The sequence below is a fragment of the Dermacentor silvarum genome, chromosome 8 (genome assembly GCF_013339745.2).
Source record: "Dermacentor silvarum isolate Dsil-2018 chromosome 8, BIME_Dsil_1.4, whole genome shotgun sequence".
In the NCBI taxonomy this organism is placed as follows: domain Eukaryota; kingdom Metazoa; phylum Arthropoda; class Arachnida; order Ixodida; family Ixodidae; genus Dermacentor; species Dermacentor silvarum.
In genome coordinates this window covers 58,573,885-58,718,063 of record NC_051161.1, presented here as the reverse complement: position 1 = coordinate 58,718,063, position 144,179 = coordinate 58,573,885, and the positions used below count along the sequence as shown (strand labels likewise).

General features: G+C 45.1%; 3 protein-coding genes across 3 annotated transcripts; 2 read left to right on the top strand and 1 right to left on the bottom strand.

Annotated features, from left to right (window-relative positions):
• The first annotated feature begins 30,035 nt into the window (after positions 1-30,035).
• Positions 30,036-51,278, top strand: LOC119461289 (uncharacterized). Its single transcript, XM_049671843.1, has 4 exons — positions 30,036-30,827; positions 45,573-45,659; positions 47,554-47,865; positions 48,398-51,278. The coding sequence occupies exons 1-4, from the start codon at positions 30,807-30,809 to the stop codon at positions 48,680-48,682; spliced, it is 705 nt and encodes a 234-aa protein (XP_049527800.1). The 5' UTR covers positions 30,036-30,806; the 3' UTR covers positions 48,683-51,278.
• Positions 51,279-68,451: 17,173 nt separating this feature from the next.
• On the bottom strand, positions 68,452-70,604 carry LOC119461288 (guanine nucleotide-binding protein subunit beta-like protein 1). The gene is given in 4 exon segments (XM_037722537.2): positions 68,452-69,090; positions 69,092-69,162; positions 70,014-70,158; positions 70,310-70,604. Coding segments are annotated over 4 exon segments (945 nt in total). The 5' UTR covers positions 70,445-70,604; the 3' UTR covers positions 68,452-68,496.
• Positions 70,605-70,807: 203 nt separating this feature from the next.
• LOC119462143 (ankycorbin) lies at positions 70,808-131,470 on the top strand. The gene is made up of 27 exons (XM_037723486.2): positions 70,808-71,422; positions 75,388-75,502; positions 77,040-77,213; positions 78,463-78,569; positions 82,202-82,383; positions 84,194-84,264; positions 86,689-86,752; positions 86,965-87,542; positions 93,734-93,938; positions 96,197-96,488; positions 97,059-97,074; positions 97,733-97,794; positions 98,872-98,970; positions 100,334-100,418; positions 103,041-103,142; positions 104,718-104,825; positions 106,589-107,554; positions 111,543-111,848; positions 113,541-113,629; positions 116,333-116,393; positions 116,488-116,568; positions 116,687-116,762; positions 119,726-119,790; positions 121,097-121,198; positions 121,395-121,525; positions 123,101-123,285; positions 125,190-131,470. Exons 1-27 carry the CDS (start codon positions 71,187-71,189, stop codon positions 125,297-125,299), a joined length of 4,668 nt encoding a protein of 1,555 aa, XP_037579414.1. The 5' UTR covers positions 70,808-71,186; the 3' UTR covers positions 125,300-131,470.
• Positions 131,471-144,179: the final 12,709 nt, after the last annotated feature.

Genomic DNA, 144,179 nt, shown 5'->3' with positions numbered 1-144,179 from the left:
TGACGTCAGTAGTAATACAGAAGATAGTAAATGGTATGCCAGCGTTAATTAGTAGTAATTACGGGTAAATAATGCGAATTAAAGGGAATTAAAGTGAATTCATGTGAATTAAAGTGAAGTAAAGTGAACTAAAGTTAGAACAAGTTAAAGTAAGGTGACTTAAGGTGTAGTTAAGTGAATTAAGCTTTAGTAAAGTGAATGAAGGTCGATTAAAGTGGATTAAGGCGGATTAAGGTTGGCACAAATTAGGACAAGTTGGATTTAAGGTGGATTAAGGTGGAGTTAGGTTGGTACAAATTAGAGCAAGGTAGATTAAGTTGGATTAAGTTATACAGCTGTGAAGGACACTTAACAATGTATAACGTCACCTAACTTAAGCATCACGTAAGCATACTTAAGTGACTGCCAATATTTATTTATTTATTTATTTATTTATTTATTTATTTATTTATTTATTTATTTATTTATTTATTTATTTATTTATTTATTTATTTATTTATTTAAATTTTGGTTTACCATATACACCGCAGGCTAAGGAAGGTCAGGCAAAATGGACCTAATAGCTCCTTGTGTTATTATCTCTAGTTATTCAAACTTATTTTTCATAATTCCGCTCCCTTCTTCATCATTATCTCTTCTGTCCGTGTACTCGTCTTAGTTTTCGCTATTATGCATTCCTTAACTAATACCAATTTACGCGAATTAATAGCCAAATAAAAAGAACAAATCAGTGCATTTTAGAACCCAATCAACATGTACTACCTACGTATCACAATGAGCACCTAAAATATGCATGTCGAAAATTGAAAGACCACGACGAAGTACAAGGAATTACGAAACAAAGAAAGAAAGAAAATAAAGAAAGGAAGAAAGAAAAGAAAGAAAGAAAGAAAAAAGAAAGGAAGAAAGAAGGAAAGAAAGAAAGAAAATAAAGAAAGGAAGAAAGAAAGGAAGGAAGAAAGAAAGAAGGAAAATAAAGTAAGGAAGAAAGAAAGAAAGAAAATAAAGAAAGAAAGAAAGACAGACAGAAAGAAAGAAGGAAAGAAAGAAAGAAGGAAACAAAGAAATAAAGAAAGGAAAAAAGAAAGAAAGAAAATAAAGGAAGAAAGAAAGAAAGAAAGAAAATAAAGAAAGGAAGAAAGAAGGAAGGAAAGAAAGAAAGAAAGTACCGCGTCAATATCACCTACAATGGAAGTAACATAGACTACATAGATTAGCATAACATAGACCTTTATAAACACGCACGCATTCCGGTTGCCGTCCGCGCAGCGCAGGCGCAAAGACAGACGCAGCATGGAGAAGTGTGCCACTTCAGGACCCCGTGCGCGAGCCTTACACGCCAATTTGGGATCGGGGTGAAGGCTGCATGGCGGATATGCGGCGAGTGAAGGAGGAGGAGGAAGCCGAAGGGAAAGGGCTACTGCTAAGACAGCAGAGAAAGAGGGCGAGAGGGAAAACGGCTTGTAGAGTCGTAATCGGCTGAACGAACCCTTCCTCCGCGGTCCCCGCACGAGTCGTTGTATATATTGTTGATTGTGTTTTATTTTGCCTTGATCGACCGTTTCCTTTCGTTTTCTCCTGGGCTCTATTGCTCGCCCGACTCCCCGGTCGCAGCTTTTATTACATATACTTTCGGATTCTCGACGCTCGCTGCCGTTGTGTTGCTCACCTTTCTCTAAGCGCCGTGCGTGTGTCCTCGAACGCAATTCGCACTTCGGCGTCGGCTGCCGGGAACGATGGAAAAGTGAACGGGGCGGAGAAGTCACGATAGGCAGAAACAGCTAGACTGTTTAGACCGGACGCCGTCTCCAGGCGCAACCCTATCATCAAGCCGCCCAGCGGTCTGCGAAATTAACCGTGTGTTTCTCGGTAAACCCCTCGTATTCTTTCTCTCTTTTTTTTCTTTTGTTTGCTTTCGTCGGGGCTTTTGTTTACACGCGAGAGTTGTAGTGCCAACCAAGTAGCGACAGCGGGTGTGGACAAAGGCCTGCTGCTACTGGTGTTTGTGGACTGGCCCACTAAGAGAGAAACCATATAGTTACCAGCCGGTGACTAACCGGGCGGACGCTTTTGTGCTCCGGGCTTCCTCCACTAGTGCGTTAGCTTCGCCTCTTCTTAACCTTATTACCACCGGTCTTCACACGGTGTTCGCATTGCGTTGATCTTACGTGTGTGCTCTCCGCACTAAAGCAAATAATTAAATGTGGAATTCGCGACACGCGCCAGAACTCACGAAGCTGGCGTTTAATATAAGCACCCAGTGCTTTTTTTAATCTTTCATTTCTTGAACAAATAGCTACGTTCATTTTGCAGAAAATTATGAGCTGAAGTTTGTACTACCACACGTATGAGTGCTGGCAGCACACTGCTCAGCTAATTCGCGCTGAACTTTGCTGATTGAGCACGTAAGCAAGGCAGCCCCTCTAGCAACGTGGATAACCATAACTCTGGGAAATTTTGCTGAAGCACGATTGTGACCTTCGTGAACAATTTAGTAACGCGTCATTCCGCTGTCAATAAACGTAAAGACAACACTCTAAACGTTTGTTTCTTTTTTCGTTTTTTTTTTTTTTTTTCTACGTTAGAGGGACTGGACATTCATGGCAGACCTCATTTCAAATGTAGCAAAGTGGCTTTTGAAAACCTAGCTTTGCAAAAAGAACAAGCCGACTCGCATGGATGTTTTACGCAACCACAAAGGCCGACCTGGCAATTTTGCTCTTTCAGACACACAGCCAGACACATACGATAGAAGAAATGCCTTATATGGCGGAAACGAATAGAATTATGTCGCACTGTATGACTAGTGAGAATTCGTCGACGGGCGACAATAGCTCGCCACGTTCATTTGCCTTTCCGGCGCAGTCATGGGTGACCGCACCTACATAACAATGGGTGTGACATTCGCAAGCGTACACATTCCTGAATTCCATCTGTTGTTGATCACCTTTGCTACCTCGGCAATTCTCTCTCAAAATTACGGCAGTTCAGTGTGAACGACGGTAGTACTTTCCTGTCCCGAAGGGGCTCTTGAAGCTTACGCTGTATCTCGTGACGTGAACAAAGCCGCAGATCATTCGAACTTGCAAATCAAGATACAATGTCGGGAGCGTGGTACCATTGAGCAAAAAAGAAATAATAATAATAATAATAATAATAATAATAATAATAATAATAATAATAATAATAATAATAATAATAATAATAATAATAATAATAATAAAACATACCTATTGACAGGGGAGTTGCGCAAACGTTATACTGAAGTCTGGTTCGGTGCTTCTAGTTGCGTGACTGCAATCGGCGCGATATTTCCTATATGTACGAGAACACGATGCGAGTCACGTGGAAGAAAAAATTAAAAAAGGAACGAAGTTTCCTTACGTCCACTGGAAAAAATAAAATTAAAAACGTGCCCACACGGAGAGCATTCTTCTCTTTTTCATTGTTTTATGATTATTATTTGAAACGTAGGCAACACTCTTCCGCTTTGCCAGAAGAATGACCTGTAAGATGGATGAATGGTAGTTATTACCACAGGCGGTTTTGTATCCTTGCAGGTTATCAGACAATCTACTCGCTCGACCGACCTGCTAGCGCGTCTAATGCGAAATCAATATGCTGCAAGGTCATCAACCTCCAGGTCACAAGGAGAGAACCGGACGCGAAAGCTCTCACCACTGCAGGCATAGCCATTGTAGCAGGCAGTTCAGACGTTGAATCAAGTTGCCCACAAATATGGCCGCTTCGCGGAGGCGCTTCGAAGGCGATGAAAGCTGAAACTCGTGTTGACGGACGGAGAGGTAAATGTACAAGAGAGAGTACTAGCTTGTCCATAAACTTAACGTTGGCGGATTATCGGATTATAATGGCCCTGAGCGGTAGTAGCAACGAAATTGACAACGGTTGACGTTCGGTCTTGTTGGTATAGCACAGTAACAAATGTAAAGCGCCTGAAGAGGACGAAGAAGAAGGGCACAACATGAGCGCTTGCTTTCAAGAAGAGGTTTATTTCAAACCGAGGCACACATTTATACATTGACGACGCCCAAATGTCACATCGAACTGCCGTGATCAGAGATATGGCCTTCTTTTTGCTTTTGACACCACCGTATACATTCACACAGAACCAATCACACTATCAAATCTCACACTGAGACACACTTAAAAATTACAATTCCTTCTCTGCCACAGAGAAGGAAGGAGTGCTTACACACTCAGTGCCCAAACTTGCAATTTTCGTTGCTCCTATTATTTATCTTGTTAGTTCGTCTCTGTGTGTCGAATAAAACCATGATCTTTGGAAAAAAACCTCCCCTCTATTCCACCCTGTGAAAGTGGATGTATGTACAACGAACCTGATGCGCACGTTAGACAACACCGCCCCAGCTGACGTGACGTGACGTGACAAGTGACGCACATCACGCACGCACGCACGTGTTCAGAAGTGCAGCATAGTACATCCCCATTCTTCTACGCCGTCCGCCAAGCGCAAGATCCTCATAGAACTAAATTGACGTTTAAAAGTAAATTGCATCAACAAATGCGTAAAGTACGACTTCCACACTATCTGCACATGATACCTTCGGATTGGTATTCGAACATACGAGAAACCATAAATATGTTACGCGGAAACTGAAAGGCAAAGCCCTTTTCCAGCTGCCGTTCGTGGTTTCTCTGAGTGGCCGAGGCCGCTAGACGTCAGTACCGTTAGCACAGCATACAACCTCAGTCTTGTATAGCCCTCTGCCTAGCTCAAGTGCGTTATTGAACTAATTGAATTTCTGAAAGTAAAATGTGTTAGGAAATTAACAAAGTACGACTTAAACACAACCTAGAGACATGATCGCATCGGAGTGTAATTCCAATATACGAGAAAACATAATTCTCTCACGCGGAAACTCGAACGCGAGCCCCTTTTCCAGCTGCCGCTTATTGGGTGAGCACGCCACTAAAGCTGCCGACCAACTAGAGACTAACAGCTCCGCTGGAAAACGTGGTTCGCACCCACGCATGGTATACAAATGCAATGTCAGCCACTTTAATGCGTAAGCATTCTTTGGCGAATACCCCCGCAAAATCTGTCCGTTCCGTGACGCCTTATATCAGCAAAATAAATGCATAGTTGGTCAAGTTAACACATGTAATCGTTATAATAGTGTAGTAGAAGATGATTGGTAGCAATGGGTTGACAGGCATAAGCTAGCTAAATAAGTAAGCAAAGCGAAGTAGCAGCAGAGCCAAAAAATACTTACGCATTTGTAGACAATTCTCAGAATTTCTGTAGCATCTTGCCTAGACATTATTACAGTGCTCTCTTCTTCTATCATACAGGTGGGGGCTCGTCTGCCCGGCATACTGCTTGCCACAGAAAAGAGGTATCTGCTACACAACTATAACGGTTGTGCAATTAACAAACCATGTCCTTTGCAGTTTTTTTGCAGGCGCCCGTCTTATACTGTAGTGGATTGCTGATCTTACTAATTGATTTCAACATGCATCGGGCTGAGAAAACTGCTTTAGTTTTGGCGTGTTCCGCCAGTATTTTCAACTTATGCGAGATTCTGTGCAAGTATGACACAGCAGCTTTTCTTTTCCGATCGTAAGCCAAAAACGCCTTTCGCTCACCTGAGTCCCTGAACCTTCCAGCTGGCGTCATGCAGATGCTGTCCTACACTTAAGGCCCTTATTCGTGACATTCCTTCTGCGTTAAAGCAGTCTTTTAATCCTGACCAAAATTCTCCTATAACGCAGCAAAAGCATTACGACTGGGTGCCCTTAATACGCACGTTAACCTTCTGGACGTTGCTAACTGAAAGTTGTTGAAATTCGGGCAGCCTTCTGAAATATATATATATTAATGCTGCCGATTTAGTTACACTGGTGCACTGCGGGGAAGGTCGGCATATAGCCGAGGGGGCAATGTCCAAAATTCCTGAACACGGGTGTGAATAAATTGCCACAAGATTTCGCAACCAGAGCAACTGCTGTCGTCCATTTTTTGGTGTTCTAGCTGTTATTGCGTAAATTGCGGGACCTAGGACTCGCTTATAGCCGCAAGTCAGGAATACATTTCGGTGTCAAATAGACAATAATTGCTCGCTAAATATGATTGTGAGAGAGAGAAAATGGTAAATAAAAGGCAGGAAGGTTAACCAGGACTGAGCCCGGTTCACTACCCTACACTGGGGGAAGGAAAAAAAAGGGGAGGAAAAGATTAGGAAAAGAAGAGAAAGTCCACTGTGAATATCGCCGACGTGGTAACAGTTTTCTGCTCTTTAAAACTGACAATCACTCAGTCCGGATTACAGACGGTCGCTCAAACCGGTAGTTCTCAAGAATCGCAGCAGCGCTTTTGTGGACTTTTGTAGCTGCAATATGCGAGGTCATGGACGCAGGATATCGTTCAGGGTAAATGGTTTTCTGTCCCAACTGATTTAGAGCTGTACAGAGGTCATGTCTTACATTTTTAATGATGAGCAGTAGCACAGTAAGTGTACTATAGTCACCTCGACACCGCAGGCATTGCACTCGGCGCTATCAGCCATTCCAATCAAACACGTATATGCATTGGTGAATGTAACGCCCAAGCGTAAGCGGCACAGCATTATTTCCTCACTTCGTGGAAACCAAGCTAACAGCCGCAGTTGCATAGATAGGTCGATAGACTGCAATCGATGATGGGTGAGTTCAGGAGTGTGCCACTTGTCCAATGTCATAGGGTGCGCTAGCGTGTTTAAGTATTGGGTTGCGTCAGTCCTCGATAGAGGTACAGAAACAAGGTTAGCTCCATCGTGAGCTTTCCTAGCAGCTTCGTCGGCGAGGTCATTGCTAAAGGTTCTGTATTAGGTGCATTACTGTTCACTTTTGATTGTAAAACCAATGAATAAAACAGTAACGAAGCCTCCGTGTACTTTCTTTCTCGGCTTTAGACGCAGAGAGAAAAATGTATGAATGCATGCAGGGAAATATCATTTCTGACTATGCGTGAAAAATCATGTAAGTATCTGACAGTGGCTGGCACCGCATGACAGCGTCATTCTGAAGTGGCACGCGTACGTTCCTCTATTATTTATAACGCACGTCCTCCTAACCCAATGTACCATTTCTGGATGTTAAAGCGCACAACTTAGTATTTAATTTAACGTGAAACTTCTCATGACGGATTCCAAGCGCCAAAGTCAATGGCAATAGCACAAAAAAAAAAAGAATCGGAGAATCAAAATCAAGACTACCGCGCCCCCGTATGAATTTCCCATGGCTGCTTGAAATGGCTCACGGCACGCGCATAATGAGACACAACAACTAGTTGCAACCGTACATTTAGGAACTGAAACATGAAGAGTGCGCCACAACTGTAGCAGCTGTACCTGTTTTTCCACGAGAGGTATCTTACGTGCTCGCTTGAACCTTCGGTTCAACCCCCTATGGCGTGAACTTCATCCGAATGAGTTAGCTGTGATTGGAAAACCCGCCGTATTGGTGTAGTGGATCTGGCGTTGCGCTGCTAAGCCCCAGGACGCGGGATTGAATCCCGGACGCGGCGGCAGCATTTTGATGGGGACGAAATGAAACAACGCCTCGGTACCGGGCATTGGGTGGAAGTTAAAGAGCCTTAAGTGGTCGAAATTATACCGGAGTCCCCCACTATGGTATGCCTCATAATTATATCGTGATTTGGATACGTAAATCCACTGGACAGTTGTAAAGAAATGTTCTGTTTGGAAAGGCGCGCCACCAGAACATTTGAAACAGCCATCTTGCTTGACTATCAGGATAGCATGCTCAGATAAAGATAGGACTGCTGAACTGCTGAACAAAATAGGGCTGCTCAAGTATTAAGTGTATTTTCTCCCACGCTTCTTTGGGCCAAGCAGCAATCATGTCTGACAGGTCTCCCTCTCCGCGAAAACTATAGATATATATTTATAATGTACGCTTATTTGAGAGCTTAACATTCAATTCTATTTCTTCTCTTTTAGAGGTGAACACAACGTCAGTTTGCTCGCCTTCGGTAGCAATCCCAGCTTTATATTAATACAGTTCATCGAATCACGCATGCCCCACATACTTGCTCTCATTGCCATCACAGGCTTAGCGCGAAGCAAACAGCGAACAAGCCACGCACGTAGTAAGCTTTCAACCAACTCCATACCCTACGTCGCCAGCTAGAACAACTTTTGATGCGTCCCGTTCGGACGATCTTCCGGCATGCAGACTCGGCCCGGGCAAGCACCGACATAACTTCCGCGCTCATCCTTTCCGCTTGCCTATTCCTCGGTCGCCAGCTTGGAACTCACTTCGTATTCGAGGACAGTGACACGTATTTCCCGGCCCCTCTCTACGGCAGTAATCTCGAAATCCTGCGTGCATCCAAAACCACCACGCAACGCACGCACGCACTCGGCACGGACACAAGACGAAGAGGTCACAGCGGCTCATTGTGTCCTGCATATGTATTACGTGTGTGCGCCGACAGCGTCCCGCCCCAGCTGAATAGAACGTCCATTTCTTCCTTCAGGAACAAAGACACTGGCGCATATTCTCCCGGTCAATGGTTTCCACTTTCTTTCTCTGCGTGAGGGTCGCGCCCCCTTCCGTTCCCAAGTGAGGGAGAAAGGAACGAGTGACCGAGGTTTAGCTAAACAGAGGGTTCAAGCTCAGCCGCAACACCCATTTCTCTATACAATGACAGCTTACGCGAGTTGTGTAAGTGAGACGAGCCCTTCTATAAGTCATCTTCCGAGATGTAAGAAGCAGCGCCATTTCACTGCACTCAAGGCACTTTTTCTTTTTTTGTCTGCAGTTTCCAAATGAAGCTTCATTGGTAACATGAAAGCCCTTACAGTAATCATTATCAGGAACCTGCATGGTGTTTGTGTGAACAGATATTCTTTCCAGATACTTTCTTCTAATCTTTTCATCCATTTCCCCTGCCTACAAGGAAAATTAGCTAACACGACAGCTACTCTAGTTAACATTTCTGCCTTTCATATTTTCATTTCTCTCTCTCTCTCTGCACTGCCGAATGACAATTCCTCGTATTCGCACTAAGCTTTCTACACCTGTCGTGGAAGCTTAGTCTTTGTTGCTTGAACATTTGGAGATAATATGAGATCAACATATTGCATTTTTACCGACGGTTCGGTCGATATGAGATCACACACATGGAGTCAGTGGAGCAGCGTTTCTAATTCCGACAATAAAGGTGTCCTAGCCTGCCCGACATTGCTTCGTCGTCTCGACGACTGCATACCAGAGTACGCTCACTAAGTCAGCCTTAAGAAGGTATTGCCGCGCACAGCTTGTTGGCGCTGTCGCACAGCAAGCCCACACTGATTTTGCTATAGTGTATACACAGAAAGCGTTCCCCTGGATAAAATGTACGCAACGCCCGTTGCGCATGGTTAAAAAAAAAAACGTGCAGTCTTGGGTTTCAATAAAATTCCTTTGACTTTCCTCGTATGTAGGCGTAGCAAGTGATGAGGTGTCTGATAATCACTCACGATGCCTTACAGCTCAGGCTAGCAAAGAAACGCACAAAGAAAACGTCAAAGAAACCGTCGCCAGTGATGAATAATTCATATAGTTGTTACCTCACTAGCATGCATTGTGTTACGAAAGAGGCAGAGAAATAAAGATAACTGAAAGGCAGGGAGCTTAACCCGGACTCAGCCCGCTTGACTACCCTGCAATGGGGGAAGGGTAAAGAGGATGATAAGATTAAGAGAAGGAAAGAAAGTCCAATGTTCATATCACTGACGTAGTGAAAATTATCTGCTCCGTATCACAGACGAAATAAATACGCAATGCCGGAGGCCTTCCTGCTGCGTCGCCTCAGTGCGTACTCTGGCATGGCTGTACAGCACCGAACTCATTATGGACATGTCTGCCCAGCGCAAAAGACGAGGACACAATAAAGGACACAACACAGCGCCTGTGTTGTGTCCTTTGTTCTGCCCTGGTCTTTCGCGTTGTGTAGTCATGTCGATATTGAATCACCAACTCGCCCAAGCTTCCACTTATCGAACTCATCAAGTCGTCAATATGCATTACGTGTCGGACTCACGGTGGTCTTGAACATTATTCGATGAAGTGTTCGGGACTCGTTATAGAGCACCGCACTCTAGTTGAAGCACTTCTGAGCATCGATGCACCCCACAAGCTAATGTGGACGACATGGTGTTGCCGCGAGGACACCGAGTGTTCGGGAGGGAGGTGTCTCGACTTTTCCTGCAGTTGTCAAGGGAGGCGCACTTCGCTCCCAAGTGGTAACGCTCGTAAGAGTCATTACGGGGCGTTTTGTCGAGAGGGTATGGGCGTGCCGTCACGGCACCTCACTCTGGATGGCTCACAAGCTGCCGGCTTGCGTCCAGGCATTCGGCTTCTCGGCATGTGCTGGTATTCTCGTCCGCCTGCCTCGCGCTGCACTTCCGAATGATGACGCCACAGAATTACCGTGCTTATAGCTGCCACTTTCCTAAACTCTCATCAAAGGCGGGGCTCGGGTGGAGCTTTTGCCGGCCAGCAAAGCAAAACTAGATCCATCTACAGCAAACATCATCGTTGGTGTTGTTGCCTCAAAACATGGCTCGTACCCACGAGGGGGATTGGCCACACTGGATCAAATAAAACATACACCTAACAACGAACAAGGGGTAAAGGTGAATAATCAAAATTAAGATTTTGGCAACTTCTTAACACAGATTTTTTACATCATCGTCCTCCTCCTCCACTTCAAACTACTCTTTCTTCGTTTTCCTCTACTTCTTCTTCTGCTTCTTCTTCTTCTTCTCTATGCAAATGCATGGGTGATGTATAAATGCCCACATCAAGCTACCACTCACCTACTCAGTTAAATTTAAATAAAATGTGTTTAGCTTAAGAAATGGAACAAATCCTTGTTCATCTTTCTTGGTGCAAAATCTTTGAGGGCTGTCCCGATACGCTTACCTCCAGCTTGCTTCAAACGACGCTGTGGAAAACGTGACTAGAACAGCAGTATCTCTTTCGTAACGTCACGTGAATGTTCCCTATAAGATGCACGCTAGCTTCGACATTTTACATAAGGACACCTATATGGAAATCTGGCGCTATATATAATGTTCACCTGCACTTCAGAGTACGACGTCTAAACCACCAAGAGAATGACAGATCGTACGCGGATTCGCCAAACTTCAGTTGCTAAGAGAGGGAATTTTTATTGTCGCTTACGACCTATAAATTCTATAATTAGGTTCTTTCCGGAACATTGTGTACGAAAAGAATAGTTCAAAAATATTTGACTGCTTGATATCTTTCATATCTGACGAGCAGCGACAGGCACATGATCGAGAGTTTCGATTCACATACGCTCTGGAAATTACGTGGCATAATTAATTAGTTCTGAACGTTAAATAAACTGCTGTGAAAAAGACGTTCACACGGCTATCCTGCAAAAAAAATCTAAAAATAACAAAACAGATGCCAATTGTATTAACCAGAGCATTTCTGTTTGCTGCCTCACACTTTTTCTATCATTCCACCAAAATTTCGTGTACATGGCTTTATACATCATTGTAGAAAAGATAAAAAAATTTCACATAGTTGATTCACTCATATATATATATATATATATATATATATATATATATACCGTAATGACTCATATATATATATATATATATATATATATATATGTGTGTGTGTGTGTGTGTGTGTGTGTGTGTGTGTGTGTGTGTGTGTGTGTGTGTTTATATACACAGTTTATCTTCTTCTTTCTGGGGTTTTACGTGCCAAAACCAGTTCTGATTTATATATATATATATATATATATATATGTGTGTGTGTGTGTGTGTGTGTGTGTGTGTGTGTGTGTGTGTGTGTGTGTGTGTGTGTGTGTGTGTGTGTGTGTGTGTGTGTGTGTGTGTGTGTGTGTGTGTGTGTGTGTGTGTGTGTGTGTGTGTGACGAGACAGCGGGCACTACGAGATACATCCCAAGTAACCGACTCCGCGAGTATTTACAGCCATGCTCCGAGTGACATATGGCTTCGCCGGAGAGAGGCTGCATTTCTTGCTCCCAGAAATTAAAACTTAATTGGCTCGCGCATATGTTATCTATTTGCCTATACTTGCGTGGCTGGTGAAGCTGCACACAAACGTTAACTGAGGATAGTAAAGAGGCGACCAAAACTCATTTCGCTCACAGTATTGATAACAAAATTCTTCACTTTGCCGTATGAGGACGGGTTATGTTAAAATAACGAAAACCTGCGCTTCACCCACCGACGAAACGAACATTTTTAAAGTGAAAGAATATGTTTTCTCCGTCTAAATAAACTTTCTGTAGTAAGAATATAACTTCCTTCTTTCGTTTTTTTTTTTCACAGTTATTTTTTTCCGGGGTTTATCTGACATCAACATTTATCTGAAATGGTCAACAACAAGGAATAAGGGCAGAAGCAATGCTCTCTGTTTTCCAGAAACCGGGTCAAGCCCACATAAAAGTCCGCGAACTTAGTTTTTGATTCCCACCCGTGTTTAAACACTGCGGCGGCATAGCCTCGTTATTTCATCATAGTACGAAAGTCTGCGATTGGTACAAAAATATTGCAACTAAAACTCGTGGTTAGCCGCAGGCGCGCCGAGTCTTTTTCTCCGTGAGTGGAGAGGGCGTTGGCGCGCGGCGTATATGCCTGGCACCATTCAGCGGTCGTCGGCGCGAGAGACAACAAAACACGCCCGCGGCGGTAGACGGTGCCGCGCACAGCCGCTGTCAGCCAAAGAAGACAGAGCTGACAGGTTAGAACCGCCACGCGGCATTCCTCTCACATAAACACACTCAGAGCGCGCGCCAACTTCGTATACGGATGACAATGCCGTACGTAATGGGCGGTGTGCGACTCGGCCAAGACGGCGATATTCCGAAAGCCTCCATTCCGCGAATATAGCTTGGTTCCTTTCCCTTTCCTTCGTTATTTACTTATTTATTTCGTATGCTTTTTTTTCTTTCCCTTTCTTCTTTCTTTCTCTCTTTCTTTCTTTCTTTCTTTATTTCCTCGATCTTGGTCTATCGCGGTTTCCTGTGCACACTTTCACTACACCGAGATTGCGGCTCTAGGCCGGTGAATGCCAGCGCTGCCTTCACGCCCTTTCCCGAGCATTCGCCATCCCGTCTGTTTCTCCATCTTTGGCTCGCTCGGAAGCCTAGTGTTCACACTGCAGCGTTTTAGCTTCCTTCTGGCGTCAACGCGATCCGCGTACGCTGGGCTTGAGTATGCCGGTGGCCTATACGTGGGGGCGTAAGTAGTGCTGCGGTATAGAGACGACGTTGAGAAAGCGTATGAATCCAGTATGCCTCTTCATCTTCGACAGTATTTCATTTTCTTCTCTGTCGTCTCCGGCCCCCCAGAACCGCAGAGTGCAAACGGCGACCGATATATGAGCAAACTACGGAAGCGGAAACGTCGTTCGTGGAAAGCGTGTACACGCCAATCACACCTTTATATATAAAAAGAGAAGTAAAAAACACGTCCAGCGTTTTTCTGCCGAACACGCCACACCTCGCAGTCAGAGAAGCGGTAAATCGGGATTAGTCGAGAGCTCTTCCTTGAGTTAACACCGTGGGGTATCGGAGTGAAGCAGGAACCCTCAATGCGATAGAGCTGTCGGTACGCGATATAGCGGAAAGTTTCTTCCGCCTTAATTTTCTCATCTCGCTTCTTTTGCCGATTCTTGCAGCGTTTCTGGTTTGATCTTGAAGGAAAATCGAGGCCCCTGTGTCTGCCGACGATGTCGCGTATTGGGTGCTAACCCTGTTTCGGATATACCTGATGCAGTTCGATGCGCAGCTTATATGTGTTAGTATAGCTCTTCGGCGCTATGTAACGCGAATTAATACTCATAGTTATGTTACCTACAGTAAAATTGTGATTTTTTGTGTTTTAATATAAGTGTTATTATCTAAATTTTATTCTACACCTCCAAACTCGTGGTAAGCCCATGGTCCCTGTCATTATGACACTATGGCTGTAGTTTTGCATGCAAAAGGGATGCCTCAGGTAGATTGCTTGAACGGTGCACTAAAACAAAAAGGGGGGAGGGGGAACAAAAGGTCACGTAGTTCATGCAAATAACGTAGTTCCGTCGAGGTTGGCTCCGAAACTCGTGTCCATTAGTGAACTAAGAGATAAAAGAGAAACTCGACTAGCTTGGTCACAGCTATAGGCTAACCTCCTCGTGTGTACGTGCTAGTTCAGTCAGGCAGTAGTAAAGACAATAACAACAATGGGCATGCTGCGTAACCACTTAAGAGCAGCGTCCAACGACCACGCGTATCGCCAGTGGGACACGCCCCATAGTGATTGATTGGCGTCGCCGCGTGAACCTCATCTGCATATGCAGGGCGCACGGAGGAGCAAACTATAAGTACAGAGAACACGCAGGAGAGAACAACGCGCCGACGCCCAGAGAAATCTCGCGCGGGCGTGCGCGCCGTGAAGCGCAAGTGAGCGCCCGTAAAACGCACGAAGCTCTGCTATGTAGTTCCGCGCAGCGTTCCGAAAGCCGCAGCTATGAACCGTGTATAGACTACATTCTACCATGCCAGCGTTCCTACCATGCCATATCATGTCATACCGTACCATACCACACCATCCCATGTACCATATATACCATGTACCATATATACCATGTACCATACCATAACATGCGTTCAACCATACCTGTCGACTTCTTCCCTTGTGTACGCGTCTCTTTCGCTCAATTTCTGCTAGTTTTCTTGCTTGCCATGCGTATTTTCTTCTTTGGATACGATCGTCCCTTGGTATAGACCATATGGATGAAAAGGCTAGAGAGAGGGAGGGAGGGAGGGAGGGAGGGAGGGAGGGAGGGAGGGAGGGAGGGTTTGGGCTTTTTAGAGATCGTTAACTAAGTCGCTGCTGCGTACAAACAGAAGCCAACTCTCGAATATTTCTTGACCATGTGGATGGCGTAGCCACGAGCGCAGCTCCGTGGGCCTGAGTGCCGCTGGCAGCATACACAGGGCTTTGTGTCGGTTCTCTTGTAGTCCAGAACAAGCCCAGAATAGGTGATTAAGATCATCGTAGGTGTATTGTACGCAGTGAGAGCACGTGCTGTCGAGAACTGGCCCACCCTGTAACGCCAGGCCACTGCATGTGATGACAGCCCCCATCAGCAGACGCCCGAGACTGATGGTTACTGCCTGGGGAAAACTTTGTTGGAATTGGTGTAGGATTCGATGGTATCGCTGGCTCCCTGTTAATTCGCTAGAGTACCGTCACCCCCGATCATCGGCTCAGAAGGCAGTGAAGGCACTTTTTGTGGTTGCTGAGAACGTCTGGTTTGTACGAGCGCCATTGACTCTGTAGCACTGTCTGTGCACGTCTCTATACCGTCTTTCTTTCTCTCCCTCTCCCTTCTAACTCTTCCCCTTCTACATTCCCCCAGCATAGGGTAGACAACCGGGCTCTTTACTGGTTAACATCCCTGTCTTTCTTATATCCCTCTCTCTCTCTATGTACCCTAACTCACCCTTCAAAATACTTTAGCACGTTCTGCAGACAGGATTCATGTTTCGATCATTGCATCAGGCAACCGTTACAAATTAGGATTCTATTAGCAAACGATTTCACAATTTCTTTGATCTATGGAACAGTAGAATAGCTAGAAATACCTGCTTGTGAGCGCAGAGAAGATTCCCGTTTTATTCTCCTAGCTTCTCCACTAAGGAATGCACCTTATTACGGTTACAAAGGCCATTTCGTTGGAAGCATGCAGGCTCCGTGGCGCTGCACGTAACTAGCGGGACGGTGTATGGGCGCGCAGTGCGCGTGCCACAGATACCCTGCATACTAAATTGGAGCTGACGGCCGCCGGGTAACGGGAGCCTTTAAGAGCAAAATAGCGACGCGTCACGCATGCGAAATGTAAGAAAACGAGCCACGTGGAACTTGATGCCTTCGCTGTTATCATCTTTAGGCTTGTCTTGAAACCCACGCCCGGCGGAGGGCTGAAAAAGATACAAATCTGCCACTTTTCGGGCCAGAGCAAAGTCAATTTAACGCAGGGCGGATCCATTAGAGAGAAATAAAGGCAATTAAGTTGTGGCAGCCGTTCTTTGTTCCGGTTAACGATTCATCTGAGGTCTCAATTCATTTACCACTCGGTGGTGCACGCTACGAGAAGGTCGATGCTCGATAGCGCTGTGGCTCGCAGTAAAAAAGTTATTACAGAGACAGTTTGAAACGGGGTGCATGGAGCCGGGTCGTTTACTGGTCTGCGCTTCGAATTGGAGATTTTAACAAACACGTTAAAACTATGGAATTCAAATTGTTAGGTTTCAAGTCATGGTTTCAAATCAGGTCAGGCTGGCTTCAGGAAGGGATATTCTACGATGGATCATATCCATGTCATAAATCAGGTAATTGAGAAATCTGCGGAGTACAATCAACCATTACATACATACATAGCTTTCATAGATTATGAAAAGGCATTTGATTCAGTAGAGATACCAGCAGTCATAGAGGCATTGCGTAATCAAGGAGTACAGGAGGCATACGTGAATATCTTAGCAAACATCTACAAGGATTCCACAGCTACCTTGGTTCTCCACAAGAAAAGTAGAAAGATACCTATCAAGAAAGGGGTCAGGCAAGGAGACATAATCTCTCCAATGCTATTCACTGCATGCTTAGAAGAAGTATTCAAGCTGTTAGACTGGGAAGGCTTAGGAGTGAGGATCAACGGCGAACATCTCAGCAACCTTCGGTTTGCAGATGACATTGTCCTATTCAGCAACAATGGAGACGAATTACAACAAATGATTGAGGACCTTAATCGAGAAAGTGTAAGAATTGGGTTGAAGATGAATATGCAGAAGACAAAGATAATGTTCATTAGCCTGGCAAGGGAACAAGAATTCAGGATCGCCAGTCAGCCTCTAGAGTCTGTAAAGGAGTACGTTTATCTAGGTCAATTACTCACAGGGGACCCTGATCACGAGAAAGACATTTACAGAAGAATAAAATTGGGTTGGAGTGCATACGGCAGGCATTACCAAATCCTGACTGGGAGCTTACCACTGTCGTTGAAACGAAAAGTGTGCAATCATTGCATTCTACCGGTGCTAACATATGGGGCAGAAACTTGGAGGTTAACAAAGAAGCTCGAGAACAAGTTAAGGACCGCAGAAAGAGCGATGGAACGAAAAATCTTAGGACTAACGTTAAGAGACAGGAAGAGAGCGGTGTGGATCAGAGAACAAACGGGGATAGCCGATATTCTAGTTGACATTAAGCGGAAGAAATGGAGCTCGGCAGGCCATGTAATGCGTAGGATGGATAACCGGTGGACCATTAGGGTTACAGAATGGATACCAAGAGAAGGGAAGCGCAGTCGAGGTCGGCAGAAAACCAGATGGGATGATGAAGTTAGGAAATTTGCAGGCGCAAGTTGGAATACGCTAGCGCAAGACAGGGGTAATTGGAGATCGCAGGGAGAGGCTTTCGTCCTGCAGTGGACATAAAATATAGGATGATGATGATGATGATGATGATGATGATGATGATGATGATGATGAAGTCATGGTCATTTATTTGAAAAGATAGGAGACCGCCGATGTCACGTATATATCAGTCCCCCTAATGTACTGTCCGGAAAATGCATTACTGCCAAAAACTGCCTGCAGTCCGTGACGAAAGCTTTCGTTGCGAAAATCTGGTAGGCTGTATCCGGGACGCAGCTGCAGTGGTGTACGTGAAAGGTCTTGTGTTTCCTACAAACGGCGTATGGGCACGATAGTCTACAGAAATCCATGCGCCCTTCAAGCCCGCCGCACTCGAAGATGTTTGTGGATCCAGCCCTTGCCTCGATCTCCTGCGCTTACGATCGATATGGAGACAGGCACATTGCGCCATGGTTAAAGGGTTTGTATATTCCTTTGACTTGCTTCCCGAGTCTCTTCCTGCTTTTCCGGGCCGTACGTGTCGAAACATGGAAGGCCACAGGCGAGCAAGCGTGAAATTTCTGCAAAAATTGGGCGCTTGTAGGCCTTATAACTCCTGGTGAGCACTGGTTTGAGCTTGATAAGTTATACCCACAACGCCACAGTGAGCTTTCTCAAAGATTACCAATCCCGTTCGGATCGACAACCGTACAGCCGTGCTATGCCTCGCTGAACACCGAGCGAGAGGCTAAATTTAGCTCCGTTGGCGTCATGCTGCTGCTGATGATGATGCTTAGTGGCGTTCCACTTGAAACGGAGCGGGGACAAAAAGTAACCTAGCCTGCTTGATTTAACCAGGTTTTACTACATTTATCGGTATCTAGACTTTCGCCTATCTGATCTCGATCTCAAGTTTCGTATTTAAAACCTTTAACCATATTGTACCATTACCTGATTGCAATGACTCCGGTTCTATCAGTATCTTCCCTGATTTTTTTTTCTCGCGAATACTCTAATCGTCTTTTACTTATCTCGACTGCTGACCAGTTAATCCTTCCATCTTCTTTGAATCACAACGCTTCTGGAAAGTGGACACTGCCTACGGCGTGGCTAAGGTACCTAGATAAAAAAAGCTTGTTTTATCTAGGGACCTTAAGCGTGGCGCGACAACCGTGCCATCTGTGCACGCTACCTATCCATGCTCGAGTAATGGCCTCTTTTCTAAACACGACGACACCGAAGTAAGGTGCGTGTGCGTGGATATAGTACGGTTGCAAAGATATAAGCGATAATGCTATAACATGTTTCCGTTACATGCGGTTTTATCAAGCGATCCCCTCTGAGCGATTTTACAGACGTTTCACGTCTAAAGATACGTGGGACAACAGTATATATTCTGAGCCTGAGGTCGCAAGTTCGATTAACGGCTGGCGCAAACACACTTTGATGGGGGAAAGAATGCAAAGACAACTGGCGCACTAAGTTTTGGACGCCGATTAAACAACGTCATATGGTTAAAATGAGCCCTGAGAGCCTCCTAACCTGCTACGCAAATCATAGCCTGTGAGTAGCCTCGAGATGTTAATGCCCCATAATTAACGTCAAATTTATTCAACAACAATAATTGCTCTGGAGCACGTCTTTAAAGCAGTGCTAGCTTCAGGATTACTGCGTAAATCAGCATGTCTAGAACAGCTGGTTCGGATTCATCATTACATGTGAGATGATGTTACCGATGTTTAAAAATGGATTATCGAGGTATACATATTTAGTGAACCTATCAGTGATAATCACTGCCTCGAACAGTGTGCTGCCAAAACAAAAACGTTTCTTTTGTTGCACGGCACACACTTTAGGAATTACTCAAACATAATTTGATACATAACCTGTGCTCTGACGCTACTGGGTTAAAACTAACTGTTACAGGCTATGCATTGAGGTTACTATTTTAAAACGTAAATCTGCAAGCTATGCGCAAGCTCACTGGCGACTCTCGCTGCCACGAATTATGCCTTGTCAAAACCAAAAACCGAAGAAAATTTCTGTTTACATTGCACTCTTTTTTTTTTAGGAGTCACTCGACAGACTTCGCTGTAATGCCGGCTACATTTCCGGAGAAATTGATGGTACAGCACAGAAAAAAGAAGCGGTCTACCACTTGAGCGCTTCCAGCGTGTCTACAATTATCTGCCCACACATGTGCATACAGCGCTGTTGTCGTGCCGTCAAGCTTGTCTTTCTTTAAGCGGCGTCCAATAATCGAAGCAAGCACGGTGCGCTATTGCGGAGCCATCAATGTCGATGCTGCGCGCAGCGCCAACCTGTAAGGCTGGCGCTCTTTGCTGAAGCCCCTCCGAGCACATCCGCTTCCGCAGCGTCCACTTCCGCGTCAGTGGCACGTACGTGGGTGACGCACGCAGCACGAGTCACGGTTTGCACGCGTGGCGTGCCGTGCACGTGTCGTCCAATGAGGGTCGGTTCACTTCCGGGAATGTCTCATGCTGATATTAGTATATAGAGAGAAATATTACGCTGTAGTGTTTGCGTGCCTCGCCTGTCATTAACTCTGCACAAGTCCATTCGATTCGTCCTGCGCAGGACGCCGACTATGGGTTCCTGCTCTGGACGCTGTCAAATTCCCGCGCACTGTCGTATTCGCGATCTTGTCAGCCCCAATTGGCTCGAGCAAGCTGTCACGGCCTCTCTGATTGGCTCCAAGTGCCGCCATTACAGAATTTGACAGTATGGCGGAATTCGCTGCAGGTGTCCAGAATAGCACCCCTGCAGTTGGCTCCCGTTGGGTGCCAGTTCTTGCTAGAGCATAAACGGCCCCCGAACAACTTGCACGACCCATGTGCGGTCTTTGTGCCGAGTGTAGCGAATTATATGAAATCATCATGCAGTAAACGTTCACTGTGTTGAACAAATGAGGATGTGTATATATTCCTCTTAGTTCCAAACTGAACCTTAGGCGAACTGAGGAGGAGGAGGAGGAAAAACATTTATTAAGAGAAAAAAAAAACAAGCAGGCGTCTTCCTGCTTGTGTTGGGAGGTGCCCTCAGTCCAGGGCTCCTGCGGCTCTTGCTGTCTCCCGGGCCCGCCGCACCAGTTGTTGCTGGTCACGAGGGTCCGAGCTAGTAAGCACGGCCTCCCACTGCTCGGGTGTGGGGTTGGGTATATGCGGGGCTACCTGTATATTGGGGCATGCCCATGTGGTGTGATATAGGGAAGCGTAGTCGTTACAAAGGGGGCATTTGTACGAGTACAGTGCAGGGTATATTGCGTGTAATCTGCTTAAATGGGGGTATGTATTGGTTTGTAATTGTCGCCATGCTACTGCGTCTTCGCGTGAGAGGGTCTTGTGCGGCGGTGGGTATTGTCGTCTGTTCAATCTGTGGTGTTCTAATATGGCGTGGTATTGTAAAGTTACAGGCTCCATAGATGCGGCCGTATCCCTCTCTTGTGACGCCCGGGTGGCATGAGCTCGGGCTACAGCGTGCGCACGCTGATTTCCACGGAGGGACTCGTGTCCTGGAGTCCATACTATTTCAATGTCGGGTAATTGAGAGGCTTGTTTGAGAATTCGGGCGGCGATGGAACATATTCTGCCTCTCGCATAGCTAGGACAAGGTACTTGAGAGTCGTTAATAATTGCAGCGTGTTCTTTGGTTTGACTAGAGGCGATGGCTAAGGCGATGGCTGTCTCCTCCGCTTCGAGGGTGTTGGCAGTGCGGACCGTCATTGAGACCACCTCTTGAAGGTTATGGTCGACAACACTGACTGCCATGGCTGCTTTTCGGGGGTACTGCGCGGCATCTGTGTATAGTATGTTGGGGAGGTTACCGTATCTTGTTTGAAGAGTCTTTGCGCGACCTTTGCGACGACCGGCATGATGTTCCGGGTGCATGCTTCTGGGGATGACGGCTACCTTGATATGCTCCCGGATGTTGGGGGCCAGATAGATTGATTTTTCGTGGCCTCGGCCCTGTGTTGGGTAGCCTAGGCGTGCTAGGAGCTTCTTGCCTGTTGGTGTGAGGGCTTAGGCGAACTGAACCTGTTATGTTGCCAATACAGAGGCTGAGCACGGACGATAATTCTGAGAAGTAGATGTAGGGGTTTGTGTAAACTTGATTCTTGTGGTTCTCAACATCATTGTGGCTAGTTATACGCAGCTTGTTTGGGATAATTTTTCGTCGCAAGTTCCTTTTCTGGCAACGTATAGCCTTTAATTGCTGTCATTCGACTACTTGCAGAGTAGCTAGCGAAAAAAGAAAATTTGTCGTGTCGAACATCAAAATCAGTTGGCGACTGCAGATGTCGCAATATACTCCAGATTTGGCGGCTCTCGTATTCTAAAGTATTGACTTATTTGTTTATCGTAAGTTACCCGATAAAGATAATTGATTCAAAGAGTAGGACACCTATTAAAAACGTGTCAGTTTCGCCCGAAGGGCGAAGCGCCCACAGCGATAGCAATGCTTATCGTTGCTCTCGTCCTCGTCGGATGGTGTTCTGAGAACACGCGGGGGCGACATGTTAGCGAGACACAGAACACGAAACAACTGCCTGCTGCGTAGCAGGAACAACATTCTATGAGCCACCACGTCACAGCGTTCCACATCACGTGACAGCGCTGGCGTAATGAGGTGCGCCGCCGAAGAGGAGTGCCGCCGATGAGGAGGCATTGCAGGCGTTGCACCTCGATATGGTGCATGAGATGAGACCGAAGGAGAACCGTCGGCGTTTGTCAGCGCACAATGAAATGGTTAGATTGTTTTAGAAAGGTTTAAAAGAAACTTGGTTTCAGCTTGACGTTTGTTGTCCGTACCGCTCAGACCATGGCATGCACCATGGTGTGTGGTAGGCATACACCGATTCAAGTTGCTTCTTAGTGAATGCATCGAACAGCAGTCACCTCAAACCACGACGCTGCCATGCCACGACAGTGTACACAAGTAGAAACCTTTTCTTGCATTTTTAGGGCCTCCGCAACCTCCCAGCCTATTCACGCTGTAAGGCTCCATTTGAATTGAATCATGCTAAGGCGTATACAAGGTGTCCCAGCTAAATGTAAGCAACGTTTTAAAAACGATGGAATATGCTAGTGGGCTGATACGAACTCAGTGGTGTTGAGGATCGCGCGGTATTTTGTTTTCGTTTTGCAAAGTCAATTAATTAGTATAAACTAATTGCCTAACTTCAGCTAGAAACTGCCAATATGAACGTTGTGGATCACATGTAAAAATAGTCGACTGAAGTGTTTGCAACTAAGTGTCATTGATGGAGCTTCTTGAACTTGCCCTTAAAGAGAGCTCGCGAAATACAAAAAAAAAAAAAAACGACAACCGCGTGACAATGCCATTATTTCACCGCCCCCAGCGCCCAGTGTATCTAAGGTGCACTAAATACTCTGTGCTGTATGTTTAGTATGGAGTAATGTATAATCTTTTTTATACTCTCTCAAAGTTGGGCCAACGTGCAATTTCCTCCCTGGGAAAAGTTACTTCCCTAGGGCATGCTGGGAAGCGCTCTTCGCCGCGATGACGCATATCAGAAGTGGCGCGGTGCAACAACAGGTGACGAAAGCGTAGAGCTGATAACCGATGCTCTCATCCACTGGCTCTGCCTCCGTAGTACTCTTTTCCTCCTCCCTAGAGCGTTACTGTCTCCTCATTCTATTACCGGAGAAAATCCGGCCGACCCGAAAAACGGGAGAACTTTAAGGGGCAAGAAAAGCTATTCGCCTAAAGGTACAAACGGTCACGCGTATTTTATTGCACTCCAAAAAAATCCTTAATGACGGCGAGGACCACCCGGTAAGCGTCACTCAAACCGAAACTATAGACCTCGCTTTCTCCTCTCTGCATCTATATACGTCGGATCACAGAGCGGCGGTCGGTCGGACCAATCGCGACGTCGACACAGCTGCCCACACTCCGAGTTCGCCGTGAATAATTGGTCTCTCCGTGCGGTACTTCGAAACGCCCAAAGCTTGCCTGCACGGGACATCTTAGCTCTATGCGCAAAAAAAAAAAAAAAAGACGAAACACGTAGCCGTCGATATCACAATCGGCTATCTTTAACTGTTCATTTAAGAAACAACGCACAGCCTTTAAATTCAGAAGCACGTGCAAAGGAAATCCAGGCAAGTCACATCAAGAAATTACAGAACGTATTCAACTAACCATCGTATTCAGAAGTGCATCGTAACTTGAAGCCCATGCTTGACTTTATCTAAATGACACCTGTCGTGAACGCGTCGTAGGAAACCCATTGAGCGTGTTGGTCACGTTCACACCAGACATCATTTAGATCAAGTCAAGCATTGGCTCCAAGTTAAGGTGCTTTTTAAATGCGAAGCATTTTTTGGCGAACATTTGCTACTTTGACAGTATCTATCTATTTATTTATCTATGTATCCATCTATCTATCTATCTACCTATCTATCTATCTATCTATCTAGCCGCCTACGACTTTGTGCTCTCATGGTCGTTTCGTTAACTTGGTATGTACCAAAATTGGCATAGTATGACAAGAGTATATGACGAACATAAGTGATAGGTCATGACATAAATGTCATGCAAGTCATGACATAAATGTCATGATTTGCGTGTCATGTAGGTCATGACAATGACCCAGAAAACTAGTATAACACTCAAACTCCACTGGAATGGGTTCGGATGGGGTACTAGGTGAAGGAAAAGGCTAAGGTTGTTGGTCGAAGTCATAGTCATGACCGTGATTGAGCAAAAATGGCAATGACTCAGCAAAAAAAGATTTACACTCAAAAACCACTGAAATGGGTTCTGACGTCGGTACTAAGTGAAGGAACACTAAACCACTGAAATGGGTTCGGACGTTGGTACTAAGTGAAGGAAACACTAAATGATAGTGGTAGAAGTCATAGTCATGAGCATGACTCAGCAAAATGACAATGACTCAGCGAAAAAAGATTAACACTCAAAAATTACTGGAATGGGTTCGGACGTGGACACTAAGTGAAGAAAACACTCAATTATGATGGTATAAATCATAGTCATGAGCATGACTCAGCAAAAATGACAATGACTCAGCGAAAAAGATTAACACTCAAAAGCCACTGAAATGGATTCTGACGTGGGTACTAAGTGAAGGAAATCCTAAAGCATGATGGTAGAAGTCACAGTCATTAGCATGACTCGGTAAAATGACAATGACTCAGCGAAAAAAAAAACTGCAGACACGCCCTGTGGGAATCTATGTTATGCGAAGCAGCGTGCGGGGAGCCTACCATGTTAACGAAACGACCATGAGAGCACCAAGACGTAGGCGGCTGTTTCATAACCTACATGACACGCATCTCATGACATTCGTGTCATGAGTCCTCGGGAGTCCCTTTAGCTACACCTAAGAGATGTTAAGGCGAAATCCTTAGTCATGCTCATGACTATGTCTTCGACCATCAAACTTTAGCCTTTTCCTTCACTTAGTACCCCATACGAACCCATTCCATTGGTAGAATATCCATAGATAGATAGATAGATAGATAGATAGATAGATAGATAGATAGATAGATAGATAGATAGATAGATAGATAGATAGATAGATAGATAGATAGATAGATAGATAGATAGATAGATAGATAGATAGATAGATAGATAGATAGATAGATAGATAGATAGATAGATAGATAGATAGATAGATAGATAGATAGATAGATAGATAGATAGATAGATAGATAGATAGATAGATAGATAGATAGATAGATAGATAGATAGATAGATAGATACTGTCAAAGTAGCAAATGTTCGCCAAGAAATGCTTCACATTTAATATTAACACTCAAAAACCACTGGAATGGGTTCAGATGGGTTACTACGTAAATGAAAAGGCTAAGGTCGAACTCATGGTCATGACCGTGACTGAGCAAAAATGACAATGACTCAGCAAAAAAAGACTGACACTCAAAAACCACTGAAATAGGTTCGGATGTCGGTACTAAGTGAAGGAAACACTAAAGGATGGTGGTAGAAGTCATAGTCATGAGCTTGACTGAGCAAAAATGACAAGAAACGTACACCTCTGCAACCGTTATCGCTTCGTCTAGTGCCGGGTTTGGTGGCCCTTCGTAGTTGGTTTGCCCGTACGGTTGGTTAGCTGCTGCAACAATGTAGTTTTCTTAAAGTTTTTCTGTAAGCTGTGTGTTTGTTCCCACGTATTCGCTCTCGAGCACTTTGAGCGTTCTGTGTGTGGCTGTTTTCGTAGTTGTGGGGTTTATCATGCTACGAAGAATTGCCCACGTCTTCTTCGTGTGTAATGTTCCCTGCATCGAGTCGCACAATTTCCTACAGTTGTTATGGTATAAGGTTTTAATAGAGAGTTTTTAGAATAGGAAAGCTTCGCGGGTGTTAGCGTTGGGGCATGCATGAGTGAAGAGTTTTAGAATAGGGCTTTGCGTTTGCGAATAGCGTCTTGCGCTTGCAGCGTCACTACGGTGTCAAAGAAAAACGAATATAAATATTAAAATGAACTATAGCACTTTATGATAGGAAGATTTATTTTGACTTTCGCGTTCTTGCTTTTAATTACAAGTTAGGGGTTATTTTATTAGCTGCAAGCTGATTTGTTGTGCTTAATTTTGAGTAACCAACTTTAAGTCCATTTACCAGCCAAGCTAATCCATGTTAGGCCAACGAGCCATGAAATCGACAATAGCATTCGGAATCAGCGGCGTCTAATGAATCAATCTTCATTACACACGTTAGGTGAGAGAAAGCGATAACCGCAGTCACTTCTCCTAGCTTACGAACTTCACGCGCTACCACGAATCGAGCCCAGTTTGGTGCTCGGTTAGAGCCGTCGCTTTGATGGGCGCCGCCATGTTTGTTGACGCAAAACTTTTGGGGCAGCTTTTGGGGCTCCCCCTATAGCAGTGAAATAGCTATGCCCGACGCAAAACCCAAGCGCAGTTTGCGTCTCGCGCATGCGCAGTGCCTTCGACCATGTGCTCCAAATATCTCGTTTGAATCGCTGAGCACTGCACATGCTCGTTCTTGCATTTCGCCCTTATCAAAACGCGGTCGCCCTGACCGGAAATCGCACCTACGACCTGCAGATGCAGTATGTCGTAGCCACTAAAGCGCCGAGGCGGGTTTACGCGGTGCCTTTATTTCATCATCATTTCATGCTTATTGCATCTCTTCGACGTCTACACGAAGTTGATAGTGACAATATAACGGGCACAGGGTATGAACTGCTGAAAGAATTCATAAAAGCATCGGCTGGCTTTTACTGACCCTACCTTAACCGCCATGTTGGAGGACCAGCACGACCAGCCCGGTTAGAAGCTGTGTCCGTGGCCTCTCACTCGGAAGATCTGTCATGCTTCTGGCACGGACGCCAGCGGCGTTACGACCGCGCCTATGTGATATTGAAGCAGGTTTACCGCGGTAGTGAATATGCTACAATGACGTCACACTAGCAGCCATGTTGGAGGAACACCACAATGAGAAGCTGCGACCGTCACGTCACGTGAAAGCTATCTATAAAATATGAAATCACCTACGAACCCACTCCAGCGTTCGAGCAACAAAACGAAAGCGTTCACTGCAGTGTGGTGTCGTCACTGCAGACAGCGGCCAGCAGGAGTCGTCACCTAGTATCGTGCACAAAAGCATTGATAAGGCAAAACTATATGCACTAAGCGGAACGCTAACGGAGTCAGAACTGCTAGGTCAGTCGCTGACGATGTCCACGCATCATTCGCGGCACGATCACAGCGCAGACGATAGCCGAATCCCGGCAGGCGCTGCTGTCACCTTCGAGACGACCGGAGCTCCCTCAGCGCTTTCCTCTCGACGTCTGCGTCCTTCGGGGCTTGGAGGCGCTACGCGACACAGTTCCATCCCGCTGACATCGACGGGCCGGCCATGCAACGATACCTGTCCGTCCTTCGCCCTGCGTGTCTAAGACAGCACGTCAAGTGTATTCTTCCGTCTTCGCGCAGGACATTCACGCAGCGATGGAAACTCTTGCGAAAGAGACGCGAAATTCGCGAACCACGTGAAGGCGCCCTTTCGGGGCAATCACGGTGTGACGGGGTGTTAATGCTTGGCATAAACTTCCCCGAGAAACTTGGCTCTGTGGTAACGTGGGGTAACGGAGCCATTGTTTTTCGTTAAATAAAAGTCCGTAGAACGGTCTAAATTAATTGGGAGAACGCAAGAAAACAGTTATCATATGCAAGTCATCGATACGGTATATACAGAGCGAAGGTATTCTGGGCGTGGTTCAAAATTCTCGATTCGTGAAATAGAAACGAAGCACTCGCTTAAGCCTCTTCACGCCATCATCTCCGCCCCCCCCCCCCCCCCTCCGAAAAGAAGATATAAAAGAAAGGAAACGGCTGTTAAGCTGTCATTCTTCAATTCACTTAACACGGCATAATCCTCTGGGCATGAAGAACAAATTCTTAATTCTTACTTGCAGAAAGCCCTTGGTAGTTTACACAGCCACTAAAACTGCTTATTATAGAGCCACGAATGTTTTCAGGCCCCTTCGTAAAGATGTATTCGCGTTTTGAATTCTACTCAATGTACATATGACCTGGCCATAGCGAGCTGCCTCAAGTTGCGCGATTTTTCTTTTAAGTAACTGAGCTCTAATCTGTCTACAACGTAATTCCCTTTCCAGAAAGAAAAAATAACTGAGTCCCTTTTTAACAACGCCGTAGGTCCGCGCTACTGAGAGAAGAATGTTCGCCACGTCAACATCATCCTTGGAGAATGCCGTTGACGTGTTGGCTTCCGAAGCTAAGATAACGAGTTGCTATTTTCTCTCTTATTTCTGACGTTCGGCAATGTATCCACACTTGCCACACGACGTGGCCGCTTGCTGTTTTCTAGCTTAGACCGGCCGATCTAACGTGGCTTTCGAATCCCTACTTTGCTTTTCCACTTTCTTGCTGCGTGCCTTCACGTCACGCCGCATAACGACGTGAAATCGCGAGAGCCCAGCGCTTCAGGCCCCCGCGGTGAGCGCTAAAGCCATTGCGGGCGCACGCCTTCGTGGTCCGTTTCGCTCGCTCCGTCAGGTGCCGGCAAGGGCAAAACACAGCAGGCCCGCGGTGCTCGCGATCACACCCTTCTTCTATACGCTACCGAATCGAGGTGACAGCCGAGTCGCGCGAGACGTCAACCGATCGCTCGGCCACGCAACATGCAGGGACCGGCGGCGCACTCGAGCCCGCGTGTCCAATGCGTTCGCTACGGCGTCCTCTATTCACGTGAAGCACGACGAAGACCACATGCTCCCGCTCGTAGCTTTCGGTCGTGAATCCGCGCGGTGGGTCGTGCTGTTTCGACGCCGAGCTATAACTGTCTTATAAACTCGACCACACAAGTTCTCGATAGGAGATCAGACATAGTTTGCTTGTTTGTTCGTTCACTTACCAGCTTATATATGCAGAACAAGTCTTACAGAAGAAGCAAGAGTATAGGCGACTTCCGGCAGCACTCTCACAAATGGACGTCGAAAGCTTGGAACAAAGCAACGTTTGATACCAACCCACACGAGGAGAACACGTCCTATACGCAAGACGACTCAGCGATCAAAATGCATCACGCTTTTTTGTTATGAAGCCTCCACTTTTCAGCCACTGTTTTGCTTAGACAGGCGTACGAAAGTGCTTTTTGAACACTTTTCGGGGGGTTCCATCAGTGTTTCATTAATTAAGTACCACGGAAAAAAAAAAGTCTTGCGGCGTTCGTCTCCTGCCACTGAATTTCACGCGTATCGTTGATTATGACGGCCAATAAGCGAACGTTTCACAAAGTATCAGGCTGAGAAAAATTAAAGGAACGTAATTTGACAGGAAGCAGGAGAAGGGTGGTTTATAGACAAGGGAGGCAGGGACGGATCCAGAGTAGTTCCAATCAAAGGGGGAAGGGGTGACAGCTTTCCTCCTCCTCGGAGTCCGTCAGTAGGGGGAGGGTTTTTAACACTTGCTGTCACTGTCATCTTTATTATCTGCCAGAGGACGTGTTACGAAACACCGATCATGCGTCTGCATTATGTTGCTCATTTTTCTTCCTTTCGTTATACCAAACTATTGCACGCTTTTTTTTTTCTCTCCTTCTGTATCGCTCTACTCAGCGAAACAAACACGACGTGCCGACCTTACAGCGTTGCTCTGTTCGTTTCTGCCATCACTGCGAGAACACAATTTCGGCGACGGCGACTCGCTTTGTCGACCACGGACGACGCAACCACGCAATTCGGTAAAGGAAAGAAAAAAAGAAGAGAAAACCAACTTTGTCAGTAACAAAGGCAAAGTAAATAAACGTCCATTACCAAGCAAAGAAAGAAATAAACAAATAACTCGAGAACAAGTACTTCAATAGGCGCGGCGAAAGTAAAAGGAGGCCCACCTTGGTCCGCGGACAAAAAGTGACCGGTTCACAGTGGAAGCTGATCTCCTTTCGCCGCTCCTTTCCTCCTCCCATCCGCTCTCTGGTTTCTTTATGCCTGTCAGAGCACCGTTTTGAGTTTCGCGTGTCTCTCCTCTGTTTTTACCCTTTCTCCTTCTTCCTTTCGCTCTTTCACTTCCTGTCTTCCTCGGCGTGTTCCGGAGAGCAAAGGAGTGTTTTGGTCTGCCGCTTCGAAGAGGACCAGCGCGTCGTCGCGGTCGTCGTGCCATACCGGTCTCAGAGAGCTACTGGACCGAGGTCGCGTGAGAGAGTGCGAGTACGGATCGGTTGTATACTTCTTCCACTGCCCGACGCGAGCGTACGCCTCGTGTGAGCGGTGTGCGTAGTTAATACCGACCCATCTCCCGAGAGGAAGTGTTCGTGTGTGTGCTTGTGTGATCGTGTAGTATATTGTTTCATTTCGCGGAGCCGAGGGAATCGAGCGCGACTCCTCAGCGACGACCGTCTTCTCTGCCAGCTCGTGCAATATCTAAGCTGCGCGCACGAGTGTACCGCGAAAGAAAAGAAACGAAAAAAAAAAAAGAAGATACAGCGATCCGAAGACCTTCATCTTTTCTGTCAGGCGTTCGCGTCCGCCCCGTTCACCTTCGCGGGGGCGTGATCCGTGCCTTTTGTTCGGCGGGCGTTGGACGAAGAGAGAGCCGACCCGGCGTTGATTACCCCGACGCCGTGCCGCAAACCGTCCGTCTGCGCAAGAAGAGAATTTTGATTGTTCTCCACACGAGAGCGAGGCTCCTCGCTTCGAGGATTCTCTTTCCTTGCAACTCGGGACGGTGATCTTCGGCTCATTTCCTCACCTGATTGCCTGAGCTCCCAGTCCGCGCATAAGGACGCTCCTGGAATCGGTGTGTGAGTGCGCGCGCGTGCCTGCGTGTGTACACTGCTGGGCATCGTTATGGATAGGTCGAACCTTCAGGTGAGTCTGTCAGAATCTGTATGCTTTTTTTTTTTTATGTGTATGGGTGTCAGTTTCTGGTTGGACCTTGGAGGCTCTTGGAGCTTTAATGCAGGTCTTGGAGCTTTAGCGAGTCGTTCGTATACGAGTTAAAGTGACTGCAGCTATTTGCGTATCGCTTGATTTTAAATCCCTATATCAACGTCGGACTGTGAGGAACGGAATAGCGGAAAGCCTCCGGATTAATTTCGACCGCTTCGGGTTGTGTCGAAATCTCCGCTTGTAGGACGTTTCTCGAAATCAGTCACCGTATGAATTCATGCAGAGCGATTAGGAGCCGAACCGGCGACCTCGCGCTCTGTGGGAGGATGCAATGTACACTTATTAGTGCGGGACGTTTTTATTAAACTGCATCCTAGACTTTATAGTCTAAGAGGGGGCAGAAGGGGTATATGACAGAAGAGGTAGTTCAATGCTTTTGGTATGTGCCAGAAACCTCCCTGTTTCAAGTGCAATGATCACAGTTCGAAAAAGGAGAGAAACTAGCGAGCAATCCTGCTATGCCAGAAAATACTCTCACTTCCAGCGTACAAATGGCTTGATCCATAGAACGGCACAAGCGGTGCTGGTGCTATCTATATGCAGACGTCACAATTTAACATAAAACCAAATGTAACGCGGTACTGTGGTACAATACCTGCATCGTACTAAAGCTACAAGGATAAATGGTCTGCCTGTCTCACTTTTTCGAGCATGCACCACCCAAAGACATTTTCTTTATAGTTAAGCTTCTTTGTATTATTAGTTATGATTAATACACATAAAAAACAAGCTTGGCTGTGATCTGAGCACTAGGATCTGTAAAGACCTCAATTACTGCTGCAGCTAACATCAGCAAGGCGCCAGTAATGTATCCAAAACCACCTCTAGTCGCCTACAAATTGCCGCATTACGGGCTCGCCAATAAAACCGAACGCGGCGATCAGGGGATCGCCGCGTTCTCATAAGCCGATATAATTTACTGCTGATGAGTGTCCCACCTATACAAGCGAATGTATTGCTGAAGTTGTCGAGGCAGAACATATGTAATTTCTAGAGCGTCTGAGTGATTGCATGACGAGAAGCGAAGAAGCAAGAACTTTGCTCGAAAGCTCCTCAGTATTCACTCGGACTTACATAGCGGATCGATTTTCCGCTGACCATGCTGTAACATGAAAGCCATCTTCATCAACTGTAACAAAAAATCGTTCTTACGAGCAACGCTACTGCGTAATTACTAATTGTTTGAGAAATCGCGAAGATGGTATTCAGCTGAATGGCACAAATGAATTATTTTCTTTCAACCTGAAGAAATTTATTTTGATGCCAGTTGTACGAAACGTGGGAGCAGGAACAAGTTAGACGGATGCTCAACGCGAAATAGTGCTTTGGAATGGTCTTCTCTGAAAGTATAATTTAGAGGCCACAACTAGAATGTTTGGTCTCGATACTAACAGGTCTATCGTGATGTGTCTAAAAGCGGCAGGCCAAATCAGCGTTAAAATCACTTATATTTGGCTATATTTCGCATGACTGCATTCAGTTCTAGCATCTGAAATTAAGAAGAAGCGGCCGTTTGTTTTCATTGTCGTATAAACGTTATACTGGAATGAGACAAACAATGCCAATTACCAGTCGGCACAGCCTGGCGCACTTAACAGCAGAGTTCATGGTTAGCGTCCCTGGCTATCGTACTTTATTGCATACGCATTCGTTATGCCGCACTCCACAATGAAACATCGCAGTGGCAGTTGCTGTCGCACGAGTGACTGCAGCGCTTAGAGCTATCGAAACAAGCGGCAGAATGCAAAGCATCATCGCTCTTTCACAACGCGAGAGAATGCAAAACATAATCGCAAGTCTCAGATAGTTGCAGAAACTGACAGCGGTCTAGGCACTGAAACAGTGAGGAGAAAAAAAATATTTATTATGTATAAAAGCTTAGACGGTCAACCTTAATCGAAGTTCTGACCTGTTACTCAGTATTCTAGAATCGAAATGGGAGTAAAAAGAAAAAGAGAGAAAAGTGCTTATGATGGACGAAAAATTGTGGTGAATGAACATGAACGGTGCGGACGGGGCTTCAAAGTGAAGAAGCTGTCAAAGCTATTGAGTGATTGGGTAAGCAGGTCTTCGGTGCATCGTTAACGTGCGCACCGTAGCAAAGGTTGTAATCACAGAGGCCTGACGTTCAAGATCTCCGTCGAATAAGCTCCGTAACTTCGAAAGCCCCTGAAGTAATTCCATCGAGCATTCCCAAACGTCATAATCTACGCCGACACGGTGCCCATTCATTTCTTGCAACCCTGATTGCAGTATGTACCGTAATTATTATTATTATTATTATTATTATTATTATTATTATTATTATTATTATTATTATTATTATTATTATTATTATTATTATTATTATTATTATTATTATTATTCTACAATAGCCGTGAAAATCGGTGTGAGGGGTATAGAGAAAAGGAGCCGTAACTATGCTGTCTCCTAAAAATCTTGTTCTATTTTTTTTCCACGACTTCAACTACGCTATAGCTTTGTTTCGCCTAGTCTTCTGTGGTTACACCATCGTGGTAAGACGGCGACAGATGTCCCTCTTTCCCATTCAAAAAGGCAAACATCCGCACGCACGCACACACACGCACTGCACGATCATGTGTCTCACGTCAAATGTTCAACGTAAATCTAAAGATTTCTGCTGGTTGTCATACGACGGTCACCATGTCGCCATACAACTTGCCCGGACAAAGCACATTCAACCGCGCTTCTAGGCATTTACACGTCTTCAGGTTGTGCGTGCGTTTTGTGTTACGTGGTGAAGTTCTAAATAAAGCTTGCACGCCAGAGAAGGCAACAGGTTGCGAATTATGGCGCTTACAAATTGGTCTCTTTTCACTGTATATGTTGCGAGAAAGCTTTCTGACTTCAGTAGTATATAACCGGCTATTTCATCGGACAGGTAAAAAAATTGTCTGAGTGTTACTAAAACTGGGATACCGTTCTGCAATAACGCAATGTTCATCAGCATCGTGATCACCTCTGAGGCCACCATTAAGTACCGCTGCCGCGCCACCTATAGGTGGTGGACCTATTTAATGTAACCGCCTCGGTAAGAGTGGGTTCGTAGCTAAAGTATAGTGCCTAAAATACAGGGTGATTTTTTTAGACCATACCGAAATTTAAGAAAGAACATATTCCTGTGCCAGACACCTATAATTGTAATCCTTGAGTTGGATTACTCCAAGCGGCGGACACTACTCGTACGACAAATTAAAATGTGAAATCAATTAAGTAACAAAAAAATGATTATTTCACTTTCTGATTAGTTGCTTTATGGCACATATTGAAATTTATTCATTGTAGCCGGTGAAGTTAAAAGGCATGTCCATTTACAACGAATTCTAAGGATCGCACGGGTCTCGAGATATGCGCCGTCAAACTTGAGGTAAAATGCGCATTTTTTTCACTGACTTTCTAAACAAACCGTCGTTTTATGCATTCAAGCACAAAATTAACAGGAAACGCCCACGTATTTCGTCGCACACTTTGAGAATTAATATCTGGAAACTGGAGGCACCCTGAAAATTCTTTCCAAGTGCATACTCGCCTTGCGAACTCACCGGCCACAATTCGTAAATTGCAATATGTGCTGCAATGTAATTGACTAAAAACTTAATTAGTGAATGTTCGTTAATTATTCTATAATGCATTTCAATTTCTCGAGCAAGAAATGTCCGCCTCTTTGAGTAATCCTGCTGAACGACTAGAATTATGATATCTGCCACAAGTGATTTTTACAAGTTCCGCATGGTTAAAAAAAAAACGAACGCCTGGTATACGAGCTAAAGCAAGCGGTGGTGCTCGCTGTGTTTTGCTATTGTCGCACTGCACTGGTCTTATTCGTGTGACCGAGCCTCTCTCATCTATTTTGACAGCAAAATTTCAGTACACCAGCTAATTGTCCGAGACAGCATGGCCTTTATCAGCCTATAGTTTAAATAAACTGCAGGACAAGGGGCTTTCTCAGGGATTTTCATATACCCTTGCCCGACGGCAGCCGAACTTAACATATGCGCGCCAATTTAGCGATCTGATCACACGTAATCTTCTGCAGTTTCCAACTGTTTTTTTTTTTTTTTCATTCCTTTGGCACCAATTTAGTTAATCTCACCATGGCCTCTGAGACTGCAAAGGTGCACTGGTGCGATCTCGGAGGCTAGACTCTCATAATACAAGCTGATCGTAGCAGTTGCGCTATAAGGGACAGCCGCGAAAAAATGAAAGCGGGCCTTCAAGCAGTCACTGAGACATCCCAAATTTTCGGTCTTACTGTGCACAACGACCATCCCCGAGACTTCGTCATGTGCGATTGGAATGATGAGATCTCAAGGCGTATTTGTATATACGGGGCCAATATAACCTCTTCAGCAACGGTCCAGCCAGCCTCCGCTTTATTTTCTTTTTTTTTCTCTCTCTCTCTCTCCCTCTCTCATTAGAAGCTGTGTTTAGCACAGATATTTCCGATTTAGTGACCAGCCAAATAAGCGATTAGTTAGTTGAGTTTACCATGCGGAAGCACGGTGTTTTCCGTCTCGCCTTTGTTTCATCCACGCGTCACATCAGCCTCCTTTAACAATATACATAGACGTGCAATGCGGGTCACAGTATTTCAACAGAACCTGAATATTTGCGCAGCTTTATCGCGCAGCCTCGCACTCGGATATATAATCTATAGCGCGAGATTAGGTGAACAACACAAAGAGGTCGGAGTGGAGGGTGACGCAGTGGGTGCGTACGAAATAGGCGAGAGGAAAACGCTTGCACCCATAACGTTTCCGCGCGCATACGCTAAGTTGTCACTGATTTCGATCTTCGCTAAATCGGTTTCGTGCTGGTTGGCTCACTGGCGATTCGTAGACATGCAAATTTCTCACTGATAAGGGCGCCGTCTTTTTGGACCATGACGCCTTTCCGTATCTTTCTAGCGCCAACTATCTGCTCATACATCTGCGTCATTATAGCCTGCACTGACAGTCTTGCGCACGAGACACGTTTTCGTCGTTAATTTTGCGATGGCATAGGTGAGATATAGTATATATGAAACGTGATACAAAATAAGGAAACTTTCCTATCAAAGCTGAGTGACAATACGTATAGGCCATATACAACATAACGGCGGCTGTGCATTTATTGCGTCACATGGTGGTCTGCTCGAACTAACCCTTCATTCCCTTTAATGTCACTCTCCGCGTATAGTAGACGTCGGTGCCGCTAATTTATGTGAACGATTTGAACAACGTATTTCTTTTGTCATTCGTGAAAACAAAAAGTAATTAAAAGCGATATGCTGCTCACGTAGGCAAAGTGGTGCCGGCACCTCCTTTTGTTTCCAAGAGTAGCACGTAAGGCGCTCCATTTCTACTTATCATTTATCCTCCCGGAGAAAATTATTGCTTGCATATGAAACCATAGCTACAGAACCGGAACGCTCCTGCGGAAAGCGCTTCTGGGTATAGCTCAAACTTTAATGTGGCCGTTTAAATGCAATGCGTTCGAATGTCTTTTTTTTATCATTTGTTCTATGTTGTTTTTTAAGTTATGTAAATGTCACGGCGGCAAAGCGTTTTTGCTGCCAGAAAAGCTAACACGTCCGAGCAGTCCGCAGTCATTCGCAGCAGCTGTAGCCTTGACGCCCCGAACGTTTGTCCTCTCGCTTTTACTTAATGGTGGGGTCCTTTCTTCGATACGGCGAGAATTTGGTCTCTGGAAAAACCGGAAGTGCATGACCGGTTCACGGCAGAAGCGAGAATACCGTTCATTTGAGAAGAGCATTCCCCGGAGATGTCGTGTACTATATGTATGGGTGTGTCACTTCATGCAACATCCTTGTCATCTAGGGTAGCATGATATGCGTATATGAATGCGATCACATAAACATCTCCAGCACCCGTTAAACAATGTATCCCTCTGTATCTCTCAGCGGAGATGGTACGAAACAGCAAGGCAAGTCCGCCGTCTAGGTCAATTTTTAATGCGAAGCATTTCTTTTTTTTTTTTTTTACCTTTTCCAGACACTTTGTGGCTCTTATCCTGCATGATTGCGGCGTTCTGTCTCGCGCGGTGCGATGTCTTAATTTCTTTTGATTTCATGTGCACCGATTCCGAAACTCGCCGCCGCCATGCTGCCGTCGTCGTATAGAGTATAGTGTCGTCATCTCGCCGTCGTGTACGTGCCATCATCGTGATCACTGCATCATTGCCATGCCACCATAAACCTCGTCATGCCATTGTCTTCGTTGCCGCCCAAACCGTCATTATCATGCCGTCATCGCTGTCGCCATGTCGCCGTTGTAAACTTCGTCATACCGCTGTCGAGTCATGTCATCGCCGTCGTCGTCATCATGCCATCCTCTTGTCGTTGTGTCACGCACGTACTCGTGCCACGCGCGCAATTTCTCGCCTGACTTGAACACGTTGCTCCATGTGGTGACACTTTGTGCAACCCTAAACGAAGCTAGATAGCCAGCTAGCCGTCAAATGCAATTATATGCTACAGTGAGTTCGATCTGCATGTCCTTTCTTTTCCTTTCGGTTTACTTGTTTCATGTTCAGCGCACAAGAAAAGGCATGCACGATGCTGGCAAAGTGGAAACTAATTTGATATGACATGTCCGACATACTCTCCTAATTTCATTGCGCTCGGTCCAATGGTTCTCCCATCAAATTTCTGTCGATATTTGTGGTAAACGTTTTGCCGTAGGCTTTCTCTACCGCATTTAGTGGCAATAGTAGCTTCGCTGTTAAAATCCTCGCGCCTTTAGATTATTTTATAAGTAAAACCGAAGCGATATACACAATACAATGTTGTATCTTTACATATACCAAACCACGCCATTCCTATTCGTTCAAGTCTGCGACGTTCGTGTGGGTGGGCGAGAGGATGGAAAGGATTTGAAATCATTGCTGCAGGAAGACAAACGGGCGTATCAAGAAGGAGCTTAACACTCACCGAATAGATCTTGTGCACATACTTGTGGACAACTGTAACTGTCATTAGTATAAATCTAAAATTGTTAACTGGTAATGAAAATTGTGCCGAATTTCACAGCGCTACGCGTAGTATATCCCAGAAGTGTGTTCCCGATTATAAAGCGATTGCTATAAACAGACTAATAATTACATCGAAATTAATCGTTGCACGGAGCACCGAGTCCTTGCGGGTACTGGTGGCTTTGCTCAAAGGTACCTGCTGCACTTATAAGCGCCATAATCAATTAATGAAAGCATGTAACTGATGAGCGGAACGCGATCTGATGGAGAGCGCGGTGCGCCTATTTGTGCCCGCGGAAGCTCCTGTCACTCAGAGAAGCCGGCGACCAGGAGCAAGCTGCCAAGGTTGTTCACAATGCAGCCAGAACAAAACGCACGCGGGTGGAGCGAAAGAGGAGAACGGATCGAGACATTACAGGAAGAGTAGAGCGTACAGGCTGATGCCACATTGGGTACACGCTTGCTAAGAGTTGCATGTATACCTCAGCATTGCATGCATGCATTCCTTTTTTAAGCGAAGCTTTATATAGGCTCACAAATTTCGGCGGCAGTGGTGGTGGTGTCGCGCTGAAAAGTGGGCCGATCCTGGTGATAGTGCAAAAACGGTCCAAGCTGAATGGCACATACCCCTGTGGGCTCGGGGACCTGTAACGCGCCCTTGAACTCCCCTTGTCACACGTGGGACCCAAAGAGACAAAATCACCAGCCTTTCCCCCGTCGAGAAAATGGGGGTAAGCGAAGCTTGTCGTCCGATTCTATAGTGAGTGCTTCCGAAGCCCCGGCGAAACGTCAGCGAAGAGCCGCGGACCCCGAGTTGCGGGAGCGCGATGTTGGGGCCAAACGTCAGCGAAAAGCCGCCGACCCTGAGTTTAGGGAAAACGAAGCGTAACGCCTGTGACACTGTTGTCTTGCCACAAGCTTCGCTTACCCCCATTTTCTCGACAGGGGAAGGGCTCTGAATTTTTGAAACTAAGTTTGTTAGCTTCTTTCGCGAGGTTTGGCATTCTTCGTCGTTTCCTTGCCAGATTATATTTTTGGATCATTATCGTCGTCGTCATCGTCGTCGTCGTCGTTGTCGTCGTTGTCGTCGTCGTCGTGCTCGTCCTATTTTTATGTCCACTGCAGGACGAAGGCCTCTCCCAGCGATCTCCAATTACCTCTGTCTTGCGCTAGCTGATTCCAACTTCCACCTGCAAATTTCCTCATTTCATCACCCCACCTAATTTTCTTTATATTTGGGGATATATACGGACAACTTCGGTCACTGGATAGGTGCCCGACTAGGCCACTTGCTGCTGCTGATGTCTGGCATGTAGTAGACGACTTGGGTCACTAAGTATGGTGCCACTGCATGGGTGGCCATTCTTGATAATCCTGCAGAATGGATGCTGAAAAACAACTATGCTACAACTTCACAAAATATGAAGTTCTCTCCAGGGGACTGAATTCAGCTTCCATGGCAGTGGACGTAGTCATTACCAACAGTTTGTAGCGAATTGTGTCGGGCTGCTAGCTGCGTGAATACTGCAGCGCATGGTCTTCAAATGTCAAAAGCCGCTGTATGCGCAGCTAATTCTGACTTGTTCCCTCGCACGAGCCCATCGATCTCTCTCTCCCTGTGAACTCCGTCGTTTCTCAACGTTTATTGGTTCTAAACAAAAGTTCACGCTACATTTAACAAGCGCCCGCAAACTTCGTTTCCAGAGCGGCCCGCCTATAAGCGCTGCCAGTCAAGGTCTCGTAATCTCGTTAACGCCGAAATACTGACTTCCAACAACCAAACGGACGTTCCGAACAGTCGCGAAGCCAAGCGTTTCGCAGTCTCGTTAAAAGCTGGAGGACTGACTTCGGAGAACCGAAACGACGTTCGCGCAACCGTCGTTCCCCTCAACGCCCAGTTCCTTCGCTCCAGAACTCACCGAAGCATCGAGCGCACGTAGCCCATTAGGTAACACAGACGCTCGCTAACGGCCCATACACAGCGGCTCTCTTTCATCCGTTAAGTTATTGCGGCCTACAGAACGTAGCTAAGAGTTCGGCGCTGCTGCGCTTTCTACGCGCGGGGAGGCATTTCTTATTGCGCATGCGACCACCTGCGTAGCTGTCCGCTTCGAAAACGGGTTGTCCACATCACTGAGAGCAGTTGGCGGCGCGGTGCGTTTCATCGGTGCGCGTTTCAAAACGCCGCGGTTCAAATTTCTTGGCTGCTCGTGATATCGAAGGTGGCGGCGGGGTGCGGAAAAATGGGCTGACGTGGTGCAGCTTGCGCGCGTGCTTGCACGCTAGTATTAGCGCCTGCTAACAAAACTTTTTACCGCTACGAGAACTATAGTAGTGAATAACGAGGCCTTTGTCGCAGTTAATAAATTAATAAACTGAAGAAATGGAAAATTATAGACCATCTCTGTAAAAGCACGCAGCGTTAACGAAGCTGTGGCCAGTTTGTTAGCTGAACAATGCAACGAACACAGTCATGAAAAAAAAATGAAAGAAAAAGACTAAGAAAGAGGATGACAACGAAAAAGAGAACATGTAGGAAAAAATAGGCAGGGAAGTTTAACTTTACATTTTGTCTAGGTGGCGTCCTTGCACGTAGGGAGAATGATGGGGGAAGGCAAGAGAGAGGATAACAAAATTTCAAATCAATCACGTGCAAATCTTAATGTGTGGCTGTGTTTTCGTCCACATCTTTCTTGTCACCTGCTGGGTCGTTCGCAATTAGCGACAAACTAATGCTCAAGCTAAGATTATCCTTTAACTAAGCAAGCACTTATCGCCCACATTCACATGCATTTGCAATTAGCGACAAACTATAGCTCAAGCTAAGATTATCCTTTAACTAAGCAAGCACTTATCGCCCACATTCACATGTATTTTTTATCGCAAGACTATTTGCCATTGGCCATCCGTCCCCATTGGTATTAGGTTCGTTATCTAAATCGGCCGGGGCGTGTTCTTTAGAAGCGCTCTTGACTATATAAAACAATTTGTGAATCTGACACCGTGTTCGCAGAGCTGTTGCACGTGCGTACGGTCATGATAAGAATCATCTTACCGAATGGCTGCCCACCCGTTTGGTAAGCCCTTTCTCTGATCAGCTCCTACTGCAGCTCTACAGGTTTGGTATGCAGGGACGTCATCGAGACTGCCATGTTGCTGTATACAGCTATCACGGTAAAAAGCTACGCGTTATGTTGATTCGCTAATCTCTGGGCAACAGTGGAAGTTGTGAATAGGACCACAATATGACGCATATGACGTCACGCGAATATGCACTGACGTCATCGAATCCGCCATATTGTTGTACAGTGACAAGCTACACGTTACATCGATTAGCTTGTCTACAGCAGAATAGTAGAAGCTGGTAATATGATAGCAATGCATGATAGCAATGCGGCATATATAACGTCACTTGAGTACTATCTATACCTTCCAGAATGTCGTTCGGTTTCGGCGACATAAGGTGTAAAAGCTTGCGGCAAATGCGGGCGGCGCACCACCCTATTCTCAAGGACAGCTAGCACTCTCGTGTCGCGCGCGCATTACTAAAAAAAGAGGGCGGCGAACATATACGGAAACGAGTTGAGCCATCGAGCAAGGACGACGACACGTGCTGCGAATAATGACCGCGCCGGCTGGCTGCGGGTCGTTCGAACCATTTCCGAACCTTCTCCTCCGCCCTGGCGCATTCATGCACTCGGTCCGTCAAGATGTCGAGCGGCCCGCCGCGCTGTAAGTATCTCAAGAGTGCCACCGCGGGTCTGTGCGTCTCGCTCGACGCTGGCTTTGGCGGAAAGGTGCAATTTGCACAATAACCTTGCGTCGTGCGACTGCCCAGCCGCACTATAAACACGCGCGGAGCGATTGTCGCGATTGCGAAGCGGCGATCGTTTGTTTGGCGCGCTTTCCGCTAAACCGTTCCCCGCTGGTCGCCGTTCGATATGTGTACAGCATAGAGACGGCGAAAGGAAAACGGGAGACCAAGCATTCAGCACATATCTGGTGAAGGCACATTGCGTTATGGTGCGGAATGTGGGACAGTGTAGTCCATGCCTTTAACGGTGTTCATGGCCCTTGGTAATAATATATTTGTAGCAAAAACTAGCTCTTTCCCAGAAGGCCCATACTCCGCCCCTTCAAAAAAAAAAAAAAAAAAAGGCGCAAGGGAAACAGGCGCGTGCATGTGCTCTCGCCCCATAAAGTTTCCTACGACAGTTATTGTAGGGAATTCTACGTTATCGCGCGCCGATGCTATATTTTGTTAGAACTAGCTCTTATATTGCCTGGTATTTCTTCGTGTCTTTTTAGTGATTTTAAATGTACCGCCCGCTCATTGGCCAATCTCCCGTTCTGAGTATGTGCCACTGTATGAAAATCATCATCACCAACAGCCTGCGATCATCTCAAAGACGGTCGTTGGCGTTGGCACAATAGAAGTATACGTGCGATTGTGTCCTATAATGGTTAGGAAAGTTTGGCCTAAAGGTTAGAAACGTTTGCTTTATAAAGGAAATTTTACTTTGATCACGTATATATATTTGTTGCAATGAGACTGAGGATATTCAAGCATCATTTGCTTTGTCACCGAGTAATTGCGTAGAAAACAAGGCCACAAGCCTAAACACACATAAGGATAGTAAAGATAATAGGGCTGTCCTGTGTGCGAACAAGACAGCAGAAGCAGCCGCAGCAGCCACGGCCAGGAAAGTCCGGGCAGGTTCGCAATGAACGGTTCGCTTTAATATTATTGAGTAGACAGTCATTCATGCACTTGGCAGTAGCATTATACTTAACCTAACATAGCAGTCCAGCTCTATATGAGCGTTCGAACGTCCCCTTACGGTGCTCTCAATTTAGCTTGTAAAATTAAACCTGATGCGAAGTTTGTCCCCGTCACTAATATTTTTCTTAAAGCTTTTGTTGTGTTTCTTAGTAACGTGACCACGCGGTAGTCTCAAGGTAGTTTGATTAGAGATCCCGTGTGAGTTTGTACGTACGTGTGCCCTTGTTAATAAAAAGCCTTGTTTGAAAATCAGTTCTTGTGCCTCTCTTGTGGCAGTTTTCCGTCCGATGGTGCTCTGTTTTTACAAGGAATCTGGACGTTGGCTCTCTTTCATACTTTAATAATTAGACTCCGGGGTATAAGATATATCCTGTATACGAAAGAAATAACAGCAAATCATCCTGGCAACCCCCTTAAAACGAAGCTATTAGAAGAAATTATATTTGCAATAAATGAGAAGAAATGAAGAAATGCAGGCAATATATAGTAGTTGTCACAGTTTCCTTTACTCCAAGAAAGCAGGAATGAAATGACCAAACTTGTAGAATTTCATTAACCACTTCACGAAAGGTTCGCTTCACATAGATACCAAAGTTTGCGTTGGACCTGCTTAATTTTTATTAATATTATAGTCGCGCTCAGCCAGAACAACTTTTTATCCATGGAAGCAAGGGCACGCGTTCTGTATCCCGCATGCGAGACTGGGCATCAAGGTTTCTTTCTTTACAATCCCAATCATTTCCGCGAACTGTAGCGTATAGGCGTTCAACCATGCACGCCTATAAGCCGTCTATGTAACGGCTCCCTGCTGAGTTTCTAAGTTTGTCCTTCGACCGACAACCTTTCGACAGGCTATAAATACGATGGAGACACGCGAGCGAGCATCGCGATGACACTTTTTTTTTTTTGTCTTTCTTGCTTTGCTCATTTAAGCAGCTTCGGGAGTAATAGGAAAAACCTGTTCGAGTGGTGGTCGTTTTCGTTAGAACAAAACCTGCGCTCGCCGTCACTGACCCACAAATCAAAACGGCGCTGCGCCAGTTGCGGAAGCAGAGGCGACGCTTGCAACATAGCGCACATGCTTTCATTTTTTTTATCTTTTTTTTTTTGCTTTATTATTGCTTGGACGTTGACAGTGTGTGTGTGCGCGCGCGATCCGGTGGCGAACCGGTTTCTCATTAAAATTGACGGCTCCCGCTGACACTGATTGCGACTAGAATAGAATGCTGTAGTACTTCTATTTTTCTTCTGTATATATGTTATACGTATCACACTGTGCGTTGCGACAGCTAAACCGAGTGCGTTGCTTGTGTGTACGGAAGGCTCAGCTGTCATTGTCCGGTAAATCTACTTGTGGTGAGTTTGTGGGTGTCTATAGAACTTCCGTCCGCCAGGTGCGTGCGCTGCTGCGCCTTTGATTTGAGCGAACAAAAGTGCCGCGGCGGCAAATGTAGCGCACGCTCGTGTTGCCGGAAGTATAGAAGAGAAAGCAAGCCGGCAATTCCGATGTATACAACAAAAAGTTACACCTATAAAGATTACGGTCACTATCGTTCGATCCCGCCAGAAGCCATGGTGTACAAGGAATGGCCGAAAGAAAGATAGAGATAAAGCTAATAATGCGTTAGACCTGTCCCTAAACGTATTGCAGCTTACGAAATAAAAAAAAAAAAATACCGGATAGACGTGAGCCGTGGCGTTAATTGGTGGCGCCATCTTGTGACCTTGACGTCGACTTGACAACACAAAACTATAACTGCTGCAATTGGCACGTTCTGCCTATATGCTGCTGCAGAAGCATCGGCAGCAACAATCGCTAGCGTCTACTAGATTTACTTTTATTTGTCCTCTTCTCCGGCAAGAGCGAAACATGAAAGCATTTACAACGGGTAGTGGTTAAAGAAAGCGTCACAAAATGTGCTGCCAGTGGTGCCGCTGCCACCGATATCTCCAGTGTTCCGTAAACGCATTGCAGTTTACGGATAGGAATGCACTTTCTAATAAGACGGCCGAAAGAAAAGAAACAATGTCCACACAAAATAGCGTGCAGATGTCGAAAAGTTGCATACATGGATGTTTTTACTGTAAGCTTAATATGTAGCTGGAAAACTCACATATTTTAGAGTACAGTTTAAACTGAAGACGTTTAAGTGCACAATTTAAAGGAGAGATCGATGGCAGACAACTCTGGCAGGGGAAACTTGTGACGCAAAGTTTTACCAGAGAGTATACGCAAAGATAGCTAATATGCAGTGACTTACCCTATGCTACTTAACTGCTGATGTAAGCCGTCGGTAGCGACAGAATCGTTAACATGCAGTCGTCTTGGGATACAACGCGCTATAGCTGGACAAAGCGTCGCAAAATGTCACTACAAGCGTTGCCACTGCCATCCACGGCTCTGGAAACAAAGTATTCCGCAAACGGTAATAAGTCTACTGACAAACCGAAAACTCTCAAATACCTTGCGCGCGCAATCACGCGAATGTAGTACATCACTCCACGGAACGACGTTGCCTTCGAGTTTATGCTATCCGAAGATAGCTAATATGTTGAAATAATATGTTATTCATATTATTCATAATATGTTATTTATTGATAGCTAATATGTTATTCATGTTGAAAGCGACATGTACCATGTGCTTCTTGCAACACTACACAGTGTGGTGTTGTGACACATCGAAGTTTTCTTGAATTTCAGCAACAGTGCATATAATTGGTTTCTCTCGGTGACGTATCAAAACGACAGTAACGCAAGTGAAAGGAATAGAAGCGTGTGTTTCGCCTACGATATTTGTCGCACGACTGCTCTTGCAACAAAACCCTGCTCCCGACGACACCACTGTGCCCTTACCTGCACTGTACCACCTGCCACTTTTTCATTTCAGGCGGTATGCGTCATGGCGCTGACGACTGCCTTTCTGGCCCTCCAGGATCCCACGGCATTAGTCCAGGCGCATGCGCACCGAGCACGGGTACGTATTACAGGCCGCACTGTGGCTTATACTTCGCAGTACGCATCTTACTGACATGTCTCTGTCTTATTTCTTACTTTCGAACCACTCTCACTTTGTAACAAATTAATGAGTTCGCAGGAAACGACAGGCGTGCTTGCGCCGACTGCCAATTGCTTCATTTATTTTCCAGATCAACGTAATATGTAGTCACAAAAAAGAACAATAAAACGCTATATTCAATTTTTTTTTCACGAGGTACAATAATCACAGGTAATCATACGCAGCAGACCAAACGAAATACAAAACAAGAAACATCAACATGGGTTGAACAAAGCATCACTTAGGCAATAATGTCATGTTCCTTTTTTTTTGAGCAAGACAGACGTTCCCAATCGAGACGGCTTCGACGAGTAGCATTTAAATATTTTAGTTCCTTTGTTGAGAAACAGGGGGTATACGCACCGCGTTCGACTCTCCCGGTGGTGCCGAAGGTGGGAGATACACCCCACCCTACTAGGCGATAATACAGCTGTGTGAATACGCAAACACGCATAGGCACACGCAAGCACGCACCGTCGCATTCAACGCTCATGTGTTCTTCGCAGAGCGAGCGAGCAATTAGGGCGATTTCGCTGGCACGCGTTACCGCGAAGGTCATTTCCGAGTTCGCGTTCTTGTCTCGCGGCCAAACGTCTCGTTACTCTTGCGCTATAGCTGTAAGAAAATGGACAGCCGGTGCCCGCATGGTCGCCGCGGCTAACGTTAACAGTGCACCCACCTGTCGACGCGCGGTCGCGAGCCTTGAACGTTATCGTCACAGTCAGTCGAGCTTCCGCTCCGCGGTCAATGCGCGTGGTCCTTCGCACGAAACGGCGCTCCACTTCCTGTAGTTTCGAAAGACGCCGCCATTTGTTTTGGTGACTGGCCCGGTTGGCCACTGGCGAAAGACAACTTAGGAGAAAGCAACAAGGTTTCACGTGGTTACAGACTGGTTTAGCGAGTTACCGGAAGCCGCCGATTGGAAACGGGGTGATGATACCGTGACCGCTGTAGCCATATTTAGCTGCATAATCCTAACGTGAGAACCTGCAACTAGGCACAAAACTGGTTGAAAAAAATAAATAACGCGTGTGTACACTTTAAGAAAGTGGACGCTCAAGCTAGAAGAAAACTGTTCCCAAGGTACCGGGTACAAGTAAACCTGATTTGCAAAATACAAGTAATCTACAATCGCGTTCTCAGCGATTTTCACCACTTGTTAATATTGAAGGTAATTAATCTGTACTCATTGAAAAAGTCACTGTCAGCTCCCCTACCTGTCTCGACAACAGAATGTTTTAGATGATTCAGGTAAAAACAATATATGCGATGCGATTGCCGCATACAGTTATACTCACCTCATATTTGTAATTTACCCTAAACAGTTACACTTCATGAAATCTGTTTTTTTTTTCGATAAGACGCACTATAATTAGTTCAGTCGCATATTACAGTAGGTTAAGTGGTGCTCCACTTCGCAGTCGCAAACTAATAACTTAGAAAGTTGCAAATTTAAGAACTAAGCCTGCACGTCGGTGGAACGTGAGTATACAGTCCTTGCCAAACTAAACCGAGTAAAACCGCGCTGCCCGCAGTTAAATACGGTAAAAGCACCGTAGCATTAGTGCGCCAGAGCTTTCGGACATCATATTTTTAGATGTTCCTTTTTTACTCTTTATACACTTGTCATCGTAGCTTGTGAAACGAAAAAGGCTCGCAGGATCTTTAAAATGAGCCAGGCAACTCAATGACTCCTACAGCTCCTATTGGCAGGCCCCAATTAAAAGTCACGCGAGCGTACAAGAGCTGTGACGTCCACATTACTCGGCACATTAAATAAAGCGCAGTCTTTTCTTATTTCTGTCTCTTGCAGGAGGTGCAGACGTACGTGGTCATCCACCACCCGCCGGTCAAGGTGGCGCAAGGCGCCACCGCCGCGCCTGGAGCTACCGCTGCCACTCCGAGAGGCCATCACGCAGCCGCATCCTCGATTAGCACTTCGTACGGTTATCAGCTCCACAGGGAGACGAACCACCACGTGCCGGTGCTCATCACGACGGGACACATTCCGGTATTGGGCCGGGCACCGGCGCACAAGACGTACGTCACAGTGCAGCACCTGCACCACGCCGTGCACCACCACCACCGACCGCTGGTGCTTCTACCGCCACAGCCTCACCTGCCGGTAAGCTGAACTTTTTCCAGGAACTTACCATCACTGTTATCATAATACGGATTTAGCCAGCTGCTCCAAGCGACTAATGGACGTTCGCGGATTTGTAGAAAGACCTGGATGGATAACCGAAAAGAAGCCTGTTGTGGGTGTGTCCGTGATACATGCTTGTCTTGTCCAGGACGCACAGAGTCTACGCAGTAGCTAATGTATCAGGCATCAGTAATAGTCGTATGCGTGTACCCTGTAGCTAGCTCGACGTACAGTAAGATTTGCTATTGCTCATTTTGTCCTGTTTTCTTGGACCATATGCAAAACAGTGAATCGAGTGAGAGGCTTACGAGAGAGACTGCGGGAACAGATTTGAGTTATAGATGCATTCCTCCGACATTAACACTCTTCTGCCTGCCAAATCCTTCTGCTTCCCACTTATAACAACATAAATAATCATAACATATTCTACAAAGTTTATGAGGTTCGCCAGTAGAGAGTCGCACGTTATTTCAACACGAAGAGTTCGAACAAATGTCCATTTATCCCGCAGGTGCACCACAGGAGGCGCGAGCGACTCACGGCTCAGAGCTCGAGCTTCCGCCAAAAGCACAACTCGTACGTGCGCCTGCCGGACTACCCTTCCTACCTCGGCCGTAACGCCGCGCTGAGTCTGGAGGAGGACACGCTGGCCGAAGCCGAAGCCGAGCCGACTCTCAAGGTGTACAAAGCGGACGCCGAATACCCGCCACTGAACTTGCGCAACCGGAGGAAGCTCTACTCTCTCGGATACATCTACATGCTCGACTTCCTCGAGAACCCCTACCTGAAGCGCTGAACATACTTGTTATACACGAGTGCATCGACTGCCAAGAAGTTCTACGAGCTCAGCATGCGTTGAACGCACAGGGTGCCTACTGCCTATAGCAAATTTGTACGAGTACTCTCGCGAAAAGGCTGGTTGTGAGTCACCAGTCTATCGCGTGCTACACGTTTCCTTCGTGGTGACGGGCACCCGTCATATACCCTATACTGCTTAAATGAAAGTGCCAGTTGTGCATGATTCCTTCCAACTATAAATCACGGTACTGTTCGCAGTTCTAGTAATTTCGCTCTGAGATAGTATTTTGTGGCTCATGCAGTTTAACATCACGTTTGGGTGCATTACACTTGCCTGTCTTGTCCTGAATAAACCGAAAGCACGCGTCGTCAATGCCGACGTCAGGCACAAAATGTAGACTTTGCAAGGCCCGGAACGATGGTGCTCGCCGTATAGAAGATGCATGCTCATTTATTCTGAATTAACCACGCAAGTATAATGGACCGAAACATGAAATTAAACTGCATGCACCACGAAGTACTACCTCTTTGGTAATGAACGAGAAGAAAGGGAACTGAGGGGCCCGATTTTTGTTATCATATCATAGGAAGCCAACAAACAATGACACCAAGGACAACATAGGGGAAATTACTTGTACTTACTAATTGAATTAAAGAAATGATAAATTAATGGAAATGAAAACGGGTTAATTTATCATGTCTTTAATTCAATTAGTAGGTACAAGTAATTTCCCCTATGTTGTCCTTGGTGTCATTGTTTGTTGGCTTCTTATGATACCTCTTTGGTAATACTTCGAAAATTTTAATGCGAACGAGCCTGTAGCTTAGCTGGGAGAATCACGCATACTTGTCACTCCTATTTACGCACAATTCAGTACAGTTCTTGAACTACACTGCATGACACAGCAGTATTCGCTGCGAAGTCAGTTTCCAAATATTTCACGTGAAATGCTGTTTTACTGTTGCTCGTGTACACTATTTCTACTTATTCTGCTTCTATTGATATCATCAGTGGGGTTTGCAAGTGAAGAATCTCATGTCTCGTACACCGGCTTGTAAACTCTAATATGACGGCGTCGGTCATTCCTTCATCATGAAAGCAGTAATGTATCGGTATTATATGTAAGCGTTTGTAGTTACTCCAAGATATCTTGAATAAGCTTCAAAATTGCACTACATATGCCCCTTTGTAATGTTTAACAATCTCACAGTAGATATGTCTTGACGTCAACTTCTGCTCAAACGCTACAGGTCAGCGATACTGGCCCATTGTAACCATTGGTCATGACATACGACCATGTGTTCACCTGCCATATCGCTTCATCAGTTTCATTCTACAGGTCAGTCCTGTAAGGCTGAATTTGCTCAACACATATCACATGAGTATGTCAGGAGCCGACATGTCAATACTCAACGATGTGTTTCTTGCACAGCGATGTTTGAATGTTTGAATATAACGAAGCATGGTTAGGGGGGGAGGGGGGGGGGGGGGTCGGATAAAACACTGGTTTTACACACGTCCCTCACACGACCCTCATAGTTTGGCCACGCACGACAAATATCACTACCAGTGAATCAAATTATTCTTCACCGTCGTGACATAAAACCTGTGCATTACATCGTTTACACCAGAGTTATTTCCATGAAAACATAGTTAATCATTTCGTACGGGTAACAGGAACACATTACGGCACCTACGACATCTAGGACAAGCGAACACGTAGACTTGCTATATTGAGGTCTTTGTCATTATAATGTCTCGTAAGTGCCACAAATGTGTCTTTCACAAAAGTGGAAACCTGTGACTCTTTGTTCTATGAGAAATCCCTTGACGCCGGAATTTTGAGGCGTCTGAAGCGTTACAGACGTCACGCTAACATTACGAACCTCGTCGCATCCTTTAGACCGCAACGGGCGCGTGACCAGACCTGACCGCCGGCCGTTGAGCATGGCTAGCTCCCACGGCTTCACAATGATTTCAGATGCTGTGGAAAATGACGGTAACTGTCTTCGTTATTCTCCACCGCTTAAGGAACGCCAGAAATACCACAAGAACACTACCACAAGCACGGTCAGCAGCTTTGGTCAGACACACACCGTTATGAAACTTTAGGATAAGGCTGCGTCTTTCTGCTCATCGACATAAGCACGTTGCCCGCCTGGTGCCTAGCTCTCGCAAACACCAGCAGCAAGACAGGCGCACTACTATTAAATAAGATTAAATTAGGGTGTTTTATGGGCCAAAACCACGATCTGATTATGAGGCACGTACGCCGTAGTGGGGGACTCCAGAATAATTTGTACTAGCTGGGGTTCTTTAAAGTTCACTTAAATCCAAGTACACGGATGTTTTGCATTTCGCCGCCATCGAAAATGCGGCCGCCGTGGCCGGGATTTGATTGCGCGACCTCGTGCTTAGCACTACTGTTGTGTACTGCTTCCTCGCACGTTATCTGTACTCGAGTGGAGGATACTGTACCTGGTTGTGTATCTTACAGTTTCGTCGCCTGGACTTATTGGTGGTTTTGAGATACCCGGTTCTTCGGTGGCCAACCTTCCAAGATATTACATCATTTGTTGAATAAAAACATGCCCGCGTGACCTACGCTCACGTGATAACTCGTTACTTCATGTTTTCGTCACGTGGCCTACAACCGGTCAGACTTCCAGACTTCTCAGGGACGGAAAGCGGATGCTCACCATGCAACACGGTCCATGCCCAGCCATTGAGATCTCAGCTATTCCCGTTCACTCATACTATGTTCGTATAAGCACGAATAACAATGTTTCACTGAAGGCGATTATAGTATTGCAATTTTCGTCCCTTATTGTGAGCGTTCATGCAGTTTAAATGCTTGCAGCTTGCCTATGGCGCTGGTTAAAAAGCTGAGTTTCGCATTTCAAATGCGCATACACCCAGGATATCACTGGACACCGCACGTGTTAACACAAGGACCTCTCAATGACAACTCTCGTGTGCACGACCCAGGAGCAGTCCCACATTATAAGATCGACTGCCGTGCGCATGCGTTACAGTGTACCAAAAGTGCGGTTCATAGCCTGAGAAACAGGCGAGGCCTATACCGCGCTCCAACCCGGTTTGTAGCGATACGGAGCGCTCTCCAGATTGGAGACAGGAAAAGTCTGCCAAAGCCAAACCTCCAACTGCTCCCAGAGCTATCGGAACAGCCACACAATCGGAATTATGTCGGATCTCGGTCGTGCTCCCAGCTCGAAGGTGAGAGTGCCTGAGAGCGCTCCGAGATGGAGCGCCACGCTCTTGAATGAACCAAGCGACTGTTCTGAGCGCTCGATTTCCACCTGCCGAATGTAAACCGCGCCGCGAGAGCGCTCGAAAGCGGCCGTTCAAATGAGCCAAAAGCGAACCTTCTCTGAACTTGATGAAAGTGCGAGCGCGCCAGTGTACGTTTGCGTGAAAGTACACGTGCGTACAACAGTTGACATTTGGTCATAGACGCTGGAACGAAATGGGCGAATGATAGTTAACCTTACCACTTCCTATTGCGTCGTACTTTACTCTGCGTACACTTCTTCTCACCATTCTTTCCTTGAAAAACATCGAACATCGCCTTAGCCCATGGAGAATTAAGTGCCTTATTCTCCACGTGACATCACTACGTCAACGTCTCACCGTGCGCATTTGCATCGAACTACTATCTGCGTTTCGGCAGACCTTGTGAACAGTGCAGCATAAACATTGCGTGACATTGAAGTTGTCGCCTGTGCAGCGCATAAACATAAACGTTTCATGCGAATGCACGTTGCGTAGGAAGACAATAAAGGCAATTGCGAACATCGCATTTAATTTCATAGGTTTAATTAACCATCACGAAAGTTTCGATTCACATAGATGTCAACATATGCGTTGCATCTGCATAATTTTTTGTTAGTATACGTTACATTCAGCGGGCACGTCTCCGGAGTTTTAACTGTGGCATATACCTTGTTAATGGTAATGATAATGATGGTTATTATGTTTACCAATTAAGGAGGAGAATGTCGATCGAATCTGCAAAGACAATAATGATGACGGTAGCCGCGTACGCTGCATGGTTTGCGCACTGCAAGTACTCAACGCACGTCGAAGCAGATAAAATTTGGCCTCGATTATTTCGCTCAGAGGTTCAACCCTTCGTCTGCTTTTTAAGGCGGCAGCCTTATATGCCCCATAAAGCGAAAAATCCGGCGTCCGGCGTTATCCGGTGGTATCAAAACCCACGTGACCAAGTGATGACGTCACGTTCCCGGAGCTGGACCTGCTGCGGCTCACACTGCGAAATCCCAAGATGAAGTAAAGTGAATGAAGGTGAATTGAAGTGCATTAAGGCGGGATAAAGTGAATAATGTGGATTAAGGTTGATACAAATGAGAGCAAGGTGGATTAAGGTGGAGTTTTAATTTATGGTGATAACTTAGAGAAGCCATAGTGCTTTCGCATTCAAATCACGTAAGGGTACTTAAGTGACTGTCATTTTTTTTTATCGATTGAAAGACGTCATCTATAACAAGGCTCAAATTGGGTGCACTTATTTATGAAGTGATTAGCAGTATTTCTTGCTTACGAATACACTGTTGACAGCCGGTCATCTCTTTTAATGCGAAACAACCTTTGATTCGTCCCCGATACTTCGCGGTAGGTACGTAAGTAGGCAGGTTCCTGTCTCGCCTCGCTTCGTAAAGGAAAATACTAGCGTCCGAATGTGTGATCGAACCTCTGAGGCCGACCACAGCAGCACGCTGCTCTAACCATTAGCCAACGTTGGCATGCATGTTTCTTTCGTGCCAGCGCCAACCGGCTCTTTGAGAGGACGGTCACACAACAAGAGCTAGAGCACGTATGCTCGCTCTAGTTTCCATTCGACCAAAGGCTTACCACACTCTTTCTCTCGCGTCACGAGCGGGAGCGTGTCAATTTCTCCCATTCTTGCCTCGTGGCAGCTTACGCTTCGAGACGCTGTGTTAGACTGGACCGCCTTCAGGGTCGGCCCAGGTCGTAACAAAACAGGTTGTAACATTTCCTAAATAAAGAGAGAAGAGAGAGAGCTGTCGTAACGCCAGCGCTGTCATACCATCGTCGTCTTCCTTCTGCCATCACACACAGAAGCTCGTGTCACACGCACACAATTGCTTGCTTTACACAAACACGTTGGTCCATCTGGTATAACTCTTCAAAAAGCCCCGACCACACGGTGATGGATAGCCAGCTACCTGCAACGGGATTCGCATAACATCGCTTCCCACAGTGCGTGGCATCTGTACAATATTTTTCTTTTCTAACAGGAACACTTTGAAGAGATTATTTCACTTTGCGAAATATTAACTTTTATGTTAGTTCTACACGAAACACGCCGCCGTGGCTTAAAGGGTATACGTTGTGCTATTCTCATGGGCATAAGATTGCGGGTCAGACTTTCCGGCCGCGGGGGTCACATTCCAGTGACAGACGGAATGCAAAAATACACTTGCCATCCGAGATTTATGTGCAGTGGTAATAAGCATCAGAAAGTCAAACATAATCCTTATACCCTATTGTAGCACCGGGATATAGTTTATCTTTATGATAATATTATTTGACGCACTATTGATCAAACTGCATGACAGTTGGGATAGTTGTAGATTGGTCGACTTAAACGGCGCTTGATTTCTCGGCATTGTCAGTCAGGAATAATGATTATGATGATGACCAAGTTACGCGTTGCGTGCCCATTTGGAGGCTCATTTCACCGCGCTTCTGCGTCTGACCATCTCGAACTTGAGCCGTCCTCGTCTTGCTCGCGAGAATTCAAGTGACGTGTTCTGCCTGCATTCTTGCGCGACACATTCCTGTCTGGTGTCACTTTAGCCCGACCGTCTGCGGCTGTGGCACTGACGCAACAACAACCTCCTCACGCACATGGTATGACGTCACGCATGCCGCTGTCGACGAGAGACGAGCTGCAAAGAAACATACACACACGCCCACCGAAAGCTCCAACAAGCGCGGAAACGTTCGCTGTACTATATCCGACCAGTTCTGCGGTTATTTCAGGAAGACAAACGTCAAGGCAAGCGCGCAGGCCACTGTGCCCGTGTTCTCGCAGAGGGACTCGGTTCTTGCCAGCACGAAATGTTTCTTCCGGTGTGCCAAAAAACGATGAGCAGGAGTTCAGTTGTATATATATGCAACGCTGCCAGCAGTCGCTCTCGTGTACCTCGTAAATATAACTCCGGCGTTCCACCATTCCACTCTCTTTGTCATCGTATGACAGCTTTGCACTCTTATCTATCCGGCGCATAGTGGTTCGCCGGGTGAAAAAATTGCGTAGTCGGCGCTCTCCACCGCTGACTTCATTTCAAAACAATTCGAAGGATCTCGAGAGCGTGCGGTAGCTACATCTTTGGCAAAATAACAAGGACAAGTAAAGAACAAGAAAACTAAAAGTCGGGGCATGTCGTCTTGGCCTATCCCCCTCAGTGGGTACGAGCCATGATGGAGGTTCATCATCATCGTGTCGCAGCACACGCAGACGTGCACACATAAGAAAAGAGCGCCGCGCGCAAGCATGTTTATTTCCTTTCCGCAACTTACTACCAATGACAGTGTATATACATGGAAGCAAACTATATACAGTCCCGCCCATGTGCACGTCCTCAGTCACGTGCGCGCTGATATTCTCGGAGGTCGATCTCTGCATTACACTGTCAATCACGGCACGTTTCCTCAAAGCCAACGTCGTGCACATAGAACGCGAGAGCCGTCGCGCAAGCTTTTCGCGGAAGTACGCGCCGCTCTGCATTCGGCGTCGCTACCTGCGGGCACCTGTCCGGATTCTTCGCCGGGCTGCGCGCCGCGTACCGAGGAAGTCCCTGGAGTGCGCATGTGTACGTGTATATCTCTATGTGTTTATGTATGCGTGACAACGACCTGTTGGAATGCTCTCATGGTCGCCCACGAAACGTGAACGCATGGTGGCTGCAAGTGGTTTATACATGTCTAGACCTTGAGCGGCCGCCAATTTACCTGCAAACAAATTTGCGCCATTCATTCATTCATTCATTCATTTCACAATACTTCATCCAGCTTTTAAATATCCCACTGTGAGTACTACGGTGCTAGAGAGAAAGCTCTTTATTGAAACGAAGGCACAGCGTTTAGCCAGCATTTATTCGACTACATACGCTACACTGCAAGGGAACGGACGAAGAAATAGAAAGTTTGTATAGGCGAAGGGGAGCAAAAGAGTAAAGATAAATATGCACTGAAAAGGATAGCAAGATAGAGCAGCAAGACGTGAGTTTGGCTCCAACCTGCGATAGGTTGTTTGTCGGCGACCTTTATTTCTCTTTTGCATATTATTTCCACATTCAAACTAGACATAACAGTTACCTTCCCCTATATGCTTTATCTGGATTTAAGGTCTGTTTGCTATACGATTGTAAATAGCAAGAAATGAAGTTCAGTTCCCCTTATTCTTCTCGCTGACTTTCTCATTAATTAGTACGTTCATCAATCCAACCTTGAGGCACAGAGGAGGACTGCATAAGTATGCAGCAGTACAGCAAGAATGATGTCAGAGAGTATCATCATCATCACCAGCTTATATTTATGTCCACTGTAGGACGAAGGCCTCTCCCTGCGATCTCATTACCCGTGTCTTGCTCTAGGTGATTCCAACTTGCACCGGCGAATTTCCTAACTTCATCACCCCGGTTTTCTGCCGTCCTCGACTGTGCGTCCCTTCTGTTAGTATCCGTTCCGTAACTCTAATAGTGCAACGGTTATCCATGGCCTGCCCATGCTCCATTTTTTCCTCTTAATGAATCATCGCAACTAAATAATTCGCACCATGTCCCGACTTCTCACACATTTGAGAGTATTCGACCAGAATCGTTCTTACCATATAGGCAAAGGGGCTACGTAGATCGTTGGTTCGTTAATTGATTCATTCATATTCATTGACTTATTGATTGATTGATTGATTGATTGATTGATTGATTGATTCATTCATTCATTCATTCATTCATTCGTTAGCTGCTGCTAGCAGCCGAGCGTCATGGTCGAGGAGCTATACGAACGGCAGTGGGTGAAAACATATTCTGTCTTTCTGAGCGACCTGGGGTCATATGAACAATATCCCTGACGTTGTGCGTGCTACTAAAAACTATAAACAAACTTATAAAATGCGCTCTTCGAATTGTATAGCCCCAGAAAATAATCCTCACACCGGTGTACTGCAAACAATCGCTTGCAAATCCATTCTTTTGTAATACTACCGCTTTTTTTTTTAATCTGGGTATTGAATATGGCCAAATGCATAATAGCACTGTATTGTGGTTACGTGCTGGCGTCCATACGTACGCCAGAATGCTGAACGACACATCCGACAACAGCGGCGGTGATTGCGGCAGCGCGCTAGAAACATTCCTCTGTTGCACGACTGTTCTCTCAGAAACATAGAATTCACGAAATTTACGTCCTCGTGGTGACGACGGCGTCACTGCCGACACTGCCACACCAGCCAGTACGCGAAATACAGTCCGTCATCGTCATTATAGTTTCTCGCAATTTGATTAAATTTACGGTTAAGCAGCGTGACAAGTAACGCCATCAACATATCTCTGTCCCTCGTTACTGAATACATCGCCAGGTTTTCTATGTCAGTGTGCCTACGCTATATGGCCTAACTTTCTAGTCCCTTCCGTTTAACATTACTGACATTTCTCACGAATAGAGACAAGCAGAGGGAGGGGAATAACACGTTGAACGTAAATAAGTATCGTTGCTTTGAATTCATCGCTTGACAGCGCTGCCCTATATTGTGGACAGACGTTCCCGGCCAACAGGGCGCCGTTGGTAGCACCGTTCTGTAAAATCCAACAGCTGCATTCGGATATTTCTTCTTCCGCACCTTCAGCAGAAGTCACTGACCCGTGCAGCTGTTACTGTTTGAACAGCTAGCCTGTGCTTGCGGAGCAACTATGGCTGCGAACAAAGCGTCAGTTTCATGCAAGCTTGCGTGCGCGCGCATGTGGGCTTGACGTATAGTTACAGAATTTCGATACGTATAGTTTTTCTTGTGGAATCAGACAGTTGCAAAGCTTCTGTTTTATTTGTTTTATTAGTTCTCATTTCAGCAGGTGTTTAATGAATCACTGATACATTTGGCAATTTTCTCTCTCTCTATGCGTCCATTCGGGCGTATACGTGTGTGAGTGGCCAAGTCACTAAATTTTCGAAACAAGCATGCGTAATATTTTCCTGCTTTTACAAAGCATTAAAACGAACGTGTAGAGGAAAGATGGTAAAGGAAAAAAACCGACTTATTTCCTCTGATACATGCTCATTTTTCAAGTCCGGAATAGAGTAGCTCGAATCGAAACAGAACTATTTGATTCGTATTCAAATTCTTGAGTATATGATCACCCCTAGAGAGGCTATTAAAGACAGGAAGAAAGAACGTAACAAAGACCGTTCAAAATGAAAAAGATAAAGCGTCGAGGACGCAGAAAGGAGTAAAGCATAGAACAAAGACTTCCTTTTTTTTTTCTTTGCTTTATTTAAGATGTTGGTGACTGCTGGTGGCATCAACCCACTCCTCTGATGTGACAATCATAGCACTGCAAGGGACAAATTTTACAGCCCGAACACATGGCTGCTAATCCCAGGCCTGAGTTCCTCCGGTGCTTAGTGGAGATGTGCTCTGAGGTCCTCCGGTGGGGCCGGGCCCGGCCCGGGCCCGCCGGAGGACCTCAGTGCACATCCTTTAAAGGTGTAATTGCTTAGGTGATGTATCCGAAGATATTAATAAAAACTGCAGTGGCAATAAAAAATCGAGGAAAAAAGTTCTTCCGACAAAGCACGTGTGCAGCTAACATGAAAATGCCGACTGAAGCAAAGGATGCGTTAAAGAAATCCTGACAAGGCATTTTGTTAAAGTTCTTGTGTACATTGTATGTATGAACACCAAGAATTATACATAAGTGGGAAAGAAATGCAGCAGTTCCAACGAGTTGGCATCTATATACAGCGAAGGTTTGTGTGAGTGCATAAGGAGTCAACACACGAGTTTGTGCTTATTGAGTGTCTGCACAAAGTGATACGGGAGGCTTTATTTAGGCATTGTAGCGAGGCTAATTCAATGGCGCCGCCGCTGCCGCAAGTGCGCGAAGGCGAGCTTTCTGGTTCTTTTTGTTTTCTTTCCCCCGCATGGCCGGCGCCGCCGCGGACGCGTGGAGGCGAGCGCCATCTAGTGGTGCTGCAAGAAACCCAGCTGCGCGCGTACTCCGCTGTGATTGGTTGGCCTATTCTGCAAGAGAACAGCCGGGTGCGCAGCTCTCACTGTCACGAAACGCGGCCAAGTTCGCAAAGAAAAGATTCGCTTTTAAAAAGTGGTAGTTTCGCTCGAAGGCGAAGCGTTGAGAGCGATCGCAAAGTTAGCATTGCGCTCGAGCTGCTCACGTGTTGTTCTGACAATACGCGGATGCGACATGGCGCGACGCAGCACGCGAGACAACTGCTGCTGCGAGGTATACACATATAGAACTGCGCGCTAGAAGATACAAGGCGCGTCACAACGCTGGCGTTTTGAGGAACGTCGGCAACGGCGTTACCGGCGTCGAGCCTCGTTGGTGCACGACATGAGACCCACGGAAAAATCGACAAAGCTGTCGGCATTCGAAAGCGCTAAATTTAGCTTAACGTTTACGGGTCCTTTCCGCTCACACCAGTGCATGCAAACAGCTGGTAATAAGCACACAGATGCTGCCGCGGGAAAGCTAACGTGCGTGCGCACAGCGCTCATATCCAAGCAGCGGAAGCCAGAACGCTGCCCTCGCTCCATCAGAGTCAATTGAGCCTAGCGTGAAGGCGAGCCAACTTGTTTCACAGCGCGGAAGAAATAACACAACAGCTATATAGCCTGGTGTCGAACCCTGCGTATGTTTTAACTTGGCGTAGCTTGGCGTTGACGCTTTTTTTTTTTTCGACTAAACGCACTTTATCCGCCCCTTTTATCGACACACACCACTGACCGCGCATGTCGTGTCGATGCCATGAGATCACGGCGGCGGCGGCGTGATCGCGCTTCAAGTGACCTAATTGCTATTGTACGAAAATGGCTCTTGTAAATAGTTCTTACAGCAAAATAAAGAGAAAAAAAAAGAAAAAGAGAAAACATAAAATTGTGTTAGGTGCAAAATCAGCCAAGCGTTCAAACGCACATGTTCGAACCTGGGCACGAAAATCATGAAGGTGGGAATTTCACTGTCACACCAACCCTGCCGAGCCCACGACGAAGCCCTTCTCGTGCATAAATTTAAGGCCCACGAAGAACACTGCGAATGCGGCTAAGGTGGAAGTCATGCATGTGTACTGCAGGGACCGTAAAGCAATCGTCAGTGTGATGCAATAAATGACGATTAACTAAACGACGAGTAACACGAGGCAATTGCAATAAAATATTCGTATCGAGAGGGGTAAAATAGTGCAATCGTAAAATTGGCAACAGTCAGACCGTATCAAGAGTGCTCTTTAATACACATACTTTTTTTTTTCTTTTGCGAGGGCGCAGTTTGTCTTTCTAGAAACTTTCTTCTTAAATAATAGGTAATTCTTCTTAAATAAAACCCAAACAAAAAAGAACTCGGACCGTTTTTATTTTGTTTGCTAAGGTGATTAGGCGCCATATTTTCCAGCTTGTCACTTGAACTTCGCATAGAACTGCCTTGAATCAGTGCAGAGCGCCCGCCTGTCCTCGAAAACCCAACCTAAGCCCATTAGTGAACGGGCCCATGCCTGGCCCACACCTGCGGCTTCAAGCACGAGCCCGGCCCAGGTGCGAAGGCAGCAGGCACGGGCCAGCCAAAAAATCGCATTACTCGGCCCGGCCCGGCCCGTGCAATACTCTAGTGAGTAAATTAGCGATACTAGTGACAGTTATGCTCAAGACGATTAAATAGATAGAAACAATAAGAAAAAAAAAACAAAGTGACATATTTCAAACGTTCGCGTACAAAATCAATGTCCTTGGAATTTGAAAAATCCGAATGTTCTTGGGCGATTGCAAATGAGGTCACCTCGTGAGTGCCACGTTTCAAACACAACACTCGCAAGCACGGGCACAAGAGTCCACGCAAACACGAAGACACTATATGAAACGCTGAAACAAGAATGCTATACGCAATTCCAGAAGATCAAAAGTTACGTCGTCGAATGCAACGAAACGAAAGATACCATAATCAGATTCTGCGTCCTCCCTCGTTTCGCACAGTTCACTTTTTTTTTGCATATATAATGAACCATCCTGCTGACCCGGAACAAAGTAATACTACCGCCCAAAATGTTCGCAGCTAATCTTAATAAACGGGTTTAAAAAATAACTCGGCTGTTCTGCAACCAGCGCTCAGCAGGACAGTATACTTCAAGACGAAACGTTGTTGCGCAGTCACCATGTTAATGAGTAACTAAACCGCGACATCAAGTCGTTAGTGAAAATGTTAATCATTTGTTTTCTTAATTAATAATCGTATTGACGATTATTGCGCAAATGTTGATGTCCGCCACTGCATTGAACTATACAGTCATCAAAAACTATTTGATCTCGAATCCAATATGTTTAATAATTTGAGACAGCCATCGTAGGCAGCCAACGCGATTTATGCAGCCACGCTTGAAACACTTTAGAGCCTTGCAGAAGTACCTACAAGTGGAGTTGCTCTTGCGTTTTGTGTTGTTTTCCACTCGCTTCGTTGAAGCTAGGCGATGCGGTGTCGCGCGTGAATACATGCACATTTATTCGTTTACGTTTTGACGCAGCACCATGTTTATGACTGCGGCTATTCCAGCTGGCCGCCAGCTGCGGCTGGCAGCGCAAATATTTTCATTTCAGAGCGGCTCGTACCACGTTGCCGGAAGCAGTGAACATAACTCGATACCCCGTTCGCGTGTACGTATGTAGTTCTCTGCGCCGTGATGCTGCGTTTGCGATCCCTAATCATAATCAATTATTAATGGGACAATAATAAGGAATAATACTTTGAGCTGCATTAGTAAAGTGAGGGTCTGCAATATTGAAACCGCCATGAAAAGAGGTTTGGTAAGCCAATAAAAAAAAATACGAGAGACGGGTGGCGACACCACGTTGAAGTTCCCGCACTATAGCTCTCACTCCGTGACGTCATAGATATCGATGGTGTCTGCTCGGGACTAGTTAATGTTTGATAGGTAAATAAGGACTACATATTGTACTCTAAAGAAGCAAGAGACTTGACTTCGAGAGTTTCGAGAACACTTACTGCGCGACAAGCGCCGAAATGTGAGAAAATGTCTTGCAATTCATAACGTCATACTGACGTATACTGGCGCTTGGGTTCTAACGCGAAATTAGCAAAGGAAAAAAGAACTGAGAGAGAGAGAGAGAGAAGCTAGCCTGTCATTTTTTTCTTCTAGTAATCAAGCTCTATACGGTGAAATTAATAAAACAGAGCTTTGAAAGAACGCTTTTATCAGTCTAAACTGATGAACTTGGTTACTTAAACTATAAGTTATAACTTAATTAAACTTAATTATTAGTTTAAACTGATAAACTTGACTTCGTGTTTCACTTTTGTGTCCCCTTAAGCTAGAAAAGGCGCACCGATGAGAAACTGGTATACAGCGACGTCACTCTGAAGTTTCCGCGCTAACTCGCCATGACGTCATAAATTTCAAGACAAATATATTAAATTCTGGGGTTATACGTGAGAAAACCACAACCAGATTACGAGGCACGTTGTATTGTGGGGATTAGTGTTGATCACCTGGGGTTCTTTTACGTGTAGATATATCTAAAACGTACACGAGCGTGTTTTGCATTTCGCAGCTCATCGACTCGTGCGACTGCCGCAGCCTATATAGATCGAATCCGCGCGACCTCGAACTCAGCAGCACAACGCCATATCCGCTATAACCTACCACGGCGATTGAATTTCACGAGCGTCTACTCGCGTGTGGTTAACTGTTTATCGGTAACAAAGGGCTACATTGTTTTCTAGAGGAACCAGAGACATAACCTGGAAATTTTCGAGAGCGTTTCATGCTCTCAAAAAGACCCCACGCTCAAGATATACGACTTTGATATCCGTTAGGTCACACTGACGTATAACGGCGTTGTGGTTTCGACGCGAAATTCAATTTATAAAAAAATTTGGCATTAATTTTATCCAGCAATAGTTAAAAATAAGTGCAGGGCTTAACGTCCCGAAAAAAGCACAGTGGGTTCAGGATTATTGGTGACCACCTGAGATTCTTTATCGTGAACTTATACCTAAAAAGTGCACGAAGAGTTCCAGCATTTCGCCTCCACTGAAATGCGGCCCTGCACAGAGGCGGGTGATTCGAACCCACGACCTCGTGCTAATCAACCCCTTAACTCCATATGAAGTAAAATGGCGTTTTCAATGAATACATTGCCAATCTTAGCATTCTTCCTTATTTTTTTCCTCTTTAGTGTCCGTTTAGAACTCGCTGCACAAGTGATGCTATATTATAAGGCGAAGCGCAAAACACACGTATGGTCCTTTTGGTCCTGTGTATTGCTGATTAATTTACATTTTTAAAAATATACTTCACCAATTCTGGCTCAAAAGCACACGCTTCTAAAGAAGTGATTTTGTTACGCATTGTATAAAATTGGCTGTCGTTTTCAATGCGAGCGCAACCGATGAATCACAACAAGATGTTCAAATGGGCGTCAGAGTAACGAAGCCGAAGGAGACAGAAGCAGTCGAAGCGTAAACGGTCGTTAAATCTCCAACGTGACAGTAGAATACAGAGCAATAATTAATGCAGCGGTGAAGACATAACTCGGAAGAAAAAGAACACATAGACACACGTACGTCGCAGAACCTGTGACGCGTGTATATATATATATATATATATATATATATATATTTCTACGCGCTGGAATTATGTCCTTAAAAGCAAGCACAAAGTAGCCCAACAACATGCCTTCTTGATCGTGCATGTTTACGACTATGTATACCGTACCCTGCTTTTTTACAGTAAAAGGTCGTCGCACACGCAAAAATACTCGTGTTGTACAGCTTTAAATGTATTTATGTATTTATTTGTTTATTTATTTATTTGTCTGACAGCTCGTCTAAAGCACTCGGATGTGCAGATGATGTCACTAGCTGCACTGCATTGCAAGGAAATTAAATCAATACTGCACTCAAAAACCGCATAAATAAATAAATGAATGAATAAATAAATAAATAAATACATAAATAAATAAATAAATAAATAAATAAATAAATAAATAAATAAATAAATAAATAAATAAATAAATAAATACCGTGTTCCAATAGTCCAGTGAGTGCCGGCATGGCGTTTTTAAATGTTTATTTTTTTATAATTAAAACTCCAAACCTTCTATAAAGAAAAACAAAACATTGGCAGATGCTAGAGCCCTAAATAATTTACTATAACACTTCTTTCTACGAAGCAGTTTCGGTACGGCATGACCAAGGATGTTTAAAAAAAAAATAAGTTTTTTTTTATATACCTCCTTGGTCGTGACGTACCAATACACCGGCTCGCTGTGGCTACCACACGTGAGCTGAATCAGAAACTCAGGCAACACTCTATTGCTGCGTAAGAGCAATGACATCACATAATTATTGTTACGCGACGTCAGTAAATTTTGCTCCCTGTAATGACGCCGCGATAACGTCGATGACGCCAGGTCCGGCATTTCGAGACAACTTTAGTATCGAAATTAAAACATATTTCCCAACCTTCATATCATGCTAAGTGAGAGAAGTGGTATAGAGTTGCTACAACTTCAAAAGCGTGTGTCACTATATACTCCTTAATTTATACAGACCATAAACTTCTACAAACTATATATTACCCTTCGCAGTCTTATAGCGCTATATTCACCTTCTGTCTAGAGCAAAAAGAGCACAAAGTACTGCCATGTTTTCTAGCTAGGCGGCAGTTCTTGAAATGTCCACCTCCTTTCTTTATTTTTCTGCTTCTGATTGCATCAGCTGCTATGAAGGCAAGTACAAGAGAGAGAGAGCAACAAACCAATCTTTGATGGGTGCTTAAGACGTCGGCCTGGCCATACGCCTAGAGATATTGTCGCAGTACAATACTGCTGGGCGTATTGTGCATGCCAGAAAAGGCGCACTGTGTGATGACGTCATCTGGCAACTCCAGATGAAGCGGGTGACATGAAATGACGCGTATATACATCGCACACATGTGCACAACGTACAAGAAACACATATAATATGCACTGTACTTTATTACAGACCCACACGCTCAGCATAAACAAGAGCAAGAGGTACATATTTCTATTGTTCAATATCCAGATAGCCAGATCACACTTCCGGGACAGCAGACAGGCAAGCCTAATACGGTGAGCGATGACTTCGCAAGACGGAGAATACGAAAAGCCTAAGGACTGGTGGCAACGCAAGCGTGAAATTTTCGCACCAACTCCGCTAAAATTTCCTGCCAACTATAGCCTCGAGCGTTCAGCTAGTTGTCGATAAAAAAAATGGTTACAGTTAAAAGGTCAGCAGAGAAAGCCTCTGCACTATTGGCTGCTTTGCCCGTGCAGAACAATGCGCGACAATACTGCGAAATTCGTGACGTCACACTGACGTCATCACCGAAATTTACGAAGGCCTGGTAATGTTTGAACTGCACTTTCTGCGCTAATCACGGACGTTATTGTATTAAACGAATAAATCTATAGTTCTGAAAGGAAGTTCTACGAGTCTAAACATTTCTGGTGTTCCTTTTTAATGTTATTTTAACACTAGTTTTTCACTTGCATTCTGACAGAAAGCCCAAACATGTTTGACATTTCAGATGAAGCGCAGTGCGCGAAAAGAAAGGAAGAAAAATAATAACTCAAAATTCAACCGGTGAAAACGGCCCGGAGAGATTTCACGCGTAACTTGACTCCAACACGAACGAAAAAAAGAAACAGACATTTCGCCACCGAAAGTAGGTCCCACGGTGCTAACTGAACTTGTCCGCACACACATACGGTGACTCAACGTTCCTGACCACGATGATGATGATACACTTTATTAAATAAAAAGTAAGAGTAGCAGTTGTGGAGAGGGTCCCTCAGTGCAGGGTCCCGCCGGGCACGCCTTTCATCGCTTCAGCTACAGTGTACTAGAATATTGGGTTGCCAGGTGCCGCTGAGCCAGCTAGCAGTGATGCTGCGAGTCAACCAAGCCGCCGTAGTGGTAGGGGATAGGTTGGTGGATGTTGGGGAGGGGGGAAGGGGTGGGGAGGAGGGCAGGACCACAGTATGGGAGAGCCATTGGGATGACCGCCGCACCTGTGACATCGCGGAGGTGGCTCTTCCGCAAATGCGCGAAGGAGATGTAGACGTGTTGGAGAAAGAAGAGAGCCCGTCTGGGCTTGTCGGATGAGGACGCCGTGTGCGCGAGATAGACCGAGTTGTAAAGGCAGAAACGCGTGGCGGGCAAGTCGATAGGGCTGGAGAGAAATGGGAGGAGGTCGGGAGTCATGTGAGCTTGGCCCGGGAAAGCCGGGAGCCGGTTAGCCCGTTCGTTCCCCGACAGTCCCGCGTAGCCAGGTACCCACATGATTTCAACTGATATACTAAGACTACTTTGGAGAATGTGTGCCAGAGGGGTAGGAAATTCCCCGCGTAATAAGGCGCGACAGGCGGCCATGGAGTCTGTGAAAATGATAGGCAGGTGCGGGGTGTCGGGGGAAGATAGCGGCAAGCAGCTACTATTGCATGTAGTTCAGCAAGTGCGGGATCTGTAACCGAGAGGACTTCTCTATGGAGAATAGCATATAGCTGCCCGAAAGAACCACTATGGCAGAGCCGAGTGAGGAGACGCTAGCGTCCGTGTAATAGAAATGACGGTTTGGATGAGTGTGGATGAAATGTTGAAAATAGCGGATTCTAGCCGCGCGGCGTTGTGCGTGTACACAGGGATTCATGTTGCGAGGTAATGGCGCGATTCGTAGAAGTGCCGCGCAGGATGACGTAGAGGTGGTGGAGGAGGACGTGGAGACAGAGAAGCCGACATAGGCCAGGATGTGGCGTCCCTGAGTGGTGGTGCTCAGGCGGAGTTCCTGGTTGCGACGGTGAGTCAGGATAATCTCTTCTGTGTTGTGGACGCCCAGCTGAGCTAGGCGGTCGTTGCTGGCACTCATTGGGAGGCCCAAGCAATTTTTTGTTGCTTTGCGTACGAGTGCGTCAAGGCGATTAAGGTCCGGTTGGCGAAGAGTTAAATAAGGGAGCTGGTAGCGATAGCGAAATAGGAGTTCGTCACGAAGACGAATAAGTTCAGATTCGCGTAGGCCCCTAACCCGGTTAGTGACGCGACGCATTAGGTGTAGAATTTGTTCCCCTTGCTGGAGAATGTGCCGGATCGCCGAAGAAGCTCCGCCATCGGCTTGGATGTAGAGGCCGAGAATTTTTATGGATTTTACTAGAGGAATGGGATGGCGATCCAGTAGTAGTGCTAGGGGAGGGGGTTGCCATCGAGGATGGTGGACAAGGAGGAGAGCAGATTTAGCGGGTGAGCAAGAAAGCCCGATTGTTTTGGCGGCAGCCGAAGCGGTAGCAAGGGCGTCCTGTAGGCAGTCTTGTATGTATCCCGGTGAACCTAGATAAGACCAGGTGGTTATGTCATATGCATAGATAGTACAGTGGATGGAGGTTAACGGTTCGAGGGCGCGGTGAACGACGCACATGGCGAGGTTGAAGAGCAGAAGAGAAAGAACTGAGCCTTGCGGTATACCGCGCTGAGGGTTCCTGACCACGAGGCAACCGGCTCGCGCGGCAGTTCCGGAACAATTAACGTTCTCGTGCCGAAAAATTTCGCGTCTGCTACCGAGACCCAGATGTTCAATATTATTGTGGAGCTCTCCACTATACCACGCCTGTCACAGTTTTTCGTCAAAATTTGCAATGTATAGTCGCTCACATTTGCTGCAAATCTTTCACAAAACGTGACGTTTAGAAAATATGTGGTCGTGATTGTCCTCGGTCAACTATTGTTCTCGCATCGTGGGTAGCTTACGTATTCACGAACCACGCACGCGAAGAGAGAGAACAGAGAGAGAGAGAGAGTGACTGGAGAGAGAAAGCGTGCGCGTCCAACAATTTGCCTTCGCAGACACTGCCGGTGACATCAGCGCTGGTTCGGTGATGGCATAGATCGAGACGCCCGACTAGTGCTTGCAACAGACTCCGTGGTAGCTGACGATGAAGCAGGACAAAGCGCAAAACGTCATCGCACTCAGTAAGAACTCGACCTCACAAAATGGCGAGAAAAAAAAAAAAAAACGAAACAAAAGCGGTCGTGACAGAGCTCCCCAGCGGACTTTCATTCTATCACCCCCCCAACCCTTACCGTATAGCTTGCCGTAGGCCTGGGCACACCTAGGTGATGCAAGTGACGAGAAGGCGTCATTGCCAGCGCGTGATCAAGGTTTATTGCAAGAACTGCCTGCAAATCGGCTATCACCGCTTTTCGAAACTTGTAATGGCAGAAAACTGCTCGGACTGCGCCATCTATAAACAAGAGTTAACTATTATAGTAACCATGCGTTATAATAAAACCGGTTACCATTATAGTAACCATCCGAATCCGTTCATAAAGTTTACACCGGCACATTTATTAAAATAAACTTAAAATCAAACTGCATCACGCAGTGCGCACGTAACAAAGCTTAAGTCATTTATACAAACTGTGTCTTAGGAAACATGCACTCAATTCGTTCGTGCTGTTTATTTTGTGACAGCAAAATGGTCATCAAATTCAGTTGTACAGAGACCATAATGACACTGTCCTATCTTTGCTGCCCGCAGCAAGAAGCACGCCCGCTTTGCACAAATCTCTTTCCGAGAATCTCACAGCTTGCACAGACTCCTTGTGCACGTCCAGCACCGCAAGCGGTTTCAGGTTCTTCCAGCTGAATACGCGTATTCTCCCATCCCAACCACCCGATGCAACAATCTTGCCATCGGGACGTATTTGCAGAGAACAGAAGCCATCATTTGTGACTGTCAGCCTCCGCTTCTCAAGAAGTTGTCCTTTATCTCGTTCAAACAGGCACAGGTCGTTAGACACCGAACCGCATATTCCCCTGTTTGCCCTGTGGATTTCATCGAAGTCCATGCACATTATTGGTTCTGAGTACAATGTCACTGTCGAGACCGGTGCACCACCACTTCGGATGTCATATTCGATGATGCTGCCATTCTCATAAGCGGCAAGAACGTTGTTGCAGTCATTGCTGAGCTTAATGCACATTGCCATGCCGAGGCGTTTCTTTGGCTCGAGAGTGGATGCGACGGGCTTCTTGCTTTCCAAGTCCCATACTGTAATCTTCCAGTCTGGCTCGGAGGGTGCAGGCAATCAGGTTCGACGCAGCACCAGGAAGGCTGCACTGGCAGAATCCTTTCGAATCTGTCACTATGGTACCTGACCATCAAGCAGGGAGAAATGAGAGAGCGATATTTTGGGTAAGCAGCACTCTTTCACTCACATTAGATGCTGAACGAAATGGTTAAAGAAAACGTCTTCTTAGCTAGCAGCAGCTTAGCTACATTGTTATTTTGGGAGTGTTTTCCTGGGCATTCCGGCTGCATATGCATGCAGGTGGAATGCCCAGAGAATTTCAGAATTGTTTCAGTCACAAAACTGCCCTCTGCCTACTCCACTGTTGCCTGGCTAAATGCGTATATGCATGTAAATTTTTAGAGAAAAAAAATATAATATAGAGCGGGCAGCGGGAAGTTGAAGAAATTAGGTGACAGTACTAAAAACAAAAAGGTGCCAGTTACGAAGTAGGCCAGTACGTCTACTGCAGGCAGGGTCTTTGTTTTACTTGAGAAACAAGGTCTTTTTTTTTTCTTCTATAGACACACAAGGAGGTGCTGGTGTAGCCCCGATTCTTACCTCTTGCCCTATGTAAAAAGATTAACAGACCTTCCTCCGAGTGCTTATTTCGCAGACGGCATGAGAAAGCTATCAGCAAGGACGAAAATAATGTGCGTCATAATTTAAACACTCTGAAAGTTGTCCCTTCTTTTCTATCTTTCTTTCTTGTACATCTGTGGTGCTGTTGTTTCGTATAAGCGAGTGGGCGAAAAAAAAAAAAAAAAAAAAAGACTTTCTGCAGCTCTGAGCGCGATTGCTCCCTATCAAAACTGTATGTTGTTGTAGCTCCGAAAATCATACGATAAATATCTAGAGCGTATCGCGTAAATATCACTGGTTATGCGACAAAATGAATGCAGGGAGAATATCACAAACGCGAGTAGACAACTAACCTGATTGCTTCCACTGGTTGTCACTCAACGACCAAATCGCCACAGTGCCGTCCCGACCCTGGGTTATCACAGCTTTTTGGGAATGGCCGATCCATAAAATCCCTTTATTGTTGTGTCCCACTAAGATGTGTTTTCTTCTAAAAGTCTAGAAAAAAAATGAAAGAAAAATGAGGCATTATGGACAGTAAACACCAAGTTGAATGAGTTTTGACGTGAAGTGCGCCGACAAACAGCTGTCCACAAGAACGTTCATTTACAATGACTTTACGAAGTCTTGAACACCTCTCACCACTAACCTCAAGGTCCCAAGCAAATATTTCACCGTCAGATGATCCTGAGAAAAGAATATCGTCGAAAAACTCGACCGTTGTTATGGGGCCACTGTGACCTCGCAAGGTATAGATGGGGTCAGGAGATCTGTTTGACATCATAAAAGCTCACACAGGCTTACATAGTCAGTACACGTGTAACGTAACTGATGTTACATCGTAACAACGCTATGAAGCCGCTAAATCTGCGAAAATCTTGTCATCTCCGAATCCGGCGCGCATTTCCTAAGGAAGCAGACATTTAAAATGTTGATATGGCCGCGCACGTAGTTGCGCACCCCAAAGCAATGTTGCCGTTGCGACTGAAAAAAACTAAATAATCTAAACAAAAATATGCATAAAGCTATGACGCTATTAAGAGTGTTTTGTTAAATATTGTCTTAGTATTAGGTTTATTTTAAAAGTGTCATTTTAAACAACTTTTATTTTTACGTGTACGAAACAGTCGCAACTACATTTATGAATGCGCGGCTTAAACGGAAAGGCGAAAGTGAAACAACAAAAATTAAACGCGCACCGCGCCCGATGTTTCGCGTGCCTCGCTTGTGCGGTTGCCAGCGGCAACAGACAATAACATTTCTCAAGCAAAAATGTGACCGCGGCGGCTGTTACTTCTTCGCTGTCACTTCGCCAGTCCTTCGGTGCACTGCGTAAGCATACGGCGTGCCTGGTTTCCCGCACGATGTCCACTCGTCGCCGTCGTCGCCTCGTCCTCGCGTGCCCAAACGACTTCAAGTGGCCGTAATCGAGCGCGGCGAGGACCGTGTGCTGCCGCTCTTACTTTTCTTTTCTCAGGCTCCCCCTTGATGCATACTTCGTGGGAGGTCGCTCGTTGGCGCGAGCCATGAAGAAGTTCTTCCAGAAGAAAATACTCAAATCGTCCTCCGCCAAGAAGCAGAGTACGGCTAGTTTGAGTTCGCAGGATGGACACACGGACGAAATTCACGGCTACTCGATCGACCTCGCGAGGACGGACTCGAGTTTCACGAAGCTCCATAAGGCATGCTGGCTGGGCGACGAAGACCGGGCCCGCTCCGCTGCCAAGAAAGTTGACGTCAGTTTTCAGGACAATGAGAGCAGGTAAGCGAAGGCGCTTCGCTCGTTATTGTGTAGTCGCGGGTGGTAGTAATGTGCTTCCGTACCCTTTTTTTAATGGATGGCGGCGCGCGCGCGCGCGCGTTCTCCAAATTTGGTGCGTCCACGGTCAAGCAACTCCTTCGTGACCGCGAACTATGAGGGTTGTTTGGCACGCGTGAACCGCGTGTAAGACTCGAGAAAACGTTCGTGGGTGGACGGAAGTCGCGTGAAGGGGTCACCGCTCCTACCATGGAGCGTACAGTCGCGTGGGCGCGATGCATTGTAGCTCGGCGCAGCCTCGATTCTTCAGCCGCCTCAGTCCTTCGCGCGAACGCGGGGGACGGCGGCTGAATGTTTTCCGACGATACGCCTATCTCGGATGCGGGATGGAAGCTCTTATCACCAGCATCGGCTTCGCATCTGCCTTCAGGGGCCTTGCGTTGTGCGTACTTTTCTTCAGTTTCTGCGTCCACTGTCTGTTGTAAGTAAACCGACCCGGCCGCACTATAGCAGCAGCCAGACCCGTCAACAACTGTCAAATGCCACCTGCGATGTTTAGAGGCGTTTCCATTGTGTTATCCTTAGCTCACCGGTCTTCGTGAAGTACCGCTTTGTGCATGGACGTTGTCTGTTTCCGCTGGCGACTGAGCAGTCAGTTTGTTGTGAGTGGACCAGTCGTCACCGCTCTGCTTAAACGCCCACATTAATTTTATTCTTGCTCAATGTGTGGTGTTTAGGCGCAGGCAGAGTTGTGCACTGTTTCAACAAGTTCAATTTTATGGCCGCACGCTTATTCTGGGGCTGTGACTCAGAATGGATAAACATGCTACGAACGCGCAGTCCCAAGTTGTTTTGGCAGCTTTATCCACAGCTGTGGTAGGGGAGGTGGAATCTACACGACTTCCCCACATGAGCAATTGTAGGCTAGAAGTCACTTCACACTTTTTTCTTGGGGTTGACGTTTAGCATTTTCCATCACAATGCTATCTTCAGGCTGGCGGTTGCTCATGTATTGCAATCATTAGTTTAATATATTTTTTTATATGCTGCATACATTCTGCAGAATAATGTATATTAAGTGAATTTGCTATGACCTTTTAATGCTCTACTAAAAGCAGCCCTATGTATATTTTGCTGACAAACCTCCTATCATTTATTGCTGCTAACAGGAAAAACTTGTGACTTTAACACAGATACATAAAATTGTGCATGTATAAACGATTCTGTTTTAAGTTCATAAAGAAGAGACTACGTAGCTGTGTTGCATGTTGTATTCACATGTGCTGTATGTAGCTTGAATTAATGTATTCATGGCCATGTTGCCTTCTGTCTATATAAGCCCTTTCCTCTTATGAAGCAGAAGGGGCTATACCCCTTCCCAATAAACTAATTTATTTTATGAGAAAGTTCATTTTCTCTGCGCCTCTGGTCCATTTTCATAGCTGTTTAAGTAATCTGATGTCACGACGAATATGTCTCAGACAGAGGAACATTATTGCGACAGCTGTTGCATATATTGGAGACTCTTTAGATTGGTGAGATTAACTTTCAAGGCTTTACTTTCAATTATTTGGTGGAAAGGAGTTGGTTAGTAATGAGGAAAATGATTACCAAAATTTCCCTTTCTGAACTATGCACTTAAATTGCAGAACACATATGTCGGTGTGACATTGGATTTCACTGTATATTTTCACCTATTTTATGTCATCATAATTGTTCAGTGTTCTGGAAAGGGTCTCAAACTTCTTGTAAGACCAGTCTATGGCCCTCTTGAATTCATTGAAGTTCTTGTTTATCAACAAACAAGTAATTGTACTACCAAGCAGATGCTGTCAAAATTCATGGCGTTACGGAATAGTGGTGTGGGAATTTCAAGGTGGGGTCGCCACCCATCATTTTTTTATGTCTCTTCTATAGTTTACCAATCCTCCGCTCATAGTGAAAGTGAAATTTTATGTTATTTACAAGTGTAATCTACCAGTCCATCTCTTTACTACGTTTGAACATGATCAGAATAATGCTGCCCGATTTATTTCTAAATACTGTAACTGCACAGCTAGTGGCCTATCCATGAAAAGTGCTCTTGGAAGTGCCCTCGCATGCATATCTAACCAGCATGTCATTATATGCTGGGTGCTTGGTCATAGAGGCATTGAAGGCAATGTGCTAGCAGACCAAATGGCCACATCAAATACATCGCAAGCTATTAATCCTACTGCTGCTATTCCCGCCACAGATCTCAAGCCTTTTTTGCAAAAGAAACTTCGAAACTACTGGCAACAGTTGTGGGACGTCGAAACAAATAATAAGCTCCACTTGATTAAGCCACAGTTAAGTTTCTGGCCCTCAGCTACGAGAACACAACTGAATTGATGTTCTATTCTGTCGTCTCAGTATAGGACACACATATGGTACCCACAGTTTTTTGCTTGCTGGTGATGAACCACCAACCTGTCGTGGATGTGGTGAGAGGCTGACCGTCCTTCCTGGAGTTTCGGGAAGCCGAAACAGAGAGAAAGAAATATTTTCCTCTAGCATGCCACCATCATGTCCCTCTACATCCCATTACGTTTCTTGGTGAAGAACCGCTTTTTAATGCCAAAGCAGTTGTCGATTTCTTGAATGATGTGGTCCTGCATGTTAGTAGCTCAATAAATTCATAGCGCATCCTCTCTCCGGAGGATGCCGCTGTGATAGTAGTTCTGTGTAGCACATGCCTTCAGGCCCGTGAGTTTCAAGGGCTCTGTTTAGGCAGTAGTGCTTCTTGCTAATTTTTATATCTGACAATACCTTGCATACCGTATCATTCTTTCGCAATGCATTTTTCATGTCCATAGTACACCTCATTAGTCATTGCCATAATCTTATTACCTGTAGATTTTATTAACTTTACAGCGACTATTTTTAGTCCCATTTACAGCCATGCCACATCTAATGTTTTGTCCACACCTCGTAATTCACTATTCATGCTACCATTGAGAAGCCATTATCATCGCCTTGGCGCTCTTTGGCCACATCTGGCCGTTGTGCCAATAAACCACACTAGTCATCAATCATCATCACATGTATCCTGCACAAAATGCTCTTTCAGAAAATTTATTATGTCCCACACCTCCGCCTTGATACTCTCTTATATTTCTTCATGCATTGATCACAGTCGTTGCACATTGCATATTGTGCAGAGGCTTGCCTGTACTCATTTATTGTGCCTTTGAGAACTGGAATCGCCTTCCTGTATCAGCTGCCTCCATGCGAGACATTATTCATTTTCATGCGTTGTTAGATAACATCATCGGAAGCCAACAAACAAAGACACCAAGGACAGCATAGGTGAAATTACATGTGCTTATTAATTTAATTAAAGAAATGCTAAATTAATGGAAATGAAAGTGGATGAAAAAACAACTGGCTGCAGGTGGGGCATGAATCCACGTATTCGCATTATGCGTACGATGCTCTTACCAAATGAGCTACCGCGGCGCCGTTTTCCCATCCACTTTGTGGGGTATTTATGTTTGTCTACTAGAACTAAACCTGGGAGTGTTAGCCAGATAAAAATTGGGCCCTCGGTTTCCTTTCTTCTTGTTCATTATGTAAACCTATGAATATTCTCTTACCGTTGTACTTCTTGACTGTAATCGCTCCCCCCTCTGTAATGCATTCAGGCATTGAAAGTACCAGTAAATAGGTGCATTAACTCCTCTGCTATGTATGTACTGCTATATTAGCAGATTTGATAGCATTGAAGCCATCATCATTGTCATCATTAGTGTTTTAATGAGTTTGATCATCTTATCCGTAGCCATATAATGTGTTTGGGTTGCGAGACATATTTAAACAACATATAATAAGCATGTAACAAAAACAGTGTACCGAGGTTGAAGTAACTCCAAAAGTATGAATTGAAAAGCAGAAAGGCATAAAGCATTTTGATTTGATTTGGCAAATCTTCTGTGTGTGTCCTTCAGGAGCCCACTCCACCTGGCAGCAGCAAGGGGTCACGTGACTATCGTGCAGCTTCTGCTGCGCGCTCAGGCCCGGATCGATGCCTTGGACTCTGAAGGGAAGACTCCACTGATGAAGGTGCAGTATTGTGCTGTTGACAAGTGGCAAGACATTGTGCTTACCCTACAACCAAATTTAGGTCAGGCTGCCTTTCCTCCTCCAGTACAGTCTAACCTCAATAGGCAACCACAGCTGAAACCTCACGTGCCAACAGCAGCGCCATATACACACATCCTAGAGGGCGGAGGAAAATGTTCTTAGCAGGGCATTCTGCGATTTCACCTCAGAAAATTCACCACTCACCCCGAGGCACATGTGCTCAGCCTCTGACCTTACTGGACACCCGCAAACTAGAACATAGGAGCGCATGTGCTGCTCTAAACACGCATGCCGCATGGACACTTTGGGTGTTAGCAAGCATTGGTTATTATTTATAATATCGGGCCATTTTCATGGAATCCATATATTTTACACGTACATTCTTCAGAGTGTGCTTTGACTGTTTTGTACTTGATGTGCTTTTTTTTGTTTGCTCGCACATGTTGTTCCTTGTGTAAATCCTTTTTCTTTTTTCTTTTGTTGCAAAGTGTATGTTGCATTACTGCAGAATTTTGTATTCAATACCCATTCCTGCTTAAGGCCTGAAATACAGGCTGGAAGTTCTTGATGATACATAAATAAATAAATAAAGTAGCCCAAGGAAGACAATAAAAGGTGTACTATTAACTTGCATGAAAGGAAATACTAGGCTTTCAACCCAGACCTTTAGATGTCCTTGCTCTTTTGAAGTGAAATGCAAAAAAAAAAAAAAAGTACCACGTGAGAACTTCTTTCTTGAATTGAGAACTACTGAAATGGTGGCACCAAGTGATTGATAAGGATTAGGGAATTAGAGGGGCTTGATTATTTGTTGGTTACAATCACATGAAAAGAACAGACCATGAACCCAGACAAATAAGGGAACTTAACTGTTATGTTTAATTGAAATGTTGAAATAAGGAAAAGGGAAATGGGGGAAAGCTAACGAAAAGACAGCTTGCTGCTGTCCAAAGTCACATCTTCTGCATTACACATGTGGTGCTTTACCAAATAAGCTACCATGGGGACCATCCTCCCATCCATTTTCTTGTGAATTTATGTATCTGTATGCAAGATTAGCCCTGGGGGTGCTAGCCAGTGCCGCTCACAGCCATGGCTGCCGTGAGGGCCGTGATTTTTCACATCATGCTTCTTCAGAACTCCTATGTAAGGACATTCTTCCATGATTTCCAGGTCTACGATTTTGTGTTTGCCCACATAGATGCGCACTGTTTATCTTGTGCTGGTAAGATGTTCCTGCAGTAGCTTGCCGAGCGTTCAATCCAGCTATATCCTACTACATTGTACTGCATTTGGGAGGCAGTTTTGAGGTTGAAAGAACCAAACTTCACTTAGTGACTGGTCTGAAAAGTAATGCACTGTGCATTACTGTCTAAGCCAGTCACTAAATGAAGTTTTCTCGTTGCAAGTGCATTTTTGTTGTCAACATGTTGACTATATTTTATTGTAATTCTGACTGCCAAGTCTATAACCTTCTTTCTCCTCTGTTATTTTGCCTTTTTGTTTTCCTTGCCAGGCCGTGGAGGGCCATCATCTGGAAGCAGCTCGATGTCTGCTGGAGCAGAGGGCCAATCCCGATGTTCCAGACCAAAACCTAGACACAGCACTTCACTTGGCCCTTTCAACGGGACAGGCTGATATGGCTGCATTACTTGTGCAGTTTGATGCCGATGTCTCAGCGAGGAACAAGGTGGAGACTTCTGTTTAAAATATAAGACATGTCGTGAGTTTTCGTCCACTGCCATGGCTACCATGGCTACGCACCACAAATTACGGCTGGCTTAAACAGCTTCGCTGCTAAAAAGTGGGGTTTGCCAATTTTAAAGTTTTGGAATATGAATCAGATAGCAAGCGCTATTCAATTTATATTTGATTTGTGAAGTAACTACTCCAGATTGTCGAATATCCACTTCCCTTCAAATACTATGGATAACAGCACTTATCAGAGGCTCGAGGCAGAGAGAGTGGGTTAAGTGAGAACTGTTCCGTATGATTCTGGTGCAGTAGAGTCGTGGTTGTTGTGCAGAGGCACCAGTTTCAGAGCAAATAGTACCACTAAAATATTTTCAACCACTCAGTAAAAATGCTTCGCATCTTGCAGCCTATATGCAAGTTTGTTGTCTCAATTTAGGTGAAATGATTATTTAACCAGTCTCACCATATTAATTTGCATGCCTTTGATTAAACAATTTCCAGTGCTGTAGTATCGCACTTCACTCCTTCAACAAACACAGTAATCTGCATGCATCTGGTCACATGCTGCTTTCTTTTCTAATTACTGTAATCGTCATGGTGTGTCGGGTAACTGAAAGGAGTTGTTTCTCATTTACAAACTCTGTTGACAGGAATCCCTTTATGAACAGCATTATGTGCATGTATCAAATAATGTAAATAAGCCTATTTTATTGCTAAGCAGACTCCATACAAACTTTATAGAGTTCACCCTTTAGAAGTTAGTAAATATTCAGTATTAGATTCTATATTCAAAGATAATTTTCTTAAATATTTGTACTCAATTTGATTAGGGAAGTTCACAAGTTAAGCATGAAAAGTTATCAAGAGTCAGTAGTAACCTTTATACTCACTCTGTAAACAGCCTGCTAACATCTCGTGCTTCAATGCATGGCCATGGATTCAATTTTGGGCTTTCGTGTTTGCATTACAGTGAAAGTGGAATATAGAGACACTTATGCACTTAAGCTTTAATGCGTGTTAAAGGACCCTAGGTGATCAAAATTGATCTGAAGCCCTTCAATACAGTGTACCTCTTAGGCTGCAGAAGTTGGGGACAAAAACACCACAAACTACTTGTCATTTTACCGGATGGCATTGCTTCTCAGCTTTGACATGTGGTGCACATGGCTCTTCAGGGCAAGTCGACAATAATGATCATCTGTGTGATGAGATTTCAAGAGCACACCCTTGTTGCCCGTTTGCAGGAAGGTATGTCACCGTTGTACTTGGCAGCCGTCCAGCAGCACCTAGATGTGGCCCGTCTCCTCTTAGACCGTGGTGCCCAGGCAAATGCTGGGGACAACAAGAAAAAGTAAGCACGTGACTGCAGCTTTGAGCAAGTGAAGTTTGCTTATATAATACAGTAGACTTCCGTTAGTTTGACTCTGGCTTAATTCAATCCCGACCTAAGGTCCCAGCCGGCACTCAAGCATTTTTATGTGACCAAACTTCCATTAATTTTTGATCGTGAAATTAGCCTTCGCTAGATAATTCAAACTTGACTGGTCATCACGCACGTGCCCGACCCCAGTATGTAGTAGCTGCAGTTGGTGGCACCACTAGCGGAAGCATCTGTCTTGGTGGCGCTTAGGATGCAGTGAATGCGTCGAAAACACGTCATCCCCCGTTGAAAACGCCTATTTTCGTCCTTCCCCAGGAAGATATTAAAACGACAATGGAAATCATTACACTGTTTACCCGATTAATATGTGTACCTTTTTTTTTTCCAACAAAATTTATCCTAAAATTGCCTGTGTGATGCAATACGATACAAATCCAAAACTGCATTCGCAGCGTTTAGTCATCAGAGCTGGCCTAGCAAGCGTAATTGTAATTGCCATCACAAGGTGGCGAACATGAACCGTGACAGAACGAGTTTTCTCACATAGCACGACGACGTCAACATGCAATTCTTGCGGAGTCGTTTGATAAATGCAGACTATCATATGCACTATGGACCGTACGATTGGTGACATGTTGTGGTTCTTAATAGACAGCGATAAAGTGCTGTCCGTAGTAATAACGATGGACATTAGGGGCGCGATCTTGTACGCGTTCCAAAATGGAATGGAGGCGTTCCGTTCCATCGAGCCGCACACGATTGGTCAATTTCAACCGCGACGTTCAAATTGACCAATCGTGTGCGGCTCGATGGAACGGAACGCCTCCGTTCCATTTTGGAACGCGTACAAGATCGCGCCCCAAGTCAATAAATTTCATTCTGTGAAGGTAAAGCTCACTGGTTTTGTCTTTTCCTTATTGTGAGAATTGGAGACATGGCACATTTTTCTTGCTAAAATATCAGGTGCACGTTTGATTTCTACTTTGTTTGGGAGCTCTGATGTCATTTCTACATTAGTTTTCTACTTTGAACCCATAAAATGTAGGAGCACATTCTATTCAGGGGCGTTTTAGTATCGGGACAAATGCTTCCAATGAACCAGCAGTGTGTTTCGGCGTTCTTTTTTCTTCGGTCTATTGTTTAGTTCCATGTGCCGAATAATTTGACCAATCTGTTCGGTTCCAACAGGGCCAAATTCACAAAAGTCAACTGTAGTGTTGAGAAAGTCGGGACATGGAACTGTTTGTAAACATGTATGGTATTGCTGTCTCTGGGTTGATTTTACAAAACATCAAGCGACACTAAACGTAAACATCAGATCAATGTAAATTGTTAGGTTGCCCTTCTCTAGAAATCTTGTAGCATTTGTTTTGTGCCAAGAGACTGTTCAGTCGCAGCTGAAGAGGCTGCACATTTTTAGTGCAGCTTAAATCACCTGGCATGAACACCATACGTACCATTATGTCGCTTGCCTAGTCTTGCCTGTGCTAGTCAAGCCTGTGCTAGTCTTGCCTGTGCTTGTACAGTAATGCTGCTTTACATGCCCTTTTATTGTGTGTTGATCTGCTAACTTATTTTCCTGCTTGATAGACTTCATCTGTGCTTTCGTTACATTCCTATCTCTTATTGTACTAGCTCTTAGTGTGCGCCTGCATTCGTTTAGTATTGCTGAGTTATATGTTGAGTCGCTGTTTGAAGAAGGGCTTTGTCTGGGCTTTCTCATAAGGTATGCAACACTTTTGAGCCTGAACTGATGAACCATGATGACCACAGCATAAACACAGTGTTCACGTGATAGTGAAACACTGCTTTAATGCTACATGATATCCTTTAGGTGCGTTTGGCCACAATAGGCATTTTTCACAAATGCCTTTCTAAATGTGACCTTTGTGTTTTGATGGAACCCCTTTCAGACTTACGTCACAGCTTATGTTGTTTCACTTACACGCAATTTTGTTCTAGTCTCGTCATATACTAGTACTGTAATATGAATCACAATTGTATGCCGAACAGCAAGGGCCACATGTTTCACCCCTCATGTTAGTGTCTCTGATCATATCAGTTTTATCTTTTTTTTCACTGCTGCAAGGCAGCTTATCACTTGCTGAACCACCCATCACATTTTTCTGTGTGCCACTGATTGACTGCAGATATCGTTTGCAAGGCCATTTGCATATGGGCGCTTTATTCTTCTTCATCCACATCTAATAGCAAGGATGTGGGAATGCTTTGGAACTTTGCAGGGGTGCAACAGCTGCGCCAATTGTGCCATTTTGATACAATTTCGTATTTTTGCACTGGAGCTGCGCCAAAACCGTGATATATGTTAAAATTGCACCACGCTGCGCCAGAACGCCTGACCAGCTGCGAAATTTCTTGGTTACGCTAGTTTTAGTGGGAAACAAAGGCCGCGTTGGCAACCTGCAGCTTGGACATCGCCATCCAATCCAGTACGATCCAGTAGCGCAGATGAGATTTAAACACATGCCCAGCCGAGACGTTGGCGTGTTTGGTGGTGGGCGCCGAAGAATGTTTTTGCTGCTGCTTGCAGTGCGGGGTGTTGTATATGCAGTAAAATCTCGAGGAGACATGGAGTGCGCATTGCTTGCAGTAACGAAAGCAGTTCGCCATTATCGCGTTGACTCAACAAGATTCTTGCCGTATCCGTGCATGCAGTCACGAGTGGAGTGGGTACGAATACTCCACGGGAAAATCGCTTGTACGGTACAGCAAGTGGCCTGGCACTGACGGCGTGAGCTTTGTAGGCGACGCAATGCACAAAACTAGCAAGGGTTCGGTTCTACGCGGCAACAGGCACCGCGTTGCAATGAAACGGTGCGATTTTCACTGTACACCGCTGAAACGCCAAAAGATTGTCAAACAGTCGCTGCATGTTTCGTCTTCCGCCGGAACGTCGCGATACATCGTCAGAAAAAAAAAAAAACTAAAGGGAACCAATCGCGAAGAAATGCATGTGTACTTTCCACATGTTTGGCGGAAAAAGTTGCGTGCAGTGCGCTGCTGGGGCGCAATCGAGGTTGTTGTTCGGAGCCCGCGTTCAATTTCGCCGGGCGCGACTTAGGTCAACCGTGCACGGCGAAACTGAATGCGCGCTCCGAACAACGATCTCCGATCGCGCCCCTGCCCTCACCTACGCTGCTAATGTGAATTACCGTATATACTCTTGTAATGAATGCACTTTTTTTCCTCCAGAAATCCAATGCAAAGTTGGGGGGTGCGTTTATTATGCTGGGTAAATTTTATGGCGTTTTATGAGTGTTTTTTTGTGAAACTGCTTCAGATTTGGGATTTAGTGCTCCAAAACAGTTTTTTTTTTTTCGTAACCTGCTCCAAACTTGGATTTTCCTGCTCCAAAAAATGCTCCAAATCCTATTTTGGCTGTTGCACCACTGACTTTGTGAAAGGCATTGGGATTCCTCTGGCTGAGATATTTGTTTGGGAACATCATCAGAAATCGTCTTGTTTTTTGGCAATTCTGTCAAGTCATAGGATCTCATACTTAATACATGAATGATGTATTTTAGTACACTGGTGTCATTTTTTTGCTCTGATCTTGTGCCTTGTGCTGGCTTCACGTACAGGACTCCATTGATGGTGGCCTCGGAAGCTGGATCAGTGGGCCTGGCTCAACTGCTTCTGAGTCGAGGGGCCAACGCAAACGCAGTTAATGACGAAGGTTGCACTGCACTCGACCTTGCTCGGAGATCTGGTCATGACGAATGTGTCAAGCTGCTCGCTACCAAGACCAGCAGCGCCCACGGTGGTGAGCGTTTATGTGGTTTTTCAAGTTCACCCTACCCCCTGGACTCCCTAGGTGTGGTGCTTGTTAAAGCTTTTGCCCTTGTGTGGAAACCATAGGTCGGCACACTCTCTCACGCGTACAGCAACTCATGCTTGCTCCATGTTCATTTCACAGGCATGAGACAGAGAATAGTTACGAAAGGCGTGAGCAGACGTGAGTATGAACGAGAGATAGTGCCTGTGAGTTTGATCATCAGGGGTGAGAGCGCCTGTTAATGCGAGCACGAACGAAAGCCAGCGACAGGGATTTTGAGCAGACTTGAGTATGAACGTGAGTGACTGCTAGCAAAAGTGAGTGGACATGAGTACAGGCATGTGAATGAGTGCCGGTGAGTGGGAGGGAAGACAAGTGTGAGTCAGTGCTGGTTAAGGGTGAATGAAAGTCACTGTAAATGTGAGTGAAGTGTTGGTGAGTGTGAGTGGGTGCGAGCAGGGATGAGAGGGAGTGCTAACGAAGGCGAGTGCTCACGAGTATGTGTGTGAGCGAGTATATAGCCTGCAAAAATATTAGTGGGTAAATACGAGTGAGTATTCACTTTTTCTGCTGACCTGTGTTGGAAACAGTGCTTGAGATAGTTGCAGGATTGTGTCACTGCAGCATTTTTTGTTATTAGCAGCCGTCGCAGCATGAATGATTTAATGTAGACTAGAATGGAGATTTGCTTTCTTTCATTTGCTAGTGCATGATGGTGGCATGAAACAGCCTTGGACACGGAAATTTTTCTGCTGCAGTGCATTTAGCAACCATCTGTGCTGGAAACCAATGGCGCACTGGCTGAAGTACTAAGGCAGTCCTGTTTGTAGTTTGTTTTATATCCATTTCACCTCTGCATGCACCTAATGAGCACCTGTACTTCTTTTACCTGTCTCAGTTGCAGAGTGGTTGCTCCAGTCGTTGCACGTTTAGTTGCGAGCTGAGGGCTTGATTTTAGTTCTGGAAAAGTGTGAAGATTTTCATGTTCACATTTACCATGTCTGAATGATGACAATCTTCATGAATTCTGAAATAAGTGGAAACCCTTTGTTAAGGACACTTCAGAGGTAACACAAACTCCACTCCTGATTGAACATGTTCCTTGATACTTTCCTGTGATATAATTGGCGTGACACTTGTGTGTGATGACATCATTACATTTACAGCATAATGTTCTTCTACTTATCCTGTCAACACACAATCAGCAGCCATGAAATGTGAAGATAACTCTGATGTGCATTTATAAGACTTGTGCCAGGTCTAGCTGGTGCATTGCTCTTAAATATTAAAATGTGCATTTGTGTGTCTGTTGTCCTTGTTTCACATCATGCCATTTTATCATTTTGTCTGATGTCGTATACACAGCAATGAGTTCATTTTGTGCGTTTTCACTGGCTTTGTCAAATGACATACACAGAATATCAGGGAGAACACGGGGAATGCGGGAGATGGAAATTCAATACGATGAGAAACATGAGAACAAGGTTAAAGCAAAAGCTGACGTTTCGACAGGTGGACTTGTCTTTTTCAAGTCCAGTCCACCTGTCGAAACATCGACTTCTGCTTTAACCTTGTTCTCGTGTTTATCATACACAGAACATGACATTCATAAAAATGATTTGTTGAAAGCATGGCCCAAGGTTTTGAAACTTTCTTTTGCTTTTTGCAACCAACATTTAATTGTGTTGTTTCACTTTACAAGTTTTTGTTTGCAATTTTGGCCATTTGCAGATTCTGTGTGTGTTTTGGTTTCATATTTAGGTAAAGATATATTTCTAATGCTTGTTGTTCTCGCCAGGTGAAGTTGAGACTGCTGACATTGAGTCATGGAAGTCATCAAGTGACTCCGAAGCCAGCAGGAAAGGCAAAGTAAGCGCACTACCCCCCAAAGTAGTCTTGTGTGCTTAATACTGACATCATATCTTCAACTATTCATTCTTTTTGCATTAAATGAAGGTCCTAGAGCTCTAAATCCTATAAAAGTATTAGCATGCCTCAGTGCAGCCTAAGGGGTTTAATACAACAGCTTTTCTACGGCCAGTTTTGGTTTTGCTTCCCTGGAGGTTACTGTGTCATGACATCATGACGCAGAATGTTTTCACATGGGAACAGGACATGGCAAGGTTTACACACTCGCTTTGACTCACTCAGTTCGCCTCCTATGCTGCTGCTCATTGTGAGGGTCGATGTAGCAGCACAGCAAATGGCCGAGCGAGCTTAAGTGAGTGGCAAAACTTTGCACTGTCCTGTTACCTTCTGGGTCATGACGTCACGACACTGTAGAAATGAAATTTAAGCTTGCTGTAGAAAAGCTACTGCACTACATTATTTAGGGTGGTCTGAGGCTTGCCGGCATTTATTCTGTGGTTTAGACTGTCATGTCAGTACTTCTGTAAAATACAGTTGGGGCATCTGCAAATATGTAGCTGTCATAGGGATCGTGGCTCAAGCTTAATGTCTGCGTCATATTTACTTGATTACTCGGCACCGTAGCTCGGTGGTTATGACGTTCCGTGAATGAACACGAGATCCCGGGTTCAATTCCTGGCCAAAGCAGCTGCATATCAAAGGGGGTGGAATGCGTAAACTCTGATGTACTTTGCTTTAGGTGTGCACTAAAGAACCCCAGATGGTCAAAATAATTCGGAGCCCTCCACTGCAGCCTTCATCATAATCATAATATTCACGGACTCTTTAAGTGTCGTAAAAGCACTAATGTCTTTAAGAAAACACAGAAATCCCGTTTTATTGAGCTTTACTCATACTTATGCAATATTTATTTATCTCGTAGACATGTGACAATATGCTGGGTTCCTGGCCATAGATGCATTGAGGGTAATGTGCTAGCAGACCAAATGGCCACATCAGCTACATCGCACGCTACTAATCATACAGTTGCTGTTCCTGCAACAGACTTGAAACCTTTCTTGCGAAAGAGACTGCGAAGCCACTGGCAACGCTTGTGGGATGCTGAAAGAAATAATAAGCTTCATTTGATTAAGCCAGAGTTAGGTTTCTGGCCCCCTGCAACAAAAACACGATGAACAGATGTCCTATTCTGTCGTCTCAGAATAGTACACACATATGGCACCCACAGTTTTCTGCTGGCTGGTGATGAACCACCAACCCGTGGTAGATGTGGTGAGACACTCACCGTCCTCCATGTCCTCCTGGAGTGTTGGGAGGCCGAAAGAGAGAGAAACATTTTCCCCTAGCATACCGCTATCATGTCCCTCTCCATACCATTATGTTTCTTGGCAAAGAATCTGTTTTTAATACCAAAGCAGTCCTAGGTTTCTTGAATGATGTAGTACTACATGTAATTAACCCTAGATATCCGTAGCACATCCTCTCGCCAGAGGATGCTGCTGCGATAGTGTTTAGTTATAGCACATGCCTCCAGGCCCTTGCGGTTCAAGGGCTCTGTTTAGGCAGTACTGCATCTTAAATATTTTAAATATCGTATCATTCTTTCTCAATGCATTCTTCATTTTCATGGTACACCTCATTAGTCATTGCCATGATTTTAATACATGTATATTTTACGCACTTTACAGCGACTATTTTTAGGCCCCTTTACAGCCACGCCTCATCTACTTCTCAGAATTCATTGCTCCACTGCAAACTCACAAACACTGGCATGGTGCTCTTTGGCCATAACTGGCCCTTGTGCCACTAAACAACACACATTTATTCATTCATTCATCATAATCGATGGGGCTGTTTCAGGATGTTAAACCAGATAAAAGTATTTTGTTTGTTTATTTACTCAATTGCACGAACACAATATACAGTAGAACCTCGTTCTTATGTTTGGGAGAAAACGCGAGAAAAAAACCTAATAACCGGGAAAACATACGATCCAAAGTCAAAAAAAAAAAAAAATTTGACAGACTCAGCTGTAGTTGACATCTATGTAATGCAGAGCGTTGTGCGACTCGTTGCAGCACGAGCGGCCCAATATGCGGTTTGTCGTTTGTGCGCTTTCAGCATGCTTACGTTTGCGCAACATAGAAGGGTTGGTGGGGATAACCGGGAGGAGATTTGCTGATATTGGAATAGGAAACTCAGTGCCAAATGGAAATCAACAGCTTTCATTTTAAAGCCTGTACTTCTGAGCGTTTTCATGTTTGAAAGATCGGATTACCTGTGTTCCCTCTGGCAAGTTTTTATGGAGCTGTGTGATCTTTTCCCTTATCAATTTTACTGTTTGCCAGTTTGTTGTAATGCTGCTATGCAGGTGATTGAGAACAGTTTAAATGTATCATTATGTTGTTGTTTTTTTTTTTTCAGAGATTACCATACAACATTGTCATTCCTTCACCCTCTCACCTGTCCCCTCAACATTCTGTCGCCGGTGAGCCTAGTCTTTTGTGTGCATGCCTTTTGCTTTCTTGATGTTCTGAGATGTCCTGCTAAAAGCTGCTTCGGTTGCCTTGCTGGCATGCAGAAAATTTAGTGGTTGAACAACTGCTCCAGTAGCATCAGATTGTGTCAAGAATGATCCTTCGCACCATTCTGTGCCAAAATGGGTGCCTCTTCTAAACAGATTTGTGTTGCACTTTACAGGCCATTCACCGAGCCCAAACCATCTTGGCATCAAAGAGCACCACAAGCCCTATATCTCATCAGTCGTGGTCAATTCTAGCACACAGCAGAAGCCAGCAACCAATGGTGAACTGGCACGTATCGAAGTCAGTGCCCCAAAAGATCACAGCCTAGAAACAGTAGGAGAAAAAATGGAAAATGTTGTTAGGATACCTGAAAAGGAAGCAACGCCAAAGAAGACTCCAACCAAACCCCACTTTGAAGAGAACGACATTCCCAGTTGGATGGAAGGAGACGTTTCGTTCGATGACTCGGAGGGAGACGCAAAGGCCACGTCGCTATACGTGCCCCCATCGGTTTCACAAAAGCGTAACTCCAAGCCAGAGCCTGAATTGCACAAGTCCGTGGAGGTCTTACTTGCGTACGATGGTCAGCAGCTGAGAAAAAATGCGGGGAAGGAGTCGAGCGAGACACTTGTCAAGGAACTGATGGAAGAGGCTCCCAAGCCTTTGAAGGCACTGTCCGCTGACAGGTTGTCCGTGCTGTCTGACAGCGACTGGGACTCGACAGAGGAAGTTGAGGAACTTCCTCCAAACAAGGTTAGTGATTTTCAACCATATTCATAAAGTTGCTTCAACTAAATGTCGTTCCTTGACATTACCGCATAGAGAGTAACACCCGGCATCTATTATTGAAAAATCAGTCTGCAGGCCTTCATTCCTCTTTTACGTGTTATGAGCACCTATATACTAAAGGGGGGACGCGGCTTTCGCATCGCGAAAAATGGCTAAAAAATCGATTTTTTGAAAATCACATTTTCAGTTTCTGTAACTCTTGATCTATCTGATTCCGAAATATCATCACTGAAAACCAAGTAGAAGTGCTCTAAAAAAATTGTTGTATCAGCCAAGGTGCCGAAAAATTGCGCGGAAATCGCGAAAGAACGGCGTTTTTCAAGCCACGATATCTCCGGAACGGCGCAGCCGAGCGCCGCCATCTTGGTCTCGTTGGAAAGCGCATTTCTCCGTCTTCAAATCTGCCGCTTCAGCTATCTCCTCCATACAGAAACAAGCACACAAAAAGCAAATGATTGAAGGTCGTGCCGGAGCCACCGATTGGCCGCGCCCGCCACGTGACTCCAGCGCGGTTCGCCATTGGTCCGGTGCTCGCTCCGTGATGGCGTCGTCTGCTCCGCTTGTTGCGGTCTCCTCGCGAGCTCCGGACAGTTTCCGTAATCTCGACGAGTGTTAAAGCGGGCGCTACGCGGACATCGCAGTAGCGTGGCCGATCCCGCTTTTTGTGGACGTCTCAGACCCGCGGCTAAGCATTCCGAGCATCGGTGACGCGGACTTCGCGATCGAGCTTCGAGCACGGAATACTCGGACACGCGGCTAAGCCTCTCGCGCGTAGGCGTCTCAGACTCGGCGATGAAGCACATCGCGCGCGGACTTCTCGGATCCTTGCCTAAGCATTTCGTGCGTTGGCGCCTCCGACTGCGTGACTAAGCAAATCGAGCGTCGACTCCTCGAGCCCGCGGCGACGCATTTCGCGCGTCGGCACATCGCTCAACAAGTGTCGACTCCGCGGACCCGCGGCTACGCACTTCGCGCGTCGGCACCTGAGCGTCGACTCCTCGAGCCCGCGGCTAGGCATTTCACGTGTCGGCACATCGCTCATGGAGTGTCGACACCTCGAGCGTGTATTCCTCGGACCCGCGGCTAGGCATTTCGCGCGTCGGCACCTCGGACTGCGCGATTGAGCTTACCGAGCGTTTGGACCCGCGACCAGGCATTTCGCGCATCGGCACCTCGGACTGCGCGACTAAGGTCGTCGAGCGTCTATTCCGCGGACCCGCGACCAGGCATTTCGCACATCGGCACCTCGGACCCGCGACTTAGCACATCGCGCGCCGACTCTGTTATCGTAATGCGTACGATATCTAGTAATAATACCTATATCATACCACCCCTTCATAAAGAGAACCTCATCATGAGCTCTGTTCACTAGGCCACTTGGGCTGGCACAGACACCTGGCTGCAGAAGTGAGGCATGATACAAAAGTACTGGCTGGAAAGCACCTATAGCAGCTGCATTGCTGCCTATCTATCAGTGGCTCTCCTAACCTCCATAGCCATTGTCAATGGAAGATGATTCAGAAGGCTGCTGAGAGCCTTCATTCAGTAACATGGTCGATTCTACCAAAAGAAAACAATGCCTCACTGACTGCACTAGAGGCTGCCATCAATGAGGCAGTCTGCAGATACAACGCTAGAACTACTGTACATTATTTATGCCCACATAGTTCTGCACCTCACACTTGGTTTGAAACCCAGGCACCATGCTCTTTGTCGAGCAGCAGTAAAGAATGCCATACAAACATGAAAAAGGCAGAACGAAGGCTCAGCAGACCAGAGGCCACATGTCCAAGAAGCCCCACGTCACAAAACACATCAAAGATTACAACTTTGGTGCGTTTTAGAGAACTGAAGAGAAGGTGCAACTTTGAGAGCCGTTTTCTCAAAACTGTTTTTTCGCCTTTCTGCTCAGTTTCTGGAGCTGATTTCTTCGTTACCGTTTAGCCTATTTTGATTCTGTTTTTTTTGTCACGTTCTTTGGACTACAGTGCAGGTCGAGACAGTCTTGCATTTTTATCTTGACTTTTTATAAATTTATGGCAGGGCTATTCGTTCACCCCGAAAGTGTGCTCGGTGCGAAGGTAACTTGAAAAATGACTATCTAAAAAATTTGTGTTGCGAAAAAAAAAAAGTAAGACTGTCACGACCTTCAGCACGCATTGAGCTATGCAGTCAATACTCAACGAGCCTTCCATCATGTTTTTTAAGCTCCCCAGGCCCTCCAGAAAGTTCAAGAGAGAAAAATTCTGCTCAATAAAATGTTCTCAAGGTATCACTCTGAAACTTTTATGGAAGTATCAGGGAGACATTCTAAACATTTGTGCCAATTTTCATCAAAATCCATGAAGAAATCAGGAAGTTGATTTTCAAAGCCACGTCCCCCCTAAAGTGCTTATTCTAAAAGCGGGTGAGCCTGCACATATAGGAACATGAAAAACGAGTTAACGCTTGCACTTTGTGCTGTTCGGCTTGCTCACTAATTCAAATAAAGTGAGTATGTTCATTTATTTGCATCTGTGTGGCATTTGCAGATGAACAGTAAGAATTGAAAAGAAAGGAAGAAATAGTGACTCAGAACGATGCAGTTCTCATGTTTCGCTGATTCTGAGTAAAGGGTGCACAATCGTTTAGCAAATTCTATATTTGCTGAACTATGTGGTTCATTTATTTAGATAGTAATTATATGGACACTGCAGGCGAATTTTTACCGTCGGCGATGTCGTTACAATCAGTATTGCCGTGTGGTTCCATATAAAGTCCGAGTGCGATAAGATCGTGACCGTGCACCATATTCTGCAGGTGCAAAAAAGCTTGGGAGGGTGAGCCAAGAAGCATGATGGCTTGATGCGCACTGTCTTCTGCACACTCAGTGTTAGAGTTCGCATAATCAAGTACCCCCTAGGGGGTCACATGAGCACACACATGAGCACGCATCACCTCCTCTAGCCCAGCCGTGGCTGTGCATGGCTGTCTGCGCACACGTGTGGATGGCTGGTCGCTTCAAGTGCGCTGTCCCCGCCTAGTGTTTGAGGTCACGTGATCTCAAGTTTTGGAAATGTCTTGAAGCGAGAGTTAGCACGAAGCATTCACTCCCCAAGGCCTGCGCTCTTTATCACGCCAGCATTGAGACAGCGAGTGTACGCGGTCATCGAGTGATATCTGCTCATATTTGCCTGTGCACACATCACACCATGTTTGTTAATTTAATTAGTAAGCAAACGTTTACTGCAATTTAAATGGGTGATAAAACTACAAACCTTAAGTCATGTGGTCTAATATTTTGCGGCCGCTATCGATGCTTTGCCTTTCGGGCAAAAGATAAACTTTTTTTTTCTTTTTGTATATACGGTTGCCAACCTACTATGCAGGCACAGATAATTTGGTCGTGCTAGATTATCCAGACAGCTTTGCAGCACTGCCATTTGCGCTGTAGACGTAATGCATTAGGAGGACAAAAATTTCAAACAAGTGGCAGTGTTAAGTTTAATAATTCAGACTCTGCCAGCACAATATGTGCTAATTCAGCCACCAAGTCCAGCAGAAAGTGCAATGTTTTTGTTTTGATATGTTGCTGATCGCAGCCAAACCACAGGACAATTCGTGCCACTAGTTGGAAAGGCTACATTTGTGATTTTTAGCGTATTCAGCTGACTTAGGGCGTGTTTCTTTACTTGCAAGATACTGACATTGTCAGAGGCAACTTATTTGACTGCTTTTACAAATTTTTGTGATTCAACATCGTAAAGCAGGGTCTATTTAAGTTGCCAGTGAATGGAGATTTGGTGCACACATTAACTGCACTTTTGTCTATATGTAGCGACAGCATGATAGTGGTTGAACAATAGACGGACCAGGTCACGTGCAATCATATAGTATGTGCACAGGAATGCGTTGTCAAGCATTTTTGACTAAGCTTGTGGAATAAGGTCACTTAATTTCTGGTGAATCCAGTATTTTGGACTCCCAATTATTCTGATTTTATTGCGATAGCAATTATATGGACACTCAAAAGCAGATTTCTGCCGTCGGCGTCGGCGTCGCCGTCGCCGTGAGGTTCCGTATGACGTCATTTGGAGATGAAATCGTCGCCGCGCGCCGAACGCTGTATGTGCGAGTGAAAGGGCGCGAGGGGCGCGTCTTTCACGGGGAGTGAACGCACGGCGGAGAACAAACGCGCGTTCGGCGCCGTGCTCGCTTAAGGGCTGCAGAAGTAGGCGTCTCTTTTCTCCTTTACAATCACCATATATGTAGAGCAAACGCGCCTTCTTCGGACGCGCGAGAGGCCGTGGGGGAGGGGGAGGGAAGGGAGGCGACGTTTAGCTGCGGCACCAAGTGCCTATTTATATCAGAGGCTCCAGCAACAGTCACCAACGCCGCACGCATTTTGAGCTAACGCGGGCAAAACGCCGATGGCGTCGACAACAGTTCTGCGTGTTGTTGCTACCAAAGCCGCTCACCTTACTTCGTATGACATTGCTGTGTTGCTATCGCATTCATTGCTTCGCCCTTAGGGCGAAACTGTGACATTTTTTGGGTAGTCCACCATGTCTGAATTATGAGTTGGTGAATGTATATACGTATAGCCTTTTTTTTTTTTTAATGCTTTACCATTAGATGTGTCAAAGTGGAAGAAAGTTTACGAAGTGTGGGAAGCCGGTCACGTGGTATTGGTAGTGAGGGGATAGGAGAGCTTAGAAGAGTGTTTCTGTGTATGGGGTGTATAGTAGAACCTTGTTCATATGTTTTGGAAAAAAACGTACTTACCGGGAAAACATACGATCCGAAGTAACTAAAAAAATTTGACAGACTATTGTTGACATCTACGTAATGTGAAGCGTCGCGCGGATCGTTGCAGCCCGAGATGCAAGCGCGCGCTGAGCTGGTGGTGCTCCGGTGGCCCGAGACGCATTTTGTTGTTTGCTATAGGGCGATGCGAAACCAAAACGAAATCGAGCTGGCGGGCGACGCCGGATGCCACTGAAGTGAAGTGTGATGCTCACATTCCGTGGCCTGCAGCAGGGAACGGCGGCGCATTTGGATTATCGCCTACTAAAACCGTGCAGTACGCTACCAATGGCACTACGCACCATGCACTGTAAAACAGATAGGTGAAGATGCTTGTCACAATAGGTTTGGCGGCAATAGCTGTGAATGCGGCATGCGACAACTCGGGCGGATATTTGCCGGTACCGGAATAAGAAACTGTGCACGCAGGCGTTCTTACGTGAGACGGGTAGCTATATACTGTTCTCGATTGCGCGTGCCTCGCGCCTTTTCTTGTTCGCATGGGATCTAGCGGCCAAAAAATGCATACTATCGCAGTCTGCAGCAGGAACGGTGGCGCGCTTTGGTTATCGCCAATTACATGCGTGCACTACGCTTCCGACGGCACTATGCGCTGTGAAACAGATAGGCGAAGACATGCTTATCGCAATAGGATTGACAGTGATAGCTGTGAAGGCGGCGTGCGACGACTCATGAGAAGATTTACTGTCCTCATCTCTCAATTCCCCAACTCCATTACCCTCAATAGGCCGATAAGCCATCCCTCTCTAAATAAAGCTTTACCATACCATACTAGTACTGAAATGAGAAACTGAGTGTGCGCCGGCGTTTTCACGTGAGACGGATAGGCGAGTACTGCGGTGAAGCTGCCACGGCGGTTCTACTGTTCTAGATCGCGTGCGCCTCATGCATTTTCGTGTTTACATAGTATCTAGCGGCCGGAAAACGTATTATACGATCGCAGTTTGGCGACCTACTGAACGTTGGTGCCGAAAAAATCGTGTTTTCCGAGAACCTATGAACCGGTAAACAATGAGCGTAACGGTATTGGATCATTTCTTGTGTTCTCGATTGCGAACGATGGTGCCGGGAAAACGTATTTAATGATGAACGTACAACGAGGTTCCATTTATATATATATATATATATATATATATATATATATATATATATAGTGCAACTAATGGGTGTCTGCTCTGGACCACCGTCATTCGCACTTCGCTTCTCGAAGAGGCAGGACTTGTGAGCTCCTGAACAACACTTTGCAATGTGGTGAACATGGTTTAAATCATGGATTTGCCCAACGAATTTCTCTGAATTTCGCTGAATCGCGACTGAAATTTTTTTTTTTCCACTGTTTTCCTCATCAGGTGATGGAAGGCACATTAGGACGTATGGACACACTTCATGGAACTGAGGAAATTTGGGAAAGAAATCCAAGTGTTCCCGTAAACGCGGACGAGGCTGCAAAGGCAAGCTTTCCAAGTAACTCCCCTCCAACAGCAGCACCACGCAAGTCATCTACTAGCCCTCAGCGCAAGCCATCAGTAGAGCAACATCAACCACGCACGGATGGTAAGGAGTGCGGCACTTTTTGTGCTGTGCATTTTCTGTGGTTTTGCAGTAGCAGGCTTCACCAGAACAGTGAAACTGTATCTGTCTGAACAAAGCTATGTGAAATTCGTACTGCAGGGCAGCAACCAGAGTTTTCTGCTGAAGTTACGAGAGGGAAATCTGGTGCTATAGTCATTTTGCTGCCCTCCAGGTGTTGGGTTTCACGTGAACTTTTCTACTATTTATGGCTTCATTTGTGGTTCAACTGGGCTGTGGGCTAGTCACGCAACGTTGCTTCACATGGTTGTGATAAGCAAAAAACAAAAAACGTTTGCAGATTCCACACAATAAGGGAGTAGCATATGTTCATGCGAAGCATTTGTCCATACAGCACATGTGAATTATGTTTATTAAATTTTTATTGCGTAGATACCAAGGAATGCGTGAGTTGCATAAGATATGGGAGGAAACAAGGGTTGAGTAGTCGGCATGCGTTTAAGTGCCAACACTGAAGTATTGCATATTGAAATGTCCTTTTTTAACATGTTGACGTGCCTATGCTATTAGTCTGGCACGTTTATGTTGAGATATGGTGGTCGATGGTGCCGTGCTGGGTCGCGCATTGAGAAGTGTGAGTAGCAGCCCAGGAAGACTGAAGTAGTAGACATAGCCGTGGCTCTTTAAATTTGATACTGCTCAAACAATTAGTTCCCTTGCAAACACGTAATAAATGACACCGCCTGTGCCTGCTGTTGGTATTGTGAACTTATGAGGGCAAGTCCCAGTGTGCCCTTCATGAACGCAGGAAAGCAATTGTTGGATTGTTTCAAAATGTTGATGTTCTCAAAGCAGGGAGAGCATGCATTCTTACTCGTCTTACTCGTAAGTCTCATTGATGCTCCGCTTCGCTTTTCACAGCAATGCAACGACTTTTGGTATCAGCATGACAATCTTTACGCACTATCTCTTCCGCAGTCACAGCTCACTTAGGTGCCACTAGAGCAGTTTTACATGCCACTGTTTTGACTTCAACCTCCCTGAAAAAAGACCAATTTTTATATGCCACAATTTTGATGTCTGTAGTAGAACAAGTGTCTATAGAAACTTACAAATCTTAATGGACATTATTAATCAACACTTGTTTAGGGGTTGCACAGCTCCTTCGTCTTCTTATTTTGTGTATTGTACTACTGCATTTATATTTTTCAGCCAGTGTATATGTAAAACACTATGAATGGTAATCAATCAGGTTAAAACGCAATCAGGTTAAAAAATTAAGTGTATGATGGGTTAACTGGAGGTTGCTGTAAGGGTCCTTTGACCTGCCTAAATGCCATATTTACTCGCATAATGAATGCACTCGCATCGTGAATGCACCCCCCACTTTTCTTATCAAAAAGTGTGTGTTTTTTTTTTTTTATTTCCTTGCTTAATGAACGCACCCTGAAATTGCTGCCATAAAGTAGGATAGACACGGTACGATGCGGCGTTTGATATGGCCTTCAGCAGGTACAATTGTTTCGAACGCCGTATCAGACGCCAAATTGTACCATGTCTCTCGTACTTTTATCGCAATAGCAATTATATAGACACTCCAAGCGCATTTCTGCCGTTGGCGTCGATGATCTCCACCTCAGTCTCCCGCGTTCGAGGGAGGAAACGCGCCGTACTCCATTGCGCACATGGCACCAGGGGAGGGAGGGAGGAGGGGGGCAGCACCTACAACTGCGCATTGCGCGGCCACCTTATCTTGAAAGCGATCTGCGTGGGGGGCCGAGTCTAGGTGCAACGGTGGCTTATACCTTTGTGCGTGCTCCGTTCTCGTCGCTCAGTTTGCATTGAAGCAATACACAGCACAAAGGTTACTTCGCTCGCTGTTGCTGCTGTGCTTCCTCACACTTGTGTTTTGACAGTGAGTGTCCGCAGTCATCGAGTGTGATATGTTCATGTTTGCCTGTGCGCGCTGACACCACGCTTGTTAATTTACATAGTTAGCGAATGTTTGCCAGTTTATACAGCCGATAAAACTATTATCCTTACTTCGTGTAGCTTTCTAAGCATTTGCTATCGTAATCGATGGTTTGCCTTCCGGGCGAAACTGCGACTTCTTTAGAGGTGGCCGTGTAAAAAAAATGCTAAAAATTTTTCCCCGCATAATGAACGCACCCCCCCAACTTTGCACATATATTTTGGGAAAAAAAGTGTGTTCATTATTCGAGTAAATACGGTAGGCTAATGGTGATGGTGACATCGTTTATGATGGGCTCTTGGTTTTGCAGATGTTGGTACGCCGCAGAGGCCTCCCCGGTTGAGCAAAAATCGACTCCGCAGTTCTTGGAGTTCCTCATCATCGTCGGCACCGCCATCAAGGGCAAGTCCGCTGGTCATTGGTGGTTCCAGGCGACCCAGCCTCCTAAGGGACAGCAACGGTCGGCCAGACAGTGTGTCACCGAGGCCTCCCGATGACCCATGCAGCACCAATGGAGGCTCACAAATTGTTCGCAAAAGATCGAACGCCTCAAGTCGGTCGACAAAAAGCTCTGTTGCAGACAGACAGGAAGTGACGACAAGGTGTGCAGGCTTCTGTGGTAGCTCATTGGCTATAGCATTCAGCTGCTAAGCATGTTGTTGAAGCTCTGTCATGCTGGATGTGCGCATACATGATGACGGGGCATGCACATCCCCGTACTTGTCAATTCCCCAGAATTTTTCTTACATTTTATAAATTTGGGCTTGGCCCAAGGTTCTACGAATGGTGTGTCGAGTTCCCTGAAAATAAATTGTGTTCACGAAAATGTTTTAGTGGCGTTGAAAGATAGGGTGGTGCAAGATTGCAAAAAAAATCCGAGGACACCTAAGCACTTACAGTTTTATGAGTTGTGAATGCAAAAGCGTTAATGTCCAGTTGAACGTCTCTGAGCGGTCCTTCGAGTTATGAACTTCTCACGAGTAAGCGAGCACGTTGAGATGCTTGGCACGTTTTGATTTGACCAGAATGCAGGCGAGAGCTTGTACGGACAAGGAACTTGCGGATAACACAGCCTTCCGAGAGGGAGGGTGATGTGGTATCGCGGCGATGCCCTCTCTCCTCACACAATACCATGGCAGCAGGCGTTCCTTTTCCCTTGCTCTTCTCCGTAGATACCCGAGCCAGCTAGTGCGAGTCATGTGTTGTCATGAGCATGCCGTCGCAGCCACTGGGAAATTTTGCTGCTACAGACGCTGCCGGCTTTTTCGCTCAATGGGTCATTTGATGCTTTCGCATCAAAAAATGCGTAGAAAAAAGATATTGTGATGGTTCCTGTGCTGCCCTCATGTGGCAGCACAAGAAGCCATATGTCAGAGGGGTACTTGCTTCGGACAACCTTATGCAAACCAAATTGCCAACAGTGAAGCTGCTGTAAAAAGTCACTGTGATCTAAAGAAGTAACTGTGAATTTGTTGCTTGTCAGTCTCTGCCATTCCAAATTTGCTGTCGCTGGTGTCTGCGTCTATAGGTAAATCATTGCTAATAAAATACAAATGTATCCCACAAAAGGTGTGCGCTCAGGGCCCCCCAAATAATGTGTGCTTTCCCTCCTCTCCCTCAATTTGCCATTTTCATGGGACTATTTACAAATTTTAATATTGGCAGTTTGGCAGGTATGCATCCCTATGTATACACTGTCTCTTTTCTATCTCTCTTCTCTCCATCAGTGAGCTTGGCAATGGCCTGATACTCACTCTCTTGCAGTTTGTGTAAGATCGTTTAGGATCCGCATTTACATGAGGCACTGTTTTTATTTTTGACAGGCATGTTGTTGAACTGACGGCAGCTCCAACAGTCTGACCTAGGAGACCTGGTCACCACACTTCAGAGGGAGGTCAGCTCAACGCGGTAAGCGGTTGTGCGCGCAACATGCAGGCCTCTTCGTGCTACATTGCGCTGCAACCTGAGGTCTTAGTGGTCAATGAACCTTGCAATTCCATTCATCTTGGCAAAGCTCTACTAACCACGCATGGTTGAAATGCATGTGGTGTGCTTGTAACATATGTGCATGTCATAGCAGCTGCGCTACAAGATTGCATGGGTAGTCTTACTCATTGTGATAGTTCTGTTTTATCTAGTGTTGGTAAATTAGTAAGAAAGTTGCTAAATTTAGGGAATTTCAGTCACCTTAACAGCACTTTGCTTTTTGCAGTCTTAGCAACTTTTGGGGGGGATATAAATAGCCTGTGAAATACTTTAGCAAGATTCCTCAACGGACTTCGGCCAAGTTGAATGCCTCACCCTCATTAGATATATGCACCTCTGCTCGTTATACTGCTAAAGACATACCAAAGAGCTTATTAGTCATCTGGGTACATAAAAGCTACTTTTCTATGCAACCCAGTCTTGAGATCCACTACCATTTTAGCAAATGGGGAGTTACTTTTCCTTTTTGTGCTCCGACTGTTGCCTCACCAGTGCATGGGTAACTTAAAGCTATAATTTAAAGAATAAGAAGGAAGGCGTCTAGCTGCAAATAAAACAATACAATAAAAAGAATTCTAAGCAAGTCATTGTCATCATCGTCATTGTTACGTGGTGACGTTTAACTTAAAGTGGAGTGTTTTGGGCCATGACCTGGCGACATTGTTTAAAAAATGTTACCGATACGGGTTTGATCACAGTAGAGGATGATGTGTTTTGGCCACTGTTTAAATGTGTACCTGCACACTCAATTGTTTCTGCTTTCACCGTGCATGTGAAGTCATTTTCTAGAGCTTGCAGTGGTGAAGCACTTGTTACAGTTGGACACTGTAAAATGAGCAGCTCTGCAGCTGTTGCCCATGAAATCATGTATGTTAGCCTGCAGTAAATATGTGGCTGAATATGTAACAGTTATACTATGCCAGGCTGAGCATGTTGAGTTCTTGTGCGAGATATGAAGTGCTCAGAGGGTTCTTCATTTGTCTTCTTGGTGGCCGACAGGGCTGAGCTGGATGAAGAGATTCAGCATCGAAAGAAGGCAGATTTGTTTGCAAGAGAGCTGCAACTGCAGCTCGCTAAGAGAGAGCAAGCCATTCTGAGGTGGGGTAATTGTTGAGAAAGTTTGAGCACCCATTCAGCGCATTCCCACGCACTTGTTAGGTCCCGGGTTTGATTACCTTTGAAGCGTGTATGTAACATAAAGCAGAGAATGCACTAGCCCATAACTCTTTACTACATGCTGTGTACAAACAAAAATTTAATGTTGAATTAAATACAGAATGTCATATATCGATCAAATAAAATAAATCAGGATAGCAGCTTCATTGGTAAAGTTGATGGTACACGCCAAACGTTTTATGTTTACACAGGGGGAAAACAATTTGATTTGTCTCGAAGTTTATGCTGCACAGCAGCCTCAGAGCTTTGCAACATAGCCAGATAGACATGTTGAAGGCATGTTCGCAGAGCTATCTGTTTAAATGTCATTTGCTGTTCTAAAGTTTATAATTATGCAACTATAGTTATATTTGGTTTGAGTTTGAAACACAAATATTCAGACATTGCTGCTCTGCACCTCTAACATCTGCACATGGTTAACATGTTAGTCTCAAACCTTACAAGGCACGTCTGGCTTTTAACACTGTCGGGCAGGCCTATTATTGTGCATTTAACATGTGCATTCAGACATGGACATCTGTGACACTCACTTTGCAGATTACCTTTAAAGGCTTTTGGGTTTCACTGCATGGCTTTTTGTGCAGGAAGCAACCAAACTACCCCAAAAGCAAACATGCATGTTTGTTTATATGATTCAATTCATATGCATCACAGTGCTGTCACATTAGTGCCAATTTGTTATTAATTGCAGAGTACAGCTTTTTTCCTGTCTTGTTTTAGTATTAGCTATAAAAATCTTTGATATCCTGTAATGTTGCTTGTGTCAGACTTGCTTTGCCACATTCTGAACATAAAGCCACTAAGTCATTGCGACAAAGGCTATGGCAAAAAGATGTGGTTTCTTGGAAGACATTAGCAGCTTCGTAACTTTTACTGCTGTGGAATTTAAATCTTGTTGAAAGTCATTTGTTGGCAATCTGACAAAGCACTAAATACATTATGCATTACGAAGTTAAGGGCCATTGTAACATAAAAATTACTTTTGCTCAGTTCTATTCCTTTCTTATTATCCACTGTTACAACCGGCCGGTCCAGGTGATAACATGGGCACAGTGCCGCTTAGACCACTGATGAAGCATGAAACGGAATTGCATTGTAATAGAATCGTTATGTTATCCCAGCACAGTTCTGTCTTATTGTTGTTGTTTATTCCCCTGGAAAAACATTTAAAACAAGCAGGAAGAAAGTCTCGTGTTTTTGGTTCTCTGCTTGGTCCTGATGTCTCGCACTCCAATAACATTACTCACTCAACCTGATGGTTCTAAAACTTGCTTCCTTCCAACAGAGATTTTGAGGCCAAGGATACCATTGACAGCAAGCTAGCCGATTTGGAACAAGAACTGAAAAGTGCAAAAGGGCTCATCAAAGATGTAAGAGTCCAACAAAACTTGCTGCCACACCTTTCACTTTCTTTTCCTTACTCTTACAAGTTCATAGTTTTTCTACAAAAGGTGTTCAAATGAAACCCAAAGAAAACTTTGCACAGATGCAAAAGATGCCAACAGGATGTTGACATGTGCCAGGTTACATTATCTTGGAGGACATATTATGGTAGTATGTAGTAGTATGATATGAACATACTTCCCTTTGATAACCTCTGAAGTTCCACTGACAAGAAAAAGTAGATTCAAGGACATGAATTGCACTTATATATTACTTGAGGATGTAAAGCAGCTATTGAATGACGTTTATCCCCTTTTATTAAATTTCATGCAGCAGTTATCCAAAAAGTGTGATTTTATATGAGTTGCAAGCAGTGGGGAAGTTGAAAGAAATAGCAATGCATTTTTGAGAAATGGTGGTACAGTTGAACCACAGTATAATGAAGTTTGATCTTGCATGGAACTAGCTTTGTTATGTCTGATGCTCGTTATAAACACGCAGGCCGAAAAGAACCTTGCAATCGAGTCTGTGCAAAAAAAGCACAACTGCAAAGGGTCTCCTGTTGATTTTGATGGCCCATCAGCGTCTTGCCGTGCTAATACATGGCACATGAGCAATGCTAAAATACAAATGCACTTTGCACTGTCATTAGTGTGCAGCTGTGCGATTGATATTATCACATGCAATCCTCCTGTTGGCTGTGATCCGCCGTGGTTGCTCAGTGGCTATGGTGTTGGGCTGCTGAGCACGAGGTCGCGGGATCGAATCCCGGCCACGGCGGCCGCATTTCGATGGGGGCGAAATGCGAAAACACCCGTGTGCTTAGATTAGGTGCACGTTAAAGAACCCCAGGTGGTCCAAATTTCCGGAGTCCCCCACTACGGCGTGCCTCATAATCAGATCGTGGTTTTGGTACGTAAAACCCCATAATTTAATTTTTAATTTTTGTTGGCTGTGGGCCAGCCTAGCCAAAGCTGTTGGCCAGAATGTGCATGTGCATACAGAATGGGCTGTTTCAAGTTGCTGTTGTTCAGTTATTTGATATTTTTGCTACCAGAATAATACTTTGAGTGTGAGCAAACCAAAATTTACATTGCTGTAACTGATATTGTCTCGAATATTGCATTTTCAGTTTCATTATAGCAGTAGAATACTCGTTAAAGTAAAGCATGGCCAACCAAATTATATATTTACTTCATTAGTTCAGTTCAATAAATCCATGTTTGTTATATTGAGGTCTGATTGTAGCTTGTAGCATAAGTACTAGGGCTGTGCGAATAGTAATTTTTGAGACCGAATTGAATTGGAAATCGAATAGTTTCGAATAATGAACAGCTGTTATCACAATTAATATAAAATGATGATTACATCCCAGTATTCTCAAGGTTAGCAAGTTTCTGCCATTACATAGTACGTTATGAAGCATTGTTTATTAAAAGCACAAATGGGGCATCAGAAGCAAAGAAGTACTTTCGTCGCATGCACGGGGCTCTTCACAGAGTGCGAATGGTCGCTGTACAGTCTGTAAAGTATCGCTACCTAAGTTACGTAGCCTGCTGCACTATATGCAAGTTGTCACATTTGATGTATATACTATGCCCGTGGGGGTGAAACCTTACCTCACTTTTGCTCTAATTTTATGTTTATTTGGGTGCAGTTTATGATGTGAAATATTCTAAAGGTAGTTAGAAAAATATTGGCATTTACGAATAGTGACTATTTGATTCAAGCATCAAATCGAATTGTGTACTATTCTATCCGTTAGTCGAATGTTTCGCACATCCCTAATAAGTACACTTAAACTGGGCATTTTGTTTTTGTTTTTTGTGTGTTGAAGAAGCAGCACAACAATGCTGTGCAGCAGTGTGCGTTCTTGTAGCCATTAGAGATGTGGGACAACAGCGGCAATCATATTTCCTGTGAGCATTAAATCACTGAGGGCAGCAAAATATTGTCCCAACCGTTAAAGTTGTTGTGCAGAGGAATATTTCTGTGCCACTGTCTGCAGTAGGCAACCTAGTATGTGTAGGCTTGACAGCAGCAGTGACCAACGCGTAATGTGTAATGCGGCACAATCTGTTCTGTAAAAAATATGTGCTAGTATAATTTTTCCAGCAGCGCAAGTATTCCGAGTAGGTTCCTGCCATACATTGTATAGATCTCTCTCAAAAAAAAAAAAAACTTGCGATAAGAAAAACACACATGCAGTGCAGCTCCGTGTGGTTACCATTTTGCATCCTGTCTCCCAATAACAAGCACAGCTGAGTGGTTCTTTCAATGTCTGCCAGAGAATTTACTCTATAGAAGGGCCCTACAAATGTTTCCCAATCACATTTGCTTAATTCATCCCTTGTTTTGTAGATAGATTTGCTGAAAAGAAGTGCTAAGTATGTTTACCTTGGTACATTGAACAGTTCTGTTAAAATGAAAAGGATGCGCATACATATATGTAGCAGCTTATAATTATTACATGAAGACTTTGTAAATGCACGTCTTCAGCAGCACCAATTTTGTTTCATGCTTGTTGCGTAGAGATTAATTTTGTAGCCATTTCATCAGTGTGTAATATGTATATATATATTTTCTTTTTTTTTTCTATGGATTGTCAGCTTCACCGTGAGATCGAGTTCCTGCAGAAACAGCTGAGCTCATACAAGGAGTCAGCAGACATTTACAAAGATGCAAGCGAGAGGCAAGAGGCATTGTTTAAGGTGAGCATCAAGGCTGGAGCATATTGTTATCACTATTTTGTTTTTTGTATGTGTGTGTGTGTGTGTGTGTGTGTGTGTGTGTGTGTGTGTGTGTGTGTGTGTGTGTGTTCACCTTGTGTAGCTGGCATTTTATGCCATACTTGCATGAATACAATGCAAGTCAATTTTACAGAATTACTACTCTGAGAAAACACCTTCTGTTATATTGTGTACCATGCCACGAATATAATGAAAACGTTATCCCTTATTATTGTCTTTTTTTTTTACCAATTTTGCTCTTCAAAATGCAGTGGCAGCCTTGGCCACTAGGCAACCAAGCACTGAGGGAGAGCTAACCTTTTCATAGCAGAGCAGGCTAGTCTGTGACTGCTGAAAGCACATCTCTCTGGCTCTGAGGAGTCTGACTTCCATAAGCAAACACATCTTGTGACCGTAGGTACAAGTGGCTTTAGTGCACTACAGATGTGGGTATCCACACAAACCCATTATGCAAACACCTTCATGTGCATCCATATAGCACTGCAATGCAGTGCTTTGTGCTCTTGCTACAATTCTTTAACATAGCGTGATTGATGGTAAATTGGAGTGATTTATGTACACGTGGTCCCCTGCATACACAAAGGTAATTTATCGTCGGTGTGCATCATGATAACTGATCAGTAATCACCCATTATGCTATACTTGTAGGTCCCATCCTAAGCGCATGGATATAACTGCATTACAAGTAGTTTCTTCACATTGCAGTCGTTATATTTGTTCCTTTCTTATTTTCCAAGCTGTCAGAACTTACTTTCCCTTCGCGTTATATCGTACTCATGTTATATTTTCGCGAAATACAGGGATTATGTGGAAGTTTATTTTGCTTGGATCACCACTCATAGAAATTGCTACATGAGCAAGAAGAGCTCTGTCTGACATAAACCATTTGCACTTTTGCTCAAGCAAGTTGAATCTCTGTTGCCTCTAAAAAGATTTGAGACTTGGTAAATGAACGGCTTGAGCATACATTCATTTTCAAAAATTCGAGGAGCGCGTCATTTTACGTAGTCTTGTCTTAGATGACTTCAAGCTTTCTTATGCACTGTCGTCATAGATTTCAATAGGCAAGGCACACTGTAAGGTGCTTTTCATGTGTGAGATCTAAGTGTGGAAGGCAGAATGGTTTGAAAAAATCAAATTTAATCAAGTCCAACTATGCAATATCGACTAACAGATGTTATTGCCCTTGCTTGCATGTGATGTTCTCTGTGTTGCATCTGCTATATGTTTGCAGCATGTGTGCAGAATTTTTATGGAATACATATGTGGCTGTGGCTGATGCATTTACAAGAAAGTCTCTAAGAGTGACAAGATGTCGGCATTAAGAAATTCTTCAAAGCTCTTTATTTGACTCTTTGTTCAGTAATGACATATTGAGATGGAGTCATCTTCATTTGATCCTAAAACAGTTTTAAGAATGAAGTTACTCGTACAGCGAACATTTTTTACATTAAAGCAGTTTGTCGTAACCAGGCTCGACTATATAATGACATGGAAGCGATATGGCAGACTGTTTCATCCACATCTTGTTTGCAGGAAATTGTCAGCGAAAAGGAGAAACAGTGGTCTGAAGAACGAGAGAAGCTTCTGCTAAAGATCAATGAAAAGGATGTTCATTTATTGACTACACAAACAACTACTGAGGTGTGTGCTTCAAGAATTGGTCAATTTACAAAATGATGCAACTTTTTAGTATTCTCCATAGCTGACTACAATGTATTGTTCCTGAAAGCCACATTCTCTATAGGCACCATCCTGCTGATCTGCAGCATATCGTCATAGTTTGTCACAACTCTCACCCAGAAAATGCTTTCTTATTTTTATCTTGTGCTAGCCACTTTGCAAGTGCGATTGTTTGTTTGCTAACATTGTCTAACTGTGGCTTTATATTAACAGCAAGCATGTAACATTTTCTATTCATAGCATGCATTAATATCATTCTGCAGATGACCAGGCACATGTGTGCCTTGTTCATTCTCCCAGACTGATGATTTTCCTATGATGTGCGAGGCAGGGCTTCCCAAGTTTACTGATCGCATATTGATCGATGCTGATATACCGTATTTACTCGAATAATGAAAGCACTTTTTTTTCCTGAAAAATCTGCACAAATTTGGGGGGTGCGTTCATCACGCGGGGTAAAATTTTCAGCGATTTTGTTTCCGCGGCCACTAAACAAGTCGGTTTCGCCCGTAAAAGGCGAACCATCGATTATGATAGCAAATGCATACACAGCTATATAAAGTAAGGATAGTAGTTTTATCGACCGTATAATCTTGCAAACATTCGCTAACTAACTAAATTAACAAGCATGGTGTCCGCGGACACTCACTGTCAAAACGCTGGCCTGAGGAAGAGCGTCAGCAACAGCGAGCAAAGTGACCTTCGTGCTGTGTATCGCTTCAATGCAAATTAAGCGGCGAGAATGGAGCACACACAAAGGTATAAGCCATCGTCGCACCTAGACTCAGGCCCCAACGCAAATCGCATTCAAGAGAAGGGCACGCGCAGCCGTGCAATGCGCAGTTGCTGTGCCGCCCCCCCCCCTCCCTCCCCTCCCTCTTGGAGCCATGTGCTTGATGGAATACGGCGCGTTTCCTCCCCACTTTGCTCCCTTGAACGCGGGAGATTTAGCCGCTATTGTAGGCGCCAACGGCAAAAATGCACCTGGAGTGTCCATATAATTGCTATCACAATAAAAGTAGGAGACACACAGTACGATATGGCGTCCGACACAACCGTACCTGCCGGACGCCATATCAGACGCCAAATTGTACTGTGTCACTTCTACTTCACGACGGCAAGTTCAGGGTGCGATCATTAGTCGAGGAAAAGAAAAAACACACTTCTTGATTAGAAAAGTGGGGGGTGCGTTCATTACGCGAGTGCATTCATTACGCGAGTAAATACAGTAGTCTACTGACTGCAAAGCTAATCTTAAAACCACATATTGCTTGGCCACAGTGTGTCTTACTTGCGTCGAAGTGCTTGTTGTGCTTTTCCCGCCAGTCAAAGTAGAACCAAAGAGCAGTGCTAAAATCTGTAAGCAAGCTATGAAACTTGCACATACATACCTTGCATGCCTATTACTATATGCTGTTCAAAGCTTCGTCGTCATTCATCAGCCATGATAGACAGACACCACTAGATTCAGCTGTTTCTGTGAGCGGGCGGAAGTTTGATTCTATATTCTGGCTCACATATTGGTCGCATTGCATTGTGTCTCAATGCAAATTGATAAATGAGAATGATAAAGTGGGATTTCATTGTTGGAACCCCTGTGTTTGTGCAAAACATGAGTTTGTTATAAATGTGCAGACAGTGTACAATGCGAAGAAAGAACACCAAATTTTTGTTTAGAGATACAATGTGCTGCACTGTTGATGCCTTGCATTTTCCTTTCTCAGTTTGCTGCAATACAAGAAAAGCTTGGGGCTCTGCACGAAGTCCTTGCATCGCTAAATCTGAAGGCCGACTCCGCGCACAGCATTGAGCGTGCCGAGGAAGGAATCTCCAGGTTGCTCAGCCTGTCCACGTCGGCCTTGAAGGACTTGCAGAAACTCTCTGAGAGCGCAGAGCAGACCTCCCACCTTCTCCACGGCATCGACAATAGCCTTCACACGAAGGGATACGACTTGGGTTCAGACAGGAATGCAAACAGGTTGTTCGAAGGGGACAACAACCAGCTTATGACGACTACGTGGACGCAGAATTTTGGCAGCATCAATGACACGCTCGAGCGCCTCGAAACCAACCAGAGGGTGTTGACGGATACGCTAGAGGAGATACAAGCTGTGTTGGCGAGCAAAGTGAGCTCCGGCTCTGCGCCTCAAGAAGCACTGAACTCGTTGTATCTGCCATCAAATGGTCACATCGTCACAGTGCCATCCGCCGCTGCCGCCCCGGACCTGTCCGACATCAGAGAAGGCGTCGGGCGTGTGTTGGATCGGCTCGACTTCTACGCCGATGAGATCAAAAAGGCGTCCCAGTCGGAAGTGGCAAATGCAACCCAAAGAGTCGTTGAGGCGTTCGCGGAGTACCACGCTGCCACAAAGCAGGAAATGCTGAATTTGCTGAACAAAGTAGGGTCGTCCCAGCAGAATGCTCTCGTCGCTTCCAGCACCGGTCATTCGGTGGTACAGTGCTGCCGGGATGATGAAGAAGCCTTTAACGGCTCGGCTTTGTCAGATGGGTTTGCCGAGATCAGGCTGAACCAGAGCACGGCGCTTCGGGAGCTGCAGAGCCTGAAGGACGAACTTATCCAAATGGACACGAGCGGCATGTTTGCAAGGCTGGAATCGTGTCACGAAAAAGGCATTGAACAGGTCTCGAAAATTGTGCAGCCAGTTTCGACAGAGCTGAAATCTATGCAGGTAAGTGGGCCTTTTCAAACATGCTATGTTGTGATAGATGTTGTGGGCTGTTTCCTGGCTCGAAATAATGAAGGGCAATTGTTGTCAAAACCAGCCGCCAAGGTTGGTGTAATGGTTCCACATGGTTCACACAAATTAATAACAAGGTCACTTATGGTGACCGCAAGTACAGTAAAAGCTCGATGATACGAATCTCACGGGGTCACGAAAAATATTCGTATTAGCCGAAATTCGTATCATCGAAACACAATTAAAACTACTGTCAAATCTCGATAATTCGAACTCGAAGGGGCCCGCAAAATTGTTCGAATTAAAAGGACGTATTTTTGAAGTATTCGTGCACCATAGCACGATGCACGAACGGTGCGAGTCGTGAAATATCGCGGCGCGCAAGCGCATAGCAAGCGCGGGCCACGAAACTGCCCACGCCGGCTAACGGTCGCTTCCCGATAACGACAGAAAACGAAGCTTCAGGGAGCGAGCGGGCGGCGCCGGCACACGGGTGCGCGCGGAGACCGTCGAAGGTGAGGGAGGAGGGCGGCAGGGAAGCGGACGCGTCAACTCCGCCGCTTCGGTGGCTCCCCTCGCCCTCCCTCTCAACTCCCTCGTAGCTCTCTCACCTTCGACTCCGTGCGCACATCTCCGTGCGCGCCCGCCGCCGTGCTGGCGCCAGCTTATTTTAGCCGCCCCCTGAAGTTTCGTTTTCTGCCGTTATCGGGAAGCGAGCGTTTGCGGGCGTGGCAGTTTCGTTGGCCCGACTGTGCCTCCGCCGCTGCTTCCCTCTGCGCTGCTGCCGCAGCGTGCAAAGTCAACATGTGACTAGAAAATAGAGGAGAAGGGTTCACTGCCATTTTATCCGCGTGGCTGAGACGTCGGCACTAGTGTGTGCTAGAATACGGTTGTCTAGAACACTCTAGTCGGCACGTACACGCTTGTTCCGGCACGATGCAGAAACGGCGACCTTGCAATTTGAGAGAGGGGAAAATTTCCGCCGCGGGTTCTTTTTTTTTTTTTTTTTCCCCGTTCCTTCGCACGCGGCATTGAGGGGTCTCTCCTGAGCTTTTGCTCTATGGCGGTGTCGGAGCAATGCCGGTCGGAGGCACCGCCGCGTTATTTGGCGTGCTGCTAAGAGCATTGTCGGTACGCGGTATGTTCGAAGTAAGCGTGTTCGAATTAACGAAATTCGACTGTAGCTAAAAAAGAGTCAGAGGTGAACTCACTCAGGCACGTGTACGTAAAAAGCATTTATTTCTTGAAGCGCCACCGCTTCAAACTCTTCGCGCCCACTCGCGGAGTCCGCGCTGTCCGGCGCCGCGCCTCCGCACCAAATGAGAAGGAGAGAAAGCGCGTGACTGCGCGCTGTTCTCTTTCGCGGCCGTCGGTGGGGCGGCGTTTATTCGTATCAACCGACGCAGGCTGAAAATCGATTCGTAACAACCGTTCTCTAGCACGTTGCAAAGTAATGGGGCTCGGCCGGGACCACAGAAAAATTCGTATCATCCGGAAATTCGTATTAGCCGTGATCGTATCATCGAGCTTTTACTGTATAATACAAAATGCATGGGTACATTCAATGTCCAATTTTTCAGACTCCCTAGGGACCACAAGAATGTCGCTAAAATCAAGCAGTTCGAACAAACGAATTCATGCCTTTAACTCCTCAAAGGCTCAAATAGCCACTGACACCTCCGAAATAGCTTGAAGGGCCTACCAGCACACTTATTGGACGTTTCAGTGCTTGTACTCTGACAGGAGACAGTGGGTGTGTGCATGTATAATTAAGGAACACATCTCATGTCGCATGACAGTGGCCCCTTTGCACTCTCGGTATGCTTCACCACAATACATTGCGCATGCTTGATTGTGTAACACCTCTATAGTGCGGCAAAGCTGACTTTTGGGAACTGGCATTATGCTTGTTGTGGTTTCCATGCGTCGACACCATAAGTGAGGCTGGCAAAGGCAGTCCACGCCATTGCCGACAGTAACGAATCCTTTAATTGAAACGGCACCAAACAGAAGGATGCTTGACTGTGAATGTCGAAGCAGCTAGGCCTAACGATAGCACGATATTACTACGGCTACCAATGGATCGGCTTGCGCGAGCACTGGTTCGAGGCTGCGACATAATCAAAATGGCCGTAGTGGTGGCTTCTGCTACCATGCAGAAGTTTTTTTCAAAACTACCGAAAAGTCGGACGGCAAAGGGTTTCGGTGTTCGAAATTTCAGACGTCTTCATACATTGGCACTGTGGAAATACGGGGCAGTGCTGCGAAGGCATCCAAATTATCAAGCTTGTCGGAAAAATCGGGCATCCGGAAAATCGATCATTGACTGTACAAAAATACCCATTAACATGTGTATTTTACGCTAAGGAGACTTTAGTACATGGACATTTGAATTGTTTTCTAGCTGTCTAATCCTTTCTTCACCTGGTCACACACATACAATGAGATAATTATAACATAAGAAGTCATTAAGGAAGTCTTCATCCATTACCCTGGTGAAGAATGTGCAAAACAATATTTTAAAGTGAAGCTTTCTTTGCAAACCCTCTCAACGGTCGCTGGCCATGGCTGCCGGATTCGAAACCCTTGCTCTGTAATGAATGAGGTCTTGAATCTGGCAGCTTTGATGCCTTCAGGTAGCATGTGTGGGTTTATTGACCAGTTGGCTTCACCCAAGAAGTTCACGTAGACGTGATGCCTGCGGCAGAATGGATGTTCCACATCCGCCACCACATCGGCCGGGAATGGTTGTGCTGGCTAACACTCCAAGAGTTAGTTCTAGTAGATAAACATAAATACCCCAGAAAGATGATGGGAAAACAGTTCTGCGGTAGCTCTATTGGTCAGAGCATCGCATGCGTAATGCGAAGATGTGTGTTCGTATCCTACCTGCAACCAGTTGTTTATTCATCCACTTTCATTTTCATTTATTTATCATTTATTTAATTCAATTAAGAACTGCAGATAATTTACCTTATGCTGTCCTTGGTGTCATTGTTTGTTGGCTTCTTATGATGTGACTAATAAAAATCGGGCCCTCCAGTTTTCTTTCTTCACTTTCATATATACAAGGTGTCCCAACTATCATGCAGCAAGATTTAAAATTATGCAGATGCCACATAGTTGTACAAAAGCAAGGTAATGGTGTTTGCTGTCGCATGGAGATACTCAGATTATTTTCTTGCATACCACTTATTACTTAATTATTCTTAATTAAGTAACTTCTCAAATGTTACAATTAGGTGAAAAGTGTCAATGAGAAAATTGTAGAGCAGCATGAGAAGCTCCCGATACAGCTTTCTGTTGCTCAATACATGCTACATAAAAGTGTTTTTTCGAGCGTTAAAGAAGCCTGCGAATACACGCAAAATTGCTTTGCGACTGGCCATTCGAGGCACTTTGTGTGTATTCGCAGGCTTCTTTCACACTCGGAAAAACACTTTTATATAGCATGTGTTGAGCAACTGAGAGCTAAATCGGGAGTTCTTCATGTTGCACTACAATTTGCTCGTTGAGACTTTTCACCTAATTATATTATTTGAGAAGTTAATTAATGAAGACTAATTAAGTAATTAGGCAGAATGCAAAAAAAAATAATCTGAGTATCTCCAAGCGATGGAAACAACATTATCTTGGTTCTGTCCAGCTACGTGGCATTTGCATAATTTTAAAGCTTGTTGCATGATTGTTGGGACACTCTCTCTCTCTCTCTCTGTGTGTGTGTGTGTGTGTGTGCAGAGAGTTATGACAAATATCTAAATACATTCAGGGTTTCTGTACCCCTTCTATGACAGTGGCACATACTCAGTTGCGAAAGTTGTGTGTTCAGGCATACATCCAATGGCCCAAGTTGTATACTCGACAAGACAAGACAGCTTCCAGCACTTGCAAAGCGGGGGGCGAAGAAAAAGCTTCGCTTTAAGAATTTGTAAATCGATTAAGCAACAATCGCAGCAACGTTTTCTTTTCCTGCACCCAGGTAACCATGCAACAGCAACACGAAGACCTGCTCAACCGCATGGGTGAACCCAGCAATGTGCCAAGCTCGACCCAGTGGCAGGAGGTGCTGCACCGGCTTGACGGTATGTTGGAGCAGACGGCTTCCCTGCGAAAGAAAGATCGGGCCGGTTGCTTGCGGCGCATCTCGGCAGACCTCGGCGAGAACCTGCCAGACGCTGACATCACAGCCGTGCTTAACAACCTGGCCACAACACTGACCGACCTCAAGAACGAGGTGTGCAGGCGTGAGAGTCTCCGGAATGAAGCCACCAGACCTTCTTACACCGTGAGTAGAAAAGCGTGTCTCTGAATTCTTGATTTTCTGGGTGTGCCATAACTAAAAGACTTTAAATGTGGGAGCATTTCTTTGTCTACCTGACCCCACTTTGGTCTCTATTTGGCCTTAATATGCTAACTGAAAATTTAGCCCCTATGAGGAATCGAACCTGGGCCTGCAGCATGGTAAGCATGTGCATACCCTTGGCGCCATGCAATAGATTGAGAAGGGGCACACAGTACATGCTGCAATAGATAGAGCATATGAAGGGTTAAGTTAATGCAAGAAACTTAGACTGTAATTAGCATCATTAGTTAGCTTCAGCCTTGAATTGAAAAACTGCCATTCAAAATTGCAAATAGCAGTTTCTTTTTGGCTAACTTTAAAATAATTTGCACTGACATTGGGATGGCTGATGAATGGACTTGAAACAAAACATCATTGTGAAATTGCAAGTCAGTGAACCAGTAATGTAAAGCCAGCTAGTGAAATTATAAAACTTTTGAAATGTTCTAAATCGTACTTCGATGCTATTCGGAATCTGTCTGATAGAAGTCAGTGCCTTTGTAATTCAGCTTCTATTAGGTTCATTGTTATAATTTTCTATTCATATTCAACTCAGTGTCATCATTATTCATGTTCAATCCAATGTAATTATTGTTCTATTCATGCTCGATCTGGCTTCAAAAATCACTATTCGTATGTCCCTGGTGATATGAAACATTTGACAGCGTGACAAGACTGGCTTTCACATAAGCTGACTTTTTCTTAGGGGCTGGTGGTGGTGTATCGATGATAATGTGGGCGAAGATATCCGTAAAACAAACCTATAGGTTGACTACTTAACAGGGTAAGCATAGCTAAAGAAGAAAGAAAACATGTCTTAAATATGTCTAAGTGAAGTAAAACTATGTGGAATGATGTGATGAAATAAGTGGTGACAAAATGAAATCAGACACTGGAATGCCAGCATTCTTGTTGGAAAGTTGGAAACCTTGCTTCTGAACTGTGTCATGGGTCTTGCCACAACCTTGGCCCCTCAATTTGTTTAGATCATGGACAGATGAAAAATGGATGTTACAAGTGAAGCACAGACGCAAAAAATCGAGGAATCTTGCTCATGAATTTCATCTAAGGGTGCAGTTCATGTTCCTGTACGATAAATGGCTTATTGCACATCAAAATCGTAATCAAGTGCAATTGGATGCCCTTTATCTTCAACTTAATTAAATTCTAGGGTTTTAGGTGCCAAAACCACGACTTGATTAGGAGGCATGCCGTAATGGGGGACTCCAAATTAATTTTGACTACTTGGGGATTTTTAACATGCCGTCAATGCACAGGACACGTGCGTTTTTGCATTAAGCCCTCATCGTAATGCTGCTGCCACGGCCGGGATTTGATCCTGCAAACTCGTGCTTAGCAGCACAACACCACAGCCACTGAGCCACCACGGCGGATGTGATGCCGTTTATCTTAAGCACATTCTTCTAGCTTTGCTATTCTCATTTGAATCTTCTCATTTTGGTGCAGTTTGCCTGCAGTGTAGTACTGTATTGTCACACAAGACTTCTGAAACATCTTCCCCATTTGTTTTTCCATCTATGTTGTATGTAAGAACCAACCAAAAACATTTCCTTAGGGTGCTTGCGGGGTCAACAAATGTCGATGGTACCATGTGATTTGTGTATCCATTGACAGGCCCAGGTGCAGGAGCAATCTGCCAACCCCACGAGCCTCACCAAGGAATGCTTATTAGGAGATGCAAAGCTGGCAAAGGAACGATACAGGTAAGTTTGTGATGCTAAAGTTGGCGTCAAAACTTTACCAATCGCGGGATCTATGAAAACATTGAATTTCATTTCACTTGGCAACCGTAGCCAATAAAATTGTGCAACACTATCCTGTGCGTACTTACCAAGTATGGACTAGGACTCCAAACACCAGGCTGTGAAATATTTAGCTCTTTTTCCTATCCCACACTCCATGAACTTTAAATGACAACTAGACCTTGGAACAACGTTTTTGGCCGCCAGTTCAAGTTATTTTTTTTTTACCCGCAGAACTTCTATCTGAATACGTGGGAATGGAGACAGTTGTCATGCTCAGTGTCCACTGAACAACTTTTAGATCAGTTTGTTGTGTTAACAAGATAAAGTTATTGTGTTTACTGTTGGAAGCAGATCTATATATTTTTTTTTGTGGTAGAGAAAGCAGCGTGACAATTAAGACATGGACAAAAGAACAGACTGAATGACACAAGCGCTGACGATCAACTGATTTATTGAACGAACATAAGGGCATAGAAAACATGCAGGCGACAACTGCTCATGGCACCAGTGAAAGCTTATCATCAGAAAAATATACATGTTGTCCCTCAAACAAAACACACACTATTATTAGAATGCTATCACAAAAGGTGAGGTTGTGGTGTGTGTGTTGTTTGAAGCCGTTTTATTGTGGAACAAAAAAAAATTCAAGGGCCCTACGTTTTTCTCGTACACATTTGTAACTTCCTTAATTTGTAAGCGTTCATTTATTTTAATACATAAACAGGTTCCTATAAATGAAAATCAAATGATTAGCACCTGTGTCATTTTAAAAAGGCTCTCCAGCAAGCAAGTCATAAAACTGAAACGAACAAACCACTAATATACACCCATGACTACTACAGGCCGGCGGTTCCAGACGACCCGGATCCATTCAAGCATCATGACCTCGTCCATATATCCCTTTTCGTTCACGCGAACGACAACACCTGGCGGGAATGCTTCCTTCGGCATCGTTTTCCTTTTAAATATGACGAAGGGTGGCAGCTTCCTACCGTCTGCAGTGCATGCCAACATGACGGTGAAGCGCGAATGCTCATTGCCCGTCGACAAAAGCTTCACGTCCTTGGCGCCGCGCTCCGTGATCGTGGTTGACGAAGGCATGTTAAACCACACGGGGGTTTCATCGGCATTACCAATTTGCCCCATCATGTAGTTGTTCTCCTCTCGAAGCCGGATCACGAAGCGCTGGAAGCTAACCATCTTGTCCTCGAACTCCACCGGCAGCTTCTGACAGATGGATGTGCGGCGGCGGAGTGAAAATCCTTTCCGCCTCATAAAGCGACGCACCCATGAGGCCGGGGCACGGAACTCCTCACTTGAAAGTCCAGCTTCTCGCGCGAGCTCCACGGCTTTGCAGCGAATTGTATGCGCGGTGACCGGTAGCGAGCGCGCACGCTGTTCCCGCACAAAGTCCGCGAGGGTGTCCTCGAGTTGCGGATAAACCGCACTACGCCCACGAAAGGACGTCTTGCACGGTTTGCACTTCAGCAATTCGCCTTTCTGTGCCCTCCAGTAACGCACGCATTTTTCTGAAACGCCAAATTGGCGCTGAGCGGCCATGTTGCCGTTCGTTTCAGCAAAGTCAATAACTGTTATCTTAAATGCTGCTGAAAACTGCCTGCGCGTGCCGCCACTCATTCTTCAACAGGCAAAAAATTAAAAAATCAAACAAATCGCACGAAGCGTTGATCCAAACAGAAATGTTGGGACAGGTCGGACGCAAAAGCACACAAAGAACACGGCAACGATAAAAAAAATCATGGAGGAATGACCGGTATTGGCTTTGGATACGGCCTTACGAGGCTTTGACAAACACACACACCACATGTTGCCAGACGACGACTCACATTCGGCTAAACACCGCTATATAAGACGAGGGGTGACTTTAGCTTGATTTTTTAATGAAAAAATCTCGACTTATATTCCGGTTTATACGGTAACTACTGCTGGAGTACAAGAAGCGAAACTGGTTTAGTATTGTCACAGGTAGAGACATAATTAAAATTGTATTTACAGATTATATGTAAAGCTTTACGAAGCAACCAAGATGGCTGATGGTCTAGCTTAAAACCCCGCGTCGTCTTTAACGCACTGATGATTGTCATCGGTGTCGCTCTGCCCGCAGAACTGTTGCAATGTTATACCAAGAAAATGTCAAACTTATTGTTTAAATGGAAAGAAAAGGGGCCCTGAACCACCCCTCAGGCTTGGTGAAATAACATAGTCCACGAGTAGCATACGCTGCTGTGAACATCTCCGCCAAGTTTTGCTGTCGTACGTGGTGCGTGGAGCTCGCAAGCGGAGCGCGAAATCACTTTCCTCTCAAATGCTCCCATTTCAAAAGAATCCATGATCTTCACTCTTTGTGTGTGCTTTATTTCTATTCCAATACGTGGCTGCTATTGGTCGCTGCGTTCGGCTACACCGTGGGTGCCGCAGGGTGCCAAGTCCACTGGCTACGAACACTGCGACTCACTGAGGACAACTGCGTAACTCCGCTTCTGTTGAACGCATTGAAGTACTTTTCGCGGCAAAGTATTTCTGAAATGGCGGATTTTCACTTCAAATGGCTTTCTCCACTTCAATAAAAAGTGGTTCAGGGCCCCTTTAAAATTTAGGTTTTAGTGTCCATGAACTCACTGTCCTTTAATTCTTATGCAGGAGCAAGAGGGCTCTGCTTAAGTATAAGTCAGAGCTAAAAGGCATCAAGGAAAAGCTTAAGGTAAGCAAAGCAAATTACCAATTTTTAATTTATATTCGCTTCCTTTCACTGAGCTTTCCTGGATTCAGTTGCCAAATTGCTCCTTGTTCTGCAGAGTCTGAACCATGCGTTTGATCGAGATGGCTTCACGAGTCATCACCAGATTGACCGTCATGTGTCAGAGCTTCAAAGAAAGGTATGTGTGCTCAATAAATTTGGCAGCGTCTCTGTGTGTTTCAACTGACTACATCTGTGAGTGTCACTGGTGCCATGTTCATTTACGTTGTGCTTAGTGGTTTGCCTTCATGTTTCAGATTGACCTTGTGTCTTTGAAGATTGAATCTGACCGCCACTACCGAATGGATTTGGAAATTAGTGACCTGAAAACTGGTAGGAGGCTGAACGACACCAATCTTCTAAGAACCCCATTTTATGCGATTTCATTGGATGCTGGTCATTTATGCTGGTGATCAAAGTTTATCGTGATTGAAAGCAGATGCGTAGAAGTCTTGATTGTAGTCGAGTCAAATGACCGTTACATCAGGTGGTCATCAAAACAGACAGAAGGGTCATTCTTATAGCATACTTGGTTAATTGGAACACAGCCGAACCTTGATATAATGAAGCCATACTCATAACAGAAAACTTCCTTAAACTGTTGCTTTCATGAAGTTGAGATTTTTATGTTTCAGGAACCAGGCAGTGAAAATTACTTTGCAGGTTCCTAGAACAATTCTGGCAATAGCATTTTTAAAGCAAAGCTTTATATGTCAAGGCAAAATTGTATATAGCTAGGCAAAATCGCCTGTGCACAGAAAATTATCATCATCAGCATTGGCTCGAGTGTCGTCTTCTTCTTCCGCAGCTGGCTCGTTGCCTCGTGCTCGTGCTCGGCACGCGCTCAGGCCACTGCTCCCACGTTCGTCATTGTCGTCTGCTTTCAGAGCTGGTTGCGTTGCCACTAATCATTCCAGCGTAGAATTTCACTTCTCTTCTGTCGTCGTTATGGGGAGGCCGTGTTTATGGGGGTATAAGTCTTAAGGGGGTATGAATCATTCATGGTCTTAGGTAACTGACAGATTTCATTTTGAAGCAATTTAATTTCGAAAAATAGCAAGCGGCAAAGGCAGGCAAATGGTGCAAACCACACCACCGAGCAAACTCGAGACATCGAACGCAAGCGACAACGGCGGACTGCGGGCATATTGTCAGTGACGTCGTTCTCTCCATCACAGCCGAATGTGTGTGCAACCTCTTAACTGAGAAATACTTTAATGAACCCTCGGGATTAACCCAGTGATAAACACATTGGCTGTACGTTTCAACGTTTCAGCTTTGCTGGTTATCTTCACGGAGTGGAAGGGCCGGCGACTTTCTTTTCCTACACCACCATTGTTTGCCACGCCTCACCCTCTGCCCTCCAACGCGAGTATTGGACGGCACGACTTAACGTCAACTCCCCCCTCCCCGTTCTCCTTTTTATCTGCACCCTCTCACAGCATTCTCACAGGGGAAAAGGGGTCACTCCCAACTCCTTTCCCCCTGTTGAGCTCTTCTTTTCCTCTCCTCTCCCGCTAGATCACGTGGCCCCTTTTTAGTGCAATGACGGCGCAGTGTCTGCATAAACAGCTTCGCTGTAAATCACCGCCCCTTCACTCCGTGAAGATGGTCGAACAGCGAAGCTGTGAATGGCACTTACTTGCGGGGGATGGGACGCGTCGGCATTCCTAGCGCGTTCCTCGCGCTTTTTTCAGAAATCACATGTGAACATAATTCCACAAAGAACTCTATGGTAATTAAGGTATCAAAAGCACTGGCACATGAAGTATTTGCAAGAGCAATGCTTTAGCACAGATTGTGCTTAGTGCTAGTAACTGTCTTCAGGCGGCACTTTGTGCACACATGTATAACATGTGTTCACTGGAGCAAATATTTGCAACAGGATCAGGCACGTGTCTGTTGCAACAAAAGTCCAGAAGAAACTCAGCACATGGTAATGGAATGCCACGATATTAACCCAGCAAGACCCGTAGGAACGTCCACCTTCCAGAAGTGGCGGGATTCAAAGCAGATGCAAATATTAGCTGGTCAGGCAGTTGAGATAAGCAAGAGGCGTTTAGAGTATTGGTGGGAAAAAAAAGCTGGGAAGAGATTGATAGAACCAGAGCCATTGCAGGCATAGGTGACTGTACAATATTGAGATAGATGTAGATGTTTTAATGAAGAAAAAAAGCATGAAGGAGGGATAGGCAAAATGCTAGACTGCGATAGATGTAATAAATCCTGATTGTGACTGTTTTTCGGTGCCCTGTTTCAAAGGGGATGCAAATAAATATGATGATGATCATCATCATATATAATCATCAAGACCTGCCAACTAGTCTGCCGCTTCGTTTAGATGTTGGACTGATTGGTGAGGCCAAGACCATGGTAATATTGTTTGTGATAAGCAGCGAGGATGATAACATGGTGTGGTGACATCAAGACAATGCACGTTCCTCTTGTCATTGCCATTTGACATGTTTCGGTTTAGGCTAATTGTTTTGAGCACATCCGCTAGCACAAATGAAGCGCGCCTAGTGTAGTTTTCTTGTTGGCAAAAGAGATGTCATAGCGGTTTGTTCTGCGCTCTGGTTGATAATCAATGTTTTTCACCACTGAATAGCGATGTCTGCACACCAGAGAAAACACGCAAATGATGAATTTTGTGTTCAGTTATGTTTCTATAGTTCTTTCCTTATCACAAAGGCTGCAGGTGCGTGCATTTGCTGCTCACGAACTTGGACCAACCTGAGCCTGTTGGTTGGAATAGTCTCAGTTATGGTTAACCTCCGTGCCGTTCATTTATCCTTCTCTGTTCCTCTTGTCTCTTTTAACAGAAACTGTAGAACAAAACTATTGCCATATGACGGGGAAAATATGTGGTTTTTCTATGTAAAAATTGACTGCAAAATTAATCAAGTTTGTGACATTGCAGATTTCATTTATTTAACTGTAGGCACAACCTTCAACGCAGGGCAGCATTTTGGTTTTGTTTGTCAGCATGCGGTAATCCACTGTTGTGCTTTCTGTTGATATTGGCACACTCCCATTAAATTTTTTTTTTTGCACCCGATTAGATTTTTGTTGCAGTATTTAATCACCTGTTTTGTTTTGCCCTCTATGGCTTATGCATGCTAATGCCCTCTCATGAATGTTTTCTCACTGACTTGAAGTTGTGACACGGTAACAAAGCGCGCAGTGTGAAGTTTGTGAGAAGAAACAATTTAAATGTGCTCTCTTGTCCTGTCATGTCCCACATTTCTTTAGTCAGCACCTAATTGTCAAACCTCGTTGCTTTTGTTACAACCTAGAAATGCAACAGATCAGGCAGCAGATGGCTCGAGAAGAGCTCCTCAAGTCAACCCTGGGCTTTACGGTAAGTGTATTCCAATTATAGTCATACTAACAAGCATGAGAACACACATAAAGCATATTTGTTTCTGCATAACTTCACTTTGTGCACTGAGTGGCGAGAGTTGTGAAGTTGTCACTGAACAGTTGGACTGCTTAGGTGTAACTGTGAAAGTGGCGGCAAGCGCTGTTGTGAAATGGAACATCAGAATTGGTATTCGAAGTATAGTTACAGTATAACTGTCACCGCAGAACTAACTCTGTAATGCTTGCTAATGGTATCTTTGGCCAGTTGCACTGCTAGTCCTCCTCCTTAGAGCAGCCAAACCCTCGGCTGCTCTCGGGTCCAGCTGGAGGCAAATCATCTGCATGACTGCAGCACAGTTGTTTGTGCATTTTGACATTTCAGAGCAAGCTTATGCTCAGTGCACGTACAAGGAATACAACACTATTAGATCATTCTAGCTTTGTGAGATATGTCAGCGTGATGCACATGCACTGCCTCTTGACGTAAACATGATAGACATGCCACGAGATCATTTTAGCATTGCATAGTGCGCTGAATTGTAGAAGTTAATTAATGAAGTGGTGAAGAATTGCACTTTTAGAGCATTCCATGTCACCAATGCATGTCCACTGCTAAATGCTGTGGTGCCACCTGGAAAATATAAATGAAAACACGTTTGCAGCTCAGTGGCATCATAGGTCTGATAGCCTCAAAACAAACAGCTGATATAGATAATAACAGCAAACCTTCTCTAATACTTCATCCTCAGCTTGAGATGAAAGTGAGTTAAGGCTGATTTTACCATATATTGCGTGGTGTCACAGCGGAGAGCAAGCAGCGTGTGCGAATTCAGATTGATGTGGACTGCCTGGATGCTGTCATGTTGTTTTGCAACCACAGTAGCCTCTGCAGAAGCAGATCTCATGTGATCATAACGTGGCCAGATCTCATATTCAGTCTGACGGAACAGTTGGAGCACCTTTGAGCACTATAGATTGGAACCGATGACGTGGATGGAACTAGCCAATCACATTGGATGCGCTTTTTCTCAGCCAGTCAAACATGGGGCTGCATCAAAACGCCTTGCGCTATTTGAAAACAACCAGCTGAAGATGTCATAAATAAGCTGCCTGTCAGGTATTTTGCTTGTTCCTTTGTGTGCTTTCTTGATTTGATCGCAACAAGGACAATCAGTGGCGTCGTATAGAAATTACGTGTTGTCTTCCACACTGGTCTGCACTGTGTGTCTGTGTTTATGTCAGTTAGACCAACAAATTTTGATGTGTTATGCCTCCTATCCATTTTCTTATTGGTTTGTGTACAGGCACAACCTGAGAGGCTCGATCCCGAAGAAACACGTCCAAAACGTTTGGAACACAATGGACAACAGGACTTTCTATTTGAAAAGTACAGGAGTGACCTGTCGGTAAGCATTTAACTGATCATTCTTCTTTGATTGCCTTGAAAAAGCTTGCAGACGCTTTCACCACAGTTTGGCATGCTCTTAGGTTAGGTATTGTTTTGCAGAAGCTATGCATAGGGGGAGGGGCCTCAAGACTGACCATGCTGCGCCCATTTGTGTTCAAGGACATTTTGCTCATTTCATTTATGTTAAATTACAGGCAGAGATCAGCAATCTGCAGAGAAACCTCAGCTCAGAGCCGGATCTCCATTATAGCTGGTTGTCATCAAAAAAGGACGCACCAGAGGAAGTTAAGAAGGTTGATGTGTCAGCCAACAAGAGCTTTCCCAGGTAATTTCATTGATAATTTATGCTTCATTCTTTTCTCCAACACTAAGACAGCACTTACCACTATCCTTAATCTTTTCCTATGAAAGTTTGACTTTTTAAAGCATGATACCACAGCACCATTAATAACCTTAACAACAAACATCATGCGATATCAGTAAAACATAATGCTTATCATGTGGCTTACTTTATAGTATATACAAAGTAAAAGATCTTTATGGCAACAAAGGGATGTGCACCAGGGCGTTGCAAATGAGAATGCCGATGTTGTCACAGCAGCTTGCAATGCGCCCTTGCACTTCAACTGCATTGCTGTAGTCACTAGTAACACATTTCTTTATCCTGTTATGTATTGAGCAACTTTCTATCGTATGTAGAAATCACAGCATATGAGCACCTTTTCTTGTTTTTATTCCGCCCTCCCTCCTCTTGTCAAATGTAATTTCCAGGAATAAAACATAGTTTACGTCAAATTGAAATGAACGTCGTACCTGCATCGAAGCATTTGCACAATTGTGTTACACTTGCAGAACCGCATTATGTTTATATAAACGTCACATTGCATTTGCATCATTAGCATTGCGTTAATGTGATACTGTATTTTATTTGCATCATTTCGTGCAAACGTGTCTATCATTAGCGTTATTATAATGCCTAGAATATACTGACTAATGTGCTGAGCACAGGCACCGCAGTGGCACCGAGAGTTATGCCTGCCACAGGCAACCGCATGGTACGCTGCACGTTTCAGAACTGTGTATGTGCCCAGAGCATAGGTTTGGTACTCGTTTGTTCACATAATTACGCAATTATTGAATAAGAATAAACTGTTTTCTTTGCACTAGCGAACGATAATATGTTTTGTTGCCATGGTACCATGGACGGCCTCCAGAAAGCGTTTCCTGTAGGGACTGCACCAACCGTGGCATCGTCCTCCAGGCATCATCGGCGGTGCCACCGTCTCCCATTGAAGACGCCCAGCAGTCGGCTCACTAGTCAGTATATTCTAGGCACTATAGCGTAACATTTGCACAAACGTCAAAGAAAGTTTCACCTGACACCAATTCCCACATATGCGTTGGATCCGTAAAATTTTTTCCTACTCGGGTTAGGGCCCATTCGCACTTGCGACTAGGTGAGGTCGCGTGACCGATTGCGACTGGCGACCAGAAAGCTACTCAAGACGAACGATGTTCACACTGACAAATGCAACCGACAAGTCGCTAAACCGAAATGAATCGCGATACACCGTTCACATCTGCTTGTAATGTCATCGCCGCGTAAAATAAGCGTCAGCGTATACGGACGTCCTGTTCCTTCGCATCTGATTGGTTCAGCTGTTGTGCGACTACAGTCGCGAGACTGAAAAATCAAGCAGCGAGTGACTGGCCCGAAACGGTCACCATTCGAGAAAAGCGACCATTTGCGACTACTTGCGACTGGTCGCTTTGCAACTAACTTGGTTGCGCGACCTCGCCTAGTCGCAAGTGTGAATGAGCCCTTACTCTGTGGAGTGACAGAGATAGAAGCAACCTTGTTGGGAGTGGTGTTTCTGAGTGTGTCACGATCTGTGTGCAGGCGGAAGCCGCCAAGCCAAAGCCAGTCCACACCACACCGAGTGCCGCTGTTCCCAGAGCATCTGCCCAGCTGGCCCATGAGCCCAGTGAAGAGGGCAGCCCCACCCGTACCGACGCAGAGCGCAGCCACACGGCAGCGCGTTCAAGCCATGTTGGATGAATCTTTTGCAAGGCACATGACCGCAAGTAAGGTCAGCCCGTAGTCCACAAGCACCATACTATTGTAGAACCTTGTTATGGTAACTCCGAATGTAGTAAAACACTGCTACGCATTGCTATGGGGAAAAACTGCTATGCTTTGTCTGCAAAATTTTCAATTTTGTAAACAGCTATGGTGTTCTGCTGATGAGCTTGAGGTCGCAAGTTCAATTCCCAGCCGCATCTATGGGGGCAGAATTCAAAAACACTTGTGTACTACAGCACAGACTACTTATAGCATAAGTCGCCGCAGTCGCCGCACACTCTTAAGCGGTACCACACTATAACCAAAACAACATTTTTCTTTAAAGGCTATACATGTGCAAAACAGTAGACCAAGCAGCTCTTTGTATCTAAGAACGGAAGCTTGTGACCGGGATCTTCGCATCCATTTAAATTTACGAACATTAAAGAGTTATAATGGCCGAGGACACGCAGTCTTTGCATGAAGCATACAAAGTAACACACACATGCGCAAAAATTATGGCAGAAACCATCCTCGAGAATTATCTAAGTCAATGCGAAGCATTTCTCCCCTGTGCATGGCACAAAGCCCGAATCAATTCGCATCCTCCTGGAGAAACACTCAAGGACTGCCACATGCCCGGGCCATGACACCCTGACGATGTGCAATTGGAACCAGAGGCGGTCGCAGACACTACATGTCGCACCAAATTCGTTTTTGACAAAGGAGATGTTGAAAGCATGCGTCTGCGTCCCAGAAGTGATGGGAAACCTCATTATAACTGGTATTTCATCTTACGCGGCTGCACTATAAGCAGTATGCGTATACATGGTATTCTATGGGAGCTGAAACAGGAATCTAAAAGACAGTGTTATAGCCGGTTATCTACTATAAAGGGTTAAGTTGTAAGTGGTCTAAGTTGTAGTTAAATTAGTCCCGAGCCCTCCACTACGGCTTCTCTCATAGCTACAGAGTTGCTCTGGGACGTTAAACCTCGTGAATCAATCAGTCAATGCAAACAGCTAAAATAAGCACACCCAATAAAGTAAACACCAGTAGTTATGGTGGACTGTTTCTACTCAGAGATGTACCGTTTACAGTCACTGCAAGGCTGATGTTCGCATCTTACCTGCCGCAGTAACTCAGTGACTATGACATTCGGCTGCTGAGGTCACGGGTTAAGTTCCCAAACTATGTGGAATGCAAAACACTCGTGTAGCATGCGTTATGGGCACGTTAAAAAACCCTAGGCAGTCAAAATTATTTGGGAGCCCTCCCTTCACTACAGCATCCTCCCATACCCGACTCTGCAGCTTTAGGATATTAAACCCCACAATTTTTAATCCGGAGTCTCTGGTAGTACTAGCTGCCAACGCTCCTTGATGCACGCGGTCTGGTGACCATTCTATATAGCTTTGGTTGCCAGCCCAGTTTGTGATATGAGCCGTTGTGCTAGCTGCCGATGCACCCCAATGCATACTGCAATTTTGCCAGCATGTTGCACTAAGTACTTCATAGGTATCCCAAGAAAAGCACCAGATTTGGGTTATCAGTCAGCAGATTTGTGGTGACATGCATTGCCATTGCACTTATTATTTTCCTCACAGTTAGCACGTTTTATTATCATTTGATTGGCTGAAGTCGCCAGCAGCCAAGCGCCGCGATGCACATGTCAGTGCGTGCTGCCACCCACTGTTCAGTCTCGTGGGCAGTATAAGCAGATAGTTGATTCTAGGAATTGGAGTGCAACGTTTATGCATGAGATGTTGCATAAATGCTTCTTCACTTAGGAGAGATTAAAATATGCATTGCCTGGAAAAGTGAGCGAAGAAGTCTTCTTTTGCAATGAAAAACTGCAAGCAAGTGCCGTATTTGTCTTACAAGCTTCGATTGCAGTTTTGCCTCATTGTCTGATGCTTGCTTACAGGAAACACCTTTGTGACAGCGCCGAGCATTGAGGCTGATGGCATGGATGCGCAACTGAAAAAGTCGCTGGCTGAGCTGACCAACTCTCTGGAGAAAACCTATCTGGTTTGACACTGTACATGGTGCTGTTTGCTAGTCTCGGGGACATTTTATTGGAGCACACACTGGGCATTTTTTGTGTACCACAACAGCCATAGCCGTAGCCATAGCATTCGCAGAGGCCATATCTTAAGTGTCACCGCTCAAAGCCACGCAGGCACACGGACACAGTCACCGCTGCACAGAGTTTGTTACCGTTTCAAATAATCTCATTTCGCTGATCTCCTCCTCTGCATTTGTTAATTGTGGTAGCTTGATGCCATCCTTTTATTGTTTGTTTGAGCTTAAGCTATACACAACCGAATTTTTTCATTGCAACAGAAGCAAGAGGTTATACATGAAGAAGTACAGTGCAGTCTGGTTATAACAGTTAAGGGTTATGATGATGGTCTATCGTCTACATCACTTACTGAAGGTGCCCAGTTATAAAAATGTGGCTCAATGGTCAGCATTTCTGAACCTCTCATCATCATTGATAGTGGACTGCATTGTAATGTATTTTGAAGACAGATCTGTGCTCTTTTCAGATGCTTAGCTGGAATGAGCCATTTACTCGTAATGTAGGACCCTTAAAGGAGCAGAGACAGCTTGTTTTATTTTTATTTCTATCATTTCTTTTTACTATATTTTTTCCTTTGACTGAAAACCAAGCATGTGGTGCAACTTCTCTCAGGAGTTGAATTGCCTAATTGGAAAGGTGCTGGAAGCCGCTGCACAGGTTATGTGCATTTGGAGATTTGTCATGTGCTACTATAGCTACAAATACACATTAGACGTATGCATGGCAGGCTTGGCAACTTGGTAACCATCTGTTATAGTGAGTGCAGCACTGACACATAACTGACACAAAGAAGAAATAGATGGCACACGCATTTTCTTACTGTTGAAGCTTTGTTGTCAGCATAGCATTTGGATTAAATTTAAAGTGCCTTGGAAGTAAGTTTAAGAAGTTTAACCTGAGCTCGCTGAATCAATTCAGATAATTTTTCTGAACAGTTTGTCCTAAAGTGAGTCAATTGTAAGATCGTTTGGAAGTTTTTTCATCTTATCAGAAGTTTAGGCTGAGTTTGCTGCAGTTTTTTTTTTTTTTTTTTGAGAACTTGTCCAAAAGGAATTTGTCTCGAAGTGAGTCAATTCTGAGCCTGTGGCTGGACTTGTTCTGACTATGGGCTTAAAAGAGACAACTTACTATTGAGCTTAACATGTGAAGCTTTGATAATTAGCCATGTTTGCACTATCTTCTTATTCCTTACCCTCTTTTCTGAATAGGCCTCAAGCCTCATTTATATATATTATCTCCTTTCCCTCTGAGTTGACTCCAAGTACTTTGTAAGCACCTGCATTCTACATAAAAACACAAATAATAGAAAAAGCATTGTAGAGGCCATGCATACATTTTATTACTTGACTGCGTTACAGCTGTAATGGCTGCCAGTTTAGTGCTCATCATAGCATCCTTGATGCCATGCTGCTGTTGATTGCTCTATATCGACATTTTGGCAACCAAAAACAACTCAGAAAAAAAAATTTTAATACTTAATCAGTGTATATATTGAGAGATGTATCATTATTCGTAATCACTGATTGCATGCGCTCAGTTACGAAAGCTTAGCCAAAATTTTAATCTCTACTCCTTTAGGGGTCATTGAACTTTCATGTTGCAGCCAGAGATCTTTCTGTTACTTTCTACATTTTTACATTATTTCATTCTGCATTATTACATCACTACAATATAATTTTGTGTTGCACTTTTTCTCTTATATGTAGCACTGCTGCATGCATGACTGCAGCTTTTTCTGCGTTGCGGAAGATCTTGCTAGCGCAGTTTGATTTTTCATTTCATCAAGCCTTTACATGTTCACTGGATTTCAGTGTGGCTGAAAGCGTGTGACTTGAATGGTTGTGTACCCGTGTGCTGTAAAGAAACTACAAGAAAACATTTAAGAACAAAGGGCAGCTTTGAATTATGAGCCGAGTAAAATATAAGGTTTGCTGAGAAGTTTGCAAAGCCTGGATATGGCAATTGACAAAATTAATAAGGCATTGGCACTGTGCTCAGCCATAATCGTAGGCATATCATAGGCATTTCATTACTGGAGAAATTATAGCGTGCATGATACATTATCTCACTTGTCTCCCTGAGGGACAACAGAGATGTGTTCTTTTAAAACTTTTCATTTTGTTACATAGAATCGCTGGCACTACTTTCGGTTATTGCTAGTGAGTATAATGAAACCACTACTTAGAAGATGTTTGAATATGTGGGCGTTGTGTGTTGGCAGAGATGTGTGATGCATATTTATGCATGTGTTGCCTTTAATGTGCCTTTCAACACATTCTCCTTCAATCCTGTCAAAATTCAAAATGCCCACAAAGGAACATTTACCCCCCGAATACCAAGCATGTGATCGTGAAATACTTTGCGACTAGCAAATGGACTTCATTATAAACATGCTTTCTTGATCAAGCTTTACATAAGTGCAGGTCTCAAATTTTTAGCCCTTCTTTCACGCGAAGTCTTGGTATAATTGAATTGTCAATTATGTGTTAACACTGTGTTAACACAATAATTGGATCAACTTGTGCATTTGCAACATGCAACTGAGTGTCGAGTCTACCTCTACAAAAGATGATGTGCACATTTTAGGAAATAAGTTATACTACTTGGCAAAATTGGTGCTAAGTCAGACAGGCCACATAGCATGGACAAATTGTGCCTTAGAGAAAAAGTTTCGCAGTCATTGTCTGGCATGTTTCAGAGATTAAGTACTACCACAAGACGTCCATAGTGTTGTTGTTGTTGTTTTTTTTTTTTTCTTGGCCTAAAATGTGTGAGGGGACAGATTTTCTGTAAGTTCCCATAATCTTGTAGGTAGGTACTTTCCAAAATGTGTAAGTAAATTCTGTGCACAAATTGTGGAATGTTTGCTGCTATTGACAGGCTTTTCTTATTTGTTGTGGACACATTGTATTAATTTGTTTTGTGAACATTATATGCTCACACTTAATACAACAGATGTGATGATATGATAAAGGGAAGAATGATCTCTAAGCCAACTGCCTTTTGTCAAAAAAAGAAATTTCTAGGTAAACCAGAAGTAGCTAATGAAGCATTTGAAGATTGTTCATTTCAACAACTCAGATGTGCACAAATAGAGTGTTTAAAGCTATGTTTATATATCACATGTACATCGTGGGATTGTGGGAATGTTTCCTGTGGCTGCTTGAATTGGGAGCTACAAAATCCATTGAGCTGCTATTTTGCTCTTGCTTTTGTTATTTACATGACTCATGTTCTTGTTGTTGGTTTTTTTTTCTTTAGCACTTTAAGCACGCCTTTTTATTATTACTCACGCACAAGCGGCACATTATTTGTTTTATGTGTATGTCATTATCCCAGTCACCCACAAAATGCACGTTTCATAGTTGCATGTGTTTGCACATTGTAATTGCTTTGTGTACGTTTGTTTTGAGGTTCTGTGTGTGTAATAGCAGAGCAGGCACCTTTCTTAAGCATTACCTATTATCTTGGCAGCCATGACATCATTTGTACAATTTATAACTGGCAGTTGGCTGTTGCATTGACAGCAAAGTTCAATTGCCTTTTGCCTAGCTTTTGACAATAGATTGACATCCTAGCTAAGCAAAGCTGGTTCTGCTAAGGCATGGTAAAACAGTTATAGGTAACCTATAAAAAGTTTGTTTATAAGATAAGGTTGTTGCACTGCCATATTAAGAATGGAATACAGTCAATGTTTGATTTTTCGGACTCTCTAGGGGCCTCGATAACGTCTGAAAAAAATGAATGCATGCTTTTTACTGCTCCCAAGAGCTCAAATCGCCACAGGCGTGTCCGAAATAGCTCTGAAGGCCTGCCAGTACACTTATTAGGTGTATCAGTGCTTGTACAGGGACAGGAGACAGCGGGTGCATGCGTGTGTAGTTAAAGAATGCATACTGTGTCCCGTCACAGTGGCCCTTTTCCATTTATGGTATGCTTCACCGCAATACATTGTGTATGCTTTACCGCATAACACCGCTGCATTGCGATGAAGCCGACTTATTGGGAACCACCATTTTGCAATGTTTGACCCTTGCTGTGCTTTCCGCGCTTCGAAGCCATCGGCAAGGTTGACCAAAGGCAGCGTCTGCATCATTGTTGAAGTGCCTAACTTTTCAATGAGAAGCACGGCACCAACCATCAGGAAGCTTTGTAGCGAACTTCAAAGCAGCTAGGCCTAGCATTCTCACGGTGGCTATGGCTGCCAGTGGATCAGAATGCAAGAGTGTTGGTTCGAAGCTGCAGGGTAATCAAAATGGCGGTGCTGGTGGGTTTTCTTAATTGCCGTTTTATACCTGCAGTCACGGCAAAAAGTCTGGATAATCGGACGTCGAACGGTTTGAGCATCTGAAATTTTAGACGTCTATAATTTGCTTTATGGGGTACATGGCGGTGCCGCAAAAGCGTCTCAATTATCAGGCATGTGCGAAAATTCTGGCTTCCAAAAAATCAGTCATTGACTGTAATAGCATTTCTTTTTGTTTGGTGCCTATTGCCTGCATAAGCTTTTAGAGACAGTTCATTTGGAACGCACTTTTTATTGCAACTCTCTCGAATTTTTGATGCCATGTATGCTTTGTACTTGGCACTGTATAAATTGTTAAAAATGTGTGGCATTGAGGACTTTTGCAACATTCTTTTGCTGTCACTCAAAATCATGTGTTTTCAGGAAGTGCCTGCAAAGTTTAGAAATTTGCAGACGTTTTAAATGGTAGCATTTCGGAGCAGATATCTAGTCCTAACGAAGTACCATGTTTACTCTTTTAGCAAGCGAGAGCTTTTTAACATAATCAACAAAGTTGTAACTTATGTTTCAATGTGTGCAAGGAATGTGATCCTTCTTTGTGTATATTGAACAATCCTTAGCTCATGCTTATGCGTTTTGAAATGTGATGCTCTTTTTGGGCTGAAGTTACCTGCATTAATTCGAACTCCAATAGACCATGGATCTTTTTTAATTATTAGAAGTTTAAATTGGTAAAAGTTCAGCAAAACATGTTCCAAAACATAATTATGGCTCCTCTCTGAAACGGATATGCCACCCAGGCACGGGAATTGGGAAAGTTAGAGGTAGTCAAAATCATTGTCTGGGTTGTTTGAATAAGGCAGATTCCAATTGCAGTTAAGCATGTCGGGCCTGCGAAATTTTTTTAGATATACTTAAAATGCATGCAGTTTGGATGATCTAAGTTTGAATTATATGTCCATTGCAACTTCTCAGAAAATATGTCATTTTGGATCACTATTGGTACACATATGCATTATCAAGTGCTAGTGGCACCCATTTGTTGATAAATCTGGATGTTCAGTTGCATCGCTTGCTTTGGTGCCATGGCTAGCTGCCTCTGCTCACCCAGTTCTTTTCTTTTTTTTATATATATATATTTATACACTATTAAGAAACCTGTTGAGATTGTTTGCATTGTTAGTACTGCTTGTTATTGAGAATATCCATAACATTAACTGGAATGCTATGCAATCATTTGAGAGTTGTGTGCTGCGTCAAACGCTGATGGTACAAAGCTTGAAATGTCTATTGAACAATCGGCAAAACAGTGACAATGCTAGTTTGATTAGTCACACGGAAAAAAAGGGTAATGACCTAAACTGTTGTGCCAGTCAACGTTTGAATAGAGAATGTGAGCATGTGATGCTGAACTTTCTCTTGTAATTTGTACATAATTTATTTTTTATTGCTATGTCTGTATACAACTGCAAATAAACAGCCCAAGTGAGATAGTTGCAACAGTCCATAAAGTAAGGCACAGTAATACTTTGACAGAACATTATAAATTATCTTTTACATACACGCATAACTTTAATGGTACTGCTGGTTGATAGTGTTTACCGGCATCTGCTTAAAAAAACGGAATTGATTTGCATAATGCTACATTTTTGTTTTATGCTATTTTGATGCAAGCTCTACAAAAGGATTTCACCTCTTGTTTCAATAAGCTAAGGAAATCTGAACATCTTTTGTGTTTACTGTGTTTGCACATGTTTTTTAAATGGATACTTAATAAAAAAAAATTGTGCTGCCAAGATTTTTAACCCAAATTAAAGCTGAAGCACTAAAAATGGTAAGCACAGCACTGTTTTGGAAAGAAGTTGATGGAACGTAATGAATTTTGTGATTTTATCATGAACTGGCACACCTAACGGCTGCACCGCAATACAAGGGTTGTATTGATTACAACATTGCTTTACAAGCTGAGAGAGTTATAATGCTTCTAAATGCATGCGGCTCTTTTAAGATGACAAGAGTTTAAATCATCTGGTGTTTGGGCTTTCACACTGCTGATGGTCTGAAGAACTTCATGATGTGAAGTACAGCAAGGCTTCAACACAAAGCATGTGACTACGATTTTTAGGGGCGAAGCTCCTTAGAGTGTGGGTCTGTCCCTCCTCTGTAGTATGTAGTAGTAGTAGTAGTAGTAGTAGTCGTCGTAGTAGGTAGCCATGTCTACTTTTATGAAAAAAAAAATTCTGAAAGTTGTGCCCGTAGCGCGGAATCAAACCAGGGACCCCTCACTTCCGAACGCGCGGCGCTAGCCACTACGCCACGAAGCGCACATGGACACACTCACCACGATGACAATAAATACCCAACATTAACAAAAGACTGCGTGTTTCTAACTCGTTTGTGCTAGCGCGTTACGGCCCGTGTAAGAAGCTGGTGTAAGACGCTGTGGCCTCTCCGCCTTACCCCCATATTCATAAGCGCTCCTCGACTTGAACTTGACTTGCCACCGCCTTGGGCAGCGCGTTCGAAACGCGTTGAAGGCGGTGGCAAGTCAAGTTCAAGTCGAGGAGCGTTTATAAACACGGGGGTTATACTCTCTCAGCAGTCATGTGATGGCGTCGGCAAATGCGGTGCACGTTCCGGCATGTGTAAACGGCTGCGTAAGACGCTGTGGCCTCTCCCCCTTACTAGAGAGTACTGCACGTTTCTAACGCCTTTGTGCTAGCGTCCCCTTAAGCGGGAGATGGTGCAAATATAATGAAGGGTGCTGTTATAAAATAGGAATGACGTCACATATGGCGCGTGTCATTGGTGGAAGTCAATCGTTCGATTTAGTGCGGCGAGACTGGGCGAATTACACGGAAGATTCACGGTTTACCGATGATTCCCTCCGGAGCTTCGCCCACTCATCATCATTCACCCCGTGGATATGCGGTGTTTTTTTGAATAGCCTGGTGATTGCGCTTCTGTGCAGAAATGTGTGGAGACTCAAAGTGCACTTCTATACTATCGCACGAATTGTTGCTGTGCATCTTCTCAACCCTTCTGGTGCCAGCCATATCTTGCTACTTAGCACTTTTCTTAAAATGAATAATTGGGAAAATCAGCAGGTTTTGGTCACTCATAGTCTGGTCATGCTACTATAGCCAATTATTATATGTGCAGTAAAGAAGTCCTGAACCAGAATTGTCAACCCTACAAAACACTTCAGAAGAAAGGCAGCACATAAGTAATTATTGTCCTATTGTATTTTTTACATCATAGTTCCTACCATACACTGTGTAAAATTTGTCTTGTCCAATTTCATTTTTACTTATTCTCTCGTCTTTATCTGGGCTCTGATTTGTTTATAACTCGAGTAGTACAGTTGTTCATTTGTTTTTTGGTTTGTTTTTTTCTAGTCCAAATCACGTTTCTATGGCTGGAGTATGCTGCTGTTTCTTTAGCTTGCGCTACTTCCTCCTTAAGCAGACTTGCTGCAAGTGATATAACATGCACTGGCCAACAGCAGATTAATGTTTTCTGACGAAGGGAAATCGCGAGGTTGCTGGATCAAATCCCAGCCACGCGACCGCATTTCGATGGGGGCGAATTGCAAAAACACCTTTGTACTTGGATTTAGGTGCTTGTTAAAGAACCCCAGGTGGTCCAAATTCTTCCAGACCACTACGGCATGCCTCATAATGAAATCGTGGTTTTACACATAAAACCCCATAATTTAATTTTCCTTTTTTGACGTACGGAAAGGTACATCATAATGTAGCACACAATTGTCATGACTGATGAAGAAATAATTAATTTTATTTTCAATTTGAGAGCTGTATTGTGCAACCTCGAGCAGCGAGGTTCTTGGCAACATACCGAACTGGGTGTTCAGTCCATATTTGTGCACGCTTATGCAAGTGCTTCAGAAGCCCTTGATGGAGTGGCTGACTTCCTAAGCGACCAGAGATAGTGCACTGCCTGAAAGTGCGCAAGAGCAAAGATGCTTATCAGTGCACAGAACAATAGTTCTCAAAATCCACGGAGTTGGCTAGTAGCACTTGCCAGCTGTTTGAATTAAGAAAGTAATGCGTCTTTCTCATAGTTGTATACGTTGTCCGCCCTGCAATTCTACATGCACTCTTTCGTTTATCCCCTTGAAGCGCTGCGCGCACATTTGTGCATGCCAAGATAGCACATGAAAAGTAAAAGCACTGATGAAAAAAGTGTTTCAAATGTGTCGCATACATCCTGAAACACTTCTGACTATGCTGCAAGTTTGAATACTATATATGTAAAGTGCTTTATTCAAGCAAATTGGGAGGGAGACAACCAGGTGTTCACTCCTATGGTATCAGTATCGTATGTCGTGTAGCGCATTCATTCCTTTCATTGCCAAGATTAAATTGGGCTTTTAGGTTTTCGGTTCAATTGGTTTTTTAAGTGGCTGGGTAGGTGCTTTCTAAGAATATCAGAGATCAAATAGTTTATGTTCTCATATCTGACATTCCTGTAGGGAGTTCTTGCATTGAGCCCACATGCTGTAAACTTGATCAAACTGACTGACTTGAGAATGTTTAGTCCATTCAGTGGAATCTCGTTGGTACGATTCTACTTAATATGTTTTTCGGGAAAATACTTTTTTTTCGCCTTTTCCCTGCCAACACTCCATAGGAGCAATGTATTTTCATACGGTTGATACAATTGCGTTTTCACCTGAAATTGGATAATACGACTGCAAACTGGTATTTCTGAAACTCGTAGCTTTATATTCAAGTGTACTAGATTAAATTACATTCTAACGACCGACGAAGAACGTGTTAAGGGCCGGCCACACTAACGGAAAAATGCCCGCTGCGCGCCGGCTGCCACAAAACGCGCATCACAAAAGCTGCCATGAAGCCGGTTTTTCGTGCCAGGGAGGGATTGGTCCTGGACCGATTTAAATTGCGGCACGCTGCGGTGGCAAACGAGCCACGAGTGAAGGAGAGTAATGAGAGCCGTCCCTTCAGTGACGAGTGATGCTGCTCCACATAACGCGCGTGTTATGAGGAGCCGTTGTCACCAAGTAAGCCCGTTTTCATTTTGGAGCTTACTTTGGATAATACGATCTTTGAATGATATTTTGATTTCCCGGTTCCCGCGAAGATTGTATCAACGAGATTCTACTGTATCTGTATGCTTTTCACAATTCTGAATATGCAGAAATGTGAAACTAAATTTTCAGAGTACAGAATTATTTGGCGCCTGAAGAGGTTATAATGAGAGAGAGAGAGAGCAAGGAGAGGAAAGGCAGGGAGGTCAACCAGAAGAGCACCCGGTTTGCTACCCTGCACTAGGGGTAAGGTGAGATAGAAAGAGAAAAATAGGGAGAGAATGAGCACTGAGTACACGTGGGACGATGTACAGGGACACTATAGGCGGTCTCTTAAACCGGTGCACTTCAAGTACAGTACTAATGCACGCAACACTTTTTGTGCCAGTGACGGGTGTAGCCACGGTCCGAGTATCTTTGACTCGGAGAACGGTCTCGAGTCCAGCCGGTTTAAAGTTGTCCTGAGAGAGAGGCGTTGTACGTCGTAGCGAGGACAGGTACACAATAGGTGCTCGATGGTTTCCTCGCACATACAGGAGTCGCACATCGGGCTCTCGGCCATTCCCATACGATGTGAGTAAGCGTTCGTGAACGCCACTCCCAGCCACAAGCGACACAGCAAGGTTGCTTCTCCGCGGGAAAGGCTAGATGGCAGTTGTAGCCGTAGCAAGGGGTCCAACTTATATAATCGCAATTGAAGGCACTTGAACTCCATAAAGCTTGTGACGTTTTGCGTGCAAGCAGACGAAGTTCCCTGGCAGTGTCCGTCCTCGTCAAAGGTATTGTACGCGTCTGGGTGTCTTCGTGGGCAGATCGGGCAGCCCTGTCAGCAATGTCGTTGCCAATGATGCCACAGTGAGCAGGAATCCACTGGAAGACTATGCTGTGCCCTGTTTCCAGAGCATGGTGATGTACTTCCCTGATGTCGGATATCATCTGCTCGTAAGTTCTGTGATGTAAGGCTGACTTGATACTGTGAAGGGCTGCCTTAGAGTCACAGAATATGACCCATTTCTGTGCCGGCTCTTCGGTGACGTAGGTCACAGCTGCATGGAGGGCTGCAAGTTCTGCCGACGTAGATGTAGTCATATGTAGGTTATAATGAAAAGTGAAAGGGGTGTGCCAGCTGGCCTCTTTAAGCCTAACTCAGTGCGCTGGTTTCTGAACCTTTACTTAGGTTATGGGGTCTCTTGAAAGAAAATATTTAATTACAGCACTGTTGTGGAAGGCAAATGTTCGGAATTCCGGTAGTTGAGCAGTGACATTGCCAAATTAGCAGGTTAATACACAGAGAAGGAAAAATAACAAAATGAGGCATATGGTCACTTGAGGTAGGAATGAAGTTGGTGGGCAAGAGTTTTTCGTGTTGGCAGAGTGTTGCAGGACAGCAAACTTAGAGCTGGGAAAGAAACGGTCCTCATGCGTTCAGCCTATACTTCAGCATATGTAGCAACGACGGCCCTTTTTATATTAGCATTCTGAGTGCTAGCAGAAGGGTGTTGGACACCTGAAGCGTTGAGAAGGTGTGTGTGCATATCATTGAAACAGCAAAATATACTTCAAATTGTCTATACTGTGTCTTTATGTTTAGTATATACTGGAGTACACGTCTATTGAGCTTGTACTTTTAAGTAAACCAAGAATATTGTAAGCTGTTTTGGTGACTGTTCTCGCATTGTGTACTGTTATGAGCTGCTGGCTGAAGTGGCTTGCCAGAAAAAAAAATTTTGCTGCACAACTTCTAGCTCTGCTGCTACTCCAAAGATCTATAAAAAGGACTGAATCACTTTTTTTCTTCTTCTTTTAAATAAAACTTTGACGACAGGAAGCGTTATCTATGCAGTCATGAGGCTTCATTTGGCATGTCAGCAGATGTTGCGTAATTAGAACAATCCAATGGAGTTTCTATTGTGTCCTGTTTCCACTTTCGTTGACACATTTTACATTTAATCGTGCAAACTCAATGCCTGTTTGGTGTCAGTGGAGTCGGTGATGTACTGTGGAACGCACAAAAGATTTATAGAAATGATTGGTGATGCCCTCATGGGTATATAAGGACAGGTGGCAAAAGAAAGTGCTTTTGGAACGCTGTACTTTCGAGGGGTCTCGTTCTTTCAAACAGCTTGCACCAACCAGCGGAACGTCCTGACTAGTAATCAGTGCTTGCAAACAAATATTCACTGTAACGTCAATATGATGAAGCAGTCACGGCTGAAAGCTTCGTTAAGTCGAAAACTTTCTTAAAATGACATTTCTATTTTTCAACAGATAAGTAAGGACCACAGCTTCTTAGAGCGCTTCCCATGGGTAAAATTTTTGGGAACATTAATATTGCCACGGGACATTTCAGTTAACTGGATGCATCTCCACGCCACAATATAACACCAACATACCGAGTCGTTACCTCATTATAGTACATTGACCGTCATATTGTATGTTATGAGCATAACTTGAGACAGTGCACAGGCACAGTGAAGGAGCGGCGCGTGCCGTGCGTAGTGCTCAAAACCGCCCTCGTGTGTTGCGTGCATCATCACAACCAGCCACCAACACTAGACTTCAGTGTTCCGTTTACAACGCTGCAGTGAAATATACAGCAGTGAACAAATAAAAACATATTTTGCGTTTGGGTCCTGTGAGGTAAACTGCTCAGAATGTTGGTGTTGCGTTATGTCAGACTGCTAGCGTCTAAGGTAATAGTCTCTTGAACACGCCCTGCCATCGTACTTTATTCACACCGCATAACCCACACACGATGTACATAATTTGCGTATTTGGCGATTGTATCGCAAGAAGACCGTGATATCAACCAGTAGCAAAGATATGTGCACAATGATGAGATAAATCTTAATGACAGGTGGGGGTTTTAGCCAGACAAAAGGCTTGGAATGCTACTACATGTTTAACATATAGCAAGAGATAAAAGATGAGAGAAAAGAAAAAAGCACACACATGCACAAAACTGTCACGTGCACACGAAATGCACCACGTGCTCTATCTCTCTCGTTGCTTGTGGCGCTCGCGCTGCGCGTGATCTCTGGTTACTCATGGCGCTGGTGCTCAGCGCGTGGACTGGTTGGGAAATGGCAATGCATAAACTACAGCGCCGTTTTCCAGGAACTGTCCGGCGCAGAATACCTTTTTCGAGGCCCGGGAACGCAGGCGTCTGCTGTGCCTGTCATTTTACGGCGTCAAAATGTGGACGTAAGATGCAATTACAAACGGCGAGTATGTTTCACACATCACCAATGAAATCTTCTGCAACATCAAGCTTGAAATATACACCAATCCAAAAGAAGCCACTGGGCTTAGGAATGTGTGAAACAAAAAATTCGTTGGCCCTTCCCCTACCGGGAACACGGGGGGCGCACGAAGCTTGTCGTACTTTTAGTTGTACCCTCAAAATTGGGTGTCACGTTCCCTGGCCTCGGGGTTCGCTGCCCTTCGTTGACACTGGGCTTCGGCAAGACGGCTTTTAACGTGGGATCCGCTGCCTACTGCTGTAACCGAGCCTGGGCTTCGGCTGCGTTGAACGCAGGATCTGCACGGCGAGCGCGAGCCTGCTCCCGGCGGCGTTGATGGCGTTTCTCCAGCACGGAAGCACCTCCTCCAAGGCATACTTACTGAAGACCTATCTTGCTATAGCCACTGTGGTGTGTATCCTCCCAACACATCACATGTTCTTTGGCAATGCCATCCAAAACTACCCCCATACCCATACCATCCCTCCCCCCTATCCCTACCGCAGAGTGGCTGACCGCCGCAACCACCCTTCACGACCAACGATTCCTTGCGGACTTCATCGGCCTAGCGCTGAAGCACGCCGCAAGCGACGCCCTGGATTGAGGGCATCGATGGATTTTTTTTTTTTACAGCGAAGCTGTTAAGGGCTCAGTCCCCAAGGATCGTGTCCGCGTGTAGAAAAAAACTATCATCATCAGCATTGGCCCGAGCGTCGTCGTCTTTTTGAGCGCACGGCCCCTCCGCCCTCCCGGCCGGCTGAGCCCCCGCTGTCTCTTCTCTTGCGCCAGTCGACCTTCTCATATGCCGCGTTCCCCCCTGAGTATAGTTGGGCCCGGCAGTGAGGCTAGCGCGGCAAGCCTACTAGAAGCTGCGCCCAACTACAGTTCAGCCCTGCTGGGAGGCTAGCGAGGCTAGGCAGGCGGCGCGCCTCGGCTGCTGACGCGCGCGCTTTCCCTCGCCGCTCAGGCCCGATGGCGGGGGAGAATAGGCGGCTGCCACGCATGACTGCGTGTGTGTGCCCGCTCTCTCAGTACTAGAGTTACTGTATATGCTACCAATGCTCCCGTAGGGAGCATATACAGTAACTCTACCCAGTACGGTGCATGCGCGCAGCCCTGCCGGCCTCTGCCGCCGACTCTCTCCAGGCTCTCGCCCGCCTCTCCCCTAACAGTGTCGACAACGGCGTTTAGCCGTTCCGTCACGTGGACATCGCGGTAGCGCTCTTATCAGTTGCCCTTACGACTCACAATGGCCCGGCCGCGTGCTGTTTGTTCGGAGGAACAACGCAACGAGCGACTGCGTGCCCAGAAGCGCGAATGGGCGCGCAAACGCCGCGAAAGAGCGCAGCAGGACGTAGTAGTACATACATACGTCCAGTGGTTCGGAAGCCCTAGTCGAACAAGAGATCGTTGGCCAAATACGCCGCGAACAACAGCAGAGCCGGCAATGTGATCCACGCCGGAGGCGTTGCCAACTACGCGCGGAACGATTTCCTTGGTGTAGTCCAGCGATACGAGATGCCGAACGATGCCATCGTCATCGCTTGCGCCGACATGTGTGCCGTCAAGGTGCGCGATGGTCCGGCGGTCGCCGTCCTGTGCGTGCCACCCGCGACGCCCAAGAGACATTCATGATGGACTTTGGATGAGTTATGTTCTACGACGAAGCGTCTATCGTAATGACGGGTGACTTCAACATTGACATTGCACACCTGGATGGAAAGTGGTTCACTTCGTTTATCCTCGAGCGCTTCGATTTGACGTGTGTGAACGAACCGACGGTATCAACTACAACACAGCGGACGTGTATAGACGTCGTCTTTATGGAGAACGTGTCTACAGTTGCCGTACACCCTATGGCGGTGTACTATAGTGACCTTAAGGCAATGGTCACTGTGGTCACTGAATAAATGAGAACTACCGGATCATATATATTTCTCATTCTTTAATAGTTAGAATAACCAATTACACCATCACATCTTAATAGTCATAATTGGAAATACTTAATTCCCACCATAGTACAGCTTCGCTGGTCTTCCATCTCCACCCCAGTGGAAGGGCTGACACTTTTTTTTTTATTGTAAAATAAAGTGATCTCTCTCTCAACGCAACGCGCGCGAGGCCCTTTCCTTTCCTTGCCCTTCCTCCGGCTCGCGCCCTCTCCCGATTGGGTGCTCCCGACACGTGTTACGAGCGCGCGCCCCACGTGTTTCACCAGCGCTCTATTAACCTTTCCCACCGTTTTCCTTCACATGCGCGAGACTGTTTTTAAGTGCGAAGCATTTCTTGGCGAATATTTGCCACTTTGACAGTATCTATCTAGGCGCCTACGTCTTGACCGTTTCGTTAACTTGGTATGTACCAAAATTGGCATACTATGCCAAGAGTGTATGACGAACATAAATGATAGGTCATGACATGAATGCCATTACATGCGTGCCATGTAGGTCATGAAACAGCCCCCTACGTCTTGGTGCTCTCATGGTCGTTTCGTTAACTTGGTAGGTATCAAAATTGGCATAGTATGACAAGAGTGTATGGCGAACATAAATGATAGGTTATGACGTGAATTTCAGGACATGCGTGTCATATACGTTATGAAACAGCCGCCTAAAATGACAATGACCCAGCGAAAAAGGATTAATAGTAAAAAATGTCGCAGCTTCGCCCGAAAAGCAAAGCATGAATTGTAATAGCAGATTAGTAGAGCAGATTCGGAGCAGGGATAGTAGTTTTATCGGCTGCATAAACTTGGACACATTCGCTTACTAACTGAATTAACACGCGTGGTGTCAGCGCGCACAAGCAAACATGAATAGATCACACTGAATGACCGCAGACAACGACTGTCAAAACGCTGGCAGCAAGCGCAGCCGCCGCAGCGGGCGAAGGTTCGTGCGGTCTATCGCTTCAACGCAAACTGAGCGGCGAATGCACGGCGCAAAGGTCAGAGCTGTGTGGAGATCGCTTTTAAGAGATGGTGCGGGCGACCGCCACAGCGGGGCAAAGTACAAACGCTGTTGTTGGCAGAGTAGAAGCTGCCGCCTCCCCCCTTCCTCGCGCACTGCCTTCCCGCTTTCTGGCTTTCGCGTGGGAGATTGGCCAGTTCCCCTTGCGGCCTGTTGCAAGATGAGCATTTGGTGCCGCAGCACAGCGTAGCCCGCCTCCCTCCCATACCCCCACGGCCTTTCGCGCGACGGTCGCGTTTGCTTTCCGCCGTGCGTTCGCTCTCCGTAGTAGCGCGCGTCCCCCGCGTGCTTTCACTCGCGCATACGGCGCGCGGCGACGATTTTATCGCCGTTGGACTTTATACGGTACCTCACGGCGACGACGACGGCAGAAATTTGGTTGAAGTGTCCATATAATTGCTATCGCAATAAAATAAACACTGAAATGGGTTTGGACGTGCGTACTAAGTGATGGAAACACTAAAGGATAGTGGCCGAAGTCATAGTCATGACCATGACTCAGCGAAAAAAGATTAACACTAAACAACCAATGGAATGGCTTCGGCAGTGGCAATAAGTGAAGGAAAAGGCTAAAGGTTGATGGTCGAAGTCCTATAGTCATTAGTTCTAAACCGCAGCTTCGTAGCTTTAGTGCCTTCCCGCAAAAATTGGCAAAAGTAGGACCAGAATTCTAAATATTGTTGAATTTCGGTCGCATTATTAGAAAAACTAATAAAGGTACATGAATGAAATCCTTGCGTCCTAAATGGAAATTCCTTGAACTCTAATTTATCCAAAATTTAGCGTCCTTGAGCGTGTAGTTGCCGGGCTGTTTACAACAGAAGTTGCGATATTTGGCAATCTTCAAAAGCAAGTTATCCAAAAAGTAAAAATTCAACAATATTTTGCTGCGTCTAGGAAATAGATAAATATGTCCTGTAGCTACAGAGCAAGCCGTAATGCAGTAAATTCGGTAGTTTCTTCTAAATATGGTCACAACTGAGACAGTTCGCAGAAACTATGTATCTCATGCTTGTTCTTGAACATTTATTTTTTAAATCGCATTAATCAATTTCTTTGACATGTATACGTGTCAAAATAATATATATAGTTGGAATCTACAAGAATTAAGCGTTTTAATGGTATATACGACAACTTTATATCCTGAGTAGAAGAGCCGCCACGGTTGCTCCAAAAGTACTGAAAAAAAAAAGGAGTGGGACCGCTACTTAAAGCCTTGCGCGGCCGAGTGCAAGCTCTCGCCCTTTTTTTTTTTTTTCATCCACTTCATTTACATTAATCTTCCATTTCTTTAATTCAATTAGTAAGTACAATTTCCCCTATGTTGTCCTTGGTGTCTTTCTTTTTGGGGGGGAAGGGAAGGGGGTGTCATGTGGATGGCGGCATCACGATGATTTGAGAATACGAAACATTCAGTGCGTGCAGTGATAGCAGACCGTCTTTCGCTTCAAGTTTGAACCTGGATCGGCTGTTTCTCGGCGCGGCCGCTAGGTAGCGAGCGATTACTTGGAGTCGCCAATATATACCATGTTTCGCTACATTGCGTCAGAGCTAATCACATTAACGTCCACTCCACATTCAGTGGGATATTAATTCTGTCTGAAAATTTTTATTTTTGCATTACGAGGGGAGCGCCGTCGCCGTGCTGTTCCGAGTGCGACGGCTCATGCGCGCCACCGTACTCCGGCGGCGGCTGCGTCTGGCGCGGCCGTATCTTGTAGGACGATCTGCGACGGGGGCACGTTGCGGCGAGTGCTGATAGCTTCGTGAGCGCTGTGTTCTCGCCGTTCGCGTTGAAGCGAGAGGCAGCACGAAGGTGAATTCGCTCGTTGCTGCGGGCTCTATCTTGAAAGCGATCGTCTTACGGTACGGACGGACGGGTGGTTTTCCTCGTTGGGTAAGCATAGAAATGCTTGTCCATTTAAAATGCGAATGGTTCTTTCACGCTGCCAGCAGTATGACCAAGGAGGTTTAATAAACCTCCTTGAGTATGACCTTGTGTTCCAGGTTGATCCTAACCGCGAGTGTTATCGGACCCACCTAGCTCTCCGCGTGAGGAGCGCAGAGAGAGAGACGTTACTGCAGAGGCTCTTGTACGGAACGTGCAGCAGAGTGTACCGCGATCGCGTGCGGTACGTCCTGTTCATTTCGATAGTATAACTTGGGTATGTTTCTGATGCGAGGTATCCGTACTTCTCGATGAGCCGCACATGCGCATTGGTAGTGGAGTATGGCGACCGGCACCTGCAACACAAAGCATTTGCACTGCATGATATAACAGGCACCTTTTGGGCCCGATGGCGCACGCATGGCGTGCCGCAATGCTGTGTTGCCGCTGCAGGTGAATCAAGCATACGTGTGTCTGCCCAAAACAATGCGATGGAGAAGGCCGTGGTGGAGACATCTCCCCTCAAATCCAGAGGAGTCGCTGAACCCGCCGAACGTTGTAAGGAAGACGAGGTGAGAATTCCTCACCTCGCTCCATGAGGCAGATTAAGGTGAGGGCACCTTCGTGATGGCGCGCCATCATGGAGATGCGGTGAAGGTAAAGTGAGTCCTATGTCTAAACCGAAGCACAGTCTGCTATTGCGGACTGCAAATCAGAATCATTAGGAAAACTTGTGCCGTTGACACTAAACATTGTGACGTGCCATGCAGTAGGTAGTCCTCGTGTGCCGAGGCGGTGAGCTGATGTTCCACGTGCGAACGTTGTCTAAAAATTACACGCAGAACCTCCTGCTGGGAGATATCTAAATGATGCGTAATGATATCTATCTGTTTCGTCGTCGTATTCTGCTGTGTTTGATATAATTGCGAGAAACACCGCGATAGAATCGTGAAACGGAGAAGCGTGGTTGCAACACCGAAATGTTAACTGCGACCAGCATGCGACGACGAAGAGGCGAGTAGTAGCAATGTTTATTCATGTTATATGTTGGTGCATTTGGGTAATGTAGCTGCTTCGTGCAAGATGAGTACTGGACGATGCGTGCTGTAGTACGCGACGTAATTGAGCAGTGTCACGTCTGGTAGACCTCGTATGTAGACGTTGTTGATGACACCGCCTCCTCTGGATGCGAACCATTATCACCCGTACTCCGGCGGCGCGGCCGCGCGGGCCCTATTGTTGCCTCCCGAATCGGCCGGGCGCATTCTTTGATTGTTTCCCATCGAGGCAGGCCCTTTCATCAGCGTCGCCCAGACAGCGACAGTGCCCGACACTGACGAGACTGGCAAACAAGCCCCCCAACTCGGCAGTGCATAGGAAATAGATAAATATGTCCTAAAGCTACAGAGCAA

Coding starts and splice junctions, on each gene's coding strand:
- LOC119461289 (XM_049671843.1), top strand. CDS start 30,807: ATGGATAGGTCGAACCTTCAG. Junction 45,660..47,553: donor CGCATGCGCACCGAGCACGG/GTACGTATTACA, acceptor TGTCTCTTGCAG/GAGGTGCAGACGTACGTGGT. Junction 47,866..48,397: donor CGCCACAGCCTCACCTGCCG/GTAAGCTGAACT, acceptor TTTATCCCGCAG/GTGCACCACAGGAGGCGCGA.
- LOC119462143 (XM_037723486.2), top strand. CDS start 71,187: ATGAAGAAGTTCTTCCAGAAGAAAATACTCAAATCGTCCTCCGCCAAG. Junction 87,543..93,733: donor AGGAACTTCCTCCAAACAAG/GTTAGTGATTTT, acceptor TTTCCTCATCAG/GTGATGGAAGGCACATTAGG. Junction 93,939..96,196: donor ACATCAACCACGCACGGATG/GTAAGGAGTGCG, acceptor TTGGTTTTGCAG/ATGTTGGTACGCCGCAGAGG.